The sequence below is a fragment of the Rhynchophorus ferrugineus genome, unplaced genomic scaffold (assembly GCF_030347505.1).
Source record: "Rhynchophorus ferrugineus isolate W39M unplaced genomic scaffold, kcgeb_rfMv2 rfM5, whole genome shotgun sequence".
Classification (NCBI taxonomy): domain Eukaryota; kingdom Metazoa; phylum Arthropoda; class Insecta; order Coleoptera; family Curculionidae; genus Rhynchophorus; species Rhynchophorus ferrugineus.
The window spans coordinates 12,819,262-12,935,000 of record NW_027472584.1 but is presented as its reverse complement, the minus strand read 5'-3'; the positions used below and the strand labels follow the sequence as shown (position 1 = coordinate 12,935,000).

At 30.9% G+C, this 115,739-nt stretch overlaps 8 protein-coding genes across 18 annotated transcripts in view; 6 read left to right on the top strand and 2 right to left on the bottom strand.

Moving 5' to 3' along the window:
• The window catches only part of LOC143196957 (one cut domain family member 2), a 13,438-nt gene extending 9,528 nt beyond the window's left edge, over positions 1 to 3,910 (top strand). For both annotated transcript variants that reach the window (XM_076404938.1, XM_076404937.1), the window contains exon 4: positions 3,534 to 3,910. In XM_076404938.1, coding sequence (XP_076261053.1) covers positions 3,534 to 3,779 — 246 coding nt within the window. In that variant the 3' untranslated portion in view covers positions 3,780 to 3,910. The remainder of the gene's footprint in view (positions 1 to 3,533) is intronic.
• A 6,765-nt stretch (positions 3,911 to 10,675) lies between these two features.
• Shal (Potassium voltage-gated channel protein Shal) lies at positions 10,676 to 57,239 on the top strand. Its single transcript, XM_076406310.1, has 4 exons — positions 10,676 to 12,109; positions 45,179 to 45,341; positions 45,432 to 45,644; positions 55,411 to 57,239. The coding sequence occupies exons 1-4, from the start codon at positions 10,998 to 11,000 to the stop codon at positions 55,633 to 55,635; spliced, it is 1,713 nt and encodes a 570-aa protein (XP_076262425.1). The 5' UTR covers positions 10,676 to 10,997; the 3' UTR covers positions 55,636 to 57,239.
• Positions 57,240 to 57,460: 221 nt separating this feature from the next.
• On the top strand, positions 57,461 to 61,459 carry Ada3 (transcriptional Adaptor 3). The gene is made up of 8 exons (XM_076404951.1): positions 57,461 to 57,836; positions 57,889 to 58,058; positions 58,121 to 58,333; positions 58,386 to 58,561; positions 59,319 to 59,377; positions 59,432 to 59,556; positions 60,190 to 60,354; positions 60,409 to 61,459. Exons 1-8 carry the CDS (start codon positions 57,644 to 57,646, stop codon positions 60,535 to 60,537), a joined length of 1,230 nt encoding a protein of 409 aa, XP_076261066.1. The 5' UTR covers positions 57,461 to 57,643; the 3' UTR covers positions 60,538 to 61,459.
• Positions 61,460 to 61,671: 212 nt separating this feature from the next.
• On the bottom strand, positions 61,672 to 64,187 carry LOC143196955 (protein DENND6A). Of its 2 annotated transcripts, XM_076404936.1 has the most exons (9): positions 63,938 to 64,173; positions 63,741 to 63,883; positions 63,614 to 63,656; positions 63,373 to 63,558; positions 63,092 to 63,318; positions 62,808 to 62,992; positions 62,489 to 62,754; positions 62,218 to 62,439; positions 61,672 to 62,150 (listed from the first exon to the last, which is right to left on the bottom strand). In XM_076404936.1, the coding sequence occupies exons 1-9, from the start codon at positions 64,064 to 64,066 to the stop codon at positions 61,956 to 61,958; spliced, it is 1,596 nt and encodes a 531-aa protein (XP_076261051.1). In that variant the 5' UTR covers positions 64,067 to 64,173; the 3' UTR covers positions 61,672 to 61,955. The 2 variants fall into 2 exon arrangements, with proteins under 2 accessions (XP_076261051.1, XP_076261050.1); XM_076404935.1 differs by having other exon boundaries at positions 63,614 to 63,883; positions 63,938 to 64,187.
• A 233-nt stretch (positions 64,188 to 64,420) lies between these two features.
• Positions 64,421 to 70,449, top strand: GlcT (ceramide glucosyltransferase). The gene is made up of 7 exons (XM_076404952.1): positions 64,421 to 64,832; positions 64,915 to 65,056; positions 65,125 to 65,329; positions 65,385 to 65,497; positions 65,552 to 65,817; positions 69,302 to 69,491; positions 69,565 to 70,449. Exons 1-7 carry the CDS (start codon positions 64,735 to 64,737, stop codon positions 69,742 to 69,744), a joined length of 1,194 nt encoding a protein of 397 aa, XP_076261067.1. The 5' UTR covers positions 64,421 to 64,734; the 3' UTR covers positions 69,745 to 70,449.
• Positions 70,450 to 71,110: 661 nt separating this feature from the next.
• On the top strand, positions 71,111 to 73,147 carry LOC143196966 (phospholipid scramblase family member 5). 3 transcript variants are annotated; one of them, XM_076404956.1, is made up of 8 exons: positions 71,116 to 71,269; positions 71,326 to 71,388; positions 71,451 to 71,516; positions 71,863 to 72,006; positions 72,055 to 72,275; positions 72,493 to 72,657; positions 72,719 to 72,868; positions 72,933 to 73,147. In XM_076404956.1, the coding sequence occupies exons 1-8, from the start codon at positions 71,221 to 71,223 to the stop codon at positions 72,987 to 72,989; spliced, it is 915 nt and encodes a 304-aa protein (XP_076261071.1). In that variant the 5' UTR covers positions 71,116 to 71,220; the 3' UTR covers positions 72,990 to 73,147. The 3 variants fall into 3 exon arrangements, with proteins under 3 accessions (XP_076261072.1, XP_076261071.1, XP_076261073.1); XM_076404957.1 differs by lacking the exon at positions 71,326 to 71,388 and having other exon boundaries at positions 71,111 to 71,269; positions 71,424 to 71,516; XM_076404958.1 differs by lacking the exon at positions 71,326 to 71,388.
• A 4,537-nt stretch (positions 73,148 to 77,684) lies between these two features.
• Positions 77,685 to 102,102, bottom strand: Khc-73 (Kinesin heavy chain 73). Of its 7 annotated transcripts, none has more exons than XM_076404928.1 (25): positions 101,666 to 102,102; positions 100,821 to 100,908; positions 99,676 to 99,839; positions 98,500 to 98,654; positions 98,331 to 98,444; positions 97,704 to 98,276; positions 97,130 to 97,643; positions 96,747 to 96,890; positions 96,340 to 96,680; positions 96,153 to 96,287; positions 95,935 to 96,099; positions 95,557 to 95,881; positions 94,822 to 95,493; positions 94,564 to 94,755; positions 94,207 to 94,503; positions 85,675 to 85,817; positions 85,566 to 85,583; positions 85,344 to 85,506; positions 82,726 to 82,800; positions 81,323 to 81,492; positions 81,018 to 81,269; positions 80,659 to 80,959; positions 80,409 to 80,600; positions 80,049 to 80,201; positions 77,685 to 79,913 (listed from the first exon to the last, which is right to left on the bottom strand). In XM_076404928.1, the coding sequence occupies exons 1-25, from the start codon at positions 101,718 to 101,720 to the stop codon at positions 79,837 to 79,839; spliced, it is 5,478 nt and encodes a 1,825-aa protein (XP_076261043.1). In that variant the 5' UTR covers positions 101,721 to 102,102; the 3' UTR covers positions 77,685 to 79,836. The 7 variants fall into 7 exon arrangements, with proteins under 7 accessions (XP_076261043.1, XP_076261044.1, XP_076261047.1 ...); XM_076404929.1 differs by having other exon boundaries at positions 96,747 to 96,887; positions 101,666 to 102,100; XM_076404932.1 differs by lacking the exon at positions 82,726 to 82,800.
• Positions 102,103 to 106,587: 4,485 nt separating this feature from the next.
• Positions 106,588 to 110,887, top strand: LOC143197705 (IDLSRF-like peptide). The gene is made up of 4 exons (XM_076406333.1): positions 106,588 to 106,825; positions 108,344 to 108,461; positions 108,510 to 108,676; positions 108,731 to 110,887. Exons 1-4 carry the CDS (start codon positions 106,603 to 106,605, stop codon positions 108,922 to 108,924), a joined length of 702 nt encoding a protein of 233 aa, XP_076262448.1. The 5' UTR covers positions 106,588 to 106,602; the 3' UTR covers positions 108,925 to 110,887.
• Positions 110,888 to 115,739: the final 4,852 nt, after the last annotated feature.

Genomic DNA, 115,739 nt, shown 5'->3' with positions numbered 1-115,739 from the left:
AAACAATGATTTAAAAAAATATTTATTAACAAACACGAATAGGCATTTTGGAAATAAAGGATAGGCATTTTGGAAATAAAGGAGGGATGTTATTGGTCATTTAAAACTTGAATCTCCAATTCACTCTTAAACTTATATATTTAAACATTTTTAAATATATAAACATAATTATTTCTTTTTAGATTAGCAATCACTCAAATAATATTTTGAACATTATATTTTAAAAATAATATGTGGTATATCTCAGTAAAAGTCGTATTTAAACATAATGGTAAATAAATAATTACATACTACTGAATTTTCATTCTGTGTTATCATTGTTAGTAAAATATAGCGAACATAATATTTACAATATACATTAAACTATATTATTAATACCAAATCAAATGCATACACCATTTTTCAAACATTGTTCCTTTAAAATTCATTTTGGATCATTTGAACTATAGAAATATAATTATTTCTTTATAAATTTAAAAAGATTAGACTATGTTGCTATTTATCTCTTCATTTACAAAATTGACATATTAAAAACCGATGCTTAATTTTGGTTTAAAAAAAACACATCAAATCAAAATAAAGTGAGTTTGTGAATAAGGTGATTTTTTTTCAGTTGAAATTTAAACACATACTTGACTATTATTACTAATTTAATCACTATTATATTATATTTATCAATTTATTATAATCAAAATATAATAATCTTAATAAAGATAACATATAAAAATTTTCCAATAAAAATTGCAATATATTTATTAGATTTTATTCATATAAAATTTCTTATTTTATAAATCTTACAATTGCGATATAAACAAAAATTTTATTAGATTTATACTTACACTTAAGACAATATATAAACTGTTATGTATAAAGAGATTTTTTTTAATTCTATACTTCAATTTTAACTCAATCGGTATTATTATCAACAATTGTAATTATATCATATAAAGATAGTATTAAGGTAGGTAATATTATTGATAAAATTTTACACAGCGTTAATTTCCCATCACTAAATTCTTTTCCATGTTTTTAACGTTTTAAGTAAAACATTCCATGTGCTGAGCGTTGTAATGTTGAAAAATCAATTTATTCTGTTTGTCTCTGTGTGTTCATCAGTTCGGCTCAAACGCAGCAAATGCGGTCGGTAGAAATCCTTCGAGATGATTTTGTTACATACTTCCTGAACAACAATTCGGTTTCTGTGCCAAACGCTCAAGCTTCCATCAAGTTGCTCACGTCGCAGCAATCATCCATAAGGCATTTACAAAAAGTCGCAAAGCTGGAGCCATCTTTCTAGATGTATCCAAAGCTTTCAATCAAGTATGGCACAACGCCGGCTTGATGGCCCTGGCAAAGAGTGGCAAAGTCTACAGAACGGTCCATCTACTGGTGCGATATTCGCGGGTTCGAATCCTACTGGGACACGGTCGTAAATTTATATTTGTGGTTGTCCTAGGCAAGAGTGTAAAATCCGACAAGGAAAATGATCACAGTCACGCCAGTAACCAGAAAGGTAAGACCGGATGTGATTTATAAGTTGGTCACTCGGAAGTCGGTAGGCTTAATGCCGAGGACCAGGGTTCGGAGTCCACATTAAACAGTAGGTCCAGTCCAGATAAACCCATAGTTGGTATAAGGAGAAAAAAGTATGGCACAACGGTCTAATCTTTAACGCAAAACAACTAGGTCTACCGGATGACCTAATTTCCCTGATCCACTCATACTTGGAAGAGAGATCCTTTCAAGTAAAGATCGGCGATGCAGTCTCCTCTCGGAAACAAATCTCTACAGGAGTGCCACAAGGAGCTATGCTAGCCCCAGCCCTGATCAAACTGTACATGGCTAATTCCCCACTTCCCAAGCAATCACACAAGTCATTTTATGCAGACAACACAGCTTTCTTCACCACCTTTTACAGTTCCGACTCTATCCGCGATAGACTCCAGGTACAACAAATCAGGCGATTGTATGGTATAAATTCTGGTGACTTCAGATTAACTCGAGCAAAACTCAGGCTATTCTGTGTCATAGCAAGAAGGAGTTCCGCGCATACCGCCTACAAATTGAAAAGGCCCCTATACCCTGGCCTCAGAAGGATCATACCTCGGTCTCCAATTCGATCGCAGGCTCCAATGGTCAGCTCAAATACAGCACGCTATTTGCAAAGGCAATGCCGTGTACAGCCTACTATTTCTACTACTCTGTAGAAAAAACAAACTCCCAATTCCCCAGAAAGTGACTGTGCCTCTATAGAGCATAAGTATGGTACAGATACGTCTCCGAGAGACAACTTGCATTAATCAAACTGTTCCAATCCAAAAAAGTCCGCGCGTTACTCAATGCCCCATCAGGCATCCGGTTCATGGAAAGCTTCACGAACATGCTCAGTGGGAGGTTCTCCATAGACGCCTTACAACACAATAACAATCTGATCAAATTTCTATCCATTCATAAACCACAGTAGTTAAACCAAATACGACAATCCCAGTCATAACCCGGGGTCTCTGTCGCCCTCAAAACATAACTATCCTGAACCGGAAGCGACATCACCAAAGGATCATTTGGTTCTAGCTGGTTTCATTAGGTTTCTAATTCTCTATTTATAATTACGGGTTATTAGTTATATTTTCTAATCAGTCTTTTTCGGTTTGCCAACTATATTAAAATCTCCACTGATAAACGTTAACACAAGCACACATTTTGATCGATGAAGTTTGAATGAAAATAATATAAACACCAGGCATATACACAATATTTATTTATTAATAAATTATTAAGCCATCAGTTGCTTTTAAAAAAGTTATTATTCTTCGCAATCAGGTTCTTGGCCAGTGATGTGAATGAGATCATAACGGAATCTCTCCATGCTTTACTGTAGACAATAGGCAGTAAAGATTGTAGACTTCTTTTCGAGTTGTCCATACATAATTGTTAATTGTTAATTGTTATTAACCCGTTACCAAATAAAGGTATTTATGGAAACAGTATTACTCAAGTACGTGTGGAGTTATGTAGTGTCACTTCTGCGGTAGTTATGTATCTAGTCACAATCCTTTTTAATATTTCGTCCACTATTCCCCTTCGCTGATCATATTTTACCTGTCATTATTATGGATACTATCGCTCCTAAACGTTAAACATCTGAGAGATTAGACTTCACCGGTCGCTTGTTTTAACCCTCGCAGAACAATATGCTGAAATATGACATGAAACTGAGCAATATAGACGCGTCGCGTTACTTGTACGGAAGGGAAGCAGTATTGCCAACATAAAACCGGACACTTATCAGCCCATATTAATTATAAGTATTAATTATTATTTATGTCTAATACTAATTAACAAATATAACAAAATTGAAACAAAAATATAAAATTCAAAATGGAAAAAGGTAACTTGAGAAAACTGAGACTGTTAAATAGAAATGTGTGAAATTATGTTGTACTTAAAGAGAATAATTATATTCATATAACGATTTTGTTGAACATTTGTGTTCATAATAGAATGATGATAACTTATTCACAATACTTTTTTAGGAAACAAAAAGGCCGTCGAAAGAAATGCAAGTAACCATAGCTCGTCAACTGGGACTCGAACCCACCACCGTCGGAAATTTCTTTATGAACGCAAGAAGACGTTCAATGGACAAATGGAAAGACGAAGATCCAAAATCCAGTCAAGGCATGATGCATCAACAGATGTCACCTGGGATGGATCACGACGATCTCGATCACGACGCTGATTTGGACAATGACGTCGACGATCACGAGGATGTCTTGTGACATGCGTTACGAGAACGACATTTACTTTTGCTGTGACATTGATGTTTTGGTGAACCGCCAAACCACAAAACTAGAAGTGTATCTTCACCAAAATAATGTATTTGACCTATTCGGATGTTTTTTAAAAGACTTCTTATTCGTAGCCCATCATTTTGAAGTCCTCGAATTATTAAGACAATCTTTAATTGCACATTTTGGTATAATTTTCTTGTTTATATTTTATTTCAACGGTAGTACATTTTTTGACAATGGTGTAGAGGTAAGAAACATTTTTCTATGCATACAATAAGTTTGTAAAAAAACAATTTTTAATCACTTGACATTTAAGACACATAATGTCATCAATTTAATATAATAACCAAATATGGATAAAAATAAAACACCAATTTAAAACAAAATTCACTATTCACTCATTGATAATAGAGGTATTTTATGTGTTATAACGTTAAATGTTGCGAGTGATTAAAACCTACGAAATTTTCGATATAAAAAAGTCAACTAGAGTTAGTAATTAGCTTTTCTACTTTTCCCATCAATTTAACATAAGTTTCCATAAGAGAAAAATATTTAGCATATCGTCAAAAGTTTATTCATTCTTTTAGCTTACCCATAAAACAACAATATAGAAACTCTGTGATATATTTGTCAAGTTCTTTGTCATTAAATGTGCGTTATTTGATTCATTTATAAGAAAATAATTAGACAGTATATTTGTCTAAATTTCCTAAATTAAGTTTATTTATACCAAAGAAACAAAAAGTCATTTGTTGTTTTATGAGTAAAAATTATGTTTTTTATTTAAATATTTATTTATATTCAAAATCACCAATAGTACAAATATTTTCAAAAAAAGTTTTTTTTTCTTAGTACATTCCAAAATAATAAGAAAATACATTCCATTTTATTGGCTGTTCAAAATTATATACATATATAATATATATACTTTTTTTCGCTATCAGAAGCAAAAGTACCTCATTATTTACGTTGGGTATTATGTAACTATTTAAAAATTAATTAATTCATGTGTACTTAATGTAAATAGTAGTTTTGTTGTTTTTGTCACACCTTAATGTAAATTATTTATTGTATTTATTATATAGGTAGGTAATGATTTCTTCTGTTTACAGGCAGTAGAATGACGTAACACATGTAAACTACTTCCTGTTTATTTTTGTTAATTATTACAGGGGGATGGTACTTTACAACCAAAGTGAGTAGGAAAACCAAAGATAGGACACAAGTAAGATAGTCGATGATACATTGTCGCCCCTTGTATACGCTTTTTTTGCAATTACAATGTTTTTTTTTTCTTTAATTTCGATCTGTGATTGATTTATTACATTAAGCTTAACCACAGGTCAAATACGAATCAATTAAAAAATAAATGAATTATTTCACAAAAAATGTATATTATCAATATTACTATATTTTGGTAAAAAAATCTGAAAAAAAATATATTTTAGCACAAAGGAAAACATCTGTTGTTCGAGCAGATTGATAAATAATGTACAAAATATAAATCTATTTCATTTGTATTTTCATCTTTTATATGACAAACGTTTCTGTTTAACTATTCTTCAAAGAAATATCTGCTTGTGGCAGTTATAAAATTTATACAAAAATACAACACAAGAAATATCCACTAGGGGTCATTTTTACCAAATATAATCAAAAAATTCCATAAATCTAGACCAAATAATAAAACGTGATGGTTTTTCTTTGGTATTGGTTTATAGCATTGTCACAAAAATATATTGAATATAATTTATTAATGTTACCTATGTATTTATTGTGATTTTGTTATAAATCAGAATAGGAATTTTATGGAAATATCCAGTGTACTAAGACAAATGATAATGCAATCTAACCAAAAAGGAATAGTTGAAAAGTTTACAAGAAAAATGTTCAGACTGTTAGAATAATGTAAATTCTGTGATATTAAATTATGTTTTTTTTTTGTTTTGACACATAAGAATTAGATAACGAAATCTGATTTTTAATTCAATTAAGATTAATAAAATTCTTGATGTTAGATCAGTTAAAAGTTACATGTAAATATGCCAAATAACTTCTATTGTTTTATTCTTTTTATGTGAACTTTTCAATGTCAATTTTGGTTGTTTCAAATTTCCAAGTGACCCACATAAAGAAGAATGTGAATATTTTGCGCCAGTGATAGATTATATTAGTACTATGTGTAAATATATTTGGGCAAAAAAATTTATATAATACTTAGTATTATTGGGAACAGTTTTGCTATGAAGATATTATTATCATTATAATTTTATTTCCAGGTGAATCGTCAGCTTTTAGTTTTTATTACCATAATTTAGGCCCAAAACTGAACTAGTTTTGCTAGCTAACAAAAAAAATCACTCTCCCCACTCCTGCCCCCTCTTTAGATATCTTATATTTTTAGATGATGTCTTATACCATCGTGAAAAAAACACCTGTTCACGAAAATGCCTTAAACATTGTTAATTGTGTATAGAATCTAGTCAACATTGTAAGCGTTTATTATTATTACTATTATTGATAATAAGAGGGGTCTTATACTTATAATTACGAGTGAAACTTCGATTTTAAAAGGGACAAAAATATGTGTATAACGTTATATAGTCAGTCAACTTTTTTACTAATTAAGTATAAGATCCTTTTTTATACTGAGTGTTTAAAAAACAAAATGTATTATTATTTATTTTTACTTTTTTCTCGGTTTACAAATAGATTATAGTAAAATATGATTTGTATCCCTTTTGGTTTGTTTTATTTGTATTGACGTTTAGTTTATTATTTATACACCACTGTACATATATACGTATATATTAATTTTCTTACCGTTGTTTGAAGTAACAACACCGATTTTATTTTCTAGTCCATTCTTGTTTTCTATTATGTATTTTAACAAAAGGAAAAATTCTTATAATACTCGATCATCAGCTACTGAATCGCTTACATCATCACGTTCCGTCAAAGTGGGAAACTTAATATTATTTTCTTGCACTTGCACGTTCTGTTGAGGTTGATTTGTTTTCAAATCCGATAGTGTGTTTATTTATGCCGTCAATCAGAATTTTACAACTCATAAATTGACGATTTAATTTACATAATTTTTAGTGCAATAGAAAAACGTGTAAAAATGGCAATACCATATCCTTTTTCCCGTGTAGAATACCACCAACAGTCTACACATATTAATTATGTAGAACTATAGGTTGATTAAAAATATAATTGAAAAAGAAGAATTTATTGTTTTTTTTTCTCACCTATACTGCAAATAAATAGTAATATATATACACCTTTTTATTATTGCAGTATTACTGAAGATATTAAACACTACAAAATTTATTATACTTTTTCTTCAATAACGAAATTTATAATGAAAAATAATTTCTAGCTAAAAAAAACAAATCACGTTACTCATTTATATTCATGATAAAAAATATATTATTTACTTTAATTTAGAAAATTATATTCTAAGGCTGAAATAATTTTCATTAATTACTTTATACTAATGTATGTCATATACTATATTATTGAAAACAAGAATTTTACTTTTCGTAAAGTTAGATATGGCTGAAATTTATCGAGCACTATTAAAATTGAACATACATAATCGATAAAAACATGTCTTATACTGAATTATATGTTTTAGAGGCCGCAATTTTTGCACGCTGAGCAAGAAACATCTTGTTCTAGCAAAAATGTTTGAAAGTAAAGATTGTACACTCACACCAAACGAAAAATAATAAAAGATCTCTAAACATTTCATTTTGTGTATTTGTATAAAATTATTGAGAAAAGCAATATTTACATAAGCTCATTTTCTCAGGTGCATATTTAATATTATTCATGATACGATATATATTATTTACTTTAATTTGGCAATTATATTCTAAGACTGAAAATAATTTTCATAAATTTATACTAATGGATGTTATATCATATATTTTTGAAAACAAGAATTTTACTTTTCCAAAAGTTAAGTACAGCTGAAAATTATCGAGCACTATTGAAATTGAACATATATAATCGATGAAAACATGTTTTTATTGCTTTCCATGTTTTAGAGGCCGCAATTTTTGTACGCTGAACAAGAAACATCCTGTTCTGGCAAAAAGGTTTGAAAATAAAGATTGTACACTCGCACCAAACGAAAAATAACAAAAGATCTCTAAACATATCATTTTGTTTATTTGAATAAAAATTATTGAGAAAAGCAATATTTACATAAGCTCATTTTCTCAGGTGCATATTTAATATTATTCATGATACGAAATATATTATTTACTTTAATTTAGCAATTATATTCTAAGACTGAAAATAATTTTCATAAATTTATACTAATGAACGTTATATCATATATTTTTGAAAACAAGAATTTTACTTTTCCAAAAGTTAAGTACAGCTGAAAATTATCGAGCACTATTGAAATTGAACATATATAATCGATGAAAACATGTTTTTATTGCTTTCCATGTTTTAGAGGCCGCAATTTTTGTACGCTGAACAAGAAACATCCTGTTCTGGCAAAAAGATTTGAAAGTAAAGATTATACACTCGCAAAAAACGAAAAATAATAAAGGATCTCTAAACATTTCATTTTGTGTATTTGAATAAACATTTTTGAGAAAAGCAATATTTACATAAGCTCATTTTCTCAGTTGCTTATTTAATATTATCCTTGATACGAAATATATTATTTACTTTAATTTAGCAATTATATTCTAAGACTGAAAATAATTTTCATAAATTTATACTAATGCTTGTTATATCATATATTCTTGAAAACAAGAATTTTACTTTTCCAAAAGTTAAGCACAGCTGAAAATTATCGAGCACTGAAAATTGAAATTGAATGAACCTATAATTGATAAAAATGTTTTTATTGATTTCGATATTTTAGAAGCGGGAAATTTGTGTGCGATGAAACGTTTGAAAATAAAAGTTGGACCCTCAGACCAAACAAAACAAATAATAAAAGATCACAAACCGATTTCTAATTGCAGTTGATATATTTAAATAAAAATTCTTGAGAAAATCAGTAGTTACATAAGCAGAAATGCAATAAAATAATTTTGAAATATGACAATGCTCATTCACATGTTGCCAATTGTGTTAAAACCTACATCGAAACCCTTAAATGAAAAAATAGTCAACACTCAACACGGCCAGTCCCCTTTGATTAAAATTTGTTGAAATAACTAAAACATTAATTGCCTGAGAAGTATTTCAATTTTTATAAAATTTCGAAAAAATTTAAATATTTTGAAATGACCAAAAACACATGTAAAAATTTTAAAAAACAAAGATTAGTGATTATAATATTTAGATAGACAATTTTTCACAATAAAACCTCAATATTGCCTCAAATATAATTATTGAGGACTTTGATTGGTTTAATAGAAAAACTATTAATACATTATTTGATGATGTTACGTAATTAATATTTTGTTATAATCTACTAAATATAATAACTAGCAAAACGGATCGATTACTTGTAAAATAATGTATCCTTACAATACAAAAAATTGTATATATATATATATATATATATATATATATATATATATATATATATATATATATATATATATATATATACATAATCTGAATAAATTCCAATATAATATTTCAAAATTACTTAAAATTTATCAAATTTTAAATAACCAATGATCTATAAATTAAACATACATTTGCATTTGCAACGATTCCTTATATTAAAAACTATTGGAAAATATGTTAGACAACCAATAATACAACTTATTATAGTTAAACTTATTACAAAAATTACATGTAACTACTTGCTTGAAAAAAACAATAAATATAATTTTCTAATAACATTTCTAGAAAGTATAAATTATATGGGAAGGATATTTATGAGAAAACGTAATTTAATGAATCATGAGTTGAATTGAATCAGCTCCAAAATATCTGAATTATTGCGTTAAAGTTTTTGAAAATCTTGTCTGCATTATCCTACATATTTTATTTTTAATATTTAATCTATAAATAAGTAGCTAAAATATTTTAAATTTCCAAATAGATTTTAAATGATATGATTACATTGTTCCCTTTGCAATATTTTTTTGTTTTGTAAATCTAAACAAATTCTACATATTCGGTGAATATTGTCTTTAAAAATGTATAATACAGTGATTGCTATTATACATAAAAATATTGAATTGTACTATAATATATTTAATTTAAATGAATCTTAAAGGGTGTAATATATTTTAACAAGCAACCAAAAATACACACATGTTGAGTATAATAATAACAATAAATTACATTATTTGATAATTTGATACCATTATTTATAGGCTACCCGATAATTATATATATATATATATATATATATATATATATATATATATATAATAAGCGCACCCATAAAGAAAAAGATAAAGAGATAAAGAAAGTTATCAATTAAACTTATTTAACTGTACCGTAACTTATTTAAAATTCTACGTCTTACAGAACTGGTGCCTGCGTAAAGTGTTTTATTCAAATTCATCACTTTAAAATTAGTACTTCAATGATTCTTATTAACCTTTGCAACTTATGCAATATTTAAAAAGCTTCATTAATTTGTATTTTGAGGTTGAAATGTTATATATTTTCAAGTTACTGGACGGCATTTTTTAAATGTGGCGAAAATGAAGTAATTTAAAATGTATTCAATTGAATTTACTCAAAATTATTAAATATTAATGAGTGATTAAGTTATTTATTGTAATGTAGCAATATATATGGATTTATTGGAAATTCTGAATATGATTTGGGTCAATGGGACGAAGAAGTATCAATAAAATATTCGCTACAAAGACGGCACAATGTTGGCAGCACTTAATCGTAAGGTGTTGTAGCGAAAAATGCGCCAGCCACAGAAATATCGTTTCCTGATCAATAGCGACGGTTTGCGTCGTGCCGCCATCCAAACAGCGCTGGAAAGCGTCGGCGTAGACGTCGATTCGAAATCAGCCTAGACGCAGCGGCTATAGCCTCGTTCTGATCGTGTCGGGCCAGTTTATCCAAGCCAGTTAGCGGTTACGCGATGCACCACACGATTTCTCAAATCGCAGGTGATTTTTACGGTTGTCCAGCTGCGTGAGGGCATCGAGTCGAACAAGTCGTCGCACTGGCAAGTCGGTGGACGCCATGCGTGTTTAGAACAATACCCCAGGTGGATAATTAGCGAACATTCCACCTCACAGCATGGCCTCGGTCGCCGCTTGGCTGCCCTTTGCACGGGCGGCGGCCATCGGATGGGTGCCCATCGCCACGCACCCTCTACCACCACCCCCAGTGCCCAAAGATCGTCGCAAAGCCGACGACGAGAAGTTGCTGATAAATGTGTCGGGTCGACGATTCGAAACCTGGAGGAACACGCTGGAGAAGTATCCAGATACGTTGCTAGGTTCCAACGAGAGGGAGTTTTTCTATGACGAGGACGTGAAAGAGTATTTCTTCGATCGTGATCCAGACATTTTCCGCCACATTCTCAATTACTATCGTACGGGAAAGTTACATTATCCGAAGCACGAGTGTTTAACCAGTTACGACGAAGAACTGGCGTTCTTTGGCATTCTTCCGGATGTCATCGGTGATTGTTGCTATGAAGATTACCGCGACCGAAAGAGGGAGAATGCCGAAAGACTTATGGACGATAAGTTATCTGAGAACGGGGACCAACACATGCAACAGCTGACGAACATCAGGCAGAAGATGTGGCGAGCCTTCGAAAATCCACACACATCCACAGCCGCTTTAGTTTTCTACTACGTGACCGGTTTCTTCATCGCCGTATCCGTAATGGCCAACGTAGTGGAGACCGTACCCTGTGGCAGTCGTCCTGGAGGAGCTGGTTCCCTACCATGCGGTGAAAGATACAAAATCGTTTTCTTCTGTTTGGATACCGCCTGCGTGATGATATTTACCGCTGAATATTTACTGCGAATGTTTGCGGCACCTAACAGATACAAGTTCGTGAGATCCGTTATGAGTATTATTGATGTAGTTGCTATTCTCCCTTACTACATCGGATTGGGAATCACGGATAACGATGACGTGTCGGGCGCATTCGTAACCCTAAGGGTTTTCCGCGTGTTTCGAATTTTCAAATTTTCCCGCCATTCTCAGGGATTGAGAATCTTGGGCTACACACTGAAATCCTGTGCTTCCGAATTAGGCTTTTTGGTTTTCTCGCTAGCGATGGCCATCATCATCTTCGCCACCGTCATGTTTTACGCCGAGAAGAATGAAGGCAAAACATTCACTTCCATACCAGCCGCCTTCTGGTACACCATAGTCACAATGACAACTTTAGGGTAAGTTAGAGTACACTAATGTATATTCATCAATTCATCAAACAAAAAACGTTGTTTACTTTTTTAATCGTCTTTAGATATTAAATCCAAAATCTTCTTAAAAAAAGCAATCATACGAAAAAAATCCAACAATTAATCTAGTTAAATAATAACACCAGTCAATCCAAGAGTAATAAAGTATTTTGGAACATAAGAAACGTAACTAGTTACACAAATAATCTTAATTACTTAGTTGTTTGTTCTTCTCTAACCTTTATTTATTCACCCTAACGTATGCAAATCAAGTTACTAACGGTTGGTTGTAATTTAATCTAAATGACAGTCAGTCAATCAAAAAATAAACAAGCAAAATAATCTTATAAGATTAAAAATCTGTCTATTAAACAAATAAAATTGTTGAAGCAGTTTTTGTTTCTTAATACTAAAGCGCACAAAACATAATAATGATAATAATAAGATTTTCAATAATTATTAATTTTTGTATTGGGATTACATATTACTTCGGCCTGTTTTTTGTATCAAGAGTATATCTTATGCTTTATTCAAAATACTGTCTCAATATTATCATCAACCTATGTCCTGTGCTCGAGAGGAGCGATCTAGCTCTTTGATTTTGATCCATGCCTTTTTTTGAACTGCTTGATGCCTCTTTCAAGTAAAATGTCTCATCTCGATTTCGTCGAAGTTATTCATTTAGTTTTTATTCGACGAACATGTCTAAAAACCATTATAATTTGCGTCTTTCCTTGTCTGAAGCATATTTCATTTGCAATACTATATAATAAGCTTGTAGATATTAGATTGTAACTGTGTCTAAGTCTCAGAACCACACAGTGAAATTAGCAAAATAAGCGTTTGGGTTTTGGATTTGTATGTGATATTATATCCCACTTCCACACAGAACATTTTAACAAAAATCACAAAATCTCCTGCAGCTTGGACTATTTGTTGGGTTGTTTCAGCGGTAGATGCTACTTCTCTTGATATTATTCATTTTTTGTCCGGCCATATGGCTCTGCAATATGAACTCTTTCGTGAAATATGCTCGAAGCCTCAACAGCTATATTTATATTAATAATCATATCACTATACTATATTAAAAAGCAGTACAAAATCTCCTTACTAACAGCAGCTCGGGTCTCAAATGAATTTGACAAGTCGTATCGCACTCTCAAACATCCAATGGAACAGTCGTAAAATTCCTGAATGAGCTCAAAACTGCCCTAAGTGAAAGTCAATAGAAAGCAAAATAACAACGAACAGCTTTTCCCGTTCCTCTAATCTTCTCGACTTGTTTCTTCGTGGACTCGTTACATCATCATTTGAATGCATGTTTTCATTGTATGTTTCCCCACTGGCCTCAATGATTTCTGTTGTCACTTGGTCCACTCCAGAGATCATGCCATAATTTATTGTTGTTCGTAATTCATCCATTTTTAACTCGCAATAAGAAAATCAGGAATTCTCTGTAATTCAGTCAGCCAATCATTTTCAGTTAATTATTACTAGTTGCTAAACACAATAATATTGTCAGTAGATTATTGTGTATCAATAGCCGCCACTATTTACCATTCTATAAATACCACAACAGAAAAGTACTTTATATTTTAAAGCTATAGAAAGCTCTAGACCAAATAAATCAAAAGCAGCAAGAAAATTGTTCCCTCAGTTTCGGCCAATTCGGATAGGATGAGACGTCCCATGGCAACATATACTCAAATGATGTCATGATAAGGAATAATTTGAACATGTTCATTTTCAGAAAATAGTTACGTCTCTCAGATTTTCAACTCAAGTCTTTATATACTGTCACATATGTTCCTTGCCTTCAAGATTAACTTCAACCAATTAAAACATCTAAAACTCATCACAACTTCTATCAAAGCGAGACAACCTTGCAATATACCTCCATAAACAGTCGATGCTCAAAACAGGCTTATTATACTTCAAATTAAAAAAGTTACTTTTATTCTGACTGCAGGCTGACATTTATTCAGTCGAAAAGTCGAAAATAATTTTAAAAAAATATGCTAATACTAAGCGACTAATATTTCAAAACTTTGTTGTTGACAGATATTACGTTTTAATTGTTTTGTATCAGACAATTTAACATTACATAGCTGGTGGCGTATTTTGTTGAACGTATGAAAATATTTTTTTTCTCTGTTGACAATATCCAACTTCACGGTACGGCGTTTTACGTCAGACAATTTTAACATAATTTATTTATTGGTCATCTAATATTTGTACACCTATAAAATTGCCGAATTATGAATATAACATTATAATGGCTCTATATTCATCAACCCATTAGAAGCAATTTACTAAAAGGAGGTATGCCATTAAATCCAAAAAGTTCAAAAGGTCAATCCTTATTAAAACCATTACTAAAAATCTCATTTTCGAAATAAATCCGCTATAAATAAATGGATCATACACCAAGTGTTTGTTAAAAACTCTTAAAATATAAAAATATATTGGCTTTTTTAATATATATAAAGAAGATAACTAAGATATTCATAAAACCTAAGTTAATTATAATAATATTAAACTAAACTGTAATAATACCTTGATAATCAAACACGACTAACCTTTATATCACATATAAACATTTTGCTGCTCACGGCAACTTGGAAAAGTTCTGTACCAAGTTTAAAAAGCAGCCTCTAAATCACAAATGTTATTCATCCATATAAAACTCATAAAAATCAATATATTTTTGTTTATTGATTTTGGAGGTATGAAAATTTTAAAATTAACTACTAGCTGTTAATACTATATAAAATGTTTTAGAAAAACTTACTAGTAACTTAAATTTGTGTGAGTACTTTAAAATATTTATGTTCTTTGAAGGAATAATAAAAAACACTTACAAAGCGCTATTCGAAACTAAAACTTTCAAAATATACTACATAACAATTTCTTTTTAGTGTTAATTTTAGTGTTTGCAGTTGACTCGATGAAAAAAAGCAATAAACGTTGTCAAAAATAGATTTTCATTTATGTTTATGCTAATTTTATAAAGCACAACTGCTGGTTCATGTACAAACTGAAAGGATATGTTCATACAACATCCCATTTTAAACAGTTTCTCAATTCCAAAGAACAATAAAAAGAATTCATCGATAAACACTCTTTCTTAGTTATTTATAGATGTGCAGTAATTATTTTGCTAATAAAATAGACCGTCGTATTTTCTCCAATAAAAACAAATGCGTTTCAACTAAAAAAAAACGCCCATTTACCTAAATTCATGTTTGTCTGCAGGATACTGTTCCTTACTGCGCAATTCAATTGTGCTATAACAGTAAGACAAATGACAGCACATAAAACTAAATAACTGGAAAAATATAAACTAAATGATTGAGATATTTTTTTCAGAAATATATTTAATATAATGTCTAGAATCGGAAGGAAGGAAGGAATGATTTTGACGAAGTTTTTTTTGTATATTTAAAATTGATTGGTAAAATGTATACATTCTAGTTTCGAAGCATTATCCATAGATACTCACAACTTTTTTCAATTTTTCTCGTAATATTTACATTTCTGCGTAGATTTTCATGAATTATATAACATTTGATTAAGCATTGTGGTGCTGTAAATTTATATAAGGTAAGTTACTAGAAAAATAAACTGTACGATTAAGATATTTTTTTCAGAAATTTATTTAATATAATTACTAGAATATGATTTTGAAGAAGTGTTTTTGTAAATTTGAAATTTATTATAAAATAGTGTATACATTGTTTCTTCCAACTATTATCCATAGCTACTCACTGTTTTATTCCATCTTTCTGAATGTATTTGATATTGTATGTAGACTTTGAATTGTATAACATATGATCAAGCATTGTGTTCACGTCGTCATGTTTCTGCTCTGAATTTCTTTCAATCTCGACCCAGTACATCAGTTAATCTTAACCCATTGCGATTTTCCATGTTTCACTTTCAATTTCTCTACGTTCGAACTTTTTCTATTGATTTAAAAAATTCTTTCTCAACTTGAACAGATTCATCACTTCAAAAGTCGAAACAAATTAAAATTTTTATCGATGGAGCAACTTTGTCGTAAATATAAAACAACACTATCGCAACAACTAGAATTAAACACAACATCGTGAATCTTAACAAAAGTAAAAACAACTACGTAAGCATATTTTAATCGTGTTAGCTTTTGCTTGGTGGGCTTGACCACCAACATATACAAAGTAAACAACTTTAATAGTATATCATTAGTAAACTTTAAAACGATCTTCGGGTTAGAATTGCTCCGTAGACAACTCAAAAAGCTCCCTTTTATACAATTGGTAAATATAGCCAATATATGAATATCATCCATTAACTCCCAAACTTTCCCAACTAAAAGAAACGATCTAGAAGAAGATCCTCTCCAGAACATTACAAATCCGTTAGCATTTCCAGGATTCATTTTATGATGTTCGCTGTAATTTATTTACTTCTCCTTAGAGGAAAGTACGCCACTAACCAAATACAGGCTAACAAGGACTTAGGAAACCAAAGTCTGAGTCGATTAATATCAATTATTATAATCTATGAGTGTAAGTATAAGTATTCTTAACTTTAGACTAAATAGTTTAGTTTTATTTTAATTTGGGAATAACATACTGATATATTAATCCCGTACTCGCCTTGCTTGTCTATTAATGCTAGTACAACAGAATAGTAGTAATAAATTAATTTGTAAATAAGATTGTTCTAAGCTTATCTAATGTAAGATGTTTAAAAAAAATATAATCATATTACTCAGAACGAATGTATTAATACAAATTTCAAATATGAATCAATGATATACGGAGGATGGACAAAATAACATAGATATTTGCTTTTAAAAAAGCTTCACGGAATATATTTGTAGAGTATCTGAATAGTTCTGGAAATCTTCTCGTCAGTCTGTGCTCTTAAACTTTGCATAACAGTCCAATTATGATGAGGTCTGATGATTGTGCTGACCAGGAAAGATGACGAACCAAGACTGGAACATTTTTTGCTATGTATATGGAAGCATTATCATCTCGAAATATGGTAGTGTATATGAAATTGGCAGTAATATACTAGTCATAATTGACTAATCCATCATTGAAGATGTTGAAACATTTATTCGCAGTCATCTAGCCAGTGATATGAATGGGAGGACCAGCTGAATATCACGATATTGATGAACAAATCGTACCAGAAGCTCCGCCATGCTTTTTGGGGTTCTCCAAACATAAACCTGACCGTTTGTAGAAAAAAATGTAAAGAATGATTCATAAGACCATACCACATTCTTCCAATCATAAACTGTCCATGCTTTATTGTCGTTGTACCACTTCTTTTCCAATTTGCTTCCATTACAAAGGGTTTCATAGTCGCAGCCCTTCCATGAATGTTAATTCTGTGGAGCTTCCGCCCCAAGAAAATGTTGGGTGATTTTTTTAATTCGACGGTCTCTGTCAGTTAACTTTGGGTTTCGCCCACTATTCCTCTTCGCCGATGATTTTTTACCATGTTTTGTGTATGTAATAATGTTGATATGCAATAATGTATGTAAAATCTAAGAGATCACAGATTTCATCGATTGTTTGTTTAAGTGTGCATCGCAAAATAAAGCGTATAATACAGTGAATATGCAAGACTTGACATGTAAAGTGAGCAACACATACGCTTCACATTATTTACACGGAATCAATGTTAACCAACATGCAACAAGATGTACTACCTATGCTGTTCATATTACTTTGTCTATCCTCTATATGTGCCGTTTATATTAAAAGGACTGTTACTTTTCGCTCTTTAATATAAATCAATTGAATAAGTATAACTGGAGATATGCGATTTGGAGCCATCTATTAAAAAAACCGAAATTATTGCCGCGCAAACTTAAAATATGAACTTTCCTAATAGACATCCTAATCATGGTTTGTTAGAACCTCTGGAGTTCCTTCGTTATTATTTTTATGAATACTGCACTATGTACAAAATAAACTTTGTACTATGTAAATTCCAAAATGTTGACCTTGTAACAGAATAATTTAATTTATTTTTATTATATATTAAAACATATAAATATGCATAATCGATACTAATAATAATAAAAAATAAATAATATATTATTGGGTTCTATAATAAGTTATGTCTGATTATATTTATTCACACCCAGTACATAATAAAATTTTGAGATTATGTTTTATATTTAATTATTGGTCATATTTTTTAACATAATTCATTAAGTGTATTATATAGTTGATTATTTTATCATTTAATTTTCAAATTATATACAGCAAAACGATTTGTTTATAGATTTCAGATGGTTCGTGTTGTCTAATAATATATCAGTATGACTTTTATTTTTATCCTACTTTACTATTTTCTGGACTCCATTTCGACAATTTATTTTTAGTGCTTCTCTTAATGCATATAATGTACAAAATTTAATAATATTTACTTTCAAAAACAAACAACACATTTTAACAATGAACTAAAACACCGCTCGAAAAATTATTGGGTCCTTTTTTGTTAGGTGACATACAAATATAATAAACAGATAATTATTCTCAACTGTAATATATTTAAAGATAATGTATCACAATTATGTTATTTATAATGTCGTTTAACATTGAAAATTAGTATGTTTGGTATATTGAAGGACTTTATGGAAATGTTGAATAAACATCGATCCAGTCCAACAAATGAGGTACAACTTGAGAAGGAAGGTCAAGTTATTTATAAGTTATTTTGAAATATGTGAACATTTCAACAATTATCTGGAAGGAAAAAGTGTACGGTAAAACTAAGTTGTCAAGAGTTGTCACGTACGTAATAAACTGGATATTAAGAAACCCTCATATTTAGTAAATATCATAATGAAGCTGAAATATCTAAATATAAAAGGAATGTTTTAATAAGTAAAAATAATTTCAAATCTATTTCTGTCTTGTATCGTATAAGATTTTTACCCAGTTAGTAATCAAGGAAATGCTCAGAGAATTATATAAGAGCTAGGAACGAATACATAAGAAGCAATTTCGGAAAAGAGTGCATACCATTAACACCAAAAAGTATCTCATTAATATTCTACCGGTTTTGCCATTAAAAAAAAGCTCGCTTATAAAACATATGAATATTCGCTCAAAAAGTCTTAAAATATATTTCAGATGCCTTAAAAAACAATAAAATCAGTCAAATGCAACGTAATAATATACAACTAAATGTTACTGTAGATCGATATTTATTAATCATTTAAATTAATTTGACAAATTTAACAGATTTTTAAATATGATATTTATATTCGAGTTACAAATATATACACTTAAGCCAGGATAGCAAATATGTAGTAGACATATTATGTGTAGACAACATTCAGGTGATTAACATAGATTCATTCATCATTCAGGTGTAACAATATTTATTTGATACTAATTTACACACACAAGACACACATATATTAAAAATCACGTTTCCTTACACTCTGGAATTAATACTAGCACAGGAAAATTTTGATAATCAACAAATGCGCCTTGACAAAAATAATCATATTATATTAGATGTTTACATGTACTGTGGTCATATTTTCACTTTAAATGACCCTTATTAAGACTCATTTGTACAAATTATATGTTAGTTCTAATATTTACCATTATTTTCCACAATTTTCGCCATTTTTCTGGTAACATGGCAATATCGTATCAAAGTAATCTAACCAACTATACTCCATTGATCTGAATAAGTAGTAATCACCGGCCTACCATAGTAAAACACTTTATTGGCAAAATTAGTTTTTTTATTCAACATAATTCCCTTCAAGGGTTATAGCTGCTTATAGCGACCCTCCAACTTTTCAATACAGTTTTTGTAGTACGATTTGTCGTTTACTCCAATATAGGCTTCAGTTTCGTCGATGACCTCTTCATTCGACGAAAATTTCTTTGCAGTGAGGATTCTTTTGAGATCTGAGAACAGGAAATAGTCGCTGAGGGCCAGATCTGGAGAACAGGGTGAATGAGGAAACAATTTGAAGCCCAGTTCATGGTTTTTTGACGCGGTGCATTGTCTTGGTGAAGCAGCACTTTCTTTTTCTTCAAATGTGGCCATTTTTGGGCGATTTTGTCCTTCAAACAATCCAATAACGCTATGTAATAGTCGCTGTTGATGGTCCTTCCTTTTTCAGAAGTGAAATGATGGAGCAATATTTTATCAACATGCAAAATTCATGCAACATACAATTTTCGAAGACGTATGTTACGGTGACCTCCATGAATCCATGAAAACACTAACTTTTTTTTTTCTTAATCGGATCACTAGGATGTGAAAAATCTGTTGTTTCAACAATACTATTAAGCTGCATATAGATACACTACTATTTTATCACTGTAGTATACTACTGCGATAAAAAAAAAACGGGTTACTTTTCCGGGGGTATTTTGCCTTTTCAATATAATCAGTATTGATTCGAAACAGTTATTGAATTCTAATCCTGAAATAATGATTAAAGCGTTGTTCGATTCAGTTTTAATCTTCTCCTCGATTGAAACAGTATCCTCAGAGTGGTTTTTTAATTTGAAGTGAATAGATAGATACAACTAAATCGGAGGAATAGAGCGTTTTTTGACAATGTTTCAATATGTTTTCTGACAATAAAGCAAAAACCAAAATATATCGACCCATAATTCACAAATGGTGTATAACTTATTTTACCCAAATGAAAAACTTAGGATGAAATAAACATATATGATATGAAACTTAAGAATATAAATCCAGATCGTATTCAATAAAACAGCTGTAAGAAGTTGAACTGTAAATAGCAAATTCCCTTGAAAGCCTATAAAAATGGTCTATATAGAGTCTATACAAAATGCTGATTGGGTTAATGTTCAACAATCAATAAAAGCCTCGGAATATCTTCGAAATAATATTTAGTACGACAAAAATAACCAAATTTATCTGGAGATGCCCCTTGTTTATTTAATATATCTGTATCACAGGGATTCTCTGATAATAACTAGAATATTTTAATTTATTTTAGCGATCTGCAGAAATTTTGTTTCAAAGTTAATTGTTGAGTATTATTTCGACATTGGCATATCCTATTGATCTTATAAACAAAGTTCATTATTTTTCATATATTGAGGCTCTAATAAACCTTTTACATCTAATTATTCAGATGTTGTACATAGAATTTACGTGTCTAATAGCACCAAGATATTGATAAAATGTATCCCTGTCTATCTATATTCTCTGTCTATATCTGTTTCAACAATGATAAAATAAAATTCATAGAAAATATTATAATTTTCAGAAGCATATCAATTATTTGAAATGAAATATATTTGACTTCATGGACTGAACTTCATCAAGTGGTATTCTATCTTCTATAACCAGATCAAATGGTGTTAAACATTTTAGTCAACGCAAATCACTACCACGTCGTACATTTAATGTACTTAACACAAACATTTTTAATTACAGTCGTTATAGATTCTAATATCCATAACGAGTTTCCAATAAAGTATCCGTATCTAATGAAGGATATCACTTCCTTAGTTCCCTTTAACTTTGTTTGAAACGGTTGTATGAGGCTTATATTAAACTTGCTAACAATACCTCATAGTTGGATACCATATGACCAAATAAGCTTAAGTAATGATTCGTATAGAAATAATTTGTTATCTAATGATTACTTGTATTTGCGCCCAATAAGCTAATATATTTAATATAACTTAAGTCCAAATTGTTTTCGTTTAATAAGTATATGCTTCTTCCAGGTTAGGCGTTGCATACAAAGATATTTAGCTTGTTCGACATGAGAAAGTTAACAATTATTGATATTCACTTGTGGGCATATTCTTCTACGCAGAGTGAATGTTATGAACATGAACATGGTTAGATATTATTTAATTTTCTTTAATATGCTATGTATTCAGCCACAGTTGTATTTCATCAAGATGTGTTTGGAGGTTCTTTAATGCTGTTATTTGATCTTCATGAAATGCTAAAGTAGCTTTATTATCTGCATGTGTTGCCCCAGTAATGATTTGTGTTGACGGTAGATGAGCTGATTATAGGAGATATCAGTATCGGGTCCAGAACACTGCCTTGCAGAACTCCTGAATATACGGAGGTTATTCAGTGAGTCATCGTCTTATTTTATAGTGAAATGTCTATCTGTAAGATAAGCATACTTTATCAAAAGTCTGAGATATGTCCAGGGTCATGAAATTCAAAATTAAATTATTTTATTAAAATGTGATATAGTTAAAAAGCAAATATAAAAATGCAGATATGCTGCATGAAGAATAATCAATATTTCGCGGCGAATTCAACCTTTTGGATAAAAGAAACAAACAACTATAAAAAAACATGAATTAAGATTATCTACCACGGCCTGAAGAATAGCAGGAACGATGTTATATTTAAAAAAATGCATTTTTGTTTCTATAACAACCATTTTTTCTCATCATTTGCAATCAATAGCGAACGAAGCTACCATAGAAGGATAGTTTCATTCCATTTACGCTTCGCATCGACTGGTTTTTGAAAATTTATCAGCGCCAACTTTTCTAAAACCTAGAAATCAATGGAATTCTTAACATTTTTTATAACACATGAAGCCTAAGGCAAATAGGGTCACCTCCAACAAGCTCAAAGCTCAAAAAATAGAATATGTTTTTTACATTTCAGCAAACTAAAAAGCAGAACGTATATATGCGATAGAGCAAATACATCTATCATTATATTTGCAATGCTTCTATAGCACCCTGAAAACTAATTCACAGCCCTATTAAGTTTACAGAATTCACTAACGACATCAACTCATTTATAAATAAATCATGGTATTTAAATAGATATACTTTTTATAATTTATAATCACTAAAGATATATTATAGTAAAAAATCCACTTCATTATCATTTCAAATAGCTAAAATATCTTTAAAAATGTAATAAATCTAACAGCTTAAAACCATGAAATTTAAATTATGTCATCATTATCCCTGAATACATAAATAGATCACTAGAACATAGATCACAGAAACTAACAAAATAAAAACGTAGATAACAAATTTGCGTGTGTGTAATAATAATTCATATTAAAAATAACGGTCAAGTAAGTTCTCTGATATTTGTTAGCTTTTTTACATCAAAAGTATTTCATCGAACATTCTACTCTAGTTTTTCCCTAAGGAGTATTTTTAATCCAAACTGTAGAGATATGGATGTAATAATCTCGGTGTCCCAGTTCGTAGAGGCGTCTAGTACTATTATTTTATGTTTTAAATTCCTTAAATTATCTTCCATAAATATAAATCCTCAAAACTGAAAATTTGCCTCACAAGAATTCGATAATATATTAATATTGGGTCTGGAAAGAGCTTTATGGCGTTTCTTTTTACTAAAATTCAATATGTGAAAAGGACTGAATTGACTTAAGCCAAATATGCTCTATTGTTTTAGACGATGTTTCGTCATTTTTCGGGTAAAGCCGTGATTCCATCGGTTTTTTTCTGTACCTTCTGATTAGAAAACTGAACCATGTTATTTTCACAGGGTTCCTTTGAAAGCAAATTAATTCCATTGATCGAGATCAGAACAAGTGGTAACTAATTGTCGCTGTTCTGACATACAAGGGATGCACCACAACTTTCGAACCGAACCCTTGATTTTTTTACGAGTTATCAAAAAATTGACGGGTATCTTATTATGCCTGGGCCGTTTTCTTGCAATTTCCAGCCACAATCTCTAATCTTTTCAATAGGAAGTAGATCATGGTGAACGAATCCCTTCCGGCCCCGACACAAACAAAACATAATTTTTTTCAGCGCCAATCATACTTTGGCAAATTCTAGTGACGACCCATCGTCTTTTATCCACGATCGTTAAAGCTTCCGATTATTATAGGTTTTTTGATCAATATCAATTTTTGATCACCGGTTACAATAGGTTTTAGAAAAGGTTTGATTTCATTTTGCGTTGACCTTTAGAGGCACATCTGTAACCAATTTTGTGTAAATAATTTTTGCAAAAATATGATCAATGTTTATCTCCAAAACAAGTCCAGCAAAACTTCATTTTACATTTCTTTTAATATAATTTACGACTTCCTCAAAATCTGACATTAACTGTTTTGTAGTTAATTTTATATATAGATAATGTTTTTCTGCAACTAAATTGATCTTAATCTTAATAAGAAGAGCACAGTTAGTAGGTGTGTGACAATTTTAAAATATTGTGCATGTTGCTTGGACAATACGCTCCATTTACCAAATCAACTTGCTTGGTATTTTGCGATAGTAAATACCGAGCAAATAACTTGAAGAGTTGGCCGGCGAGGGAGCTTAAAGTTGGTGAAAAGAATGTCCTCCAAGTTACACTGATTAGTACCTCTACATAAAGTTATTTTACTACACGTAAAGGTGGAATGGGAAATTTGTAAAATCACTTCACAAAGATGGAAATTGCTTAAAATGCATAGCTTCAAACTTTCAAGACCTCAAGCCATAGACCAAAAGCAAAGGTGAAGGAAGGTGTTTTCGTGGGACGGCTTATGACTGACCCAAAATTTATCAGGACCATGACAAATCCTCAAAATGAATAGTGGATTACCATTAAGAAGGATATAGAGAAAATGTTTAGCAATTATAAGGACTCTAACTATAAAAAAAATTCTCAAAGATTGCTAATAATACTTCAAGCTTTTAGACACCCTAATTTATTTCATTCCTACCCCGACTAGTTTCCGGAAATTTTAAGAGATGTGAGTAAAGCGCAACGCATATTCATCTTAAACTTGCTGTAAACTGTTCATTTAGATACTAAAAATTATATCAATCATATCAATCAGTTATATTAATCACTAAGGTCATAATTTAAACTTAAAAATATTAAATATTCATATTAAACTTATTTTAGATTGTGCTCACTTTCAGTAATTACTACTTATTTTAAAATCTTCAGCCTCAAAAATGGACATCTTTACAATCCCATAATTTAATTACAATACCTTCAATCGGAATTCTCTTCAAATAAAACTATGTTTTCCTCTCGTCTCCTAGAGGTATAGAACTAAATTCAACAATACACTTTACATTTGGATTACTAAGAAAGAACTCCTTTGAAAACTTCGTTGAAAATCTTTGAAAACCTCTTACACTGAGAATGTTCTATTTTATAGCGTTTGTAATGTTGGCAGCTTATTATCATGTCATCAATTATCATGTAGTTTGCATAGCGTCTGTTTGACCTTTATTTTATTATCATTGATGCTAAATAGCTATGGCAAGTTGCACTCGAATTGAATAGGACCCTAATTTCGACCGAAAGTTTATACGCCAATATATCCACAAAAAATATTTTTTGATACGGATTATGGGTCGTCGGCTTTATTTCGTCATTATTTGCTCCGCATATGGTTTCAACAGGACGACACTACGTATAGTTTATCCAAATAAAATAGCTAATGCACGTCATCAAATTTATTACGTACAAAATATTATGACGTGATCACGTAGCAATGTTGCCTCATTAACTTATAATTTTGGTATTGTTGCTAATGTTTTGAAGGATTTTGAAGACATTCTACAACAGTACCAACCTAAAATCGAATTTTGTAGACTAATTCGCTTACATGTTCCGACACATTATTGTGAGTACAGACCTGAGCATTTGGCTCAAGCTGAATCTGCGAATTCACAAAAGACGCACTCATGCGCAGCGAATTAGGCTACATTTTGCTTTCTTTTATCAATGCGCCGAATCCGCTCGACCCGAATATTCATATCTGTACCCACCATTAAACCACCACTTAATTGATAAGTTGAGTAAGATTAACACTTTCTCGGTCATAGAACTAGAGTTCTTGAAGTATTCATTGAAGTATTTAAACCAATTTATACAGCTTTATATTACATATAGGGCAACAATTGTTAGTATGGAGAACTTCTGCCTAAGTCCGAACCAAATTGGATCGGCTCCAGAATTGCAATTTGGGATATTTTAGAGTTGTTGCATGGCAACTAAAAGATAATTTATAAAAAAGTTTAGAATGATCATTTTTAAACTGTCATCTGAAATAAATTGATCTATAATGACGGCATGCCTTAGTTATGAAATGCGTTGATTGTCAGAAAGTATCCCTATCTGTAGGAGACAAATAATTCAAAAATTGCAATTGCCTTAGAGAGCAAATTACAAAAAATACAAAATAATGCTGGAAAATAATAGGAGTAGCAGTAGTGATCAACCACACAGATCAAAAATGGAGTTAGATTTAACCAGCTTCCTAAACGATAAAAGCAAAAAGATGGACTTCCTTGAACCAACCAAACCTAACCAGTGACTGTAATCTGTATTTTAAATAAAAATACCCAAAGTACTGTATTTTGCATTTCATATTTTAAATACATGCGAGCTAGTATTTTGTGGTGGAATATATTGTAAGCATAAGCCACATAAGCGTAATATCATGTAGTCATATAGTAACCCAAAGTTAGTATGAACATACGTCATCCAAATATATGACGTCAAAACGTCGTAATGTTGCCGTATCAACTGTGAGTTCATCATCAACAGTTCAGTTTGGCTCTGACATATAACAAAATTCTACAGTGTTCTAGGCGTGTTTTTTATGTAGTGGTATCCCCCTGGAGGCCTAATCTTCAATCGAATTTCCAATCTATCGAACGTTTGTTCACTATTCCATCATTTCTCAATTTGTTCTTCAATGTTCTTCAATGTTCTTCTTCTTCTGATCGAGGTCATCCAAACCGAAGGTGCTATTAACCTTTCCTGTTTCCAGCTTGAAGCACAAAATATCTGCATTCAATTATTAATAAATGTTATGGCTAATAAAACCTAATCAATTGTTATTCCAACGTTTACATTTAACACTATTTTTATTATCATCTTGCCATGAGTGACCGTTGGGTATATTGGTCCCGTTCTGAAATATCCATGTCTCATCTAAATACACAAATTGAAATAATAAGTTTTTTGATTTTATTATATGCTTTTGAATATTGTATTCTTTTAAAAGCAATGTCTGAAAGTTCTATTAGACCTCTTCGATATTTTTCAAACTATCAGTTTCCTCTGAAATAATTGTATTAAATTATGTTTATATTGAAAAAACTACTCACTGTTTTTATACATTTCATATATTTGATCTTTGATAGGGCTAACATCAAACTGATCTTGATTCGTCAACCGCTTCGTATGAGGACGATTTCTTTTCGGTGGATCCAAGATTATGTTTTTCATTTTTTGAAATATTTCAGTGACCGTGCCCATACTAATATTCAGTGAAACTGCAACACGCTAAAAATATTTTCAAGAAAAACCGAAGCAAATTAATATTTAACAATAAAAACGCTTACCTCTCTAACGAATGTTATGGCAAGAGAGGGTCGCCATTATCTAGTTCCTGTTCGAAGTAACTAAGCAGCGATTTGAAATTTATCAAAACAAGCAAAGCATTATGACAATCTTTGCTGATTTATAACCTTTTATCACAATTGTTTAGAAGAATTTTACATACGTTTGACACCCGGGCAACTATGACAGGCTGGTTCGTTTACGTGTTCGAACGTATCAGACAGCATTCTATCTCTTTTTAACTAGAATAAAATGGGAAGGAAAATATTGTCTGATTCTAAAACTAATTTAAAGATTGCGGCAAGCAATATATTAAACATATTGATGACGTATATTCACAGCAACTTTGGAGAGAGTTTGGATACACAACTTGTTTCATTCCTTTTCAACATCAGTTCCACCATTATTTTATACAAGGAGGTTCTCTTCCTTATATAAACCCTCCAATTACAGATAAAATTAATAATTAAAATAACTAAATTAATAGGCAAAATATAAAAGGGAAATTAATAAACTAGTGCAGCTTAAGTAAGATTTAGTATAAAGTGATAACAACCTTAGATCCAAAAGAATATTTTCCCCCCTCTGTTATTGCACTCTAATAATTATTATGGAGGTAAAGCTAATCAGATTTCTGATCGGATATTATCAATTTGTCCGCCCATTTCTTATAAATCGAGTTGATAAGCTTCCAAGCTGGCTAGAACTCTATTTTAAAAACTATTTTAAGCTTTAACTCATCCTTCCGTCTTCTTATTTCTCCGTTTTTCTTCTAAAGTATATCCTTTCAGCCGCTACAATGTTGGTTTCTTATTTTTTTGCAAATAATTTTTTGAGATATCTCAGAGCCAAACATTAGACTAGATCTAGGTCATACACTCCCATTTTCTATTTGTTTGAAATTTCTATTTTATTAAGAAATTTATTATTTATTTAGGAGAATGCGATTTTAATAGTTCCCTGATTAGTGTCTGTGTACAATGAATAACTCAATAATACTAAATGGAAAACTGTTATTTTATATAGAGAAATGTTAACATCATTGAATTCAATAGTTAGGTGAAGTTACTTACTCCATTGATAGTCCGCATTTTCACTAATAGATATCACTGATAAAAATACATGCAAGCCCCCAATGTTATGAATAAAATTGGGCTTAGACTTCCACCTTGTCTGAGTGTTACATGAGTTCTGAAGAAAGGGATTTCTTATTGCTTGAAACAGTTGCGACCAAGGACCAACTGTGGCGAGATTGTGATTTGAGAAGAATTTCTTGAGAAATAAACATTCCCTCCAAACTTCAGCTATGGATTGGTGATGATGATGAATTATGCTTATAATTTTGTCAGTTACTCCTCTTTCTTCCAAAATGTTCTCAATCTCTATATTAATATTTCTCTTCTATTCTCCTTTTGATGTTTTATTTTTTGTATTTACTTTAGTCCAAATATATGGTAAACTACAATATTATAAATAAGTAGTATATTTTTAGTAAAGTGCTAATATTTTCTTCATCTATGCTACTGTTAAGCGTCATTATTACTGATCCATATTGATCGTATTTTTGTCAGAAATGTAGAATATAATCTGTCACATCATAATTAATAATCGAATGGAACAATCTTTCGAACGTTTATTATTTCTCGAACTTTTAATCAATCCCACAGCTGCCATACCATTAAAAAAATTAAGAGTTGAAATTATATTTGGATTTGTTTGCGAAAAAAACGTTAATTGTTTATTAATAAAAACCTTTGATATCATACGCACATTTCAGCAGGAAAGTAATCAATTTTTATAAACACTCATGGGTTTTTTTGGCGATTCTGTTTTGGTTGCGTCTTTAGTCATTCAGAAAAACATTTCGCTCAAATGTTGATTTTAAAAAATTGAATAAATCTACACCTTTATTAAAAGCTTAAATTAAAAATTAAAATTCTATTTCAATTTTTTAGTAACAAAACAATTCAAATTTAATTTCAATCCACACATTGTAATTTAAAATACATATTAACGCTTATTAAACCAACTTAATCGCCATTATACCGCGAAATTTTAATTTTTCGTTGTTGTTTGCCAATTAACACACATTAAAAATGACGTACACTTTTAAAAACACAGCATCTTGAATTTAAAATATTCCGTACAATAACTCTCATTATATAATTTTTTAAAAATGTATTTATTGCTACTTATTATACTTATTTATTATAACTTAACTCTAGCTATATCTAGGAGAACCTGTCGACCCTGCCTTAGTAGCTGCTTTTCTATTAAATGCACCTCACTACACTACACTACACAACATCAAATGGTTGGATACTTTTGAGTCTGAGTCCTGTTCGGGTATTATCCAAGAGTTGTATTACTTCAATATTGACATGAGAATAGCATCTGTCCTAATATCTCCTTTAAATTATCTTGATTTCACTAGTGACAGTCGGTATCTGAAGGTCTCCGTATAATCAGTCCTGTAGTATCTGGATGCACCTACAATACTTCTCAGGACTTTGTTTTGAAAAACTTGTATTGTATTTATATTACTTTTCGCGGGACATCCCCATAATTGAATTTGGTATGTCCATATAGGTTTCAATACTTGTTTGTATAATAGCAATATATTATGTACTCATTATTGTGATTTTATTCCAGTTAACCGATACATTTTCCTATATTTTAACTCCTTTTCTTTGTTATATGTTCCTTTCAGCGAAGTTTTGCATCTAGATTACTTCCGAGATACTTAGCGTGATTATATGGAATGACAGTATTATTTATTGTTATTGATACTTTTGTCTGTTTATAAATTAAATACACATGCACAGATTTACTTGCGTTAAATTTCATTAAAATTAAACATATTTTTTAAAAGTGCTTTTCACATAGTTAATAAAACAAAAAACACAAATATACATTTTTCCCTTCCACTGGACATGGATGTACTTTATGTTTGTGATTATAATTGAATAAGGCCAGATATCTTCTGGGATGGTCTCTACGTTAGCCACTGTCCATTCAGGCTTCATAACGAGGACCATCAGATATTAATATAATTTTTTCAAAATCAATCATCCAAATTATGGTAACGTTTTAGTAACTTCTTTTAAACGTATTTACTAGTACTGCGACTTAATTTCGCCAAATACAATTAACATGATTCTTGCATGATACTTTCAAGATTTAAACTTCCAATTATTCCCAATGCTTGAACCTTTTAGGTAACCATCAACGTTATCAAAATCACCAATCATAAAACATCAAAACCAATAGATCTTCAATAGCACTTCATTTATATCCCATAGATTATTTGTATATGTACTTTTCTTTGATATAAACACAAATCGTCATGTCATCTCCCAAAATCTAATCCCTCAAAATAAATTTCGGCTCGGAATTTTTAAAAATCAAATTCAATTATCTCCGATGGTTCAAAGAACGATGAAGATATTGATGCGGCTATTCTAGAAGCATCCAGTTCCCTAAATTTCACCTTCCCTAAACACACAACAATTTTCTCTGCTACACTATTACCAATAAAATGAACAATGCCATTTCAAAATCACTTAATTGGTTCTTGAAAAAAGGGTCTGATGAATGACTGATCTGCACAGATTTCTCTAGTACACTGAGTGCAATTGAATCAGACTCGTGTGATCATCCATTAACCATAAATGTGCATTATACGTTTCAAAAACTTACCACACTAGGCAAGATAATTTCTGTTACCTGGATTCTCAGCCAAATAGTATATAAGTGAAACCAAATGGTTGACATCATAACCAAAGACGCTATTTCAACTGACCTTCGCTGTCAACACAATATAAAGATATCATATAATATAAAGATATTTTCGTTTATATCAAATTCAAATTAAATGATATAACTCAACTGAGCTGGAGCATAATAGATTGTAGCAACAAGTTATTGCCAATAAAGCATGATTGGTCCTCCTCTATTCTCCTCTCCAAATCCAGAATTGTCAAGTTATCTTTAACCGACCTATGCTAAGACACTGTAAATTCGCTCATTCTTATATTCTTAGATACCCCCTCTCTTCTATGCCCCCGTGGTGGCTCTTCACACTCAGTATAGCATATACTCTTAAAATATCACTCTATGATCACACTGAGAGCTGAACTTAGCTTCCCTCGCCTCTTTATCAGCTCAGAAAATCTGCCCAAGCTCGTTGGTTTTCTTGAAATTCTTAAACCTACAACACGACATCTATGTATGTATCTATATTTCACTCTATAGTCTAGCCAATAAAACAGCCAATGCACGTCATCAAAATTGATGACGAATTATATGTTTTTACAAACTGCATTTGGCTGTATATCTACGTCATTTATGATGTACAGTGGCTGTTTTATAGGAAGGACTATATGTACATTCCTATAATACATATAAGTTATATAATATGAAGGGGTTTTACTATTCGAACAAAAACCAATCCTATGTCTAGACACTTATCAGACTTATCACCACCATTCAGTCTATAAGCATCTTGCTTCGTTTTTGAATACTAAGTTTTCGTAGTCAGGCCCGTTCACAGCCTCATTAGTCGACTCTCAAAAAATAGTCCTTCGAAATGTTTCACTGTCCTTATAATGTTTTGTAAGTATTATATTTTTATTTGAAAGAGGTAAAAATATATTTCAGGAGACCTACTCCCACCAAAATATTATACAAACAAAAGACAAAACCTAAGAAATGAGAAAAGTTTAATTAAAATAAAGAAACATGAGATTGAACAAAATCAAGAAAAGTAATAAAAATAAAGAGAAACAATATGATAAGAATTTCATATCAGGGATGTTTAAGATAAAAACACGATTTATATGTAATAAAGCTAAGAATGTAATATTGTCAATAAAGAAGGAATCTCTTCAAAAAGAAATATGTCGTAAGCTTGATTTATCAAAATTGTTAACCTTACATTAATAAAAGATAATCGGAACAAATAGAAATTAATAATAAAAGCAATTTCGTCAAAATCAAACGGGAAATTCGATTAAATAAATAGAAACAATAAAGAAACATAATATCAACGCTAAAAACGTTCCGAACTGAGACCCTCAACGCACGCAGTTGCTGGAAACAATAGAACTAAACAATAACCATTGATTACTTGCAATAAAAGTCATCGTTTATGTATGAATTTCACTAAACCATTAAGCGATAATCGATCTAATGTTTCGTGTTAGTTCCAAATCGTTTAAACGATTCAACATTTTCTCAACTTATAATCATTAAATAAAACACACAGCCGAGAATAGATTTGATAAATCGAAATTGGCACCATTTTTTTATTTTTACATCCAACTTGTATCAAACAGTGTACGTGATAGCGTAATAAAACTGGTAAATATTTGTTATAAAATTATTTAGTTAGTTAATATCTATAAAATAAAATTAATTTAAATAAATTATGTATCTCTATAAAAATCTACCCAATACAACAAACTTGGTTCACAATTTCAAAGAGACGTTTACGAAAAAATCAAATTCCTTTGTGGATTCTGATACTTTTTATTAACAACTCACTCTAAAACGGAATAACTTTATTTCAAATACACTTTTCTAATTTACAAGAAAAGCGTGGAACAGACAAAGGAGTCGATCTTTACTTAAGGATCTTCAACTTTCTTTTGGCACGGAAGCTAGACCCCTGAAGTTAGTCAAGTTAATTGGAGCTATCATATTAGTGCGACTCGAAACAAACATACACCGCTACACCTTCATCTGTCTTCTCGTACTTGTTATCTCCCACCCCTTCCTTTTTACTAATACTAGTGATTGCCCTGTGATCAAAATTCGACCACAATATATTAAACCAATCATATTTCTCTCATAATAGACTCATTTAAAAATGATATGCCACCTGATTTCACATTATTTTCAATATAAGATTAAAAATATATTTGATATATAACATTAACTAAAATAATAAATGTCTGTATATTAAAATATATGCAAACTATCTCTCAAGAATTAAAATTTAGAAGATTTCCATTAACTTTCAATAATCAACAAATTATTAATAAGTGTAATTAGAAATCATCCCAGAAGACATCCGGTCTGACCCAGTCTGGTTACTGGCGTGACTGGGATCATTTTCCTTATTGGATTTTACACTCTTGCCTAGAACATTCACAAATGTTAAACAATCACAAACATAAATTTACGACCATACCCCAGCAAGATTCGAACACGCTGCTATCGCAACAGTAGGAGGACCGTCCCATCGCCTTTACCACTGCGCCACCAAGCCGAAACACTTTTATGTTATAAAGGAAGTTAAGCATGGAATAATAAATGAAGATGTATTACTTTTGTATATTAAAACAGAGAATATATGAATAAAAATTAAATATTAAAACAAATTATTTTCTATAAATTAGAAACGTATACTAAGGAGATGTATTTACAATCATTAAATTAACTATTTATTTTTCAGACTTAGGTCTATAAAGTAAATAAACAAAATAATTGATACAAAGTTCAAAGAATAAAATGTCATATAGTCACATATCTTATTGCATTTTTCATTAAACACCTAAATATTTATCAATGATTTAAAATGTATACTTACAAATATATTGTTAATAATTCATAATTTCTTCTATTTGTCCTATATCTTCCATCTATGCAAATTATGTAGTTAGTTTCATTTTACCGCCGGCATATCTTCATTACTTCATTTATGTATTTATATAGTCCTTATCTTTTATCCAAATTAATCACGTAAAACATATATTACAAAAACAATAAATACACCAGGATGATAAAAAGAATAATTTCTTTACCTAATTTTTGAAATAAAATTAACTAATTATTCTTTGCATATATATTTCACTCTTCTATCTCACCCTTGCATATAGCTCATCTTTAGTTATGTATCTTATTTATTACGTTCTTATTAGTTACGTATTTATTATTTGCAATATTCGGTTAGTGCTTTTTTAAGAAATGAATTAAGTAATAAAACCTGAAATTATTCAGAAGTCAATACCACTAAAATTTACAGAAAAATCTTAACAACCTTTAGAATTACCTTTAGTACAATGAGGCAAAATATCCTCCAAAACCATATCAATTAATAACAATCCTTAATCAAGAAACTTTTCTTTTTTTATTTTTCTTCGCCAGATGTTAAATTAAATCAATATTGTGATTCCAAAAATCTAAATATCTTATAACCAAAGAAAACAGACGATTCTTGTTATTCCCGAATTTTTTAATCCAGTCATTTAATAATGTTCACTCACTCACTTTCCGTTTTAACATAAATTCAAATGTAAAAAAGAAACATTTTATTAACTTTAGCCCCAACAAGATTCTATCCTAGTACGTTATTGTCATCAAGCTAACGATCTAAGCTAAGTCACCGATCTGACGATTATTCCGGTTACCTGAATTGGGCGTTTTTCGTTTTACTGGAATATATTTATTTGTAACGCATTCTTCAAAAAGAGAGGCAACATTTTCGCTAAACCGGTTAATATATAGCTACCACTCACAATTTTTTCCTATGCTTCTATTAGGAACTATTTAGAATACCACATTGATCCGTTGCTAAATAAGTAATAATAAAAAGTAAATTATTTTAATTTACGTTTTATTTTAAACTGTTACTACCTTAAAACATTCCCTTATAACCTATAACAGACAATTTCAGATCACCAAGTGTTTGATATGACCTTTTGAAACAGTACTCTTTTTTTATTAATCTCCTAGAACGTCATCAATCTACCCATGGGCAATAAGTATTATTATATAATTTCAATTATATAATATAACTATCATGACATGTAGAAGATCACTTCAGTAAGTGATCTACTGTACAACTTATAATCTAAATATAATTCTAGATACTATTCAAACTTATTCTAAAAACTATTCTAGCTTAAAACAGTACCTTGTTATTTAAGCTGCCTGAATGTACGTCAATATGTGTTCGCTATCACTATTAGATCGGTTAATTTATTCGTTAAACTTGAACCTCCACATTCAATTGTCACCAAACAACTGTGATATATGAAGGAAAATCAAACTGATAGCCTTCAACTCTGCACCCATATTATATGTTTTATTCAATAAATTTGTAAAAATGAAAAGGAATATGAAAAAAGGAATTTATAGTTGTTAAAATCAATCTATTTCGTAGTAAAGTTTCCATCAACTTCAATAACTTATTCCAACGATTCAATTTATGAATCTCATCACTGGCTTGTAAAAGCCTTTAAAGTGTCCCTAAAACATTTAAAAGCCTTTAAAAGCCTTGTAAAAGCCTTTAAAGTGTCCCTTTAACGTGTCCCACGTTTGAAAAATCTAAGTTAAATCTGACAAATAAGCTGAAGGTTGAAACAATTGGTACACTGATTTAGTCACACAAATTTACTGATTTTGCCGATGTGTTCTGGATGTGTGTTAGCTGTTTTGATGTTATATTTTCTTCCATACACCGAGCCTTTTTTACGAATTTTTCTGTCCAGTTAATCCAAATCGTTTATTTCATTGAGAAATATCGTCGATTTGAAATGTAGTTGTCTATAAAAATTTAATTTAATTTAATCACGAAATTGTGGTTATTTTCTTGTAAAATATGAAATATTAAAATTACATCTAATTTTTAGTTCCACTATTGATGGAAGCTGTTCCACGAACTTATTGAATAATTTTGTACGATTTATTCCACCAACACGTCCATTATTATAAATTGTATCGGGAATTTCACGCAATACGTTAAAAACAGACAACTCTTCAGCATCAAACATAAATTCTTACTTATTAAGGTATACATCTTTCTTAATCGCGGCCTTTTGAATACTCGATCTTTCTATAATCTAATAAGTTGAAAAAGCTGCAGGGCTTCCTTAAGAAAATCAACTTCATCTACAAAAGTTATTTGTTTATTTTATATGATTCTTTTACCTCTTTATTTTCCTTTATGTTTGTCACTTCTAGTTCCATAATATTATATTTATAAAAAAAGTTATTGGGATTTTTATAATATTAATATAAATGTGCCGTTATGGACGGTGATCTATTGCCACTTTTCTGATAAAACCATCATTTCGTCATTGTAGAGCTTCTGATATTTTTGGGAGCATTCTCTTTACTTCTTTTGGTGTAAGCTGTACACCGTTAAGATATTTTTTCAGATATCGGAACAAATGTTAAGTGGATCTAGGTCCGGGCTCTATGATAGGTGCATCAAAACTTTAGTCGAGTGACTAAAAGACGTGATGGTGATGAACTTTCCAATTGATTATTTATAGCCGTGCTTTCAGAATCCTCTTCAATCGCATCAGTTTTTGAGAATAAATGACGAATAATTGCCTTTCAATCCTACTAGCATCACCTTCCTTGCCGTTAATGACGGTTTCAAAAATAATTGTGAAGCTTCTCCGCGATATTTTTTGCACATTATTGTCGCCCATAATCATTCGTTTCAAATATCACTCTATTTCATTTTGTTTCACCAGCGTTTTTCAAATGAAAACTCGAAATATTAAGATTTACTATTAATTCATTTGAACCCAAGTACCCAACTTCTTTTGAGATCCAGTTATATATAAATGGCTGAAAACGCCTTTATCGTCGATGTTTAGCTCCATTGCGATGTTGTCAAATGTAATATGTCGATCTATCTCTATATTTTGAAGAATTTAATCGACTTTCCGGTCGACAAGATTTATCTTTAACTTCGAAATTCCAAAAACGAAAACAAGCAAACTAATTCTGACACTGGCGTTTACTAGAGTAGTTGGTACATAGATCCCATACGATTTTCGATAAGCTTGAGCTGCATGTTTGCCATTTTGGAAGTAAAAAAGCAAAACATGATCAAAATTACTTCCCAAAATAACGATTTTCAAAGTGTAATAAATTTTGAGTGAGTAATTGATGATGCTACCTTTACGTCTAGAACATTCTATGAGTTGGTCCCTCTCAAGCGCGCTATAGTATGGCTTTATTGAATAAGTATGATTAGAGATAGACAACCTTAAAAATAAGAAAAACCGAAATTAATTTTTCATTAACTTTACATATCTTTATATTCGTTTTTTGTTAATACTTGTATTTTGCGTATATATACGTACTATTGCTATTAGGATACAACTACAACCATCACCTTTCAATATGAGTATGTTCATAGCAATGAAATAATGATGAGCTGTTAAACATGGCCTTAATTAAACCATCAACTGAAATTCACAATTACCTTCAAGGATTTCTGATGACTAATCGTATTTCTACTTTTTTACTGCCGTGGTTAATTTGGCCTTTGATAATCTTGCAAGGAATCAAATTTAATAGAGAATATTTTTTTAAAAATCAGCTTCCATGCAGCTTCACCCAGTTGTAACTGAAATACTAATTCCTTGTCAGGTTTTTATTGTTGTCTACTGTCTCTTGAGTGAGAGAGGACAAACAAGCAAAAACTATATGCATTACAGCACTGCACTAATGTGTTTTAAATGTATTATGGAGTTACAGTACTTATATCAAACCAAGAAAACTAATTTGGACAAAATTAAAGCGTGCTTATGACCTATATTTATTCTTGAATTAAAATTAGTTTCATTGTTTGGCCGTAGTATTTATCGATTTTCAATAATTTCTAACTAAAGCTGAAAGGACAATGACAAGAAGAGTCACACATCAATCTTGTGCTATATGAATACAATTTGGAATATTTGCTGATATGTGACAACAGATCTGAACTTTATTTTTTAGTTTTTAATCACATTATCCCAAATATTACAATAGCTTATCTGAAGCATGTCAATTCAATCGTTCTTTCAGTACACTACAATACCTATAGTAAACATAAAATAATTTTCAATATGTTCTTTATAAAAGTTCGACACCATCTTTGACATCAAAATCTGTAGATTGAAATTGACTTTTGACTTATTTTGACTTTGATATTGAAATCAAGAAGCATTACTAAAATAAATAAATTAACCATATGAGATATGATGTAAATAGCTTTTGATAAAACGAAATATCATCATTTTTATAAATTTACGACCTACTTTAGAACCCTTTTATAAATAGCATACAAATTCAACAAACAGCGTTTAACCTGAAAAATAATACTCAATCCACAAAAAGAAAAACATATTTTCTAAAACAAGAAGGTTCAAAAAAAATTTTGATTATATTAATTTTAAATGATTAAATAATGAACTGTGTGCCAGTTAATAAAATAACGCAAAATTAGGAAGTACGCAAGCTAGATACAAGAGTAGTTTGATGGTACATAGGTTTTTGGTAGGAACGGGATGTCATTCACATCGGATATCTTGAGAAGGGTAAAACGACCACCAGCGAATATATTATTAAACAAAAATGCCCGCATTTAGCGAGGAAAAAAGTATAATCCATAAAGTGGGTTACCCCATCCAACATATTCTCCAGATTTAGACGTTAGCGACTCTTTCCTAATTCCAAGTAAATTAAGGAAATTGCTGGGTGGTAGGGGATTTGGGATGAAGAGGTTATAACTGAAACAAACTCATATCTTGAAACCTTAAGAAAACCTGTTATTTGAACTAAATATATTGAATTAAAAGAAAATGATACTGAGAAATAAAATGCTTTTTGACGAAAAAAAATTTTACCAAAAAGTCACTGACTTAACAAACTGCCCTCGTAATACCCTGTTTTGTCCAGATTAATGAATTATTAATAGTACTTTTTATATATATGATTAGTTATTTATCAATAAACTATTTAATTTCAAGACATAAAAGATTTATACATATGGAAAAAAATTAGTTAAAATTAGACATCATCTATTAGTAAGCGAAATTATACAGTTCAAATATTTACTGAAGTGTACAACGGAAGCAGTTTATGATCTTACGCACTGTTTGGACTTCCTGGTTTAAGTTTGGAGCAATAATATTAGAACGCGTCCGATTCTCATTAAAACGAATAAGAAAAATATAAGAAAATAAACGAGTAGAAATAGTAACAAACTATGTTAAGTATTGCCTCGTATTATCACCGAATAAAAATAACAAATTGCATTGACTATATATTTTTAAAAATCTCGTAGAACTTTGTTTTACCACCGTTGGATTACGAGATAGTTTGATGTTTTAGTTAAACCTCAAATTGGCTTTATGATTAACTTATAAACCAATCTCTTTGATTTTAGGTCAAACTGAGAATATCTTCCGAATAGCCACTACAGTTACTTGATTTTGACTCTGATCTGATGCGTTTCTTGTCTTACGTGTTTCCAGTGTAACCTCCCACCCACCTTGATGCCAAGGTATATAGCTGATTCTTATTAAGGAATCGGGCATCCGTCAAATGATATAATGACACAAAACTAACATGAACAAATTTGTCGCTAGTAAGCTGCATTTTCCAGGCTCTGTCCTTTTGTAGATATTGTTGACTGTCACTTATACTTTCTCTAAGTACCATTTATTTTGTGTATGGGATATCAGATGAGATTTATGTGATTAGAATATACCTTCTTTCGAAAAAATTACTATAGCTGATGATAATAGTTCCGCGATGACAATTGCTCATCGTGTAGATTAATCCCAAATGCTACATCCAGTCAATTATGCTTATGAGGCGTCCAGGAATGTTCCATGGCAGTATTTATTTTGTTTAGATGCCCTTTGACTGCCTTTTGGAGTGTTGAGTGGTAATTTCGAAATCTAAACTGGAAATCTTGCAGTCTTATAAAGCATTTTATATGTTTATATAAATTTATGTTTTATACGTTATTAATGCAATTTAATACGTTTTAACAGCAGTTTCTCAAATAATGTTGATATTTCGAATAGCAGTGATATAAGCCTGTAAGATTCCACTTGTTCTCTCGGTTTTACCTTAAAACATTCGAGAAGATGCTTCAGCCTCAAACTTTTGCTTTTCGTGGCAGCTCTTTCAATAACCCAGGTGAAATATCATCAATTCCAGACTTTTTAGGATTCACTTCTATTGGAGAAGTCAGATTTACAGCTACATCGGGATGATAAGTACCTCTATATTGTCTATATTTATTATTAACTGGTCAACATTGTTTGAATACTTGTTTGTTCTTCATGTTATCTTAAATTCTAAAGACATGTGAATGTTTAATTTCTGAAAACGAAGTGGAGAACTTTAGTGCAGTCTCCAACAATGAATCGTAAATGTATCAATCTTGCCTATATCTAAATCGCAACCGTAAAAAATCAGACGTGGAAGCATCTAGTTATAATATGCTTCAATTCACATCAGTTTGTTTTTTTTTTAATTTGTTAAACTAAAATGTTTTACTCCAACAAATCAAGCGTCATCGGTCAAAACAACAGATAGCTAAATCAATAATGTTTTTTCTTCAAGAATAAGCCATTCAATCTGTTCAATTGATGTCGAGAAATTGCTGTAATATTCTTAATGTTCGATGTAGATTCGTGTGTAGTCATTTCTCATCCTTTTTAATATTTCTCATCACACGTAAACGTATGAAAACAATCAATTCAACTACCAAGCTATCAGAAAAGTATTTGATATTTTAAACTGGATATTCATCCAATAAGTTTTGCAATTCATTGTCACCGATATTTTCTTTGATCCTCCAGGCCATTCTTTGCCGTTGACATCACAATCACAACTTTTAAATCCGAACAATAATAACAATCCGAATAGAATAACAATTCCAAAACCGAGAATTGAGATATAACGGATCAACATAACTTTGTAAGAGTTTTTAATGAGGACTTGTGGCAGCTATTTTATGTAGAGAAATGTCAAAACCATCGAATAACACTTAGGTTTAGTTATTCAAAATTACTGCCCAATCAATCCTGATCCATCGCATTTCTTAGCTGCATGGTTTAGCTCCAAATATATGCATTATCGAAATACATTAAATGTCTTCTCTAGCCTCGCATTTTACTCATCCAATCTTCACACCGTCTATCTATGTGATAATCCCAACTAATCTTATTAGTATACGCCATATAATCCATATAAAAAAAACTATTTTTGCCCTCTCCTAGTTTTCTAATAAATTCCACTAGTAGAAATAGTACAGTTTTGCAAAACAAATTTTATTTTACTCTTTTTCAAACTAATATCGGTTAGACATGTAAGGAAAAGTAAGGAAACAGCTTGGAAAATCGATACAGTTGTTGTATATAAAGCCATACAGCATAAAAATATTTTTAAAATATCGTAACTGAATGTCATGGCAATTGAAAACCTGAGAATTATAGAAAACTAGTTTCAGCCTTCCTCTTCAGAATATTAGAAATTGGCTTCTCACAAAATACTTTCTCTGAATTCGCACCTGGATTTATTTCCTGAACTAGCCGAACGCGAAAAGCGATTCGATCAAGATATTTCAATAATGGAAGAACGTTACCAGAATGGAATGCAGAAAACTTGCTATTATTATTGACTATTGCTACTAAAAATAGGGGAATATATTTATAAAATATAACATGATTTCAAGGCGTATTAATGTACTCTCAATTACTTGTGGTCACTGTTTGAATACATTTGATGCAATTATTTCCACGGAGATTCTTATTTGATTTATTGCTTACTGATATGTTTGGTACTGCAATTTTGTTCCTGTTCATCAACGGCTTAGTCGATATTGCTATTGATGACTTTTTCACTTAAACTAAATTTCACATCAGTCGTCAAACATGTATATTCCGGGTTCAAGCTAAGATCTCAGAGACTGAGGCCCAGGGATCGTCACACCCGTATCCTGTAACAAAATGTAACATAAAATCGATAAAAATTAAATATACAATATTTTTATTCAAAATATCATAAATATCCAAATGAATTAAAACTAATTAATTTATGATTTTGTATTACAAACAAAATTTATATATAAAAAGATACAAAAAATTATAGTGCAAATGAGAAATCCGGGCAAAATATTTCAAAAGTTAATAACGTTTGGACCTATTAAACACAATTAATTCAATATCATATCTAAACCGGTTTGGTTGGCCTAGTGGTAAAAGCGACAGGACGGCCCACCTATTCGGTCGAATCGGGTTCGAATCCTGCTGGGGCATGGTTGTAAATTGATGTTTGTGATTGTTTCATATTTGTGATTGTCCTAGGCAAGAGTACAAAATCCGATAAGGAAAATGATCCCAGTTACGTCAATAACCAGACTGGGTAAGACCGGATGTCTTCTGGCATGATTTCTAAGTTTGTCACTCGCCAGTCAGTAGGCTTAATGCTGAGGACCGTGATTCGGAGCCCACGTTAAACTGTAAGTCCTGTCCAGAAAAACCCCCGTTGGTAAAAAGGAGACTTTAAAAAAATCATATTCGCTAGTTTCAAACATAAGTGTTAAGATATAACACAGAAATAAATTGAACTATTAAATCAATTTAATACTTGTCATTTTAAATAAATGACTATTCATATACCTATTAATTTTAAATAATGTTATTTAAAACAAAAACATACATGTTATCTAAATAATAAATGATGTATGAGCGTTTATACGTTAAAAAAATATTTCTTTCGAAATATCATCCAAACTAAATGTCAATCATTAACCTGGCACACTTCAGAGCATTCAGAAAAAAAACAGAAATCGTTAAGATAATATTTAGTTATTTCAAATGAAAATGCTTATATTTATATATGGGTGCATTCGAAAATAAGCTCTTCTTTTACAGGTATAAGAATAAATAGTCGGCTATTTTCAACTCGACATACAATAGAAAAAGAAATAATAAAAACTATTAATTAAATACGAAATTATTCACAATCTATTTTTAAATTGATATCGTTTATATTACCAAGTGGTGTAAATAGTTGTCTAAAAATAAATTCCAGTTGTTCGCATGATTCAAAAATACATTACAATTTTATTAGATAAATAGGTGAGAATTTTGATTCGTCAATTTTTTATAGTTCATACTATCGTTATTTCAATGGTTTGTAATAGGAAGTATAGTGTAGTAATAGTTAATAACCGTTACAATTTTAAATTATGAGCATTTAATTATGCTGTTAATGTTGTTTACACTTAATTGTCAATGTGTTTTTAATACATTAATCATATACGTGAAAAAGTTATCCGCCTTTTTAAACTGTATTTGAAGTGAACTTTTATCACGAATTTAACAAACTCTAATAAAGCATTATCATATGGGGAAAATTGGTAAGCTAGGAACGGAATGAGTCACTTAATCTTATCTTAAGACCAGTTATACTTAAGATTTGAAAAAAATTGACTCTATGTGTATACAATATATAAATTACGGAAATAGGTACCACATAAATTGATTAAAGAAAAAAAAAAACAACGCGTCTTACCCATTAACGCTTAACATATTGATCGAATTGTTACATGCGATCAAAAATGGATTTACTATTATAAATCTATAAATCAATGAAGCACAAAAAAACTGCTTCAAAATACCTAAAAAGAAATCCGAATAAAAAAATATGACAGTATGTCTGCACATATGCTTTTTATAAAGCGGTCATTAGTTGCTATGCCATTAGTTAGCAATATTAGTTTACCTCGCATGAGTTGAAGTTATTTATGATAACACAGGACCATATTGCAACATTTATCTATTTGTTATATTTTATATTATATGCGTATGTCTGCGATAAATTACAATTACAAGCAGCAACAAACATAAAATCAATGTCTGCCGGAATTTGAATGCTCAAATACACCAAGTCGTCACTTCTTTTAAAATAAAATAGTTTACAATTTCGTAAAAGAGTTGTTTGTGCTTTAATCCTTCTGCATTTCATAACATATTTACTAGAAATTGCAATTAAAATGAATTTTGTTCCATCAATACTAATATAAAGTTATCGCGGATATTAGATTAGATTAATCCGCAAAATCTATAATATAGTAATATAAAGTGCACAAATAAGATTTGTGTGAATTATTTAAGAGAAGAACTTTTCTAATTAAGTATTTGTTAAACCATGATCTTTCCCTCTAAAAATTACCATATAACAAGTAGTCATTCCAATAAAACAACCAATGTACGTCATAGACGATGTCGAATATACTGCCAAATACAGTTTGTAAAAATGTAAAATTCGTTCTAAACTCGGGGCGGATTTTTCCTTCAAGTTTTTTTTGTTAAACGAGACAGAATGCTGTCTGATGCGTTGCAACCTGTAACCTATTCAGACTATAAAATTCGAGTTAATGCAACAACATTGCTATATATTAATTATATTCGTTGAAATATCAACAACATACTTTCTTTGTGCTCTAACCATGTCAACTACTGTGCCAACAAAACCAATAAGAATAGGACTTAAATACTACTACTAAGACAACAGTTAATGCAATCATTGGAGCTCAAATACTCCCAGAGTATCAAAAGATATGTCAAAATGACCTTTGTTGCTGCAAAAATTTTCAAGCCTTATTCACCACATACAACTTCTCAAGCCTTATTCACCACATACAACTTCTTCCGACATCCACTTGTCCGGAACCAGATTACACTCAAGTCTAATTACAAAAAAAAACTCTGAAAATTTTTACACAATATAACTGCTCTTCTTGTAAAAAAGTAGAATTATATTCCATTAAAATTATGCATATTTTCATTAAAACTTTATATTAATTTGAAATATACGAAATTGATTTAAAATACTACAGATTTCTTCAGCCTTCTTCTATTATTGTATTATTGTATTTATTTGTCTCTTTAGTTATGGAGACATGGTACCCGCAACTATAGCAGGAAAAATAGTGGGCGGCGTGTGTTCACTTAGTGGAGTACTTGTGATAGCTCTTCCAGTCCCTGTTATTGTCTCAAATTTCAGCAGAATATACCATCAAAATCAACGTGCCGATAAAAGAAAAGCTCAAAGGGTAAGCATTCCATTCCGGAATAACATCAACATCTTTAACGATTTGGTCAAACCTAAGATGTAGTATAACGAGTATAAATGTATTTTCCAGAAAGCCAGGTTGGCCCGCATACGCATTGCCAAAGCTTCGTCGGGTGCAGCTTTCGTCAGCAAAAAGAAAGCAGCTGAAGCACGATTGGCTGCTCAGGAGTCTGGTATCGAACTGGATGACAACTATCGCGAAGAGGACATATTCGAACTACAACATCATCATCTCCTTCGTTGCCTTGAAAAAACTACTGATCGCGAATTTGTCGAGCTTGAGGTAATGTTATATAAATTTTGTTTTCTCGCAAGTCGTAATTAACTAATAATATTATAAACTTAATATATGATTAATATATTCAATTATTTTATCCTCAATCCTCAAAAATATATATTTTTATATCAAATTATATCAAGCATAGCCCGGAATATGTTGATTTATTATTGAATATCTATGTTATTTCATATTAGTAATACTGTCGTGCTCAGCACTTCCATATGTTGGCGCAAACGGTCACGACAGTTACAAATCAATCGAATCTACACCGTATTAGAAGTAATTTTGGAGAAGTTGATTAGTTGATTAGGCAGCATGTACTTGGGGAAATGTCCCATATGACTAATATGATGCTTTATACATTATTTTTATAAATACTGATAATAGCTGATACATGAGAAAAACATCCATAGAATTATTTGCGAAAATTAAAATTATTTTCAATAAATAATTACAGTCGAGGTAGAGCGCTCGAAGTGACCGAACGCGTCAGGAGCTTCGATCGCTATCCAACAAGGTGTCGGTACCCTATATAATGTAATATACCTGGCGAATGATTATTCAATAAAGGCCCAATAAACAAATCACCCAAGATGAAAAGCTCTTTAAAGAGCTTTCAAAGAAACCAAAAAGGCCGAACCACAATCAAATATGGAAACCTAAAACAAGGCAGAAAGTGCCTCAATGGCACTATCAACTCAAAACACAACAACACGAGAACAATTACTAAAATCATAAATCGCCCTCTTCGAAATGGAAAATTCAACGACAAGAACAATTAATGAATCCCTAAAATCCAAATAAAACAACTCATTGATGAAGTTATACGGAAGGACGGAAGAATAAAAGCCCTGCAAGACATGAACAAGGATGCCCCGAAGCTAGGCGCACTGCTACAGAAAATAAAAGTCCATAACGAAGAGCTCACACGAGAAAACGAATAATTAAAAGGGGACAAAATGGAACAAGAAACACAAAATTTCCTACAGAGGAAAAGGGGGATAAACTCTACTGTACCTACCCTCTACTACTCCTTATGAATTGGAAAAACAACAAACTGCCGAAACTACTAAAACGCCAACCCAGGCCAACCAAAAATCGCAGGAGAAGGAAAGAAGAATCCCACTGATAGCACTCTGGGACAAAACCAAATATATGGAAATCGTCCGTATATTTAAAAACAATATAATTGAATTCGGCAACTCGAGGATAAAACCCGAGGCAATGGTATTCAACCCCAAAACCGCTAACAACTACAGACTGGCAACCAAAATCCTAGAGAAGAGCAAGTATCCTTTCCACTCCTTCGCATCCTTGCAAAAGAGGTAACTCAAGAGCATCAAGGGCCTACTGGAAACAATACCAGACGACCAAGTTAGAGAAGCACTACAGGAGAAAAGATTCCATCCATCTCTCGTAAGGAGATGGCGGGCAAAATCCAGAGTCGTTATTCCAGTCACCCAGATTATAGTGCCCAGAGACGAGCCCCACATATTCAAAATTGAATACCTGCTGGACCAGAGAACAGTTGGACCCCAAAGAGGCACTGGGCAACCGGCACAAAGCTTCAACTGCCAATACGGACACTCCTCCAGAAACTGCCGTCGCCATAGTGAATGAAATGCACCGGTAACAAAGAGTCCAGATCCTATAAAAAGGACAGAAAAACGCCAAGTATTCCAATTGCGAAAAGGAGCAGCCTGCCAACTTTATAGGATGCGAAAAATGACTACCGCCAAAGAGTCAAGGACCGAAACCTCAACAAATCCCTACACTAGCTCCCCAGACATCCGCCTGGGCAACTCAAGGAGGAAAAAGACTAACCAGTCAGCTAGCCCCACCATCAATGATAAAAGAGACGCCATGATCGCAGAAATCCGGAGAGATTTTTCTGCTCTTGCCAACAAAATATCCTACCTCATTGGTTAGTTTAATCCCGAGCAAAACAATAAGTAACAGAAACAGATTACCGCAGGATTTACCCCAGGTAGACTGTCCCGTCAAAGACCCTCAGGTATGCTAGCCCTACTATATCCATTCTCCTTTATGACCAGAAAAGCTTTATGGTCTCGCTTAAATCAATTTCTATGGTCACCTTCCAATTCGAGGTAATTTTGGTATACAACGTTCATCTCCCACTATAGTCCGCTATATTGTCACGACTTTCACACCTGGAAATCCACGACAATTAGCATTCTTCCAAAAATACGAAAATTTCCGCTGCTGTGTACACGGCAGTAAAAACCCGCATAAAGCTCTCAAAACGGCCAACTAAATTATTAGTTCGATCCGAAGATAAAAAAATTATTTTATTTATTTATTTATCTAGAAACCAAAGTACAATATTTTAACGATATCAATAAACTCGGATTCTTGTAACTAAACTTCAAACAGAGCGATCAATCTGTAGGGTTTATAATTGAATTAAGTTTGTCATATAAATACATCAAACAGAGACCTATTCGCAGAAAGTTTGATTACTACCAAGAAATTGTGTCAACAATAAGGTATTTACAGAATTTTCTGCTCCTAATCGTCACCAGGTGGGTTTCTTATTTCGGATTGTGTTTTCTCCGTTGATACAGTCCTTCAGCTGGTCCTCCTTTGAGCCTTGTTGCTTCAATAGGGTCAACGATTGATCACGAACTCAGACTTCCAGAAAACTGTTTCTCGGTTTTCGGGTGCTGATGTATTAATCCCGTATTCCCCTTGCTTGTATATTAATGCAAGTACAACAGAACAGTAGTAGTAACTTAATTTGTAAATTAAGATTGTACAAAACATATCTAAGGTAAGAAGTATTTAATTTAAAAAATATATAAATAAATAATCGGTTATACCCTCCTGGATAAAAAAATATTATTAAAAAATATACAGGCATAATTTCATTAGTATCAAGATACAAATGAAACGATAAATTATATCAAGGAAAAACAACAGATAACCAATAACAGGGCATGGGCAAAATAATATAAACCCCTGAACAGCGGCAATTTTTTATGGCATGTAAATAGCATGTAAAAATGAGCCATACGTACGCGTCGCATTATTTGCAAGAAATCAGTGTTGCCAACATGCAACGAGATTTGAGACTGCATGGTGTTCATATTATTTTGTCTATGTCTTGTATATATTTCCATCTTTCTTTTCATTATATATCTATGATTTATGTTCTATTGTATTATTGTTAAATTAAATAAATACATTAATTTTAGTTTCAAGTGAGTGAAAAAGCTAAATCAATTTAATAATAATTTTAGAATATTTTTGGAAAAAATGTAGTTTCCCTTTTTCTTAATCGATGAAATTTACATAAGACTGGATACCAGAAGAAACTTAGCAGATTCACATGAATGAACAGTGAACAATTTAATGGGTCCAGTTTTTGTTTGGATTTTCAGTCGCTCCAGAAACGATGCCAAATTGACTTATTTCTTAAACTAATAATTTCAGCGGACAAGAAAATGGATCACGTACAAGAGTAATATGCAAAAAAAGATCGTGGTAGAAACCCGGAGAAACACAAACAATTGCCCTCAGTGACTACAAGGGAGGTGTCGAGTAGGCCAGGTGTCATCTAGGCGGTTAAACCAAAACTGCGAGAATTGATCAATAGAAAAAGCGTTTTCTTGGATCGCACCTCTAAGTAGCACACATGATTAATGATAGTTTCAGCGTCTCTGCTCTCACGCCTAATTACCATTTGTCTCAGTATCTGCAAAACTGTCCTAATGGTGCAAATCTGAGTTCCAAATACGCTAATTAAAATCACTTGATTCAATTTTTCACCCTTTCACCGCCAGAAACTTATCTTCAAAATTTTATGACGTAATTATAGTTTCACTAGAAAACTGGAAACGGTACATATATAATCAATTAGTATTTGAAATTAATATGAATAAATACGCTTAGAAAAACATGAAGAAAAAACGAAATTACTTGTTCCCCGACTCATAATGAGAACTGCGAATTAATTTTAGTCAACATACGTATATGTATATTATTAATTCTCAAGTTCTATTTCTAGCTCCAGTTACTGTTCGCCTCCTATTTTTCAGATGTTTCAATATCAGAGTTTGTTGGTGTTGCCAAAAGGTCGATTTCGCCACATAAATCTGTGAGGAATTCGTTCACCCTTCATTCAGCTAAATGTCCGCACCACTGTAATATACGTGTATCTGATTTTTCTTAAACCCCTCAAAATTAATTCACACTCTTTACATAGAATGTCTAAAGTACCCCAAAATATCATTTCTAGCGTATGGGTATTATCAAACAAACATAACAACAAAAGTTTAAATACAGATTTGGTTCGAAGTGTATTAAGATCGGAAGAACCGATATAAACCAAAATATATCTTTATAATGTTGTTATCACAAAAATCTCATAAATTTTATTTCCTTTATTTTGGTTTATATATTTTCCATACGTATGTTTGTTTGTCGGTTTTTATTATCGGATACGATATATATCCCTCTTTATCTATCTGTCAGCATTTGATTTATTTAGTGTAAAATTGTCTCACCCTGGCTATTTTATACCAAACAGTTTCTGGGGCAATCAAATCAAATTCTAAAAATAGAACTTCCAGTTTCTAGGAACCGTTTCTGAACACTTTCGCCAAAACGTATTATTAAAATAGTAATTATGTCTATAGACTCTATAGTATTTTTTCTAAATTGTTTACTGCATTTATTTATAATTTTATAATTCTGGGGTATTTTTTATCTAAAATATGTTCAATAAAAGTAACTATGTGATATATATGATGTTAACAATCAATAAACGATATTTGTTATAAATAAGAGGTTGATTACAAAAGTTTTTTTGTTCAAAAAGTTCGATTTGATCGCATGAAATACATGGTATTCAAAATTAGTTATTTAAAATATTAGATCATCATACGATGGAAATCATTATCTACGCAACAAGCGTAGTTAACAGAGCAGATATTGTAAGAATTTGTACTTAATTGCCGATTTTTGTAACAGGGTTTGTTTTTAGCCAATTAAGAAACAACTTAACTTCGTAAATGAAAACGTATTCGAGCACCTTTTCTCTACCGATTTATCTTATTTTGATTCTTATTGATTCGTATTAGTAAAACTCCTTATCCAAGACGAAACAAAACTAAACATTTGTTTGATGTAACATTCAGTTTGTGTGTGTCGATTACTTCTTCTTCTTGTCAAGTTATCCTTAAGGGAGTTATGCTTGGACATTGTAAATTCGTCCATTCCCATTTGTTGAAGGGATAGATCTTCAATGTCCTCGCTGTCACTCTCGACACTCAGTACATCATATACTCTTAGAATACAACTCTTTGGCCACATTGAGAGCCGAACTTAACTTGTCTCACTGTCTATTAGACTTGTTCACCTCAGAAAACCTACCTAAACTTCTTAGATTCCTTGAAATCCTTAATCTACAACATGATATCTGGGCTCAAATTGCTATCCGAATGCACCTGTCTTCTATCTCTTGTACAAGTTTCTATATACATATGTCATGTTCCTTTTTACTCTGTTCATATTGTTACATTTTCTCATATGTCATTTTTACTTTATATTCATACTATGATCGCAACCATAAATTCCTTTTTTCTCTTTCTTTCTCGAATTTTCTCCTGAGACTAGGTGAGACATATTTGAAATAGACACTGGAGCCGTATAGAACGACTGATTGAACCAGCATCTTGTACAGAATAAAATGATATTGAAAGAGGAAGCCTGCTGGCCCAGTTGATGAGCGCGAAAAGCAGTTTCCTTTCTGGAGGGACCCTTGAATCTGACAATTGCACCTAAACTTTGCACCGATCGAAAAGAAGACCGAGATAGGTGTCTTCTTCTGACCATGGAATTTGGGCGTTCTCTATTTTAAGACGCAAACTTCTCGGTGCTAAACGCTTCTTGTGGAAGAAGATGGCCTGGATTTTTTGATGGCCTGGGTTGACTAACAACCTCAAGAAATGTAACCACTGTAACTACCTCAACTACTGTGGTCTCCTAGGGATATCTGAAAGGAAAATATTAAATAAAGTGGATGACAGTGAGGAACGTTGTCCTGCATCGATGGATCCTCAGTTTAGATGGTTTTCCCACTGGAGAGAGTGTCTTTGATTTTCACCTGGAACAATCGTCCTGACAGAAATAAGAACGGTTAGGTCGTTGGGTAGACCTAAACGAATGCATTTCACCACTAAGCCTTCATGCCAAACCTTGTTGTTGTTGTTGTTGTTGTTATTAGGTTCAAGTGGTCGGCTCCAAGCCTTTCACGTCGGTTAACAGCACAGTTGAATTGGTTATCTGAAATGATACTGTTTTCCTTAGTAAAATCGTACCGTATGTACTTTTTGAGCGTCTTTCACATGAATCATGACTTATAGGGTATAGGCAAAATAACATGAACACCATGCTGTGTTGCATTTTGGCAACACTGCTTCCGTGTAAATAATGTGACGTATATGTTGCTCAGCTTACATGCTAAATCTTGTAGCTTATATGTCAATATATTATACACTGTTTTGCGACGGTTAAAAGAAGAGATGGTGAAATGTGTAATCTCTCAAATGTAATTTAACGTTTCCGGAAGCAACAGTATCCACGGTAATGACAACATCTACAAAACATGGTAAAACACTATCGGTGATGAAGACTAGTGAACGAAACTGAAAAGCGAGTTGAAAAGCAGTTTACAGAGAGAGGCCAATGAACAAGAAAAAAGACAAGACCGCAGCAGAACTCAACACTCACTTGAGTAACACCGTTTCGACAAAAACAGTACGGCGGGAATACCGCCGAGCAGAACTAAATTACTGCCAACGCTAAACTGCGAAAGAATGCCACACCTGATGATTGGATGAATTTTATATGAGTCGATGAATCATCGTTTACATTGTTTCCTACAAATAACCGGGTTTATGTATGGAGAAAAAGGCCGCAAGCCCAAAAGAAGCCTACGATCCACATTGCCTGCCTCCTACAGGCAAGCATGGGGGCAGTTCCGTTATAATTTGGGCGGCGATATCGTGATATTCAGCTGATCCTCTCATTCACATCACTGGCCGGATTGCTGCAAAGGAATATCTCCTCCATGATATCATCTATCATCATATATCGCCTATCATGATACCATAATATCCTCAATGATAAAGCTCTTACTATGACTAGCATATTGCTGCCAAATACTTTCATTTCCAAGATGAAAATATGCCCATACACATATCCAAAGGGTCCAGTCTTGGTTTGAATCTTGTTATTGGGAGGTTTAGAGCAGAGAGAGGAGAGAGTTGAACATATCTTTCTATTGTACTAAGTGAAGATATAAAGTAACTTATTGAACCATCTATAAATGAGATAATAATATCTGACGCATATTAAATTAGACTAATAGTTTTTGAAGAAATTAACATAGTTACCGTAACATTCAAATTTTCTGATTTCTCTTTTCTTCATTATTTTTGTATAAAATTTCGAATCTCCTTTCTAACGTCTAGAATTTATTTGGGCTGGGCCTATTGCTTAACGTGGGCTTCAAACCACGGCCCTCGGCATTAAGTCTGCCGACTAGCGAGTGAACAATAACGAAACATCCAGTCTTATATAGCCGGGTTACTGAAGTGAATACGATTATTTCCCTTGTCGGATTTTCCTCTCCCATTTTATGGAAAGTCACAAACATAAATTCACAACCATGCCCCAGCAAAATTCCAACTCACAACTATTGTAACACTAGGTGGATCAGCAGTTTATGTTCTCCTTCCAATTGGTTTTATATAGCTTCAATATGAGATAAAAATGGGTTATTTGAAAACCATTTTGAGCTTTAAAATGTTATACTTACAAATTCACAATTACATTACAATTCAAACAGAATGTTAATTATCGTTCTGGTAAAACGTGAATTCCACTTTTTATTAAATGACTTTTTACATAAACGTTACAATGATGTCATGTACACGTCCAACATACTCTCAGAAACCCAAAAAACAAAAATTTTAATGCGTCTGTATTAAGTTTAAATGAACGTATTTTGGTTCAATTATTTATTACTGATTTTGTTTACTTATATCTACTTCATTAATTTGCAATATCATGTCCAAAAATTGTTGTGGTCTATTATATTATTTATGACATGACTTTATCAGATAGATATCGATCATAAGACATTTCTAAGAGCTAATCCCGTTGTAATTTCTTCTAGCTTAGTTAAATTTGCTTTACTTTACTATTTGGCATATAACAGGTCAATTGGAAAGTCCCCGGCCTGACACATAGATGGCGCTACTAGAATTAAATTCAAATGTTTTTTAGTTAGCCCTAACCGTCAAAATTTGCATGGATAAATTTGACAGCTGTCATTAGTTTGTGAATTATAGCATTTTGAGTGAAGCAACTTTTGTTATTGTGAAAAAATGGATAAAAAGGAATTTTGCGTGTTAATATTGATTTTTGAACTTGGCTTGATGCCCAGTTTCCGAACACTGCCACAGGAAAATCAACCATTTAGAATTGGTATGCTAAGTTTAGACGTGGTGAAATGAGCACCGAAGACGGTGAACGCAGTGGACGCCCAAAACAGGTCGTTACCGATGAAAACATTTAAAAATCCGCAAAATGATTTTAAACAACCGTAAATTGAATTTGAATGAAATAGCAGACACTCTAAATATATCAACTGAACGTGTAGATCAAATCATTCACGAAAAACAACGACGAGTTGATGATTTGGAGCAGTGTTTGAAGATGATCAAGCGTAATAAACCCGAGTTTATGCGTCGATATGTGACACTGGATGAAACATGACTCCATCATTTCACTCCGAAATCCAATCGTCAGTCATCCGAGTGGACTGCACACGATAAACCCGCTCCAAAGCGTGGGAAACGCAATAGTCGGCTGGGAAGGTTATGGCATCTGTATTTTGGGATGCGCATGGAATAATTTTCATTGATTACCTTGAAAAAAGAAGGACCATCAACAGCGACTATTATATAAAGTTATTGGACCGTTTGAAGGACAAAATCGCCGAAAAACAGCCGCATTAGAAGAAAAATAAAGTGCTGCTTCACCAAAACAATGCACCGTGTTACAAGTCAGTGAAAACAATGTCAAAAATCCTTGAATTTGGCTTCGAATTGTTTCCTCATCCACCTTATTTTCTAGATCTGGCCTATTTTGAAGCAAAGGACAAATCGTACTACAAAAATGGTATCGAAAAGTTTGAGGATCGCTATGTTAAGTGTATCACCCTTGAAGGGAATTATGCTGAATCAAAAAAAAAACGAATTTTGCCAAAAAACTGTGTTTTACTATGGTAGACCGGGGACTTTTCAATTGACCTGTTAATTGCTATTGATTCATTGAAGCTGAGCATTGAAAAGAACTCAGCAAAGTAATTATGCAAGAAAAACCACCACACCATGACAAATCTCGGTCACATATTACTGTCCCTATTAAATCCATAAAAACTACACGGAGATCAATGTGACATCTTCACGCGCCTGACGAATTCACTGGACTTGATCATTCTGGTCTATACTACATAGTTTTAGCTGAGCAGCCTTTTATTAAATACTTAAAATTAGGCCAAGCCTTGGGCAGTCTTAAAAAACTTTTCGATGTGGAATTTAAAAGTTGCAGGAAACACGAGAACTTTTTTGAGAAGTTCACAATGGAAACTTAAATTAATTTACATTGCTATATATAATATATTCAGTAATTAACATAATGGTTTATAGTTAATGTTAATGGTTTCCTTTGATTATAGGTACCCTACAATGGACACCCGAAAAGACCAGGTTCGCCATCTCCACTAGCTAGTCCAGCGCACTCTGCAGTTTCTATAGGATTATTACAGTCTTGTTGTGGCAGATGCTGCCCACGAAGATATCAACAGACTTGCGGTAAATATATGCCAGCCGCATCAACAGCTCAAGCTAATCAGACTGGCAGTGGAATGGACGGAACTTACCTTGTAGAAGCATCTTTCTAGACATATCACTATTAACAAACAAAATGCCTTTAAACAAAACCAGATTGTACCATTTTAAAGGCCCATTTTCTCATGACCGTCATCGAAATGTCTATTTATATTCTTCCAATAAAATATTTAAAATGTTAGCACAATAATATTTACTAACTAGTATCGTAATAACTTTTGCAATCTAATGTATAAATCATTATAAAACCTCACATTGTAATATACTTATTTCACTCCAAGATACGTTTAGACAGAGAGACAGCTTAAATTATATTAGTTATAAAAAAATAGATCCTCATTAGTTTTAAGGGTTATTTGAAAATGTTCAATAACAATGATAAAAATCACCCTTAATTTGATTCAAATCATTTTTCGATAACCCATAGATGTCTTAAATTAAACAGCATTGCAGAATATTACAAAGAAACGCGTATTATAAAACAGCAATAATTTTTTGAACATTTTTCATAAACCTATCATAGCGATTTAACGAAATACGTATGAACTTATTGATTAAGATTTTAAAGAATCACCCAATAAAAGGACTGAATAAAATAAGTCAGAAAAGAATGCAAGAATGGATACAGTTAGAATATAAAGTTTAATAACATCTAAAGAATAAATGATAATAAATAATGAATCAGTTATCTAAAATAAATAATTCTGAACACATTGATTGAAAAATCTAGGCGATATTTAATATAATAAAAACTATAATTAATATTAACAATATTTTTGATTTTTTACTTGTGTGATAAAAAATTTCAAGTGACAAATACATCAAAAAATAAAATACTGCATCTCCACAGACTTGTTTTTCTAAAAAGCAAATTACATTCCGAATAAAACGTATTATTGTACATTTCGGGTTATATTGAATGGAGCCAGTTTATCAAAACTGGACAAAGAATAGGAGTGATAAACATGCATTCATTAAAAATACTATATATTATGGTTACATAGTTTAAACAATCATAGATGGTAGAAACAAATACATACTATTATATACGACGAAAATACTTGTAGTTATTTTTCATCACTAAATACAATTATATAGTTCAAAATGATATTATGTAAGAAAATGAAAAATATTTAATATACTTAATATTTTAATCAATTTAGATATTTTAAAATCATTTAATTTATTAAAAACATACATAACATAAACATTGTATTTTAGGAATTATCTGATATATTATTTTTCATCTAATAGTTAACTTTAAATTATTCTTATATAAAACGATAATTTTCCTATTATTTTTAGGTTTAATTATATTAAGAATATTATTACAACTAATTAAAACATTTACTTATTTAGGACGAAACCAAGCCAAACAATTTCTAAAATTACTAAAATATGTAAACGCTACTGTAGATATAGCAACATATAACTCGTCTTAATTAGAAATTCTAAGTAGATTATAAATAATATTAAAATGTAGTTATTGTAAAAAAAAATTATAACAAAATTCGTACGTTCGTAAAATATATTATATATTAAATACAAGTTTTAATTATTATAGCTATACGTAATACGAACATTTTGTATAGTGAGCGTTATTTCTTCATATTCTATCTTTTCGAATTTATTGTAAAACAATAAATTTTCAATAAGATTATCCTGTTCTGTGTTTTAATTATTCTCAAAACTACTTTTTAATTTTAAGTTCTATGTTTTCTTAAGCAAATATCTTATTACAGAATGTAAACAGTATAAAATATAATCTAATAGAGCAGAACATAATATAATAAAATAAATATCAATAATATCTTTAATATTTTAAACGAATTAATTTGGATAGTATGATTTAAATTTTAACCTATAGTATATTTGACTAGTAACTTAAGTTCTGTGGGTTGGTTGCCTGCTTGACATCAAAATGAAAGGAAGGTTAATTTGACTTGTCACATCAGTAGCTATAAAATTTTTGTTTTGATCTGGGCTGTTATATTTCTTTAACATTCTTTTTACTTATGTCTCTATAACAAAAAAAAGTCAATCATAATTTGACTCTTAACTATGAACGGTTCCAAGCGGTCATCCTATTCCACAAAAATTGGAAAATTTAATGGTAAACTGAAAGATATACTGTCATCGTCACGTCAAAGGGCTGAAATTAAAGAACCTAAAGTGGCGGATATTAAAAATTTTTCAAATGTCCCCATCATTAAACAGTTTGATAATACAAGATTATTACCCAAATATACTTCAAGTAAGTTTGCAGTGTAATTTATTAAACTTGTGTTATTAACTTATTCTTATAGTCCTATCAAGAACTGGAGATGAAGCTGTGGTCATGGATGATTTAGATCAGTTGCAACAAGATTTAGAGAAATTATTATGCACAAATGCTGTACGTACTAGATTCTTTTTAGGAGAATATAATCAAACTGATCAGAAAGATTCTCAACAAGATAAAAAAGCTCATGATAAGGTATTTTAGTCGCTGACAATTATTAGTTCATATATTTGATATTGCTACTTTATTGATTTAAGACATCACTGAAAAGGAAACGTCCAGATGAAAAGCCAAAATTTAAAGATGTCAAAAATGGATTACGAGTAGTTAAAAAAGATCCATCCCGCTTTTATAATGAAAATGCCTACCAAGAAATACCAAAGATTGCTTTACCAAGGAATGATAACTCTGACAAGTTTTGGGCTTCAATTGAACCTTATTGTGCAGCAGTTAGTAATGATGATGTTGCAGTAAGATATTCAATATTCATTCAAATTTTCCTTTATTAACTTTTTAAATTAGTTTTTAGATACCCTCATTCAAGAATTTTCAAAAGATATTGATTTACGAATACCAGATTTGGGTGAACATTATGCAACAGCTTGGTCAGATGAGTTGCTGAGTGATGAACAAAACATTGGAAAATCTCCTACAAAGAAAACAACCAACTCGGATTTTAAGAAGAATGGTTTACATGCGTAAGAAACATTTTATTTCAGAAGGATAAGGACAAAACTATAGACTCTTCCTTTTTTGGATATATGGCCTTTCTAATAAGTTATACAATATCGTTCTTTAACATAACAGAACATAAACTTATATAAGTTTCTGGTCATAGTTTTATTAGATTTTTTTAATTAGCAGCTTAGGGAGTTCTAGGTTTATTCGGAAATCATATTTGAAATTAATATTAACAAACAGGTTGCTGACATAAAGTTCTACAAACAATTGATATTTCAGAAGGATAAGGACAAAACTATAGACTCTTCCTTTTTTGAATATATGGCCTTTCTAAGAAGTTATACAGTATCGTTCTTTAACATAACAGAACAAAAACTTATATAAGTTTCTGGTCATAGTTTTATTACATTTTTTTTAAATTAGCAGTTTAGGGAGTTCTAGGTTTATTAGGAAATCATATTTGAAATTAATGTTAACAAACAGGATGCTGATATAAAGTTCTAGAAACAATTGATAACACATCTCTTTTACAAAAATTATTGTCAAAAAAGTGTATTACATTTATATTAAAATTGAGCAAATTTAAACATAATCTTTACATGTTCAGTTTTAATTATAATAGTATATTTTGGTGTATTTATAAACTAAAATTATTAATCCTGTTTTATGTATACTTTTATGAATTCAATTTATAACTCAACTACCCATAAATTTCAAATTAAAGAAAGAATATTGGACATATTAGAACTATTTATTAATTTATATTATTTTTAGGATTGTTGAATCTATAATTAGGAATGCAGAAAATGATATTAAAATTAATAAACTTGAAAGTATGTAATTACCGTTTTGTAGAACTACAGGAAAATATATGACATGGTTTTTAGCACCTGACATTTCAAAGTTTAAACATAATGAACATACCGACCACAAAAATGGAATATGTTTGGAAAAAAGGCTGTTAAAACAATTCATTGGTCAAGGTATATTTGTACAGGATCACAGTAATAAGGTATGTTTAAAAATGTTTATATGCTGCTTAGGTTGAGGTGCAATATTCCTATTAACAATTATTGGAAATCCTATCCCAAATACCACTACTATTACTATAAAGATATCCCCTTCGTATTCTTGTTTCAGTTATGGACTGCCTCAATATTTACTAAATAATTTTTCACCGACAAATATGTATTTCAAGTTTCAATTAAATTATATTCCATACATAATTCTTCTTACTAAAAAAAATAACCACTAGAACTATGAATATGTTTGCAATTTTAATAGTTATTGTTTGAAATCAACAATAACAGTACTTCGTTTCAAAAACAACATAAAAAATACATATAAGTGTTATTTAGTAAATTTAATTTTTAATTTAATTTTTAATTTAATTAACTAATTTATTTTTTATGATTCATAACAATCATAGTTAAATATGTGTTTTATTACACAAAAAAATAAAGAACCCGAAGTTGGGACTGATATCTATAAATTACCGAATTCCCTATCTGTATCCAGAAATCCGTAGACTAATAGTTTTCTTGCCGAATGAAAATTCCATAGATCTTGGTTAGTTATAAATAGTATACTTATTGTGTGGTTTTCAGTATTCAATACAAATAATAACAAATAATTAAAATTCTAGGATATACCAGAAGACGAGATTTTATCTGAGATTAAAAAATGTCAGCAAGAATTACTCACAGTCAACAGATACAACTTAGAAGAACTGAATAAACTTAGATCAGTAGTTAGGAATGATATTCACTGTAATCAGCTGAAGGATGATTTAGACAAAATAGATAAAGAGGTATTATTTATTTAGTTGTATAATACAACATAAATGACTTATTTATTTTCTTAGATACTCGATTTATACAGCATAATGGTGGAGAAGAAAGCACTTCACCGTAAAGCAAATGCCCTTTTAAGGCAGCAACATGTCTTAAATCGTGAAATTAATAACATGACAGATATGTCTATGCTTTACTGATGGTTGAATTCAATATAATTAAGTTCAGTGGATGATCCAGCAGGAGTGTATTGAGCAAAACTCTTCTGTGTAGGAACATTGGATGAACTTAATTATATTGAATAAAAAAAAAACTTCTAATTTATCAATTTATGTTTTATCCACATTTAGAAATATCATAGCAATTTCTAATGGACAATATTTAGAGAATTATTTTTGATTGTTTATCAAAAAAGTGACAATGGTACTATGATTCTTAACATAATCTTTTGTAATTGCTTACTCAAAAATCTCCAACTTTTAAAACCATTTTAAGATACCCCTTTTTTAATTTTACCCTTTCTTACAAAACCGTTCTATTTTAAATTATTATATACTTCTTACAATTTTGAAATTTCCTAACGGAAAATTTCAAGCAATAATAGCGCAGTATATTTTCTTCTAATTTAACTTAAGAACAATTTTGTTTGGAGATTTTTAAATTCCCTTTTTATTAGATACCAAAAACAACTTTATTTATACATGCAGAATAATGTTCTAAATGTAATTCAATATGTTATTGATTAGATTATTCTACTTCAACGTGTATATACAACTGTTTTGTTAAAGCATAATTCAGAGTATAATGATGTAGTAATATTTGGTGGTTAATTAGGAATATCCGAAATATTCACGTTCATATATTTTTAAGAAGATTTTATTTTTAAAATGTTTTTCTAGTAGATTTGAAGACACATCTCTTCCCTGTGTATGTTTCGACGGAAAGATGTTTACATTGAGATATATTATTGCACTGTAATTATTTTAAAAAATAGTAATAGTTGAGCTTTAAGAAGTGAACGCCAACAAATTGTCAACCATACAATTTTAATGCGTTATTAAAGAACTAATTGTAGCTATGGACATGTTTCAATATCAAAAGTAATAAATATTTCCTAAATTGTATTTATTTTTGATTTACACTTCTAAAAAGTTTCCTTGGAATCAAAACAACATTCAGCACTAGAGTAAACAGTTTGTTTCAAAACAAAATCTAAGTTGAAATTTTTTATATTCAAAAAATGTCTAAAAGTTGGCATAGATTATTCCGGAATTATATGAATATATCAATTTTAAGTTTGATTAAAATATAATGGAAAGAAAAACATAATGATATAAAAAATAAGTGTTTATTAAAATTTATAAAAACTTGATCATTGGACGACTTACAACTGTAACATACAATATTCAACAAATATTTCTTAGTAATTTCCATTTTAACTGTTTCATGTAACAAGTTTTGTCATAACAAAATAAATTTATTTTAAGAACAGCAATTTAATATGAGCTTTCAAATATCTACAAGAAAAATTGGCAATTATTTCTTATAATTTAGTTTCACAATCTTGAGAAAAAAAATAAACGATAAGGGCTAGAAATACTAGCCCTTAAAACCAGTATCATGAAATCTGCAAAATGTTCTTTAGATCCTCGGGCAATGAAATAGCTATATCTTGCATTCTTTGATTCAACTGCTGTTTGACTGAGTCACTAACTGGGACATCATGATTACATTTACCAATTTTATTTTTTATCCTCATTACCATATCTACTATTTCAACCTCAGGTCTACCTCTAACCCAGTTAGTGATATCCTAAGCAAACAATTATTTAAAATAAATAAATTTAGATCAAAAATAGGTCATAAAATAATAAACTTACCACTGTAGATAAAGCTTCCGCGTGCAAAGCTTGTAGTTTCAGGCTTAACTCTGTGTATCGTGCATTAAACCATGCTTTAAAATTAGGAGACCTAAAAAACCTTTTGTATAAACCTATCCAATCCCCTTTGATTCCTGTTTTATTTAGGGTTAGATGAGGCCCAGTTTTATCTAATGTTGCAAAAAAACTGTCAGGATTAAATGGATTTGGAGTGGGAACAGCCTAAAAACTAATTTATATTCTAACTGCTTACTATTATAGCATACAATACCTTAAATGCTGATATATCTTTTTGTAATGGTAATAAACTTGCAATATACCTTTCTAAAGGTATCATAAAGCTCTGAGTAAGTTCATTTAAGTGCTTACTTAAAATTACTGACTGTACTTCATATGGTCTTTTAACTCCTGCTCTTATTTTCTTAATAATATTCTTATCTTTTTGCAAAAATGGTTTGTACGATGTATATATGCCACTAGTACATTCAATCATCTTCGTTGGTGGGGTCTTTTTTAATTTGTACTTTTGGGTGTCTCCTAAATAAGTAACTTATCAATTTTATTGGTAATAAAATTATTTAGAAACATACCAGTGTCATCACTAAGTCTTATGGTGTGAGGCCAGTGCTGAAAAGTTTTTGCAAAGAATGGATTTGTCACACCTAAAATAACTGGTGGTGCTCCATGTACTTTGCTTGTGTATTGCTTAAATTCACTATCATGAATAGTAAAATATGGCCTATAATCACCACAATATTGAAGGGGGGCTACGAGCCTAAAACATTTTTATTCTTTAATTTTCTCATACAAAACAAAATCTAAGTTGAAATTTGTTTAATTAAAAACTTTAATTTTCTCTATTTCGATTTTCTACCTTGTTAATGCTAACACCATAGAAGAACAAATAGTGGGTGATGAAGCCATCACAACAATAGGCTCTGATGTGATAACAAGTTCCCATAATAAATGAATATGGGATAAAACAGGTTGCAGAATTTCATACAAATTTAAGTCATCAACTTGTGTTAATTTTTGTCCTTCATTATTATCATTACCTAATAACGCTACAGTTGAAACTGCACCAGATATAGGTATATAAGTCTTAAAAAGAGAAGATTTATATTATAACATATTTCACATATTATTAAACTCTACCTGAAAAACTGATCCTAAAATCGGCAAACTTAGTGGAATCCCTGGTACTGGAGTTGGCCATAGCTTAATATTATAACATGCAACCTCTAAACTCTCTTGTCCATGTTCAAAATATTCAGGTGCTATGTAACTACATAACTTATTGAATAAATTATTAAATGGAAAGTACGATAATAAAACAATACTCTAGAAATAAATATATGACTATATTATGTTGTCTGAATATTCTAAAGCACATTACTTTTTGAAAATATCCTCTTGGTAATGTGATGTCCTTAACTTGTCTAAAATAAACATACCCCCAAAGATAAGATTCATCTATTCTCAATGAAGGTGGGCATTTATTATTATAATTAATATGTTCAGACCTTAAAGATTTTTCAGATTTTGTTTGCAGTCTAATAACAAAAGTTGTATCACCCATACATCCTGAATTTGAATCAGGAAATGCCAAATAACAAATGTTTGATATATCCTGTTTTGTTAATTTTACATCTCTTGGATAAATATTCTAAAAGTTTACCATTTATGTTATATATTTGTAAACACACTAAATAAAAGTTACCTCCAGGGCTTGTCCTAATTCCAAATCAAAAGTAACTACACAAATAGAGTGAAACCAGTTGGAAAATCCTTCCCAAACATTCTGATTTAAAACGGTTTTGTTATCAGGATTATTTATCCCATCTGTCATATTTCTTATTTAAATATCACAAACAAAACAAACATATCTGCTTCACAATATTTTTATATAAAAAAGCTTTAAAATATTGACAATTGACTTTGACAACAAGGAGAAGTTTTCTACCAAACACAAGACGAAGATTGGTATTATTATCCTAAGCGAACTACTATTGTATTTATGGTTGCCAATATTGAAATAATATTAAAATTAAATTTATTTTAAACAAAATGCTTATTTCTTTCATTTATTTTAACTACAAATTCATATTATTTCTTATCAGGTACTAGGATTCATATGATATTTTATAGCTGATAAAAATTTATCAGTTGTTTGAAATTGTTATCTTCCAAAAAAAGTACTAATACTTTCATATAGTACCGTGTCAGTCTTTCTAAACATATTTGAAAGTGTTAATATTATTTCGCAAAAGATAGGATGATACCGATTAGTACAGTGCACAAAACTTTATTTCGATTTTAAGTAGTTCAAATGTTTGAAGTTGCTTTAATTTGTCATATTTTTGTTTTTTTTATTTGAAAATAATATTGACGAATTATGGAGTTTTCAAAAATGTCTAGTAAAATCTGCAATTTAATTTATATAGATATGTTATAAAGCAAGAAATGGGGATTGACTTATGATAATTTCTTTGTAAAAATCATCAATATATAAATTAAATGGCGTTAATGATATACTCTTTATACGGTTTTGCTATATTTTTTTTTGTTTTTTGGTGTGCTATGTGGTTGTTACATTTGATAGCAATATTTTATGGGTAAGTCTTTCTGTTCACCCCGTTTACTCTGGAACATTATGCAATAATCAAAAAGAAAATAGTGAAATAACCTATTTTGTAGAAAATACAGATTACACAAAAAAGTTGAAGATAAACCAAGTGATGAGGCCTACCCAGGTGTCTCTATTTTAAAACCTTTAATGGGTACCGATCCTCATTTGATATCTAATTTAGAAACTTTTTTTACCATGAGGTATCGTGCTGTAAGTATATATTTGTTAAAAGGTTTTTTGGACTAGTAATTATAATCTATATATTTTATGAATTGTAGTATGAATTATTATTCTGTATAGAAGATGAAAAGGATCCTTCAATAGATGTAATTTATAATTTAATAAAGAAATATCCGAAAGTGGCAACTAAAGTATTTATTGGTGGATCTTCAGTAGGTGTAAATCCTAAAATTAATAACATGCATAATGCTTATCAAGAATCAGTTTATGACTTTATTTTAATATCAGACAGTGGAATTCGCAGTAAGTGTATACACCCTCATAAACATTCAAAAATAAATATAATTATCGTTAATAGTGAAAGAAGACACTCTTCAAGATATGGTTAATCACATGTCTGAAAGAACTGGTATAGTTCATCAAATGCCTTTTACATGCGATAGAAATGGTTTTGCAGCCACATATGAGAAAGTAAGTTTTATAATCTATACCTTTATAAAAGTAACACAATAATACATTCTTTAGATCTACTTTGGCACTGCACAATCCAGAATGTACTTAGTAGCAGACTCTCTGAGAGTCAATTGCCACACTGGCATGTCAACATTAATGCGGAAGTGTGTTTTAGAAGAGTTAGGTGGTATTCAAACTTTTGGCTGTTATTTAGCTGAAGACTTTTTTATAGCCAAAACATTTATACAAAAAGGATGGCGAACTGCTATTAGCAGTCAACCAGCTATGCAGAATTCTGGTATATGTGATGTACGTAGTTTCCAAGCCCGTCTAACTAGGTAAGTGAAATTATATTCTGAAATTTGAATTATTTTAAATTCGATTCCCACCAAGAATGATTCATATATTATTTATACTTGTATCATTGTATTCATCAAGAATTTTTATTTAATGTTTAATTTAGTTTTCTACAAAAGAAAAATATATTAAACACTATTTATTTTTATTCTATTTATCTTTTTATTAACCTAATAATTCTAGACTAAGTATATTTAACTCATTGATGGTATATTAAAAAATATAACTCACTGCCAAATTCCTATGATACTGTTTAAATTTAAAAGCATCAGTATTGAAAATAATGTTATAGTATTGCCAAATACATAGTAGGATAAATAAAAATATTAAACAAATTCTACATATGAACAAGTCTTATTTGAAAATATCTTATCTCTTGGTATTGTAAATTTTGGCAAACAACACGCAAATTAGTTAATTAGAAAAACATATATTATCCATATTCATATTGATGCTGAATAAATATTAGTCACTACAATATTATTTATATAGATAAGTGATTAATTGTGTAAAAAATGACACATGTACTAAATTCCACTATCAACGGATTAGTTCTAAATATATTTATACGGTTTATTAGATCATCTTAGTTGATTCAATAATCATAAAACGTTTGTTCGGCGCAGTAAAGTTTTAAACTGCCATAAAAATTGAAATTATTATAATGACTGTTTCATATAGTTTAAATAACGTCATATGTTTATAATATCTTGTATTTTAAATACTTAATGTCAATAAAGCTTTAACTAAATAAAGATAATTGGGTAATATATTACCATTATTATAATTCTTTATTTTTTAAAAACTACATAAAATAAGAAATTTGTTTGTGGCATATATATAATCGGTATATTTCTACCAAATAAAAGATAATATAAAATTGAAGTGATTTTCACAAGCTTGTTCACATTCAAAGAAAGTGAAATATTGACAATTATTATGAACTGTGAAATGTATGTTATCTATAAATTTTAATATTCATAATTTTTATTTTTGTTTAATATGATTAAGATAAATTGTTTCTGTGTTTTTTAATAAATATTTATGAATATGCATTTCTAAAATATACTTATATTTTCGTAGTCTAATTGTTTTTGAAGTAAAACACTTGTATTTAAATTAAATTTCAAAAAGTACAGTAGAATTATTTGGTAAATATGTAAATTATTCCTTCATCTAGGAAGTATATAAGGTAAAAACTGCTACACCTTATTTTTATCTAGTATATAAAAATTTCTATTGAATATACATTATCAGGGTATTTAATTAGTTTCTCTGAAATGACTGAAATCAGAAATAAAGTAGTGTATTTTATCTATGCTGAAAATGTTAAGTAACTAAAGATGTTTAAACGTCCTTTTTGATGTATTGCTATTAAATATTTTATATTTTTACTCCATCACGTAAAACTATTTGGGAGTGACACCACGAAGTACAAATGTGTTAATCTCAGTAAATATTATTTAGTAATATCCTAAAATTCCTTATTTTTAAGATTTGCAAATAACAAGCAATAACGGTTTATTGTGACCTTTACTCATCACTCTTGTTTAATTACATTCATTTCTTTTATCACATTCACATCTTTTATTACATTCCTCTCTCTATCTGTCATATGTATAACGTGCATGAAAAGGTAATCGAGAAAAAAATATATGCATGTAGCAATAGCTAGACTTTATGGTGGATGCAACAAAACCTCCTATAAAACGTTTTCGATATTTTATGTAATTTTTCACATGTGATGTCATCTTTTCGACTTACCAATTATTGAAATTTTAGCATCCGGTATACTGTATCAATTTCGAGAAAATAAACTTATAAATCGATGGTTTGATTGTATGGTAAAAGTGTAATTTTCTCCATCTTTGGAAATTGGATATACTGTTGCGACAGTTATGCCACAACAGTATTTCAACGCGTGTAATATTTCATAATTATCAGATGTATTGTATTGTTTCCAATCTAATTTTAATAAAGCTCGTGATCTTTAACTTGTTTCTTATATCCTTACTCACAGATTGATGTAATTCTGGAGACGTTAAACAAACATTTTTAGGATATCATCAAACAACCTAATACTTTTTTTACATTTTCCAATTTTGTCATTATTAGTAGAAGTATATTCGTCAAATACGTTTCCAGTTTTAAGTGCGACTTCTGATCCGTTGCGTTCAACTGATTTTTAAAATCGTAATGCAAACTTGACCGAATAATATTACTTGTGAACATTGAACAATATTGAATCATAAAAAGACATATGTAAGCATTGTTATTTATACAAAATTTGCTTTTTTCGAAAATACAAAAGGAAAATATACACTAAGGTTTTAGAATATCTATTTTCAAAGCGCATTAACTTTTGACTAAGCGACCTTGGTATCTAGAATTTTGTATGTTTTTTCTATAAAGTTTAAACTTAAGTAAACTAAAGTTACAACACTTTTATTTCACTTTAGAACTATTTTATTTTACCGAAATAAATGGAGACTTATTGAACCGACATCCCAAGTGATAATTCCTTCTTATTCTAATGTTAATGAAACCCCTACGTTGAGAGACCTCATTCGTCAGTCTTCTAGTCGCGATATAACACTCGACGAAACGACCAAAAAGATGTACATAGTCATTGCCCCGTCTGAACAGCTTATAGTTGTAAATTATTTGTATCGTCTATGGCTTCATAAGTTATATCCTATATGAAATGGAAAACTTTGATAACTCCAAATTCCAATAGTATATGTCTAAGCAACTGATATATTCTAATTTGGTAAACATACACCGTACATTACAAGCAACTTCAGCTCACCTGGTGACCTTATACCCTGAAGTGTGATGTTTGTGCCAGGAGTACATAGACTAGAGGTGTTTTTCAAAGCATGGATATTTCCTAATTGTAATGGGTTATAGCTAGAGAACTGTGAGCACCTTCTATCCACCTTTTGTAACCTTACAGCTTCAACTATGATAGTTTTGCCCGAACTCCACTTCGCAATGCCAAGGAATGCTTTGAGTAACTGCAGAATGATTGCCAATCCAACATCAACCTGTCTTCTTTTCTTGATAACCTGTTTAATTTTTGACAAGTAAGTTGAATCCGGTTAATTGAATGAATTCAAAAGAAAATCTCCCTAAAATCCTACCGAGTGCGCTCGTTAGGAAATGTGTAGGGTTTAAATAAAAACTTTTATTTTACGTAGCATCTTATCAAACCACGAGCACAAACTATAGTTCCGACCTAGTTCTATTTTAATATAAACAAAACCTCTATGATATAGATTCATCACATCTTCCAGTGTAACATAAAGACACTTATCTTGTTTTTTTGAACAATGAAGGTCGGATCAGTCGAACGATATAACTTATACATACTTATAGCAAATATATTAATCTTATATTAATGTTTAGCTATTAGAACATCGATTTAAATCCATTTTTATTATATTCAATAAAATCTTATTTTAGATGGGCTAAACTTAGGGTTACAATGGTACCCCAAGTTATATTGTTGGAACCATTAAGTGAATGTATGGTTATTGGTGCATGTGCCGCATGGGCAGCTAGTTTGCTATTTAAATGGGAACCATTAGTCTTTTATTTAATACATATATTGGTATGGTTTATGTGTGATTGGATACTGCTATCAATAGTGCAGGTATGTTTAATATAGTAATTGTAGTAATAAACACAGTGAAGGAAGTAAGTTTACGTTAACATATTTGTTTCAGAATGGTTCGTTGCCTTTTAATAAATTTGATTTTATTGTGGGTTGGTTATTCAGGGAATGCTCAGGACCATATCTATTTATCTTAGCGATTTTTGATAATTCTATAAAGTGGAGGAACAGGAGTTTCAGATTAGCTTGGGGCGGGAGAGCCCAAGAAATCAAACCTAGGATAAAATGTTAATTTTGTACAATTTATTATTTACATTTCATTCACCTATTTTTATATTGTCAGTATTTTATCTGTACAGGGTGAAACATAGATAATACGATATAATTATAATTTGTATATATTTGTTTAGACTATTTTTGAAATATTGTTAAACTGATGTATGTTAAATTAATCGGACAGTCTCACCCTGTTTATATAAGAAATAAATCAAAAGTATTAATTAAACTACAAAACAAACGTGTACTATAAAAATAGTACTTAGTCATTGATATTACAATCGAAAGTTAGTTACACCCATACCATATTTTGATAAGGCGTCTTTATTTATTTATTTATTTTTATTCTTGGTATATGTAAAAACATCCGAGTCCAAGTGAAGCACATTTTATCTTAAGAAATCTTTTTTATACTTAAATAGTCTATATATAAGAGTTTCTCATCTCTTTCTAAATTTACACATTATATATATATATATATATATACAAGCATAAAGGCTTTCGATATAATATTGATTGTATAATTTTGATAAATATTAATTTGTTATTTAATTTTATTATATGTAAAATTGTTATTTTCTGTATATTGGTATGATTTTTTAAATTTTAGTCATAGCAGCCATAATATTGTGATTTATATATTATTGAATCTATTTGTCAATATCATAGAAACGCAATAGCCAATTGTAAAGAAAATAATAAATATATGATACCAGAAAAATGTTATTGTGTATATGTTTGTTTTAAAGCTTTAACTGATTTTAAATAATCAATTTTTGGTTGAGATTTTTGATCTTGAAATATCAGGACTTTTCTGCAACTTAAATATATTTATAATACTTTAAAAATAAAAATATATTGAAACTATCTCACTAATTTAAATGGTTTTATGCATCTAACAATAGTAACATTATTTAGCATCATATAGAAGTATAGCAATTTTAGTACAAACCTTTCCTCCCCTAATTTCTAACGATTGTTACTACTGCTCACTCCTAAATCCGAACAAGTCACCCTTATAAATTAATAGATTAGGTTTGTTTCCGTTTCTGACATATCTTGTTGATTATTCTCAAAATGTCCCCATAATTCTAAAAAGCAGATATCTAGGAATATTAATTTAGTTTAGCTCTTACTATAGATTAGGTGCAAACTGTATAAAAAACCGTACTATTTAACAGGAAATACTTATTAATATGCTAATATAATCATTTAAATGTATGTACTTTTCGAGTTTATCTGACCCAAAACGCACTATTCTCCAGAGGAGTCAATTTTTTATAGGTTTAAAATTCTGCTAAAAAAATAATTACGGTACAAAGGCAAGCATACTTATCTGTATTGAAACAAAGATGTCGGAATAGATAAGATAAGAACATATCGGCACACCTATTATAAAAATGTGTTTAATTTTATAGAACAGAAAAGTATTAATTTGTCGAACAATTAGTTTCAAAATAAATAATCACTTGTTTTATATCATTATACAGATATGAATACAGATGGTTCTTATTCAAATAACGTGGATAATAGCTTAGAAGGTATGTAGAATAAGTACACATTATGATAAGAGTAAACTAATATTTCATTACAACAGATATTTCATTATCTGTTTTTTCTGAAAATCATTCGCATTTGGGCGAAGATACCAGAGAAACAGGTAAACGAAATGTATTCATATATCCTCAATTTCAGATGGCCTTAACAATAACAACTTTTTAGAATTTTCTCTCGACACACGACAAGAAGTTGTAGTAACGGCACCAAAAAGAGATGAAAGTAGACGTGGTAAGTCAAAAGGTTGATCGATCAGACAATTTTTATCTTTAAAAAAACCTGTGTCGCATCAAACATAATCATATACTAAAATAGATTTTTTTTATAATATATATGTATAGTATTTTTTTTCTAATTAGATATTTTTGTTATAAATACGTTTATTAATTGAACTAGACCTTTAATAGTCTATTATTTTCTATATTTGGAAGACACTTTCTGATTCTCCACAATTTTCAATCTAGTAAAAAAGTTAATCAAAATTGTTAATGATAATTTTACACACTTTCTGTCTTTTCAGCCACAATAACCTCAAATTAATCGAAATACTATAATAATTATATAACTTTTAATGCAGAAACAGCAATTAGACGACCTATACCGATATCTATAATTGAGCGCGATGAATTTGGCCATACATTTATTGATCCTATTCATGGTCTGGACTTTATGAGGAATGCTGATCAGTTTATTATCCAACAAAATTATGACCTTGCCGATTGTAAGTAAATACTAAATAAATTTAAATTTTTTATCAAATAATTTGTAGTAATAACAAATACAGAAAATAGATATACTGTTAAAATTTCAAAAAGAGAAAATTCTGAAGCTATTTATTATGCAACAGAAAGTTCAAAATCCTGTCATAGGACATGGTTTGGGTCGGGCAGAGCTTTTAACATGAGATTATATGACAGAAGTGACCAAGAAGCAATGATGTTCAAAAGGCGTTTAGGTTGTGGATACTGTACGTTTTGTTGCAGGTTACAGGTAATATATTATGTTAATGGCGTTTCTATTAACTCTTGTAAAATACATATATCTTCGGCTTTTTAATTTATATAAATCAATTTTGATTTTTTAAATCAAATCTAAAGAATTTATATTTTAAGGTAAAGTTGACTTTGCTGTGTGACTATTGTGTGTATTCTATTATATCATAACTAACTTTATCGCATACTCTTAGGTACAAATACTAATTTTTCAGCGTTTAGAAATTTGGATTCCACCGGGAGAACTGGTCGGAATTGTGGCACAACGATGGAAGCCTTTAAAGACATGTTTTGATATACGTAATAGACACGAACAAACATTATATATCATAGAGGGGCCAAATTCGTTTGGATGTTTCCACAAGGGTGACCTATTTCAAGTATGACTGCAACTGTTATATATTACATATGTATTTAATTTGTAAGAAATTTATTTTTTAGATATATACTTCAGATGGATCTACACAAATAGGAACCATTGTACATCAGTGGGATCCGGTATCAACAATGTACCAATTACTGCTTCAAATGCCAAGCTCTATAACTGATAATCGTCACAAAGCACTACTTTTAGGCTCGGCTTTTCTACTGGTAAGTACTTAAAAATAAATTATATATATGCAATAAACATTTGATAATTTTTTGGTAATTTTAGGAATACATGTTTTTCGAGAATGCCCAAAAACGACTAAACATTACCTGTATGTGTTAATTAATATGTTCAATATTTTATACTCCGAAATAATATTTTTATATTGTTGCTTTGCAAAATCACTAATGTAATCAGAGGAACAACATGACATGTTATTTTATATTGACAAAAATATACAAGTGTTTTTAAATATTTAGAATAAAGTTATACTATGGTTATTTCGTATTTTTAATTACCTGTATAAGAATTAAAATTATATAATTTTTTATATATATTTTAAAGTCTCCTTTTACCAACTATAGGTTTATCTGGACTGGGCCTAAAGTTTAACGTGGGCTCCGAACCACGGTCCTCAGCATTAACCCTACCGACTGGCGAGTGACCAACCTTAGAAATCATCCCAGAAGACATCCGGTCTTTCCCAGCCTGGTTACTGGCGTGACTGGGATCATTTTCCTTGTCAGATTTTACACTCTTGCCTAGAACATTCACAAATTTTAAACAATCACAAACATAAATTTACGACCATGCCCCAGCAGGATTAGAACCCGCGGCTATCGCAACAGTAGGAGGACCGTCCCATTGCCTTTACCACTGCGCCACCAAGCCGGCAAAATTATATAAATTATTGATTATTATATCTTTACATATATAATTATTATGTCCGTATATATGTAACTGAGCCCCTGAACGATTGGATCAATTTTGATGACATTTTTATGGATTCGAGAATAAAAATTCAATTAAATATATTATATTGATTTATTATTCGTAATATTAAGACAGATCAAGCTAAAATGAACTTAATTCTCCTAACTAACGTATTCATCCGGACTCGCAGATATTTACTGACTTAGTCCTTTCATGGAATATAATGTATGTTACATTATACAGTGTGTGTTAATTTACAGTAATATATTGAATGATAAAAACAACATGTAATATTTTGAGATGTTGTCATTGTCACTTTTATTCCCATTGTGCTTAGTTATATTAGTGAAATTTTGTCTACATTGTAAAATACAATAGTTATTGCCTGGCAATGAATTTTCATTTATCCATAACTTGCTATTGAAAATTCGTTCACCAATCGTTTTGCTTCGAAATTTGAATGCACCAAAGTTAGGCAATCACACGCGATTAGTTATAAAAAGAATAATGAGCAATGTTTTTGAAGTTACTGTTTTGGACGGCATGCTTCAAGGTGAAGTTGTTCTTTCACCGCGGATTCCAATAATCGCTTGAGACTCACCCATTACATTAAAACGTTTACAATTTCCAATTCATAAAACCAAATAATGTCAATTTGAGGTTTGTATTTATAAAATAAATGCTTTTCTCAAGGACATCAAGCTTATTATCATCTACAAACCATCAAGCCAAGTCGCATTGCGATAAAAAGACCAAAATTTCATTCACGTTAATATCAAGATTAAATAACACAGTTTTAACTTTCTGTATAACATTTTAAAGCTTATAATATACAGATATACTCACGCTCAATTAATAGATCAAGTTGTGATAATCCTACGTGTGTTGGAGCCAGGCATTTAAATTTTTTTACATATATATTCCTTAAAATAGTCCAAAAATTAAATCAACAATATAACAATAATAGAGGGAGGAAAAATGTAAATAAATCCGACTAAAAACAAAAAGGCATATACAATACTCATAAAATGATAAATGACATGTAACAGAATTACTGGTATTGCTTTAACTAAAATTTTATTGAGAAGGTCATCTATAACAATGATAAGAGGGGAATAACAGAACTAGCGTGACGTATCAGCTAAAAAGAGGCTTTTAAAACTGTTCTTATGCTATAATTGTGCACTGAGCCAATTTTCTAAGACTCTTTAAATAGTGGATTTATTCTACAAGGATTACGTTGTTCAGGCATTCTATAATTTTCTTTTTAACGCAGAAACCAATATAGACGCGAATAAATAATAATGTACGCCCAATAATGTATGTTGACTGTACACAATGAACGTAAATATATATGGTAATTGTGGGATCACGAAGCTGTATACATTAACGCTAAATGTCCTGTCGTGGTTTATAATTTGAGAAGAACCTTTGAGAGACTGGGCCCCGTAGTCGTCACATCCGTATCCTCCAAGCCCAAATCAGAAGGACCCCTGAGGGCACAATGTTAATTGTTTATCTCCTCTATGAAATAACATAAGGTACCTTAGAGATAATGAGAATTTTATAATTTATGATAACTCACTAGTCAAAAGTATCATCGAGCTTTATCAAAACATTACTTATGATCCCGTCATTATATCCATGATTTGGCTTCCGAGCTACAAAGGCATTCCAGACAAAGAACAAGCTGACATGACAGACTGGCCAAGGACGCCACCCACCACGGACATCTATACCAAATGACAGTGGACAGTAAGGATATACACACATTAATAGATATAAAAATTAACAATTTGGTACAGCTGAAGTGGGGTCTTCTGGGAAAAGACAACAAGCTTTGGCGTCTGAAGTCCTATTATTACATGCCACTATCGTTTCGTATTAATCGGCACCCCCAAACGTGCATCAATACTATTGATTGGCAATTGTAATTACACACATATTTTTTTAATGTCGAAAGGACCTAGACCTATATGCCTCATAGAGTAATACATATATGCCCTTACTGCTGTGCACAACATCAACGCGTTGACGTGACTATAATTAAAATTTAAAAAAATTTTGGTAATATTATTTGAATCCCTTAAGCACAGATTGGAAATTTTATAATATTCTCATAACGCCTATTTTTTCTCCTAAACCATTTAAAAGGACATCTAGTAGTTTCAGATAAATCCAATTCCTATATAAAATCTTATTCGCTTCTTATTCAGTTCAGAAACTAGTAAACAATGAATCTGACAGAATGGTTGGAAGATGAAACCTTTTTTCAAATAAATTCAGTCAAATAATCAGATATCAAGTTTGTGTTAATAGACTTTTCTATATAAATAAAACCAATTAATATTTATTACGTCGAATAACAATTAGAAAATTGCTGAGAAAATTATACCTATCTCAAGCAAAATAATTAATTGGTTCAGTGGTCATAACCTTATTATTTATAATATAGTAGTAATAGTATTTAGGATTAGTTATGTTCTATTTATATAAACTAACACCAAACTGTATTTTGTGATCTGTATTTTAAATAAAGCAAAGCATGTATTTTGCTCCGTACTTATTAAAAATCTGACGAGAGATTATTATGGATACCACTTTATTCAGATCAATTTAATATTTTGGGAAAGATAATTTTTTAACTGGTACTAGATAGTTTGTTTGTCTATAGATTATTAATGAAATGTTCTCAAATTTCTGTCAAACACTAATGGAATCTTTATACCTTATTCCCTTTTCTCACCAGTAATTTATTTCCAAATTTTTTAACAGAATTCCAGAATTATTTCTCTTCAAAATTTAATTAATTATTTACCTAAAATCCAATCTGGTAGATACAGCAAATTAAAATAGGCAGAAGTTTGCCATAGTAACAATTGGTTTCAATAATTCTATGAATTTCTCCAAATATTCCAATTCTATGGCCGAGAAAGTGTTAGTCTTACCCTGGGTCTGGTGGTTCCGAAGGTTGGATCGATTACCCTTTTCTACCACTCGATTCGTTAATATTTCTAGAGAAATAAAGGCATCTAAATGTGGTGGAAAAATTCTCAGGATATTCAAGCGTAATTGAATTCGTAAATGAATGAGGAGATTGAGTTCGAGATGTCAAGTGTTTATGTTTATCCAAATTAATTTCCTACAAGTTCTTTTCTGTGATTTACTAAATAGGTCGCAAATATAACTTTTATTTAAACTAATGGAATCTTAAACTGCCTGAGCCTAATATAAATATACAAATTCAGACATATAAATCAACAAACAATAAACAACCATTGACAATTAACAAACAACAAATTAACTCTGTTGCGTCGCAGCAAAGATTGACCATAGACTATTACATTTTATTCCATTTATTTTATTACACTATAAGATTCACATATTTAGTGGTCGCCATTTTGCTTATGAAAGTTGTCAAGTGTTATTTTCTGTAGAATGCACGAATTTTGCTATAAGTATTTGAAATATTAACTAAAAACACATTAGCGTCAGATTCATACTTCAATTACAAGTAATTCAAATACTGCCCAACGCTGAGTACGGAGACCTCTAGAATAACATCTGTGATCTGCTGCATTAAAGAGGAAATGACAATTCCGAAGTCTTATTTTGTGTTTTCCTCCTAATGTTTACTATTTTTTCGTAAAATATTCCTTCCAAGATTCGATATGTTTTACCTTTGAGCGGTCCTGAACATTCCCTCGTACTAAAGTAAATTGGACTTCACTTTATCATACTAAGTAAAATCAGATCGTTCAGAATAAAATCGTTCATATCCGGATAGGTTCTAAATAGATCTAAACTATTTCAGAAAAATGTTCGCCAAAAGGATGGCCTTACATTTTAAAATCTTTCTTTAATGTCTTTTAGCTTCCTTTTTATTAACTTAGGATTTAACCTACTACTTAACGTAAGCTTTGGACCACGGCCCTCAGCACTATTCATCTCGAAAAACATTCGGTCATACCGAGCTTGGTTACTGACTCGGATGCCTTTTCTTTGTCGGATTGAATACTCTTTTGTATATGTTTACAACCATGCCTGTAAAATATAGAAATAGTAAACACCAAAAAAAAAAAACAGGTGGTTAACAAAAAAACATTTTCATATTTATATTATGTATTTTGCTTGGTAGGACCACAGCTACAAATAATTATTTATCTCTAAAAACTAGAAAAGTTAAAATAATTTATTAAGGTAAACAACAAAAATATACATGATATATAAAATATTTATATCTATGAAAATTACAATTGCCGCTAAATACAGTTAAAAAATACAACAGAAACCCACATAATGTATTAAACAGTAAGCGTTTTGTTCATAAAGACATATATTAAAGTGTTTTTATTATGATCATTATATACATTTATAAATATACAGATTGAGGACAATGTATCCTTTCTTATTTCTCCCAATTGAACAAATAAAAATTAAATATTTAGATATAGTTTGTGAAATTCATATTTTTTTAAGTAATATGTGGGAAGCAAACTAGTTAAGTACACAAAAACGAAAGCTGCTAACTAATAGACTAAAGTTATTGTTTGTAAATAAAATTATATACGACTAATAAGTTATTGCTATTGTAAAACTCATCTAGTGATTTTCTTTTTCGTTAAAACATTGCTTTTATCAAATACAGGACGATCAGCTTCGACCGTCAAAATATAAGTGTTTAGGTGACACATTTTTGTTTATTATCTTTTATTTATTTTAATACAATAGTCAAACTTTATCTTATACTGCGTCCAAGGTCATATTTTTAAATATTTTTTAATCTAATTAGGAATTCTATATTACATATTGTTAATACCAAAAAATACTTTTTTTTTGTTTTGTGTACAAATAGTATGTTTGGATCTAGAAATAACTATAAATACACATTCAACAAATGCAATTGATATTAAATAGATATAATTCTAATGTTATTGAACTGGACAGAATATTTATTTTAGAATGGACAGGTAAAAAGGTCTAGTTATTATTCTACATGATCTGAGTCAAAAAGGACTAATCAATCTGGACGACTAAACCTTGTGTGAGCAACAATATTAACTTATAAAGGACTAGAAAATATTGCGTCTTGTATATAATTTCACATGGAATGTTATTTTTTCTTATTATGGTGACAAATTACTGCTCAATTTAAATCAGCCATAATTACATTTGTTTGGTGATACAATTGGGCGCAACAGTGAAAAGTATCATTTGACATTGGCTGAATTAAATTTGATATTTATACAGGCTGATAAAACCAAAAGCGTTTAGAAAATTCTTCAGTTGTAGTAATCCAATATATTCTACCATTTTTAATGCTAAACTCGGGCAAGTGTTGGCTTTATTTGTGCATTAATAAAAAAACAATAATCACTAAAGAATAAATACAATTTTCTAAAAGAATTTTCATACGCAAAAATATTTTTATCATCTTGTACAGATAAAAATTGTCAGTAAAAATATAGAATCTACTGAATATATTCTATTCTAAAGACACACAGTTATATTTTAAAATACTTTCTCTGTTGACTACAAAGGTTTTATATATATATATATATATATATATATATATATATATATATATATATATATATATATATATAAGAACCTTGTTTTATTTAATGAATGAATTTGATACCACACGCGTTTAGCTTGGTGTTTTTATGAAGTTGTTTAACTTAAATATCACAGAATAATAAACGCTTAAAATAAGCAACAAAAATCGTATAAAACAAAGAGATACAGACACAACACAGTATTTTAAAATTCTCTCTGAAATGCAATAACTTATATTAATAAATTTGAATATGACTTTTGCTAAAAACATTTTGGGTTTTCTAAGAGAATAGTGCCAAGTACTTTGTAATGGTACTTGTAAGTTTCTAATTTTGAACATTTACTAAATGCATCTTTTTTACGAACTATTTTTTACGAAAAGCAGAGGTAGATATGTGGCCAACATACAACATGGATTATTTCAAAGCGCCTTTACGGGGAAATATAATCAGATGAAAATATTCACACCACTAAAATACTGTTCTAAACCGTGCAGCTGATTCACTTCTCCACACTCTGGATAAATGATTTTTTATATTACATTTAGAAGAATTTGGTGCATAAACTGTTTAGTGCAATTAAACAGCAAAAGTGCAATGGAACTACGAAATGGCAATGGCGGTTATATGCCACGTCATGGACGGCACATGTCGTGGAATTGCAATGAATTATATACGCCAGTATGATATTAATATTTTTATTTTGTTTTTGAATTAATTCGCGTACCAACATTATTCAAACCACTTCCCCTCGATTTGGATCTTGGCAAGGTATCTAAAATAATATACAAATATATGTTAAACAATTAATAGTCCTAGTCTTATTAATAAAACAGTTCACAGAACAAAAAAAAGTTAGTATAAAATAATGATCATGATTATATTTATGTTCAAATATATTATGAATTACCTTTATTTAATACACATTTACTAGTTGCTAATTTATCTTGTCGCATCGCTCTTCCTCTACGGTCCAAAATCAATTTATCAGCACGTACAAACATGCCATGTTTTGGTTTGCATGTAAAGTATTTAACGCCACTGACACTTCCATCGTTTTTTCCTAATGAAAACAAATCAATCGGGTTCAAAACTCTCTTATATTAATGATGGTCCTACAAGCTAGGGTTTTTTAAATTTTAATTTTTTAAAGAAATTTTAATTTTGCGATCTCACCAAAAATTTTTGCTAAAGAAAAACTGTCTGTATTTTTAAAAACATACTAGGTTATATAAAAGACAAACTTTAACTTAAATACCCAATATTATACCTTTAGGGGCATCTAACTCAACACCAATCCATGTTCCTGCAGCAAATTCGGTTTCTCCAATATATGCAATAACACCGGACGAATTATAAGGTCTAATAAGAACACTTTCGCCAATCGCAACCCACTCAGGGACGGGAATGTCAGAAATTTTGTTCAAGTCAATCCGAGACCCACAAGAACTTACTCGGGATTCTAAAAAACATAAATAAATGATCAAAATAAATATGTGTACTCCCACTGTTACTCATACCTTCTAGTGTTGGATTATTCAAGAAATCTATATCACTAGTTAAACTCAAACTCATCAGCTTGTCAACTGAATGATTTGTATGATAAATTTGAGGGAAAGAAGCCCTAGCACTTGAATTTTTAGCAGAAATCTTTTTCCTTCGAACTATCATCTTATTTGGTGACGGGCTAACAATATTATCCGAAGGTGAATTACATTCTGGGCCTTCTGAAGGCAAATTAGAATCACCATTGCCACTCTGAATCATTTCATTAGACATTTCTGTATATACATCATTATCTTCCTCAGGTAATTGTAGTCTCTAATTAAGAAAATAATAACACTGTGATTAACGTTAATATATCCGAAAAACAACTTACACAGTCAACAACAGGTTTTAATTCAACACTAACTGTTTTGTACTCAAGGTCAGGGGTTTCATCAACACTAATACTTTTTAATGACATTGAATCATCACTAGATAAATTTGTAATAGAAACAGCTTGGGAACCATATCCACTTGAACTAGCCGAAGGAGTTCCAGTTTTCGGTGCCAATTCAGTTAATGAATCTAATGTACGAGATGTTGGTAAAAACGCTCTTTTTGTGTTTTTATTAGCTCTTGTATTAAACTAAAATTACTTACATAAGCAACAATAATTATTAGAATTAGTAACATATATACCTGATTGCAAACTTTCTCATCTAAACCATCTTCAGACTGTTCTTCAATGGGCTCATCTGTCAGATAGTCCAAAGAATGTTTCCTCGGTAGTGTTTTAACAGGTTCCTCGTGCAATGTCGTCATTCTTAAACCCAATTTAGAATTGGCAGGAGACGACAAATTTGAAAACACTAAAACAGGAATAAAGATTAAGCTATGCAACTAGTGTTAACAGAGACCAAAAGAAAAAATACCAAATTCGAGATAAACTACAAACGAAAATACCAAAATAAGTATACAAAGTCTGTATAAATGATGGGATTTACACTGTTGATATATTAAAGGTGTAGAAGAAGGCTATGTAAATATTTGATGTATTTTTATTTTCATAATATATAATAAATAATATTAATTTTCGATGTATATGGTTTTGTTGTGAGATAATATAAAAAGATTTGACAAAATGTATAAAATAAATCGCAATAAAAATTAAAATATCCCTTCTGTTACTAGGGCTGTGAATTAACATTAAAGGATTTACAATATACACTATATCGTATGCTATATCAATTATGTCATTAGAATACCACAACGTATGTTTTCCTCAGTCTAGAGATTACAAACTAACAACTTCATGGAAGTTTTGCACGTCTTGATTAATTTTAAAATATGTTGCAAAAAAACAACAGTGTTTGAAATTTACGTTGAATATATTCAAACGTTTTATAGTTCATTAATGGTTAAGAACACCTTGGTCAACTAAAAAGATATAGACTTACTCAACTTAAATCAAACGAAAGCATTATGCAAACACGCTATCGATTTCACTTGATATGCTTGATATTAGTTTTGAAATAAAAGCGGTATTATACAGGTATAAATACGACAAAGAAATTTTGTAACATGGAAATGCGTAAATAGACTGTACAGCAGACGTATTCATAAGGCATAGTCCCTTTCAATTATGACTTACTCGACTCGATGGTACATGGTTGGCTGAAAAGCATTTTTAACAATTATGAACCGAATTCTTGAGTGAATTAAATCGATAGCTTTCCCGATGTGGAATTCAATCAGAAACTTATAATTATGAACAAGTAATTGTTAGGATAGTCTTGACATCACAAAAAAATATTAAAATTTATTCACAATATTCTTTATGTTGAACAACACTGACAAATTCGTAAGTACAAAAGTGACATCAATGGAATAATATCAAAAAATATTTCCATACTTTTCTCCACCACTGAATACTGAAAATACTACCCCATCATTTAAAAAAAAATGCTGCTAAATGATTCACGACACATAGAATTAAAAAAATGAGTTAATGCATGAAAATTTACTATCAACAAAATAACGATCAAACCAAAAAATACTGTAAAAGAAATGTTAAAAACAACGTGTTTATATTACAGACGTACTTTTGGTACTGCTTGTAGGCTGTTGTAATCTTAGGGAATTCAAATTTATGTTCAAATTTAGGAATGTGGGACGGGCTGAAATATTAAAAACATTAGATGTTTTTTATATATAACTTCATTACGTTCCACGGTCCTAGCTACGATGATTTTTACACTTTTAAAATGATACATCGATCATTTTAAAGTCAAAGAGACAAATTCCATACTAACAATAAACAATCATGCATTTGCCAATTGGTACAACTCGAAACGACAATACACACAATATACGATAGCGATACAAAAGTAAAATATTTAATAATTATTGTTCATGATTGATTGAGTAAATCTATCACCGTTGATATTTACCCACTCAATACAATAGACGCAATTATAAAAAAGAAAAAATATTGCCCATAGGAGGATATGTATCAAATACATACTTTTTTAGTTCTTTTAAGTAAACTTCTTTTAGAAAAACTTTATTTCATTATGATCCATATGCAATTAAAATAGCATTATTGTGTACTTGAATGTACTAATCAATAAAATTAATATTTAAAATAGCCTTAAGATCTCTCTGATACATCACATTCGAATGAATATAGTCATTGATGTATATGACTAAACTTTGATATCTTCATCTAATACAACAAAATTTCAATTGAAAAGCAGAACAATAAATGTTGTTTTACTAGAAATTACTCTGTAAATACTCAAGATTTTAATGAATTGGGTTATTTGTAAAATGGCCGACAAAATGATATGAACAGTAAAGTTCAAGAGAAATCGTAAGTGTGAAATTTAATTTCAGCTATTTTCAGTCAATATGGGGACATACTAAAATATAACAACAAATAATCTACAGGATTATTTGGATACTATCTTTATTATATACGTTCTATTCATATATTTTATACTATAATCTTTACGTAGGTTTTAATGTATTGACACATATTGAAAAGGAATATTAATTAAAGATAGTGTCAGAGAAAAAATATATTGTCGGCACTGTTAAATATTTAGTTTAAGAGCACATATTTATTCTCATATAGTTTTACCAATTAAGCTTTTGCTGTATTGATGGAAGACATATTAAATTTTTAATATTCTGGTTATTTACACATTACCTTGTACAAGGAAGGTTTTCTATTTTATCCATCAAGAACTACTACCTTCATTATTCATATGGTAAATACAATAATTCCGTTCAACAATATCAGACTAATGTATATATTAGATGAACAAAAAAGTTCTGTTCTATTTAATGAAATGAAAATATAGTCATCTGTAAATTGCACACATTTTATAAATTATAATAGTTTGGCAAAATTTTTAAAATTATTTACTTTAATATCATATTATCATTAATATCATATAACTAATTACAACTAAATAGATTAGATTAATAGAACTAGGATTGAAGAAGCACTCTAGTAATAAATTAAAGTTAACAAGCTATAAAAATTTTAAAAATTCCAACAATAAGAACCTTGTTTTATTCATTAATAATATAATGTAATATATCAAAAATTTCTTGTTCACCCAATATTTACTACGCATGCTCACAATGCTCGCGATTTTTGGTTAATTTTGACTTAATTAAACTTCATATAGGTTCATACTATTATTTACAGCAGCAAACATGTCTCTGTGACTTCATTACAATCATATGAATGAAGATAAAAGAGAAATAAAAAACCTCATACATAATTAAGTAAGGGACACCTTCATGAAGCACAGCAGCTTTTCTTTTACTTAGTTTATGAAATGACTCATTAAATAAACCAAAAGCCTTATATATAGAGTTGTATGTATATGCCTATCTACATGGGTGACTTATTATCAATTTAAATATGTCCAGGTCAACAATTTCAGGCTTTAATTTTTAGAGAATGATTAAGAACTGTTCACCCTTTCATGTATGTTACTGTTTTATTTCATGCATCCTTGTGCTGTATATATTGTACAAGTGCTTGAAAATAGATTCTATACACTTTTTACAATATATAAGGGCTTTGATTAAACTAAAAACTGCCAAACAAAACATGCTTGGTTTATATTTTTCATCTACGTCTTGTCTACAGACTACAACAGTTTTTGAGTGGCGTGAAATGCAGCAAATGCTCAAAACCTGTCAATTGTTTCAAGCATCTTTCTCTTGATAGAAATTATTTAACGATCAATTTATCCAGCTATGGTTAGCAAACTTAATAGGCAAGCCTCCATTTTACCTGATAGAATGGAGCCTTGTTGTTGCAAAAAAAAATAAATCCATTGTTATTGTTGATTATTTGAGTAATTATCTAAGAGTTCAATTTAGAAATGTTTGTGTTGGTATTAAATACTCTGACCGAACATGACCTTCACATATATATGCTGAAGACCACATTGTACTATATTATACTTAATACAACACACAATGATACGATTACTAAAGCCTATTCAACCCTTTCCCTAGTTAAAATTCTTAAAAATCACATATGGAAAACAAAAATCTACTCCTAAAAGTACCTAAATTTTCCATATCTAAATAATAGAAATAACTAAACCTATAATAGAAATTAGTTTTGTATTAATTTTCATAATGAAGACAATTCCCGAATATCTTATATCCAATAACACATTTAAATACATACCTAGGCCAGTATATGATTTTGGAGGTGTGCTATCTGTCTCCTTTCCACTACTGGAACGAGTTCTCAGTGGAGTTAGTCCATGTAGTTCACTACTTAACTCAGAGACACTCTCTGATCTAGACATGCGCAGAGATTCGGTGCTCAGAGTTTCTAGTCTCATCAGCTGTAAAATAGCATATGGTAGATATACACTCCATATATTAGATAAATGTAAATGCATACCCCCTTATTTTCCAAAGTCTGATGCAGAAAAGTTAATAAGAAATAGTAAGAAAAAGAAAACAAAACCATTAGACAAGTGAGCAAATATAGATACTGTCATGCAAATTACCTGTGAGAAATTTGGAACACTGACAGTTTTTCTCATGAGAGGTTGCCCTTTAGCTTGCAGCAATTCTTTCACAGCAACGCTCTGACGAAGTCTGTCTAAAGTCAAAATACTTTCAACTGCACTCACGCCTCTAGTGTATTTTTCTGTAAATAAATTATTTAATTAAAAAATACTAATAAGTAAAGGATATTCAAAACAGTATTTTGAAAATAAGAATGTTGAATGTGATTAAGCATTATGTAGATTTTCCAATTATGCATAAATAATAAGAAGTTCGGTCTCAACTTTCGTAGAGTCAAGATGTGTTTTTCCCTTCTCGAAAATAATTCTCTAGAAATATAACAAAAAATACATCTGTATTTTATTACCGTCGAATTTTAGTTGACGGTCTCAAAAAGTTCACAGGTACGCATTACGGCAACACGGTCAACCTAAAGTGAACCGAAAACGTGCCGCGAAATAAAGAACGTTCCGCCCTACGACATAAATTCTGCTTCTGCCTATAAAACTACGACAGCGAAACTCTTTTAAAAATATATACAATTATCAAACAAAATGGATCCAACTGCACTTATGAATGAAAATAATTTGTTAAAAGCAACTAATCAGTAATTAAACCAAAAACTGTTGCAGATGCAAGGACTGTCACAAAACATCGAGGAGACACCAACAAAATTAAGACAAAAGTATTTCACCGACGAAGATGAACTAGAACGAGAGGTAGGCAAACAATCCGAATGGACAGAAGTTTTTTTTATAACATCTTTATTAGATACGCTTAGTACAATCTTAATTTACAATTAATTTATTACTACTTTTCCTATGTACTTGGATTAATTAACAAGCAAGACGAGTGCGAGAAAATACATCAGTATGTATTCCTCAATTATAAAATTATAATTATCTATTAATTATTAACTTATAGCTATAGTTTACACTAATCGTACACACTAAATGTTCACACAAGTTCGTATGGTTTTGTTCGTTTCAATCTCCTGACATCCTGCGCGCTGTCCAGCAGTTGTATTGCTTCCACGTTAGTATGATTTAGTAATCTTCTTTCGTGTTTCAAGGCGAAATCCTGCATAACTTCGCAAATCCATTTGATTTCCAGGTCATCGTGCAGTTCTTCATTGGTTACATAGGTTGCGATAGGCATTGGTAATCAATCGAAGAACCTTGTTTTGACAGCGTTGTATCACTAACTGATTTGAATTTTTAGTGCAACCCCATATTTCCACCCCATAGGTCCAAATTGGCTTTATAATTGTATTATTGATCAACCTCTTTGATTTTAGATCAAGTTGAGAGTATCTTCCGACCAACCAGTATAGTTGTTTTATTTTGGTTCTAATGTGTTTTGCTTTTTGTCTAACGTGATGCTTCCAATTTAATCTACCGTCAAGATGCATTCCAAGGTATTTTGCTGATTCTGCTTGATGAATTGGGCATCCATTGAGTGATATAATTAAGTTTTTATTATTTCGCCTTAATGCAAAATTAACGTGGACAGATTTGGAGCTATTAAGTTGAATTTTCCAATCTTCCGTCCATTTGTAGATTTTGTTGACTGCCACTTGCACTTTTTCTATTGCCCTAGGCAGAGATATATCTTTTGCCATAATAACTGTGTCGTCAGCAAAGGTTCCAAGAAGTGTTTCTTTTGTTGTTGGAATGTCAGCAGTGTAGAGCAGATACAGGAGAGGTCCTAAGACGCTACCTTATGGAACTCCAGCCGAGATATTTTTAAATGTCGAGAACGCCATTTCGTGCGATACTCTACATTTTCTTCCGAATAAATATGATTCCAGCAATTGACAATAGTTACGCGGTAACAATTTGCTCATCTTACAGATTAATTCCAAATGCCAAACCCGATCAAAAGCTTGTGAGACATCCAGGAATATTGCAGGGCAGTATTTCTTTTCTTCAAACGCTCTTTCAATAGCCGCAGTTACTCTGTGTACTTGATCGATTGTTGAATGGTGATTTTGAAAACCAAACTGGAAAGCTGGTATTGTTACCAAATGTTTAACACGTTTAAATATCAGTTTCTCAAATAGCTTTGATATTGCAGGTAGTAGCGAAATAGGCCTGTAAGATTCGACTTGTTCTGCAGGTTTGTCAGGTTTTTTGAGCATAATTATTTGTGCAACTTTCAAGCATTCCGGGACATGCTTCAGCCTTAAACAAGCATTAAATATATATGTCAACATGATGATTGCTTTTTGTGGCAGGTGCCTTTTTAGGATTGAGGGTATCAATTTCAGTGGCAACTTCCAGTGGAGAAATTAGATTTAGATCTACATCGGGTTGATAAACAGGAGATGTATCCATGGTAGATTCTATATCATTAAGTCGAAAAATGTTAGCTAAGTATTGTGCGAACAATTCAGCTTTTTCATTGTCGCGTCGAACCCACTCATTTCGATCATTTTTAATTGGCGATACTCGAATAATTGGTCTTTTAAATCTTCGAGTTGCTTTCTATAGCGAATAATCTTTGTCTGCTTGTGGGCTTAATTCACTTAAATACTTTTGAAAGCAATTCTGTTTATATTCTTTGATCTTTTGATTCGTCTGATTACTAATTCTATGAAACGTAGTTTTGTCAGCAGCATTTCTGGTTCTGTGCCATACTCTTCTAGCTTTTCACCTTTCTTTTATCATTTCTCTAATTTCGAAGGTGTAAAGTACTTCATATTCTGATTTCTCTCTTGCTATTGGGGTAGCATCTTTTGCAGCTGACCGAATTTGTTCAGTTATATGTTTGGTTTGTTGCTCAAGATCATCTATAGTTTTAAGTCTTACTTTTAAACTGATTTGTTCCTGCAGTATTAATCTGAATTTGTTTCAGTCAGTATATTTGTTGGTAAGATTAGGCTTTTTTGCTTTTCTTAGGATTATCGCGCCCAGTGTTAACAATACTGGAGTGTAATCAGATGTTAGATCGCACAAGCTTTCTGTACTAATTTGATTTAATGAGATGTCTTTTGTAATGTAGAAATCCAGCAGGTCTGGGACTTTATTACTGTCTGTGGGCCAGTAAGTGGGTTCGCGCCCTGAATGATAATTACAATTTGTAAGGTTAATGGCTTTGGGTAATTCGTTTCCTTTTCCAGGTGTTATTATTCGTGAACCCCAAGCTGTATGTTTAACATTAAAGTCTCCACCAATAATAAATCGTCGGCGGAATTTTGAAAACATATCTTTATATTGTTGTTGTGTCATTTTATGTTTTGGTGGACAATATATAGCGCCAATATTTATTTCAGCCCCGTTTCTTTCGATACTAATTATCGTAGCTTGTATTTCTTCATTTTTAATCTCTTCTTGTTCGAAATGTTGTATATTTTGTTTAATTATTAAAACCGTTCCGCCTCGAGCCCGTTCACTGAGGTGTAGTGTCCAGTAAACATCATAACTCCATATTTTAATGTAGTTTTTTTTAGAAAAATGTGTTTCCGATATGGGAGCTATATCTATGTTATTTGTTTTTAAGAATAATTCTAGTTCCCGGACTCTTTGATTTAGTCCGTTTGCGTTCCAACTTATAATTCTTAAAAACGAATTACTCATTTTGGTTTCTCTTTAGCTTGTTTTAGGTAGTTTTCCCCAATCCGGATTTCTCCAATTTTTTCCCTGTCTGCTAACTGACTGAATTTCTGTCTCATTTCAGTCTGGAATTCTTTGAGCAATTTTATCATGTCGACGATAGTTGGCTCGTTGGCCGCAGCTTTCTGCGGTTTCGTATCAATTTGTTTATCATTTGATATTTTGGCGTTTATATTTTTGACCGATGGTCTTACGGTTTCATGGTTTTTTTTATTTTCAACGGTAGATGTTGTTTCAGAATTTTTGGCTTTGTCAATTTGTCTTAAGCGTTGTGCTGCTGTAATTTCCTCTGGCTGGAGTTCTTTTTTTTTATATATACTGCACATACTTTATAATTGTCAGGGTGACCTTTTTCATTGCACAACACGCATGTCGCTACACTATTGCGTTGTTTTCTGCACTGAGTTGGGTGATGTTTACCGACACATTTCACACATCTTGGTTCCCTACTGCAAAAATTTTTAGTGTGTCCAAGATTTTGACAGTTTGTGCATTGTGGTATATTATTATTTTTCTTCGAAGGTTCCACTTTTATCCTACAGTCTAGTAAATAATTAATGTCGTATATATTTTTATTATTTTCGTTTTGTGTTATGTCTACGCAGAACAACGGAAAAGTTTTAATTTGTTTTTCGCCATTTACATTAGTTGTCTTTTTCGCTATAGGAGTGACGGTCACTACTTCGTGCCCGCAAGCCCGTAATTCCGATTTAATATCGTCCTGATTTGTTGTGTACGGTAATCCTCTAATGACTACTCTATACCACTTATCACTTTTTAACTGATAAGTGTGATATTAGAGTTTATTGAATGAATTGTTTTTCTTTTTTACATTTCCGTTTCATTGCTAAGGGTTACGTTAATATCATCGTTAGACAAAGCTTTAAACTGCACTTGGTGGCTACTCCCTTTATTTGTGATCTAAATAAATTAAAATTGCCAACATTGCTTACCTTGATCGGAGGGGACAAAGGGATTTTGTCTTCTTGCTTCTTTTTTTCAATATTTATAACACTTTTTGCGATTGACGAAGGCGTCATCTCAGACTTCTTCCTCTTTTTATCCTTCTTGTTTGTTACTTCAGTCCAGTCAGACTGTTCCCCTACCTCTAATGCTAGTTCATCTTCATCAGTGTAGTAATCTTCTGCATAATTAGTATGCCTTTTTGGTGTATCTTGCGTGTAACCTTGCAGTTGGAAACGGATAGCAGCCATATCCTTAGATAATTGCAACAGTTGTTGGTTCAGGCGCTCATTATTCGTTCTTAATTCTTTGTTTTCTTTCAATAATATATTCAAATCCATGTTGTTGTCCATCATGTTGTACTGTTATAATTAAATGTTTTTTTTCACTAACTTTCACTTTTTCCCCTTTTTGGAAAACGTAGAACGTCTTTTGTTTGAGAGACCGTATTTCCTTCACTTCGGGTTGGCCGTTTCACCGTATCCCGTAACTGGGAGTTCTTTGAAACCGTTAACCGAAGTTGACCGTAAAAAATATATAAATGTATTTTTATTTGATATTTACGGAGACTCGTTTTCGGGAATGAAAAAACACGTCTTGACTCTATGAAGGTCGGAACCGAACTATATGGACAGAAGTGAAGATTAGAAAGAGGAAGTAATCCGAGATGCCATCTTCCCCGCTGGTAAGAAAATATCAAGCAAATGCCGTAAAGAACATAAAAAAGAGAAGATAGAACACAGATAAAAGGAGTAGCCACTAACCGAGTATAGTTCAGAGCTCTGTCAAATAATGACGTCAACGTTACTTTTACAAACAAAATCGATTATAGAAGTATAAAGAAGCATCTGATCCAAATGAAACATAATAAAGAGACGACGGATAATCAATTCAATAAACTCGAATTCCATATATATCAATTAAAAGTTGATAAGTGGTACAGAGTAGTTTTTAGGGGACTACCGTCAACAAGTCAGGATGATATTAAATGTGAACTAGGAAGCTCACAGACATAAAATCACAACTGCTGCGCCTATAGTCAGAAAATCGTTAAACGCAAAGACGAAAAACTTGTTAAGGCCTTCCCGTTGTTTTACGCCGATTTGGAACAAAATGAGAATAAAAAAACGATTTATGATGTAAAATACCTAATAGATTGTAAAATAAAAGTAGAACCCCTGAAGAAAAATGGTAGTATTCCCCAATGCACAAACCACCAACAGCTTGGACATACTAAAAATTTCTGCAGTAGGGAACCTAGATGCGTGAAGTGTGCTGGTAAACGTCACACAAGTCAATGTAGAAAGCAGCGCAATAACGTAGCAACATGTGCATTATGCAATGAAAAAGGACACCCTGCCAGTTATAAAGGGTGTGTAGTGTACCACGGGAAAATAAAAGAACTTCAGCCAAATAAAATTACAGCTGTACAACGATTAAGATAACTCGACAAAGCTCAAAACGCAAATTGCACAGTGAATTTCAGATTGAAATGCAACACAATTTCAGTCATTTAGCAGAGTAGAGAAATTTTAAAAATCCCAAAACATGTTAAAAAAAACAGAAATGAGTAATTCGTTCTTAAGAATTATAATATGGAACGCAAATGGGCTAAATCAGCGAATCCGGGAACTAGAACTATTTCTGAGAACAAATAACATAGATATAGCTCTCATATTGGAGACTCAATATTCTAAAAAAAACTACATTAAAATACGGGGTTATGATACATACTGGAAAGTACACCCGTGCTCTAGGCGGAACAGTTCTAAAAGAAAACGAATTACTCGCATCAATAAATATTACTAATTGTAACTATCATTCAGGGTGTGAACCCACTTACTGGCCCACCGACAATAACAAAGTGCCAGACCTACTGGACTTTCACATTGTTAACACTAGGCGCGAAAATTCTGAAAAAAGAAGCCTAATCTTACTAACAAAGTTACTAACTGATACACGTTTAGACTGATAATGCAGGAACAAATTAGTTTAAACGTAAGACTCAAAACTATAGACGATCTTGGGCTGCAAACCCAAATTATAATTGAAGAAATTCGAGATTAGGGAATTGATAAAAGAAAGACGAAAAGCTAGCAGAGTATGGCACAGAACCAGGAATGCTGTGGACAAAACAATATTTAACAGAGTTAATAATCAGACAAATCCAAAGATTAAAGAATATAAACCGAGCTGCTTCGAAAAATATGTAAGTGAATTAAGTCCGGAAGCAGACAAAGATGACTAGCTATGGAAAGCAACTCGGAGATTTATAATACCAATTATTAAAGTACCGCCTATTAAAAATTATCAAAATGAATTACTTGCAAAACATTTAGCTAATGTATTCGAACCGAATGATATAGAATCTACAATTTATTGTAGATACTGTTTATAAAGCCGATGTAGCTGTAAATCTGATTTCTCCAATGGAAGTTGCCACAGAAACTGACAACCTCAATCCTAAAAAGGCTCCTGGAATTGATGACAATTCATCTGAGCTATTAAAAGAGCTGCCACGAAAAGCAATAATCATGTTAACATATATATTCAATGCCTGTTTGAGACTGAACCATGTTCCGGAAGGTTGCTCGAATAATTGTGCTTAAAAAACCTGACAAACCAGCAGAACAAGTTGAATCTTATAGGCCTATTTCGCTGCTTCCTGCGATATCAAAATTATTTGAAAAACTGCCGTTAAAACGTATTATACCATTTATAGAAATACCAGATTTCCAGTTTGGATTTCGAAATCACCACTCGACTATCGACCAAGTGCAGAATAACTGCGGTTGTTGAAAAGGCATTCGAAGAAAAGAAATACTGCCTTGCAATATTCCTGGGCGCCTCACAAGCTTTTGATCGGGTACATGCATTTGGGATTAATATACAAAATAAGCAAATTGCTACCGCGAAATTACTGTCTACTGCTGAAATCATATCTTTTCGAAAGAAAATTTAGAGTATCTCATGAAGGGGCATTCTCAACAGTTAAACATATTTCGGTTGGAGTTTCACAGGGTAGTATCTTGAGACCACTCCTATGCCTGTATTATACTGCTTATATCCCAACAACAAAAGAAACAGTACTTGGAACATTTGACGTCGACACAGTTATCATGTTAAAAGATGTATGTCTATCTAAGGCCGTAGAAAAAGTACAAGTAGCAGTGAATAGAATCTACAAATGGATTAGGGACTGGAAAATACAACTTAATAGCTCCAAATCTGTTCATGTTAATTTTGCATTGCAGCGAAATGACAAAAACCTAATTATATTATTATTAATTAATTATATTATAATCAGCAAAACACCTCGGAATCTATCTGGATGGTAGGTTAAACTCGAAACATCACGTTAGACGAAAATCAGAGTAAATTAGACTCAAAATCAAGCAACTGTACTGGTTAGTCGGAAGATACTCTCAACTTGACCTAAAATCAAAGAGATTGGTTTATCGGTCAATTATAAAGCCAATTTGGACCTATGGGGTGCAAATATTGGGTTGCACTAAGAGATCAAATCAACTAGTAATCCAACGTACCGAAAACAAAGTTCTACGATAAATTATCAGTGCTTATCACTATGTAACCAACGAAGAGTTGCACCATGACCTCGAAAGAAAATAGGTACACGAAGTGATCCAAGATTTCGCCTTAAAACATGAAATAAGGTCGCTAAATTACAGCAACGTGGAAGCAATACAGTGTATTCCTAACTTTAGCATAAGTTGATTAGTTTTATTTTAATTTGGGAAATACATACTGATTAGTATTATGATGATGAGTATTAATCCTGTACTCGCCTTGCTTGTGTAATAAGGCAAGTACAACAGAGCATTAGTAATAAATTAATTTATAAATTAAGATTGTATTATAAACATATATAATGTAAGATGTAATTAATAAAAAAATAAATAATAAGAAAAAAATGCGACTAAAGTATATTCATACCTATATATGTTTCGCCATCGCATAACGACGTGTTGTTATCACCAGAAGCCGCTAGCTGAGCCAAACTTTCTCTATCTTCCAATTCCTCGCTAGCTTTAGGTACATTAGATACAACCAAATATGTAACACCACAGGTAGTTATGTCATCGTTTCTGACGATTTTTTTCTTTAAACGTTCGGCAAAGCTCTGTTTTTTATATACATTTATTGCTAATCGTTTACGAAGAACCAAATCCATTGGAGCAGGATGAGATAATCTTACAGTTACACGTAAGATCATGTAAACTCGTTCATTAGCTAAAGTTTAAAAAAATATATAATTAGAAAAAGAACAAAAAATAGGTTCAAAAATTTAACCTTCAGTCACTTTATTCAAATGTGGACTATCATGAATTGAAGAATCCCATGATGCTACTGCACATACATCCTTTTCCTGGTGTGTAAGAATTTTTAGCTCATAAAACTGTCTTCCATCTTCTTTTGAAAGAATTGAATTAAGACCTGTTACTGTAACTTCTTCCCCAGATGTGTGAGTGGAAAAGTCATCAGCTAAAAAACAATATGTTGGTACTATAAAATTATTCTGTATTATAAATTATTTCTAAAAATAATTACCATTGAGGTCCAAAAATAAAACTGGTATATGACATTCCATTCCAGGTGGAGGTATCCATTTAGCTGGAGCACCAGGTATGCCAGTTCCAGGCTGAGGAACAAAAACTGCATTAGTTTCCTCTGTCAAATTAACAAGTTGTTCCATCAAACTTTTCTCTCTTTCAAGATCCTGCTCAGTTTTAATATCTTTTTCGGTCACATTTTGTAGTTGAGAATGAAGATAAAGTTTGCGTTTCTGTAAGGCGTCATTCCACTTCTCCCTCAGAATTCTTAAATCTTCTTCTTGATAAGAGTCTAAAGCCTTTTGTAACTTGTTACGAACTATGACACCTCCTACTTCAATCTTAATGATTTGTTGGCAGATAATCGGTAAAGTTCCAGAATTTTGAACTGGTTTAACTCTAACTTCTATACGTCTTTGTTGTCCCTGTCTAAGTTGGTATATGCCGCCTGTCAACATATCATTCCTCACTAATACTTCAACTGGAGCATATTCTCCCATATCATTTAGCTCTTGTATATCAACCCAAACCTCTATTTTTCTAGTCAATTCTGACCACCTATCAAGAAGAGAACGAGCAGTAGCCAGCTGCTGTTCCACTTCCCATCCAGGTTTATATTTTGAAAATCCTGCACTTCTATTTCCCCATACTTCTATTGACAATGCACCTTCTAGAAACAAAATTTGAATCATTTAGCATAATAAAAGACACTTCACAAATTATGTTAACTAACCAGCACAATGTTCAATAAATTCTTCTGATAAAGTAACTGTAAAAGTTCTGCAATCATCAAACTTGGCAGTTGTAGAATGTTTTTGGTTATTTTCGCTCGTATTTTTATCAGGAACTACTATCAAATCATGATTCCAAAAGGTATACTGACAAAATACAAAGTGCGATAGAGAAAGTGGCAACCCAGTGGCTTGTTTGATATGAATTTTACAAGTAACGGTTGAACTTGTAGCTTCTTCTTCTTGACTACAATCAGAAGAATTGTCAGATGATGCTTCACATATTCGGTCTTGTGGTAGAGTTCCATCAATTTTGCTTATTTCCACCTAAAATAGTATTGATTAAAACATCACGATTCAAAATGTTTGAATAACTATACCTGTAACCTTCCAGCAACCTCTCCTTGTTGACTTATAATTGGAGTATGGTAATCTAAAGCGACATCATGAAAAAGAACTTCTAAAAATATATTTGCCACACCAATGAGATTATGATTTTCTTGAGACTCAAAAAATGGGTCAGCAACATTGGCATCATCACCATCCTAGAAAATAATCATTTTAAAACGAGCTAATTTATAAGTCGCACGGTTTTTACATTATCATCTCGGGTCATTTGCTCAAACAATTCTCGCATATCAATAATTTTATTTTCTAATTTTTCCATAGACCAAACCTTACTAGAATTACCCCGTTTGACTAAAATTGCTGGTTCACTCACAAACGCTCCTTTCTACAGAAAAATCAATAAAACAAGAGTTATTTATTGTAAAAAATAATAATACCCTTCGATTTGGACTTAAATTGGCAGGAGGTATTTGAAGTGTAACACTAAATTTTGTTTGTGTTCCTATTTCTTCAGACAAAATGTTAGCTTCTTGAACCAAAGAATTTGCTCTTAATATATCTTCCTTTAATTGACCAATACTTCGTCGAAACATTTCATCTCGTTCTTGAGCCCATTTTTCAACTCTCATTTGTGTAGTGGGAGTGCATGGTGTTGTCTTACCAAGGCCGATTCTTAAAGGATCATATGAATATGGAGGATACGGAGTTGAAGGTGACACCATGTTACGAAGTTGCTGAAATTGCCTCTCATACTCCATCCTTTGTTTTTCCAAAGCAACTGGAATCATTCAAAATATATTTGCATTTTAAGCAAATAAATAATATACGTATACAAAACATATACCTTGCTTATCTTCTTCATGTTGCTTTTCTAAACGTGCTATGGCTGCTTGAATTGGATCGTTACTTAATTCATTGGACATTAATTCGTCTCTGGCAAAGTTATAATCTATATTTTGAGCCGGTGTTTGAGGTTCAGAAGTCGCTGCTTAAATAAATGGGTAATTAATTGAAAGGTCATAGAGCTATTTACATTTGTCCATTAAACCCGCAAACTGAACAAAATGTATATTGCTAATGTATTTGATTATTTCACTTTAATTATATAACTTTAGAGATATTTTAGTAAGTTATATACACTTTAGAAAAAGATATTATAAATAAAGAAGCAAAGAAGTTAAATTAAAAGAAATAATAAACAATACGAAAATAACAGAATATACTTACAAATTGATCTAGGACAGTTAACACGGAAATAATGGTGGTTTCCCCAAACAATTCTGTCGCCATGTCTCAATTGTGTTTTTTGGGTGACTTGTGAACCATTAACGCAAGACCTGGCATTTGCAAGGGGTTCAAGAAATAAACCATTTTCCTCTATGGTTATAATGCAGTGTTCTGGTTGAATACCAAGTCCAGACAACTGTATATCTGGTTCAAAATCACATCCAGTAGTTCTTTGACCAACAACAGTACGATCTTTTAGATAATACACCAATAGTTCATTTAAATATGGGTCTGCGTTTAAATTAACAAGGTAATACTTATTCTTTTCAACTTTAATGCCAGAATCTTGAATGCTTATGCCCATTTTTTCTAAAGCTTGTTGTCGCTCGTTCTGTATCCTTTCGGTTTTAATGAGTTTCTCTTCCCAAGTTTGTGAGACTTCTTTATACAATTTTTCACTTTCACTTAATTTCTCATGGATATTTACCCTTTGATTGTCACCCACTGGAGAACCCTATAAACAAATATGAATGTAAAAATACATTCTATTAAAATACTGTAACAAATCAGTTACCGTAGCATGTTTTAACATTTCCTTTAAAGCTTCGACTTCGGCACGAAGTTCTCTAATAATTCTTGCATTTGGATCTTCATTAACAACAGCATGATTAACAATCCTTTTGGCTCTATCGGCATAACGTAACGTGGATAAAGTTTCTTCATAATTATCTGCTGCCGGTGACAATGTCGCAACCATAACAGTCTTACTATTACCACCCAAATTATCTTTAAGCAACCATGTTAAAACTGAATCTCGATACGGTACAAATTTATCCTTTTGTTTGCCGGAAGATTGGTCAGCTAATTTAGATATAACCAGTCCCAGAGTTGTCAATGACTTATTGATGTTGGAGCCTTCTTTCAGACGTTCTCCAACAGCACCAGTTTTGACGGCTCTCTCTGATCCAGCTAAATCAACCAGTGACATTCGACTGACCTTTTCGCCTGTCACACCACTCTTAGTATCCGTCAAAGTTTGAGTTAAGATGACTGTGAATACAGCATGAGATCTTGAAGATTCGCTATTCATATTAGTGGCTGCTACTGTCCTAGATTTGTTTCCTTCTGCCATCAAATTATCAATGTCCTAAAATAGTTATACTTATAAAAATACTCTTGCAATACTTATTATTTATCACACCATAAATGAAGTAACTGCTAGTTGTGACAATCCATCGACATAAGGGCCTAAAACGTTATGTTCTCGTACTTTCAACGACTGCCTATTGGTTTGGGGGTCTAATAGATCATGTACCTATCAAAAAACAAAAATATGGAATTGAAGCTTTGGTAAAATAAACAAAGTTTACCTTTTCATTGTAGATTTCCATATAGCTCACTTCAACTTTATAAGATAATTCTGAATTTTGCTTTTCTGCTATTAGGCCAAATAGTGTGTCACATAACCTTGGAATAATGCCTTTATTATCTTGAGATCCCATCATTGTGTAGGATTTACCTGATCCTATTTATGAAAATTAAAACAATTAACGTTAAAGTTGGGGGGTAAACTATATGTAATTGAATTTTTATAAATCCTAAAAAAGTATTGTTAGTTCATAATAGGCCTTCATAATATTGGGGAATAATTGGGTCTATTTAAGAAAAAATTGTAGATTTTTAGAGAAATGCTCGTTTGTACACATTTTTATATGTGGTGGTACTGCATGTCTAATGTATGTATCGGGCGATAATTTATTAAGAAAATTAGAAATTGCAATTTTTATTTGAACGGCCTCCACAAAAAAAAAGAATCTAATTATATCAGAAATTTCCCTTTTTATTGATGAATCACCAGTGTAAACATTTGTCTTTTCTTTATTTCCCTAAATATCGATCGAAATTATACTAGTTGCGTGTTCATTACTTCTGAGTCACACCCATCATATATGGCAAAGTAGAAGTTATAAAAAAATTGTCGTCTTCCATATTAAATTGCTACCAAAAGTTAGGAAAATAAGTATTTATACAAACTACAAATAACATTACATGGCGTACAATATAGTTATTTGGTAGCATAGCAATTCCTCTGACAAATTTAGGATTTAGAGATGATAAATTATTTTTTCATTGAAGTTGTATAGTTATATGGCTGGAACTGATTATATCTTAGTAGCTATATAACATTATTTTTCTATTGGTGACCATCACGATAAGAAGAAAAAACAAAAGTATTTTGTCTCTATCTAGGATAAAATATATATATATATATATATATATATATATATATATATATATATATATATATATATATATATATATATATATATATAGCTTATCTGACTATTTTATAAAATTTTATCACCTCAGCTATTATTCACTCAGTTAAATAATCAGATAAACCTAAATGATAAAGTAATACCAAAATAATTTATAACCCACAATTCTATTTCTGAGAATTCCTATACCAAAAATACAATAAAACAACTTTCTTTTAAGATCTATAACTTTACAGATATTTCAAAATAAAATGTTTATGATCTTACCTGTTTGACCGTATGCAAAGATACACGCATTGTATCCCTGGAAAGCATTGTCAAGTATATCTCGACCTAAGGAGTCAAAAACAACCTCTTGTGATGCAAAATCACTGCGAAGAGGATCGACTGAACAAAAACAATGATCAAATGCGAAGGTCTTCGATTGTTTCCTATAAAAATAAACTAACTTTAAGAATGTATTTAAGAATATTACCCCTATATTTTTATATATATACGTAATATACATTTAAAATGAAAGAATCAATCAATAAGAGTTCCTAATAATAAAACATTTGAATTAAATATGAACAACGTTTCTAGAAGGGCCGTATATATTACCATTCCAATCAATGTAAATAAATCAAGAACCGGACATGTGTGAATAATTCAATATACTGATATTTGTATTTGCAAATATTACATTTCCTTGTTTTTTGGCTAGGAAGGATTTTACAAGCTACCACTATAGAACTAATAATTTAAAAATATGTAAAAAATGTCATGCTAAACAATCATCTTAAAAGTCGAATTAATTTAAGAAGCTAAAACCCAAAAATATCTACACAACCGTCTAAAAATATATTAAATATCAATGCTGGAGGCGCTAGAGGAATATAAAGATAACAGACATTTTGGTTTGGTTGTAACTCATATATATTATATATGTTCATAACAAAACATATATTTTCATAAATACTTTAAACACTAATACATAAGTGAAAGTGGAAGATATCTATAATAGTGTAGTAATAAGTAAAATTTAACAACAAATTACGTATGCAACATAGACAGTATTATACTACTAAAATATAAGACTGTTGATTCAAATAGTAATAATATATTCGGAAACGTCACGGTTATGTGATTTTTTTCACTATATTTTCACTTTTATCCGATTTGGTTAAGCAAATCCATTAAAAAACTTTGCTTACTGTAAAAACACATTTTAAGTATGTATTAGTAATTTATAAAATTATATATTATATATAATATAAAAAATAAGTTAATTCGAATTTAAAAAATTATATATTAAAGAAAAAATAGGCCAGCGCTAAATAACATCAAGTGGAATTAAAGACCAAAATTATCAGGCGCTAATGATGACAGAATCTAATCTATTTAACACTTAGTTTACACATTTTATTACTTACCTCTCAACCTTATCTATAGTTGCAGGTTGATGAAGGATGGTTTGCTGTTTATCCATTTCCACAACACATTGCGTACCCAATTCTAATTCTAAAATATTAAATAAACAAGAACAGTTCTATAAAATAACAAAGTCATATAATAAAATAATGTACCTCAACATGTATATGTAAAAATATAAGTTAATAAAAACGGCAATACATTTGATAATCTCAATAATTATTAATAAAATAATGTAAAAATAATTGTTTACATCAACTGCCTATAAAAGTATATCAATTTGTTTAATACAATTGGTAATTATTGCTTGTTATAAATTATAAATATTAAAATTAAAACCGGAATATATAAATGACATTTATACACAGATAATTCCAAAGCAGTTGATTTGGATACTATTTAAAATTTCAATAAGTTGCATAGAACATGAAAATTGTTTAAGTAAAATTTTAAACCATATTGTTTTCAAATATTGAATGCAATTTAAGGTTAGATATTTGCATTAAATAAAGACCTTTGTTTTCACATTTTCCTATGATGGTCTGCTCAGATTTATAATGAGAACATTTTATTATCATATAGTAAACAATAATAGGTGAAATTTATACCTCTAGATATTTTATCTATATAGTAATCGGCATTTAGGTAAATACATTACTAAACATTTTTTTTGCAAATATCATCTGGTGTCGCAATGTCAATAAAAAACAGTACGTATATATTAATTAATTTTATTTCCCTCTAGTTCTTTTATAAAATTGAATGACAATGCCGACAAATTTTAATTTCATTCCTTTTAAGAATGTGCAGTTGATCTTATTCAAGTATTTTACTAATGTTACCTTACCTCTTCGATTAAAAGGACGGAGCCTTACAGCGACTTTTATTTTGTCCGTGGACATGTTGCCAAATAATTCTTAAATTAAATAATAAAATATTTCATTTATACACTATTATCACACTTTCTTTGTATATTTATTTATGATACTATCCATTTTCAAACATAGTAAGTCACAAGATAGCACTTATCACAACACGTAAACTGACTGATACTTTCGCCATGTTCGACAGAACGCAATATTGGACATTGCGCTGTATGAATACACTTTATTCACAGACTGCGCAAAATTTTACTACATGTGGTATATTTTCCAATTATATTGTGAAAAGGGAGGAATTTGTAAGAATTTCTTCTGTCACACATTCCTCAACTAGCTAATATAGACTATTCATCGCTAGATGTCACCACTATGGTTCTCAATTCTGGCGAATGTGCCAGTCTACTATGATATCTTGAATTAATATTTCAATTTAATTCCTTAATATTTGACAAAAACCTTACTTTTAACCTTACTTTATGTGACAAATACACCAGGTCTTAACTTAATGTTGGCATTTTGTAATCTAAAATGTAATCTAGTCTCGAGTATTGCGAAATAAAAAACTGATAAGATGTTTTTAATTGCGATTAATTCTCTTAATTTCTTAATTTAGTTTCCGTCCGCGTAAAAATAGAAAAATATAATCTATATACTAAGAAAATAAAACTTTAAGATATATTGTGATTCATTTTCTATATTTATATTTCAATTAACATATTGAAAGGTTGGTTCTTTAAGTGACTAATTCCGGTTTTCAAATAAGTGAGATCATCATGAATATTTTTGTCGCCTCTAAGAAACGTTAAAATAGAAAAAAAACTGAGCTTAAATTAGTAAAATGTATTTTTCTATAACAAATGAACACCACATAAATACATAATATTAGCAATTCACTTTGTGGTTATTCCATTTAGTAAATATTTTATCATAACAGCAAAAAAAATAATATTATCAATCATTATGACCAAAATATGTTTTTATCATGTCGTATGTTAAAGCATGAATCAATGTATGATAATGTATAATAAGGAAAGTATATTAGTGTACATATTTGATTTTTTCAAATGGTTGTACTATTACGGATATGACAAAGTAAAAATTACAAATATGTGACTCAACTGGGTTTGTAAGAAACCAGATAATATATAGAAACCTCGATTAACCAATTCATATTATTGGTTATACGATGATGATTAAATAGATGTTATTATAATGTCTATGTTGTATATTAATATTTGGAATATAGCTATGACTGTTTTAATACTAAGTGCGTGGCACGTTTTTAACGTTTAAATATGAACTTTAATAAGTTTTCCAACGATAATAACATTTTTTTTCAAAATTATGCCGTTTATTTGTCGAAAAATTAGATAAAAACTAAAATAAACAACTACATTTTAACATTTAGGTTATGGTTATGTTTGATTATATTTACAATGAACTCTTTTTCATACCGCCTATGAGTTAGAGTTCCAGGCGCGTTTTTTTATGTAGTGGTATCCCCTGAAGGCATAATCCACCTAAATAATAATTGCATATACAAGTAAATTATTTTACTTCCATTAGAGAGCATATTTAACTTTTACGGTTAGTTCTTGTTTCTTTCGGTACAGTGTTTCCTTGTAAAGTCATCACTGTATTTCTCCTTAAATTTAGTAGTTCTATTACTATCTATATAAAACTAGATTTAATTACTTCATTCTCCCTAATGTATTTGTTCTCTGATAGAACTAACATCAAGCTGATCTTGATTCGTCACCCACTTCGTATGAGAACGTTTTTTTTTTCGGTGAATTCAAGATTATATTTTTCATTTTTTGAGATATTTCAGTGACCCTGTCCATAATAACATTCAATGCAGCTGCAACACATTAAAAATATTTTCAATGAAAACCGCAGCAAATTAATATTTTACAGTAAAAATGCTTACCTCTTTAACGAATTATGCGGCAAGAGGGGGCCTCCATTATCTCGTTCCTGTTCGAAGTAACTGATTAGAGACGCAATGTGTTGTGTCTGGCTTCCGAATTGTCAATCAAGTAATAATAAGCAGCGATTTTTCTAATTTATCAAAACAAGCAAAACGTTAAAACAACGTTTGCTGGTTTATAACCTCGTATCACTATTGTTTTGCAGGATTTTGCATACGTTTGACATTAGGACGACTTTGACAGGCTGGTTCGGTTACATGCTCGAACTTATCAGACAGCATTGTGTATCTTTTTAATTAGAATAAAATGAGAAGGAAAATATTTTCCGATTCTAAAACGAATTTACAACGAACATCTTGATGACGTCACTTCGCTATTATTTTGAATAGACACTCCATACAACAGAATGCGCCCTACACAACTTTTGCAAAGTGTAGCCAAGCGTTGTCATGAAAGAAGATGACATTGCTTCTATTACTCGCTTTTACTGGTACAACAATACACCAATCAGTTTGTTCAACTGACAGTTTCATTCGATTTTAGTAGATTGCGATATACTACACCTAGCTGATCCCACAGTATACACAATAATACTATGGCCATAACTATTTGCGCTTAATGTTGTCGTAGTAAATCCACTTTTCATCGCTAGTCACAATACGCCACAAAAAATTCTTCTTTTTTTGCATAGTTAGAAATGATATCACGACGTTGAAACAATTAGAAATACTATTTTTAATCAATTCGTGTATTAATCATTTCCCATCCTTTTAGTATCTCATTTTACATCGCATGTAATTTATGGAAACAGTTGCTTCATTAACGGCTAAATGATATCAAAAATCATTCTGAGTTTGAATTTGGTTTCCGTCCAAAAACGCTTGTTATTCATTGTCTTCGGACTATTTTAGTCCTTTTCAAACTTTTAAAACTAAAACTGATAATTAAGATATGACGAAGCGGCATCACTATAAGTTGAAATCAAAAGGTCACGTAAAATAAAAAAATAAAATGAACTGACCGAATAACTGAATAATACTGAAACTGTTATTTAATCTACAAAATTATCGAAATTATAGAATTTAACAGTTAGATTGAGTTGTTTAACAGTTGTTTACATTGAGATTTCGCTAAAATAGAATTAAGTGATCAAAATACTTGCAAGCACAGTGTACAATTTATTACTAATATCTTATATACAATTCCCCTTCTCAATATATTTTATGACATTTAGACGTATTGTTATAACTAGGATTATATAAAATAAAAAATTGTTAAAATTAGGATTATTGAATTTAGTTAGGTCGATAAATGGTAGCTATGTTTTTGGCAGAATGTAATGTTTATTATTGAATCACTGATGACGAATCGCCATCACCGTGTACAAAAAATCTACTTTTCACAGACGGAAGAAGGTTTGGACGCCCGACTATGTAAACAAGAATAATTATCTTTTATATTCCATAAAATATAATTATGCTTGTTGACGCCAATCTAGACGAGGTTCATCAGATGCAATGAAACATTTTTTTAACTAGCGCCATCATCTAAAACACGGTCTAATCAGCTAAAACAGTACGATAATATTATTTTAGCATTTTAATTTTTCTGGCCTAACTTGAAGGATATGGAAGTGGACAACATATAGTTCCAACAGGACTGTTCCTTCTTGTGATATGATTCTCCCTCGAAAAGACTGAACGATTGCACCCCACTAAATTTAAAAAAGGTTTTCCGAAGTAACAAGTTTAGGCCAATAGGCCGAAATCAATCGATGTTCATCCAGTCAATCAAACCGCAGACAATAGCTCAATTTTGGCCGGAATTATGGGTCAAGGTCATTGAAAATTCTACCACATGAATCCATACCAACATGATAAACTGCGCGAATATTTAAATTATATTCCATACGTGGTCCTCTTAAATACGAAAGTTTGAAGAAGAAATCGTTAATACCTCATAAACAATTTGTTTCATTCAATTTCATCATCCTTACTGAAAAACCCTATAGTTGACAAATCACGTTTTAATATAAATTAAATTCGTTTAATATAAATTCGATCTTTGAAAACGTCTAACAAAGATTATCGAGACAAATTTTAGCAATCAGTCAAAATATATTGGACAACAGCATTTCTAACTATACATGGGGCTTTTAAAACTAAATTGGAATGATAACAAGTGTGTATGACATTTCGTGGGAAAAATTACTTAGTTAAAAAAACAATAAAACTATAACAAAATATAAAATCACTTTTTGACGCATCTAAAAGATTCATAACAATCATCGCATTCTATTCACGTTTAGTTTATTATTTTAACAAGAGATCGTCAGAACATTTGAATCTAATTAATAGTGCCAATTAAAACAGTATTGTCATGTTTCTAGCGCTGTTATTGAACGTAGTTTTACTGAACTGTAGTTTTACCTACGCGTTAGTCCTTCTAAGTTACCGCCTTCCACCCACACTAGTAAATTCTCATGCGCATCGAACTCACAAATAAAATATAAAAAAAGAGGCGGGTCCTGCATCCATTCAGCCTTATTAACGCGTTATCCTAACCCCCCTCCCTTATCCCCCACTGTGGAAAAATCGTCAGGATGAATTGAAATTTTTCTTAACTTATCTATTCTGGATTTCACTTATGTGGAGATCCAAAGTCATACTTTTTCATAGCCAATATGTTTTGAATATTTTATAAGGAATTAAGGAAATCAATATAAGTATTCTAATATGGGGAATTTTGAAATAGTACATCGTTAGATATATATGAAAGTATAAATACACCATTAATATATGGTATTATGATAATAAAGGAGTTTTGTTTTCTTTGATATATAGCTCCGTGTAAAGAGAGAAGGATTAGGTAACAGTTATCTCTCTCTAGCCATCTTAAAAATGACCAATACCTACATGGGTGCAGCAACGCCCTATCGTGAGTCTGGATAACAAATCGAAGGAGCGGCAACAATGCTCTCAGGCATTATAAAGCAACTACGTCGATCGTCGTCGGGTCGCATTGCTCAGTTGACGTCGGTGTGTACAGCCCCAGCCATGGTCAGGGTGGCAGTGGTGATGGCATCGCCTAGTCCTCTGTTCCTGGTGATGGTCTTAACAATAGTGGCCGCAATACCAAAGGCTGTGATGGCTATCGACTTGAGTAGACTTTACGGCCACATCAGCTCCAAACGCGGTAAGTTACTATATAATGGCAACATCGCTTTTATTGTTAACCTACATAAACTTTATGCATCTCTAAGAAACTAACAATTTAATCAAAATAAAAGTTCCATTTATTTAAATGTAACTTCCCTATAGACATTTAACATACATACAAATTAGAAAATATAGGGCATACAATAACCCATCCTACGTAAACAGTCTAGGGCACTTGTTGGATGACTGCATCAACAGTTGTGTCGCAGTAAAGCGATCAATATCATTTATTTATTAACCATTTTCTTTCTTGTATTCGTGTTTAAATATGTTCAACGCCATTTATTAAACCATTTATTAGCATAAATTAAAATACTTATTTCTCTTTAGTAAATCTATTAGAACTCATTCAATCAGATATTCAATTAGATTTTTTAAATAAATGTGCATCATAACGTTATAAATTATGATAGATTTTAAAACTTTATTATTCGATTTATTGATCGAAAACATCTAGTACAAATGAAAGAATATATATATATATATATATATATATATATATGTATATATATATATATATATATATATATATATATATATATATATATATTATATATATATATATATATATATATATATATATATATATATATATATATATATTATATATATATATATATATATATATATATATATATAATACAATTTCATTGAAATATTTAAATATTTTTTAAATGAATTAACACAATTTAGAGCTACATCTAAATAATGCAGAGCAAGAAAACCTTCAAATAAGAATTTAGCAATAATTAATTATAACTAAATACAAATAATAATACCTATAAGTTTATTACATACATCATCATAATGAAAGGTTAAAACATTTAATTAAATTGTCCAAATAACAAGAAGGCATGTGTATATAGTCATTATTAAAAATTCAACAAGGGCCATGATTGAAATTAAACTCAATAAAAAAAACTCCAATAAACTAGAAATCTGGCAACATCGATCTAACAGATTTGCGTGGGCAAAATGTGATGCGCCATGAAACCATTCTCCCCTTCTCCCGGGAAAACAATGACATTCGTTGGAGAACTGAGCTAACAAAAAGTATTCCTCGGAATGAAATTAGGTTGAATTACATTAGACGGAACTTGTATTATCTGACTAAATAACTTTCCACCTACGAAAACAACATTTTCATACTTAATTGGATTTTCTAATACATGTTTTATTGGGTGGCTTTAACAGGACCGAGGTTTAGGGTAGAGTTTTAATTAAATTCACAAACCATGCTAGTTCTTAATCTTTAATTATCAGATATGTTAAAATGATGGTATACAGAGGGTTGTAATAATATATCAGTTAATTTATTCGGTTTTTACTTTTCTGCATAACATTGATGTAATCGTAGCATTTATTCAATGCAGTTAATCCAAGTTTTTAATTAAATTTGAATTAATTTATTCTAAAAACAATTACTAAACATTTTCGGATTATACCTAATATCTAGTTTAAGTTTTAATAACTAATTATTATTCAAATATGCCAGGGGATGCCTGCCACCCTTACGAGCCATTCAAGTGTCCTGGAGATGGAAATTGTATATCAATTCAATACCTTTGCGATGGTGCTCCAGATTGTCCTGATGGTTATGATGAGGATTCTAGGTATTTATTATAAATTGATATCGATTTTTTTTAATGAAACGCTGTTAGATTATGTACGGCTGCGAAAAGACCCCCTGTAGAAGAAACTGGAAGTTTTTTGAAATCCTTATTAGCAAGCCATGGACCTAACTACTTGGAGAAGCTATTTGGAAGTAAAGCCAGAGATGCACTAAAGCCGTTGGGAGGTGTTGATAAAGTAGCTATCGCATTATCTGGTAATTATATAAAATAATTGATTAGAAGCGACGAAATAACTTTCTAAATTTTAGAATCTCAAACAATTGAAGATTTTGGGGCGGCACTACACTTAATGCGGTCAGATTTAGAGCATCTACGTTCTGTTTTTATGGCTGTTGAGAACGGCGATCTCGGAATGTTAAAATCATTGGGCATAAAAGATTCAGAGCTGGGCGATGTGAAATTCTTTCTTGAAAAACTCGTCAACACGGGATTTTTAGATTGAGGTTGGTTAGACCCTGCTGCTGAAATCGTTTATGCTCACCCCCAACCACACTTACCATTGAGCAAACACTTTTATTCTTATCTCCCCAATTAACAAATACATAGAATATCATCTTTAGTTTCTCTCGTTCGTCTTTATTCGTCCGGGCCACGGTCTATTTTTAATTCCAGTCAAAATTGGGCGTGGTCGTTGGCTTTTCATCTTATGAGATGACCATTTTCTGGACACCAAAATCAGGTAATATAAATATCCTTCTTTGGATTCGGGTTGGGCTTACAGGGGGTTCTGCATTATTTAGTTCTGATAGTGAAAATGGGAATTAAACTAGACACATAATTTACTCTGCTTTGGTGAGAAGAATATTTGGTCACTCCTTGTAGATCTTCATCAGCAGCAGTGTCGGTTTTGTAATTTCCGTCCCTTTCATACATAATGGGGATTTTGAAAAAATTAAATTTTATTTTCCTGAAAAGTTAACAACCCAGGAAAAAGATTTTTTCGTATAGGGATTCAAATAACTCATATTTGTATATGAACATATCAAAATGCCTCGTAGTGTGTTGAATATCAAAAAAAACACATTAACTAGGCATACCCAACAAAACATATCATAAAAAAGTGTTGTAGTATTATAAGGATCTTATATAAGATGCATTTGTGATTACTTTTATTGTTCATAACTTTAGTAAGGTTTTGTCTTCTATTGATAGTCTATTTAAAACAAAAGGGTGTAGTTATACTGATATTTTTGAAGGTTTTTTAGAATCGAAATAGCAGCTAAGAATTCAGGACGCTCCAAGAGCAAAATCAATGGAAGACTTTAAGTTCCTTAAGTGGATAGCAATCCATTTATGGACTAAATGGGGTTAAACAAATTATGCGACCAAGTATTCGTAATTTATACATCGAATGGAACGAACCTGTTAATTTTATCAAAATAGAGGTTTTCCTTCCATTTTTTTTATTGGCGAGCAATGATGCATTATTTAACCCCGTTATGTCAACCAGATTTTTTCGTATTGCTAAAAAGAAAGGTTTTCTTGTTTTTATTAACAAAATAAAAACAGATTAATAAAAATATGGAACCATTACTTTTTACATTTACATGGTGGATGTATTGAATCAGCTAATGTAGGGCCTACGGATGATTCTCTACATTCTGATATACAGATTCAATCTAGAATTTGTGATCGATGTAAATAAGCGGAATCAGTAGACGGATCTTTTGTTAATATAACGACCTGACACATAACATCCCCCTGACCAAAGATTCGGCTACTAACGCGTTCACAATTCAACTGGCACAATCATATGATGTAACGCACTTAAAAAAAGAATATTCAAATCATTACTTAAGTGAATTATACATCTTCGAGTATTATTATATCTATATGCATCTATATATATTATATATATATATACAAAATATACATATGAAATATATTTTTTCGACTACCCTATGATCTGATAATTTACGGTACTATTTACTTTACGTCAGCCTAATATTTTAGAATCTACACTTCTCGCTAAGAAAACCTATTTGAACATTATTATATTTCAAAGTAATTATTAAAACAAAAAGACGTAATGTTGTATATTTTCTTAAAATTATGTCAGGGTGAATTTTCAGCGAGAAGTCAATGTTTATAAGTTTAATTCGGATGCGATTTAATACATAAAAAGTATTTTAACATCTCTTATGATAGTATATAGATTTAAAACAAAAATAAAAGAAATTCTTATGTATGCATATCATACTTTTTTATTACATTGTATGTATGGAAATATATCACAGATGATTTCAATAGAAAGCATCGGAAATGCCCCCAAAGTTTGTTATTGTTTTCGTGTTGTTGTAAGTAACGGAAGGGTTTGTAGTTTGGGACGTTATTTTATGCTTTCATCGAAATAATCTTATTATTATAAAGTGAATTTTCTTATTGAATAAATATATGTGAAAATATATTTTGTTTTACTTGAGATTTACCCACTAACCGGTTAATATACCGTATTATTTTTTATTAATAAATTATTACTTGTCGTTGCTTATTAACTTGCAATTTGTCTCTACTGTGACTTAAAACTAAGTACTTATCTAGGAAGACTCATTAGCCCTTACTTAGACTTTAATAAAATTAAAATTAGTAACACTTTTCAGTGTTTTTGGCATTTAGTTTATTCTCCTGAGTCTACACCTAGTTCAGTGTTGTCCAAAGGTTGCAGAACTTCAGTGTTAACGTGGGTGTGAAGTATTTCCTCATGTCTTTTTGCGAATTTCTTAATTTTCTCTCTTAATTTGAGTTCATTCACAATATTTTATTCTGAAATACTTGTATTATTAACCTATTGTTATGTTAACATACTTGTATTATGTTTGGCTGTTCATATATTTTTAATGCATGCTTGCCGATTTCTCCGTTAATTATGCACCGATTTTCAAAATTATTTTTTTTATTCGAAAGAGTGCACTTTTGAGGTGGTCCCATTGGAACCAAGTCAGGATCTGTTGGGGGAAGGGGGGAAATCGAGGAAAATTTTTTTAAATAAAATAAAATTTTTTATCTAAAATAATCAGATATTTGGATATAATGTTATTGCTGAACTGATGTGACGAAAAATCGGAAGTAGTTCAGTGCTAAAGCTATTCATAAGCACTAACCATTTCATATTAGAAGGCGTAGAAATATCGCAGGCAACTCTTTCTATGGTGTAATGGTTAGAACCTTAATCTCACACGCGGAGGTCGCGAGTTCGATTCCTCACGGATGCAGCAACTTTCTTGTTCTAGTTTGGTTGGAACATTTGTCAAATCACCTAGATTAGGTAGCGGAGCCCGGGGCCTAAAGCCTTCCTTATTTTCAATCGTTGTTTCTTTATTCCTATTTTTCTTCATACGGGCTGCACTTTTACTTGGGCTATGCACTGTAATACTGTAATACTTAATAAAATAACTGAATTATTATTAGTATTGAATAAATATCTAACACTAAGAGAAAAATAAAATATTTTTTATAAAAAAATTGAATAAGTAAAAAGTAATAAGTAATAAGCCTTGAAAATGAAGACTTGATAGCCCAATAAAAGCACTAGATTCCCCGTAAGATTTGGAGCCGTAGGTGATTGTATGCTTGGGTCTTAAGGCACTGACTTTTCTTTGAGTATTGATGGAAAGAGGTACTGATAAAGAGGGCCTTGAAGGTCTAAAGTGGGAATTTGGGGAGCAGATCGAAGTTCAGCAGCCGTAAGCAAATTGAATATAATGTATTAAGTGTTACTGTGTATTACATCTCATCGGGTATATTTGTAACTTCATGTTGAAGCCTCACTGACGGTTCTATCGTCGAAGTGTGAACAAAAAAAAATCTCAGTGAATTAAAAATGTCTGATTTTGTACCGAGTAAATCACATTTGCGAGAAATGTTATTTTTTGCTTCAATTTGAAGCAAAAGCTGGAAGGTAAGATCATTGAATGCTGTGTGAAGTTTATGGCAACCATGCTCCATCGATTTCAACATGTAAATACTGGTTTCGACCAAGTGGTGAAGACAAAGAGCGTTCTGGAGAGCAAGAGATATTAAGACGAGGATTTAAAGGCATTACTCGATGAAATGATCAATGGAGTTCACTATCGACTACAATTTATGGGTTTGTGTTGAACAGAAAAACGAAAACGACCGGAATACGAGCACACAACAATGTTACTTTTCAACATAGTAACGCTCGATCACATGTTGCAAAACCGGTGACAACGTACTTGGAAACATTAAAATGAGAAGTACTACCCTACCTGCCGTATTCTCCAAATCTTGCTCCTTATTATTACCACCTGTTTCGACATAGGAGTCGTGACCTGCCTGAGTAGCGCATCACTTCTTATGAAGGAAGATACCAAAAATGGATCGATTTGTAGATAGTCTTAAGAGATAAATAGTCCTTTTGAGATGGAATTTGTAAATTGTCTAAAAGTTTTCTTACTTTGAATAATTGATTTAGTTGACTTTGATAATTTATTTGAATGTATTGTGCAGATTTTTCACAATAAAAAGTCAAATAAAAAATCTTTAAAACTAACTTATAGGCGGGGTGGGTGATGCTACTCGGTTTCCCAGACCAGAGAAGGAAAACAATGCAAGAGATCTTATAACAAATTTTAGAGAGAGAAGTTCTCGACGGTAGGCAAGGGGTAAAGTAGAAGTAAGGACCCGGTGATATTCTAAGGGTCGTGTTTTGAATGAACTCGAGGAACTTAAGGTAGGTAGCAACAACAGTGCTATACATGAGGGAGTCATAATCTAGTTTTGGATGAATGATCGATAAGAACACTTTTAATATAGATTATTATTTAGTACCTGTACTCCAGTAGAATACGAAGCAGTGGCGTAGAATAGGGCAAAATTTCATAATAAATAATAATAATATTTTGTAAATATTTTAGTGATTTCTTAATTTACCGAACCTACGATTCGGATGAATTAAAATTAGTATGGAACTTTTCATTACTTATTCTATGACGAAAGTGAGGAATCCCGTTTCTTTAACGTACCGTAGCTGTTTGTAGCGATAGATTGATATTTGATAGATTTAACACGTGCTGGAAATTAAATCCTAAAGTTAAATAACAAATTCGGTGCAAAATTATTGCGAATGGAAGGAAGTGGAGAACAGACCTCAAAAAAAGACAAAACAGAAGAAAACTGAGTCGCAAAGGAAGCAAAAAAATTATTTGCAAAATTCCTTGCCAAACAAAATTTGGCTCTACCTAGCCATTCAAAAAACTACACCAATATTAATAGAGAAAACCTTTTAAAATTGATATATATATATAATTGCAAAGTATGATTTAAAAAAAGTATCAAGTATTGATCTTACAAGATATTTACAACTCATCTTTAGAAAAGAAGACAAACTAAAATTAAATTCGTATACACTTGGTTTGTGCACACGCTACTTCAGATGCGGCAAGTTGGGTAACTTTTCTCGACGCATTATGTTACAACGTTGATATTCATTTTTTCATGTCCACATGTCGTTCTGACAGCAACTACTGGCAAAAGTTCAAAAAGGGTTGATTTTGGATAAATTGACAAAGACAGGTAAATATTTAGAGAAAAAATCAGGTGCACCACATTTTTTAGTGAGGTTATTAAGTATACGATGACATATGACACAAAACTAGTCAACATTTCGCAATCGCTACCTATAACATCTTCAGGGCGGCAGCACTAATACTAAAGCTGTTCTAGTCAGATTATCATATTTAAGCAAATACTTGTCCGGACTAAGTAATGAACTAATAATGACCCTGCTTTTTCATGATCCACTGAGAGAGATAGGGTTGATTGAATAGCCCTGGTCATTGTTAAAATTATTTTAGTGACTATAAATTTTAGACCCTTCTATGTTTTCCCTCAAAATAGCCTAATGCAGTATTTAAAACGTCCACTTTACTGTACTGAATATTGTAGTTAATATCCATCGGGTATGGTGTATATTATTTATTTTTACCGAAACACTCTTTCAGAAAAATATTCCTGTTTGGTTTGCATAAAAATGTTATATTATATTTTCTTATACTCTCAGAGCTACCAACGTTTTGAGAGAGAATGTCAGGTAAGCTGATCCTTTGACATATTGACATGATGACATGATATGGACGAAAGAGTGCTAATAGAACGAGACCTAGCACCGTAGCGGAAACAAGAATTTCACTCGATCAGCACACATCTGGCTGACGACAAGTGTTGCGTTTACCAGTGCGCATCGTACCTGTACAGGTAAAATACTCAATTTTTAAATTAATTAAGAATGGATAATTTTTTTCCTAAGCCTATGAAAAGTCTATTCAAAAGTCATGAAACCTGACCGAGAGAGTGAAAGAGATCAAATGTCAAAAGATTAGCTTACCTGAAATTCTTGTTTTCTCTACGTTGGTAGCTCCCGTACAATCAAGTACTCTTTTGGCCATATCATGTCATCATGTCTATATGTCAAAAAATCAGCTTACCTGACATTCTCTCTCAAAAACGTTGATAGCTCTTAGACTATAAGATAGTATAATATAACATTTTTATTCAAACCAAACAGGAAAATAGGTGAGCGTTAGATCTTATTGTTCATTTGGAGGATCTTTTTACTTATAGTTCTCAAACCGTATCCATTTTGAGAAAGGACACGTCTCAGATGGTTAATAACGAATCTGGTTCGGAGGTGATGAAAGTTCTATAAATTAAGAAATTTAGAACAAATAATTTTTGGGTTAAATGATGGTGTGATGTAGCCTGATGGTATATTCTAGTTATGCTATCCATTGTTCTTTCGTGTAACCAAAACGTCTAAGAAAAGAATCAATTATTTGCGGTTTCCATATTAAATTGGATGGAATTTGATGAATTAATCAATTCGGCTACAACAAGAAAGAATAATTAAGATCACAATAATATTATAGTCATTTTCACTGGCTCTATACAAGTTAATACAGTTTTAATATGCTAATATTTATAAAGCCAATGTTAGTTTCAGGCTTTTGATGCGATACAGAACAATAAAAACAATAATCTATTAACCCAAATGTCTATGTCTCTTCGTTTCAACATGTACCAATTTTAAGACCACATCATAAAAAAACTTTATTACTATAAACTGGTTTTAATGATACTGCCGTGATATTCAAACATAATTATTCCTTTGGTCAAATTATTCTTATCCGCATTTAAAGAACAACTAATTTAGTTTAAACTGAATCATCACATCATTATTATCAAAAGAAGCCTATGTTCCTACAGTCATGCAGCATATCATCACTCCGTTATGATTTG

Excerpts from the sequence above, each read along its gene's own strand:
- Shal (XM_076406310.1), top strand. The coding sequence starts at position 10,998 with ATGGCCTCGGTCGCCGCTTGGCTGCCCTTTGCACGGGCGGCGGCCATC. Across the intron at positions 12,110-45,178 it reads GTCACAATGACAACTTTAGG|TTATGGAGACATGGTACCCG; the intron begins GTAAGTTAGAGT and ends TTGTCTCTTTAG. Across the intron at positions 45,342-45,431 it reads ATAAAAGAAAAGCTCAAAGG|AAAGCCAGGTTGGCCCGCAT; the intron begins GTAAGCATTCCA and ends TGTATTTTCCAG.
- Ada3 (XM_076404951.1), top strand. The coding sequence starts at position 57,644 with ATGAACGGTTCCAAGCGGTCATCCTATTCCACAAAAATTGGAAAATTT. Across the intron at positions 57,837-57,888 it reads ATTACCCAAATATACTTCAA|TCCTATCAAGAACTGGAGAT; the intron begins GTAAGTTTGCAG and ends TTATTCTTATAG. Across the intron at positions 58,334-58,385 it reads TTAGTAATGATGATGTTGCA|TTTTTAGATACCCTCATTCA; the intron begins GTAAGATATTCA and ends TTTTTAAATTAG.
- LOC143196955 (XM_076404935.1), bottom strand. The coding sequence starts at position 64,066 with ATGACAGATGGGATAAATAATCCTGATAACAAAACCGTTTTAAATCAG. Across the intron at positions 63,559-63,613 it reads CAAGAGGATATTTTCAAAAA|AGTATTGTTTTATTATCGTA; the intron begins GTAATGTGCTTT and ends ATTTATTTCTAG. Across the intron at positions 62,440-62,488 it reads AAGATATATCAGCATTTAAG|GCTGTTCCCACTCCAAATCC; the intron begins GTATTGTATGCT and ends ATTAGTTTTTAG.
- GlcT (XM_076404952.1), top strand. The coding sequence starts at position 64,735 with ATGGCGTTAATGATATACTCTTTATACGGTTTTGCTATATTTTTTTTT. Across the intron at positions 65,057-65,124 it reads TTACCATGAGGTATCGTGCT|TATGAATTATTATTCTGTAT; the intron begins GTAAGTATATAT and ends TATGAATTGTAG. Across the intron at positions 65,330-65,384 it reads ATCAGACAGTGGAATTCGCA|TGAAAGAAGACACTCTTCAA; the intron begins GTAAGTGTATAC and ends TATCGTTAATAG.
- LOC143196966 (XM_076404956.1), top strand. The coding sequence starts at position 71,221 with ATGAATACAGATGGTTCTTATTCAAATAACGTGGATAATAGCTTAGAA. Across the intron at positions 71,517-71,862 it reads AAGAGATGAAAGTAGACGTG|AAACAGCAATTAGACGACCT; the intron begins GTAAGTCAAAAG and ends CTTTTAATGCAG. Across the intron at positions 72,007-72,054 it reads AAATTATGACCTTGCCGATT|TAATAACAAATACAGAAAAT; the intron begins GTAAGTAAATAC and ends AATAATTTGTAG.
- Khc-73 (XM_076404928.1), bottom strand. The coding sequence starts at position 101,720 with ATGTCCACGGACAAAATAAAAGTCGCTGTAAGGCTCCGTCCTTTTAAT. Across the intron at positions 96,681-96,746 it reads ACATGAAGAAGATAAGCAAG|TTGCTTTGGAAAAACAAAGG; the intron begins GTATATGTTTTG and ends GAATGATTCCAG. Across the intron at positions 94,504-94,563 it reads TTTGAATAAAGTGACTGAAG|CTAATGAACGAGTTTACATG; the intron begins GTTAAATTTTTG and ends TTTAAACTTTAG.
- LOC143197705 (XM_076406333.1), top strand. The coding sequence starts at position 106,603 with ATGCTCTCAGGCATTATAAAGCAACTACGTCGATCGTCGTCGGGTCGC. Across the intron at positions 106,826-108,343 it reads CCACATCAGCTCCAAACGCG|GGGATGCCTGCCACCCTTAC; the intron begins GTAAGTTACTAT and ends CAAATATGCCAG. Across the intron at positions 108,677-108,730 it reads AGTAGCTATCGCATTATCTG|AATCTCAAACAATTGAAGAT; the intron begins GTAATTATATAA and ends TCTAAATTTTAG.